Below are 133407 nucleotides of genomic sequence, written 5' to 3' on the forward strand. Positions count from 1 at the left end.
GCTAACGTCCGAACCAAGTTGGATGGACCCGATCGTCCGGTACTTGTCCGACGGGACCAGTCCCAAAGATCCCGCGGAGGCCAAGCGACTCCGATGGTCGGCGTCACAATATGTGATCATGGACGGCCGACTCTACAAGAGGTCGTTCTCCCTCCCTCTGCTCAGGTGTTTGGGACCGACCGACGCCGACTACGCTCTCCGAGAGGTTCATGAAGGAATTTGTGGGAATCACTTGGGGGCAAGTCCTTAGCCTTCAAGGTCTTGCGACAGGGCTACTACTGGCCGACCATGAGAAAGGATGCGGCAGAGTTGGTCCGAAGGTGCGAGCCATGCCAGAAGTATGCCAATATTCAGCGCCAACCGGCCAGCCAAATCGCTCCCATTGTCGCTCCGTGGCCCTTCGCTCAGTGGGGAGTCGATATTCTGGCCCCTTCCCACCGGCGTCGGGCCAAAGGAAGTTCATCGTTGTCGCCATCGACTACTTCACGAAGTGGGTCGAGGCCGAGCCCTTGGCGCAGATCACCGAGCGGAAGATGGAGGACTTCGTCCAAAAGTCCATCATCTTCAGGTTCGGATTGCCGCACACCATCATCACCGACAACGGACGGCAATTCGACAACCAAGACTTCAAGGACTTCTGCGCCAGGTTCCACATCCGTCATCGACTAACTTCAGTCGGGCACCCACAGTCCAATGGCGAGGTCGAGGTGACGAACCGAACCTTGCTCCATGGACTCAAGACCCGACTGAACGAAGCCAAAGGTCTCTGGGTCGACGAGCTGGGCTCCGTCCTATGGGCTTACCGAACGACCCCCCGTGTCCCGACCGGGGAGTCGCCGTTCAGTTTGGCCTACGGGACAGAAGCTATGATCCCGCTCGAGATTGGCCTGCCATCTTCAAGGGTCGAGCAGTACCGCGAGCCGGACAACTCCGAAAGCCGGAGGGCCGACCTAGACCTCCTCCCCGAACTGCGAGATGAGGCTCAAATCCGAATGGCCTCATACCGACAGAGGGTCGCCCGGTACTACAACGCCAAGGTCAGACCAAAGCTCTTTAAACCTGGCGACCTAGTCTTGAGGAAGGCGGAGGTGTCGAAGCCCTTGGACCAAGGGAAGATGGCTCCCAACTGGGAAGGACCCTACAAGGTTGCTGACACCTTCGGGCCGAGAGCCTATCGGCTGGAAACCCTTGAGGGAAAAACCATTCCCCGGACTTGGAACGCCGACAACTTGAAGCTGTATTACCAGTGAATTCTGTAATTCAATCATCGGAATACAAGTTCAGTTTGAAAAATCGGAGTTCTAACTCTTCGACTACTGATCGGCGCTCAGCCCCGACGCATCGACGCGGACCTGGAACCGACGACACATCGGCCCCTTACTCGGACCGATGCATCTACGATGACGGGAGTTTGTACTCCTTCTACGGTCGAATTTTCGGGCAGAATCCATCGGCCGACTGATCGATCGGGCCCCGACCGAAGAAAGGCTAAAAGCCCACGCGGCTGTTGCCGCGACATTCCGACCAGGCTACGGCCGGTCGAGGGATATTCGGCTTACCACCGTCTATCACATGACGCGACCTTAGTCGCACCCACTACTCGCCGACCGACCTGCGGCCGGCTGAACGACACTCGGTTCGCCACCGTCTGTCGAAGGACATGAGAACCCGACGCAAGAGCTTGGGGATCCGACTTACTATCGCTCCCCCGACACTGCGCCGGTCGATGTTCGACTGAACGCATCTACGGAAGTCCGACTACCGAACCTTACCAGGTTCGATCGGATCCCGACTTAACAGATGCGCCCGAATAGCGACTACAATTATTGAAAACCGACCTAAAGTCGGGACACAAGCTACTTCGGAGCTGTGCAAGCCGGTTAAGTCCTACCGACTTACCCGAGTTGGCGACTTCTCTAAGTTGGCGACTAGGGTTCGACATTACAGCGATAAGAAACATTACAAACAAGAAGCAAAAGAGAAGACAATTTCATTCATTGATTAAAAGAAATTACAAAGTCGGGCCGAAGCCGATTACATGTATTTTCAAAAAGAAACAAAAGGAAGACAGTCGGCTGGACCGATCATTCGTCCTGGATAATCTCTTCGACCGACGGAGGATCGGGAAGAATCGGCGTCTCGACCATAAGCGGCGCTGGGTCGGCGGCAGAAGGATGTCCTTCAGTCGGCAAGGGACCTCCGGTCGGCTCCTGCTCCGGAACGGCTTCCTCCGTTGGGATGATGCCTCCCGACAGATGGTCGGCCTCCTCTTCGGTTCCCTCCTCTTCGGCGAGTAGCGGCGCGACTCGGCTGACGTCCACCTCCGGGTACAAGGCATGGACGGCATCCCGACCATCTTCGAACCCGACCCGGTAGGAGGCGAAGCCCGATTCGAGCATCTCCTCCTTGAACCGGTCGGAGGCCCGGAAGTCCTCAACCGCACGATCGGCCGACTCCCTCGCCGACCGTGCCTCGTCCTCAATGTGGGCCAGCTCCTCCTTCGCCAACTCCGCCTCGGCCCTGGCAATTTCGGCGTCGATTTGGGCGATGGACAAGTCCTCTTCGGTTTCCGCGAGCTTCCCCAGGCTGACCCGAAGTTGCTCGCGTTCCCCTTGGAGTTCGGAGGTGGCACTGTCCCGTTCGCGTCGAAGACGACGCACGACCCGACCTTTGTGCTTGGCCTCCTTCTTGGCCGACTTCAGTTCGGCCATAAGCCGGGAGACCTCGTCCGTCAACTTGGCCTCCCGGTCGACCGACTCCTGTAGTTGGTCGACTAGCATCGTTCTTTCGGCCTCGGCCGCCGCCGACCTTTCCTTGAAGGCTGCCCGAACGTCGCCGAACCTTCGGTATCCGGCCTCCAACTCGGACATGGTGAAGATCAGCTGCCGACGGAAAAAAGCTTTGTCAGAATTATGTGGCAAGCAAAAATTTTTAAGGGAAAAGGTGACGCGAAGCTTACCTCCACCATCGACGGGTAGAACCGCGACAGCATCTCGGTCACCTGCCGAGATCGCAACGACTGAACGTCGGTAGGGAGGAGGATCCCCTGGCACAACCTCCTCGCAAGGTTGTGGTCGGCCAAGGCCGATGCACCCTCGGGGTAGTATGCGCTGGGGGGCATTGATCTCTCCTCCTCCGAGGGCTCCATCGGGGCTTTCCCCCGATCAGCTGCCCCGACCGACGGGGCTGGCAGCGATGGGATGCTGGAGTTCGACCCGGCGCCCCCCGTTGCGCCAGCGGACGCCTCCGGACGATGTTCGGCTTCCCGAACGACATCCGGCTCCACCCGCGGCGGCGAAACCGCCGACACTCCTTCGGCCACTTCCTCGGTCGGCCTCTCCTCGACTCGGACGGTCGGAGCCGCGAGGGCTATAATCGGCTCCGACCCCTCGGTCGCCGACGCTTCCACGGTTGGCGGGACTGGGGCTGGTCTCTTGGAAGGGCGCGAAGGGCCTGCCCCCGACGCTGGCCTCTTCCTCGCGGCGGCAAACTGACGAATTTCGGCGTCGGTCGGCCTCATCCTCGGCGGTGTCCCTGCAAAACCGACCAATGTTAAAGGCCGGACCAGAACTACCCTAAAGCCGAACAAAAAGAAAAGCTGAGGAATCGGGCGATACCTATTCGGGGGACCAGACTCAGGCCGGCATCATAGAGAGCTTGCTCGGTAACAAGCTCCCTCTGCTTCGGGACCAACATGTCTTTGAGTCGGTGGAAGTCCTCCCGGTCGTCCACGTCGACCCGACTGTTGTCGTTGGCCTCAGTTCGGGGTACACCCCAGCGAGAAGGAAAGCCCCAAGAGGAGGAAGAGGAAACAAAGAAAAACTGGTTCTTCCATCCATGAATGGACGATGGAAGACCGGTTATGAAGGCAAGACCCTTCCGGGGGTTGAAGAGCCACCACCCTCGGGCCTTAGGGTGGGGTCGGAGCACGAAGAAGGCCCGGAAGAGGGAAACGCGGGGGTTGGTCGGCAAGAGCTGACACAACAGCGCGAAAGAAATGATTAGCCGGACAGAGTTCGGCGCCAGTTGCGCCGGACAGAGTCCGTAGTAATCAAGCAGATTCCGGACGAACTCCGGAATCGGAAGTCGAAGACCCGCACGAAGGTCCTCAACATACAGCCCCAGGTCGCCGGGCGGAGGGTTGTTGACCCGACCGCCGGCCCCTGGAGCATAGAGCCGAAACTGCTCCGGGATGCGATAGTGCTCCCGAAGCTGATCGACGTTCGGCCCCGAAAGCGAGGAGGCCTCATCTTCCGGAGCCGATCGGGTGTCGTCGGTCGGGTTCCCCGACCGAGCTCCCTGAGTCGGTTTCCTGGTCATTGTGCAGGAACCGAAAGAAAGGAAAGGAGGGAAGAAAGCAAGAAGGGGAAGGAGGACCACGAACCCGATGGACCCTCCGGAAGTAGAGAAGAGCTCTGCCCGCGACGACCGAGAAATCGCCCGGACAGAGTTTCCCCAGCAAATGGCAAATGTGGGTCAGGGTCCGGGAGGTCCTATATATATAGGGCCGACCGACGGCCGAGATGCTCCCGCGCCGACCAAGGTCCTCCAGATGCGCGACGCGTGGCGCCCGCCGGTTGGCTAAGGATTCGGCGCGCTTCGCCCCGGGACGCCCGCACCGCCCGCATTAAATGCCGGAGCGGGCGCCGGCCAACCACCTTGACACGCGGCGCGCGGGGGTTGGCTCCGCAGTCGGCCGCCCGCGCCGGTCCGCGTTCCCGATGGGACGCCTCATCCACGATCGGCGCCGAATATCCGATCGACTGACGCCGTATCGTCCGGCACCCGATCTTCTGGCACCGACGTGACGGCTGACAACGACAAGACGTGGCGTCTGACACCTGACGCCGGCGCGACTTCCGGCATCGACTAGACGTTCGGATCACTGGGATTCGTGAGATGTCTGACAACGGATCAGCCGGCGGTACGGTCGGATCTGCACATGCGACAAATCCACTCCCAGTCGTCCGGCCTTGCTACCGAATGAAGGCATCGACCAGCTCTCCACCCGACTTGGGAGTGGAGGGGGGCAACTGTTGGGGGATACCCACCGGCCGACCGACCGGCTATCGGAGGGCCCGACCGTCTGGCGGCCCGACTAACCGACTATCGGAGGGCCCGACCTGGCAGCCCGGCCGACTAACCGACGACCCGACGGACGACTCTGACTGGCCGATCGTAAGTCGGGCGACAGGCCGACGGACGCCATCAGCGGCTAACTGCGGCCATTCCACGGTCCATTCCCGACCGACTAAACCCAGAGGTCCGGTAGCCGACCCACATGAAGCTCGCCGACCGACGGAGGAGTCCGACGCCACTCTGCTGGCCACCGACCCTGGGTCGGCCGACTCCACCAACCGCCGTACGGCCGCCAGACGTTGTCAGCTCTGACACGGACATGCGGCACAGTTACCTAGGGGCATTGTCCCGCCGAGAACCGGGTCAACCCTGGTGATTAGACGGCTACACGGCGACATGACATTTTCACGGCGGCTCTGACAGCCTACAGTGAGTTGACAGTTCCTCACTTGTCCGCGCCATTAATGATGGCGCCATACCGTGCTCCACTATATATACCGGGGAAGGCAACAGTGCAAGCGATCGATCCCCCCGTCTCTCCCACATACGCAGGCTCGCTCCTCTCTCTCCCTCTCTCCCTCTCAGAGCTCTCTGTCTGCATTTCACTGTTGCCCAGTCACCTCTCTGACTTGACCGTCGGAGGGTCCCCGCCGGAGCCGCCTCCGGTCAGTGCGGACTTCCTTTTGCAGGTGCACGCTTCCCGGTGATCGGGCGATGAGGCGATTGGCCGCAACAGCTCGTTTTTTTTTTTTTTTTTTTTCTTTTATTTTAACGCGCGGGGTCGTTGAAACCCTAGAAGGAACGATGGGGATGTTTCATGCCAAATAGCTGGGACGTGGTCGTGGGAATTTCCTGCCGCAGCTGTCCGTTGTACGTACGATTCTATTTCCGCTCCACTACTCAAGAGATGGCCAATCAGGACCCGCGACGTGGAGCATCGAAGCCTTTCTTATATATATATATTAGATAAGATTTTAACGTTTTGGAGGGAGGCGTAAATATTCGGAGGTACCAACCACGACCACCAAAAACAGGAAGTATATATACCATGCGAGGAGTGCCTTCTTTCTGCAAGGTTGGGAGTGTTCGTGCCATTTCTTGAATGGCAATCGCACAAAGCCTGTAAGCAAAGATATGAGCCAATGTAGATCTTTACTGGAGTACTCCAACGTAAGACTGTCATGCATCGCTGAGGTTCCATCTCAGTGTGCTCTACATCTGTTGGTCTAACAGCAAATGTGCTCTACATCAACTCATGTTACGTTGTTCATATACCAAGACATTCCAATGATGCCTAGCCATTACAATTTTCATCTACCACTGCAGTTCCTTACCAAGAGTACATTAAGTCATGTTAATCTCCAAGGAGGAAACTTATTAGCAAAGGCCCATGAGATAACCTGAATTAGCAACAAAGCCGGATCGTAAGGCTCTTGCAAGAAACATCACAGATCATCTAGAGAAAGCAATCACCACTATTCAAGGTTGCTTTTGAGAACAATAACGCGATAGGAATGCCACAGACGCCATCTTCATCCCACCAAACCAAAATTCTCAAAGTATGGATCTCACACACACACACACACACACGAGATCTTAATGTTGTGCAAGTGCTGGAATTGTGGTACTGATAGGATATTGAGGTATACATTCAAGTCGTTAAACCTGGACAAGTACAACTTGTGCTAACAATTGAGATATAAACAGTGGAGGAAAAAGATTCCCTGATGCAAGGCCTAAATGTATGGAAAAAGGATGGTGACGAGTAGCTTTCATAGTAGGTTATGAGTAATTAACCGTCCACAGCTTATAAAAATGAAGTGCGTTTGGTTAAAGACCTGCTCTCTCGTGTGTCATGGGCCGGGCCTCGGGTATGAGTTATATGAGAAATTCTTTGTGCAGCGCGGCGGTGCAGAACCGCATACCCAAAGAATTTCTCAAATTATATTTACCTTATCTTTGGTCCGACTTTAAATCGGGTCTATTTAAATTACTCGTAAGATAAAATTTTTTATGCACCATCCACGGTGCAGAAACTCTGATACGGAGCATCAGTCATCATTTTTTAATATATATTTAATATTTATGATTTTATTTTATTATTTAAAATTTTAAATATTAAAAATATTATTTTTAAAAATTATAATATTTTTTATAAAAATTTTAATATTTTTTTTAAAATTATATTATTTTTTTTATAAAATTATAATATCTTTCATAAAAAATTATAACATTTTTTCATAAAAATTATAATATTTTATAAAAAAATTATAATTTCAATATCGTAATATCAATATATTATAATTTTTTCAAAAAAAATAAATATAATAATTTTTATAAAAAAATATTATATCTTTTATAAAAAATATTATAATTTTTTTTAAAAATATTTTAATTTTTAAAAAAATATTATAAATTTTTTTTAAAAAAATTTTATTTAAAATTTTAAATAATAAAATAAAATTATAAATATTAAATATATATTAAAAAATAATAATTATATGGCCAATGAAGTGATGCGTTTTACGTCAGATTTTCTGCACCGCTCCGCGGTGCACAAAGAATTCTTATGCTCGCAAGTTGCAGCTTTATTTCCCTTGTCCTTACGCCTAATTGTTTCATTTCATTTTTTTTTTATTCCCAGTCGCATTTCTGGATCATTCCGTTCGCATTTCACACCTCGCTTTATCCACGCGCAGATCCCGCCCGGAATTCACCCACCCCACCCTCTCTGTCCTTCCTCGCAAGAAATCTGACGCCCTCTTCGTCTCGCTCCACAACCAAACCCTAATCGCGGATCTCTCTCTCGTTCTCTCTCGCTGAGGAGAAGATGGTGTTCTATATGCTGTACTTTACGGCGGAGCTGGAGAACCTCACCAACCTCCAGCCCCGAGGCGGCTGCGACGATCCCAACTACACGTACTACTTCAAGGTCTTTCTCCATCTATCTCTGGTTTCTCGCAACGATCTTTCGCGTTCTTGGTTGGATTCTAGGTTTAGCTCGGTTCTTTCGAGGTTTCTTGATGGAATTTGATTTCGTCCAGGTGAAATGCGAGAACTGCGGGGAGATCAGTCAGAAGGAGACGTGCGTGACGATGTCCGAATCGGTCCCTCTCCCCAATGGAAGGGGAACTGCCAATCTCGTGCAGAAGGTAGTTCATCTTCTTTTTGAGAAAAGAAGGTAGTTCATCTTCGTTTCTTGATGCCGGATCGTTCTTTGTTTGCCCACTTTTTCTCATTCTTTTGTCTTCCCTTTGTTTTTGTCTCGCTTTTCTTGCTAATTCTTGCTTGATTGTTTTGCTTGCTCTGCTCTTGGGTCGTTCATGTTATAGATTTTCTTTGATCCATAATTTTTTATTCAAGATGAGCCCCTCCATCTATGTTTAGCTTTCTAATTACTGGAGATGATTCTGACATCTGCTGATGAGGTTGTTAATGATATACTAACTAGCCCTTTGTTTGCATTAACTCATTTCCATCTTTATCATTTTGATATCCACCTTGAATTTTATTTCTGCATTAGCTATCTTTTAATTTTTCTGTTGAAAGTGGATTCATTCCTTAGAAATACACTTCATTGATGTCATTCAAGGTCAAAAAATGGTTTTCCTTGTTTTGAGTTTGGGTAAAAGTGTAATGCGGTGGAAGGCTTGCAATCTGGAAGCTAGTAGATAAAGTCCATTAAGGAGCAACTTGCAAAGGATTTTGAACCTGCAATTATGGATTGCCTCGGGATGGTTTCATTAATTTATGTTCTGCATTATATCATTATACCTTTTTTTCTTTGTAGAGTGATGACCTTTCATACGTGATTACTTTTTTAATGGAATTTTTTTCACTTTTCCCTCACATCTTACTTTTAACCTTTTGCTGTTAAGATGTTTTCTGTATAATGCGCTGCCTTACTCTTGCAGTTTGACTCCTTATATTCTTCACCTTTATTAAGACTTTTTTTTTGGTTTTTTGCCTATATCTTCATTTTTCATGTTGTCAAATTGTGTCTCCAAGAAACAAAGGAGGGTAGGAAACAGGGTCACCATTTTGATATTGATAAGATATCAATGAAGAAAGGCAATCTTCATGAAGGCTGAATAAAATCCTTAAAGACATTATAGCAGTAATAAAATATTTTATTTCTTTTGCTAGATGGTAGGAAAATTTACTTGCATCATCTCTTTTTTACACTTCCTATATGTAAGTTTTTGTAATATGTAGATTCATATATTAAATAGGATGAGGTGTTTACTGTGATATAAGGATCTATTTTTCACCACAGTGACAAAATGTAGAGTTTGTAAGATTAATTGCCAAGTTATAGTTAAAAGTGCAGATGAGATAATTGTTACATCCTCCTTACCTTAACTGCAATTAAACATTCTGCTGGAATGCCCAGAGTGAATGCAAGATTTTGGATGGAGCATGATGATTTTATATTCTTCTTAGTGAAGTACCATTTTTCTCCACTTTATCAAATAACACATAATACAGGCTACTCTGCAAATCTCCCTTCTATGCTCTCTTCAATGTAACTAGAAGCTGATTCACCTCCTCATTTTAATCTATGTTTTGTTATGGAAATTTTGTTCCTATATCTTCTCTCCTTTTACACACACACTAACTACCCAAGCAAATCTTCACCTCAGAATTCACTTTGGGACAAATGGAAAATATTTTAGCAATTTAATGACTGATTCACTTCAAGTACCTGAACCTTGTTTCAGAATTTAGCTAGTTTCACTGACCATGAGAGCATTTTGGCACCTTCCATACCATGTTATATTAAAGTTCATCCTAGCACTCTAGTTAACACACCATCAATAAAAATCTCTTCTTGCTGCTATCATGTGGACATGTCCCTACTACGTCTCCAAACCAATACCCTAAACAAAGTCCTCTCCCATATTATTATCAATACTCTGTAGATTGGGCTATATGGTTGATATTTTGAAATTGAATGCAGTGAATAGAAAGATTGGTGACGGTAACTTTAATTAGAATATTTAATTTTTCAGCTACCGTTGTCAGGTATCATGTTTGTGACTTTGTTCACTCTTTCTTGCACATCAGTCATTGCCAGGCACCATCAGAGTGACAAGAAAACTTGCAAGTCATGAATAATGGCATGCTCTTGTGCCATTGCCATAGCTATATTTTCCCCTCACCATCTGAGATGAACCCATCAATAAGAATCTCACAAGTATCCTATCTTTATATTCAGTGTTATTATTATAGATGCGGTTATGATCACTCATTATTATTCAAAACAGAATCGACATATAGATAATTAACTTATCAGATTTATCCGACGACAACCAATATACCAAACTTCAACTTGATGACAGGATTTGCTGTTTCCACATTTCGCTGAAAATCTTTACACTTGAAGGGAATAACAGAATGAGTAGTGTCTAGTTATCTTTTGCTTGACCACCACCAAATAATCTTTTTTGTTTCCCTACAGCTGTTCAAGGATGGAACGAATTGGGCCGTCATGTGACATAATTTGTAATTGTTATTGACAATTTTGTATCTTATGTTAAAAGAAAATGCATTTTGTGTAGAAGCAATAAGGAGTGAATGAAAGAAAAGACTAATGTATGGTCAAACATGATTCTAATTTTTGAAACAATGAGTGGAATATTTGTCGGTACCCTTCCTTGCTAATATTCAACCTTGTAGTTAAATACCTCTGACCCAGTAGGATGTGGCTGTGTTGAGTTGTCATCTGCATTTTCTTGCTGTTTTCTTTGTCATCTAGATGCATTTGATGCATATTGTGAGGACATTTAAAAATGGGAAAATAGTTATTCTTGAACTTATAGCTCACAATTCCTGATAGTAGAGTGCTGCTATGGTGCCACTTGTGGTACCTAAAAAAGCCCAATTATTGATGTAATTTGCAAGGTCCATGAAATACATGGTGAAATTATGGGGCGCAGACTACTATGGTGCCAGTTGTGATACCTAAAAAAGCCCAATTATTGATGTAATTTGCAGGGTCCACACAATACATGGTGGGATTATGGGGGTGAAACACCGATACCAGCATGCCACATGGCAATTGAGTTTTTTCTTTGGTACCAAGGGCAGGCCCCAACCCTTTTCTGATAATAAATAATTTGTTCATATGTATTCTTTATAACTTAAGAAAATGGTAGTGGCTAGTCATATGTAACAATTATGTGCTACATATCTTTGCTTGAAACATAATTTCAAAGCATAAGTATCTCAAAAGGGGCCTTCAAAAGATGTAATTGATGTAGATGTGTTTTATATGTTTTGCTTGTCAAATTTTAGAGCTACTAACATTGCCATATCTGATTTTCTAGTGCAAGCTGTGTGGGAGGGAAGGATCAATTCAGATGATTTCTGGGCATGGTCAACCATTGACTCTTGAACTTAGTCAGCGTGAACTGATCACTGGATTGATGGTTTTTGACTGCAGAGGTTTTGAACCTGTTGGTTTTTCTTTTGGTGATGGATGGAAAGCTGAATCCGTAAGTATCTGCCATTTGTAGCTTTTGCAGCCTCAGTGCATTACTAATTTTGTTATTGCATTTCACTTGTACTTGTGTCATAGCTTGTCAACCTGTATATACCTGTTCAGCACATTCAGTTCCTGCAGAATTATGATAGTGCAACTAAGAATTTGCCTGTGAACTATTCCTAACCGCAACTTATATTTGCAATTCATATAGATGATAGCTGGATGGTGTTCAAGTTGTTGCCTCCTTTTAAACAAATGTTGAAAATTGTGAACTATGTCAAGGATAGAGGTAAGTATTGAAAATTTTATTGGATTGTGCCTTGATGAAGGAGATAAACTGAATGGTGGTGGCTGTGCATGAGTACATGCACGATGGTATGTAAGCAAAAATGTCTCAAAAATTATATATCAGGTGCTGCATTTGCTTCGAAATCTTGCTTTTTGAGAAAGTTTGAATGGTTTTTGGGGCTTTTGGAAGAAATCCATTTTGCTCCCTTAGTGTGGTCGATTAATTTTGCTTAGGCTTGCAAAGAAATTTGATCTGAATGCTAGTGAAGGTCATGATTGGACTGGCATGTTGATGAAATGAAAAATAAGTGGTGCATGTCTAAGAGTTCTCTCATTTTTTGAAGGCCTCTTGTCCTGAATTTATTTTTGGACAAAATGAGCAAGAATAAGAAGTGTTGGGCTGTTGTTAGTGTCTTCATTTCAAGTCCCTGATTGCCATTGTTTAGCAATAGCACTAGCAACCAAGGCAACCAAGGCTGATAGACCATTAATTTAGCATCTGACATTGAGGCATCAAAGGCTATGTAATGAAGCACAGAACATAGATTGATTTTGTAACTTGCATGAGAGATCTTAGTCTTATAATACCTGCTAACGTGCAGGTTGACATCTGTTTTCCTTAGAAGCATATAGAATTTCACCAGTTCTGTGAGCAGTTAAAAGCTAATTATCAAAATTTTTCCAGGAGAGTGTCTTAACATGCGGGAACATCAAGTCCTCTCTAACGGTGGATCTCTTCTCTTGAATTGATAAGAGATGGATTTTTTGACATGCCTCCTTTTAATGTACTGTGCTGGAAGTAAATCAGATTTGTCCCAGTTTCTTGTTCTTCTTCTTTTGTTACTTGCCCATGTTTTCTTCACCAATTTTTCCCTTCCCTTTTTCTTAATTTAGATAACTTGATATGATTAATTACATCTGTCATTTGTCAAATAATTGCAAGGAAAATGGGGTTCTCGATTTTGATTTTGAAGAGTATGTCTGATAGGTTGGGTGCTGGTTGACTGGAGGACATGACATCTTTGTTGCCGGCCTCACCCGTTCATGTCAACATTGATAATGAATTTACAAAATCCTAATGCATGGTTTCCAAGGTATAAGGGGCATCAGAGAGATATCATCAGGTTTAAAAATTAAATAGTAATGTCAGTGGTAGTGAGTGACAGTGGTTTTGCAATAATGAGGGCTTGTTGGTAATGATCCGTTTCTGATCGTACTGTAATTGTCTCTATGTGTGGTGTCCGTATAGAATTTTGGTATATGGAATTTTATTGTTACTATATGAGTAATCGTGCCTCATTAGCTGTAAGACCCTAACTGTTGCTACAGCTCCATAAATTTCATCTGTATGTTAGCTGCTTTGCTTGATAACATGGTGTCGGTAAAATTTATCACTGTTAAGTTTTTCTTTGTGCATTATCTGCAAGTGACAATCTGTTGCTTGATCATGCAATCCCCTATGTTCCATAGAATGGATGAATAATCGAGATGTGCATGACTCAACAGTTTTGTGCAAGTAAAATATGTATAGATGTTAGTTGCTAGTTGCTGTGTCACAAATTCTGAAACTTAGCGTTGAGGTGGCATGATGTTCCCTAGACAAGTGGGACTCCATTCGAAGTGGATCTATCTGGAGGGGAATTTGCAGACTATGATGAGAAGGGAGAATGCCCAGTTGGGGTAACCAATATTCGGGCGCTATTTAGAGTGGTAAGCTTGGCATACTGGATCATGAGTTATGTTTTAGATGCAATTGTACTAGTAATAATTACATTCAAATTAATGCCAATATGGCTGGTTGAATATATCACATTTATTTACAGGTAAAGAAGCAAGAGCGAGGTGGCAAGACGACCTTTGTTTAATAGCAGTACTTTATAAATGGCATGTTACAATATGTGCACCCAAAATTTGTCATGATGCGACGAGACCTGTTACCTTCTACCATGACAGTATAATGCATACTCCCTCATCCTTCAGTTCATATGCTTAGTCTTCGTGAATCTTGTGTTTGCCTAGCCATTTGATGGTTGGATTATATTATGACCCTTTTAACTTGTAAGTTATGGCTTGTGTTATCAAGCAAATGAATGATTTTCTACCAAACCAAAAAAAAGAAAAAAAACAAGTGAATGATTCCCGTATATTTTTGGGATACCGAGCTTGACATGATCGCATGACTTGCAGCAGTGGCACTACTGCTACCAATGATGGTTGAAACTTCGCAGAATGTTGACCGAACCTGGCTCTTTTAGTATCTCTTGGAATTATAGCTTGTTACATTTGTCTGTGTGGTTGCAGCATAGTGTAAAATTCATCATTACGAGCAATACCTGGATTTATGTTATATTTTGATGGATCTATGCTTATAGTGTGTGTGTGTGTTGGTGGTGGGGTGATGGCATGAAAAGAGGGTGAAGGAGATGCTACAGTCTGAGAATGTTTTTTTTTTTTTGGGTGATATGTGGATCAAGGTCTTTATTGTTTTTTGCGCAAGGGTTCCATACAAATCTTGTGGTAGGGGCACGCTGATGGCATGACAAAGGCATAAGAGGAACCTATCATTCTACCAATGAGAAACCTGTTTTGTTTTCTGATATATAGAAGGAATTTGGAGAGAATAAAAATTTGTAGGGCATCTCAGTAATGCATTCAACGGTAAGATGATAGCTTCGCCCCATATATTTTCTCGTGAGCGTTCAGATGCTCCTGTTGGGCTCAGCAGATTGTTAATGGTGTCTGCGTGTCACTTTCGGAACAATTCCATTAATTTCATTCGCCTACTACTAGTAGAAATTGGGACTTTCAAAGCCTTCTCGACTGCTAGCAGAAAAAAAAAAAAAAAACTCTCACATCTGATTCCTAGAAGAGAAAGTTTGAGCGAAGAGAAGCGTTTTTCTGTATTTCTTTTTAGCTTAAAAAGTTCATTGAATAAGAGAGGAAACATAACAGAGGAAAGGAATCTGTGAGCTTGAGTGGTTGTATTATTAGTATTAGGGTCATCATTTTCTTGCTGTGTTGAAAATGTTCTATGAATTACTGGATGAATTTGGATTACATGTGATTCTTTCCAAGTTCAAATTACTCTTAGCAAATTTTATCAAAAAAAAATTACTCTTAGAAAATATTTACAAAGCTATCAAATAAGCAAGTTTGTTCAATAATTTATCCAATGTGAGATTTGTTCACGAGTATTCATGAGTAACTAGCTCGCCGCCTCAAGTGCCTAGAGTACCACATGCTGCTCAGGGGTGGTGTCGGTCCTCTCCAGCTCCTCGACTCCGCTTGGGCAAGGACATGGAAGCAAAGAATGGTGGCAGCAGACCTTCTCTAACAAATAACTTTATTCATATTTTAATTCATAGTTAAATAGGTTGGTTTCTTCATTATTTAACTTGTATTTTGTGGATCTCTCTTTATTCAAGACCAAAGCTTTTAATTCAAATCTTCATCCTTTTGCCATTCGAGACAAAAGCATCTATTCAACACCTTGCCATTCATCTTCATCTATTTGCTCAGGCGGCTCTTCTTTCTTCTATTTTAATTCATAGTTAACCCACTATTTAACTCATATTTAAGAAAATGATTCCTTTGTGTCAAAGATGGAAGCTTTCTTGTTTCTCCATCAGCATAGTTAAATAGATCTTGGAAAAAAAAATAATCTTTTCCTTCCCTCATTTATTAGACACCAAAACAAGTTTTCTCCTAAACAAGACGAAAATTTTTCCTTCCCTCCAAGACAAAACGAGTCTCTGTCTATGGAAGCTTTTCCTTCCATATACTTATGGAGGATGAGAATCCTCAAATAGCTGCCTAGAACTAAAGAACAAAGATTTTCAACTTTATAAAAAAGAAAAAAAGAAATTGATGTGAACCTTTCAATGTGATTTTAAGCTTTTAATTTATCATTGCAAATCTCTCTCTCTCTCTCTCTCTCTCTATCTCTCTGTTTTGCCCCCAAGCCCACCACACCACCCCCACCCCCACAACCATTGTTGCTGTATTGCCGCTCTTACCATCTGCATAGTGTAACATCCCGGCCTAATTAGGCCCAGAATGAAGCCTAAAACCCAAAACCCATACAAAAAAAAAAAAAAAGAAAAAGAAACAGAATCGGAAGAAGACTCCCGATGGGAGTCTTCTTCTCCGATGAATCCCGGATGGAAAGGGAGTCCTAGGACCACCGGAGCCTAGGAACCTCTATAAATAAGCCTCTCCCTCTCTCAAGACCTTCCACCGGTGATCTTTGAGTCCGATTTCTCTCATTTTCTCCGTAGAAGCCGTGGCAACCTCTTCCCATGCTCGTCGGAAAATGAAGCCAACGATGCTGCTGAAGCATGAGGTAAACCCTTCTCCTCCTTCCTCTTTTCCTTCTCCTCCTTTCCACGGTGCTGTGCATCCCCGCCGGCCGTCAGATTTGCCGAAAAATCCACAAAAGATAGATGCCCTGTTTTCTCTGTTTTGAACGAGATCTTTTCCTCTCTTTTCCAGCCACCGGCACCGTCGGTTGCGGCGTCCCATCTCCGAGACCGGACCCTCATCTCTCTATCCCTCTTTCCTGAAAGTCTTGGCCGCCGGTGATCGGCCAATGATCGAAAAATAAAAAGAAAGGGGCGGATCCCCTGTTTTTCAAATTCTTTAAATTTTCTGCCGGCCGAACCTCATCGCCGACCATCCTTGGCTCCACCACCGTCTCCACCTGCTACCGGACATTCGGCCATACTGCCATCCCTCACCGGAGCCAAGCTGGAGCCCCCTCATCCATCCTCTGTTCGGCCCAAGGGAGGTCGTGGGAAGAAGAAGGAAAAAGAAAAAAGAAAAAAAAAAAGAAAAGGAAAAAGAGAAAAAGAAAAAGAAGAAAGAAAAAAAAATAAAGAAAACGAAAAAAAAAAGAGAAAGAGAGAATTTTCTCTCTCTCTTCTCCCTCCTTTCTCTCTCTTTCCTCTCTCCTCTATATTCTCTCTCTACATTTTTCTCTCTAGATTCTCTCTCTATTTTCTCTCTCTAAATTTTTTATCTCTTTTTATGGATTTTATCTCTCTAGGGTCATTCTCTCTCTCTGATTGTTTTATAGATCCTAGGATAAAATTTAAGATGAAAATATGATGACCTAAGACTGCTCCGAAATTCGTGCAGTAGATTGGATCCCGATCCGATCCTTATTCGAAATTGATAACATCAATCATGGTTAATCCATATTGAGTCATCCTGATATGATCTTTGATGATCTCGATCATGATTGCCTCATCTGAAGGATACAAAAATTTTCTCTCTCCACTTTCTCTCTCTAAAATTTTTTCTCTCTTCATGAATTTCTCTCTCTAGAAGTCTTATGGATCAGTGGAGGATCCAGATACTTAGACAAATCCTAATTTTGGTTAATCCTGAGAGAGGTCTTAAATTTGTGTTATTAGGATTGATTATCGGATAATTTTTCCATATATAATTTTTATATTTGATTAGGGTCATGAAGAGATGATTGTCTGCATATGATATCGAGTGAATATTTTGTTAAAGAAATTCATAAATCAAAGAATATTTATTTCTGTGTTTGGATCAGTCATTGGTAAAGATAAGAATCCTTGTACATGATCACTATTGTATATATGCTATTTACTGTTGGTCTTGCATCATTGATTTTGCATCGTCGGATTTGAGATCGATGAATTTACTATACCTGAGATACTGTTATTTAATTTTGAGCATGAGTATGTTATGTCAATATATATGTATCAGAGATTGATGGCATGATTATATGGATATGACATATCTGAATTGATTATAATGCAAGTCGGAATTGATTTGATGAAATCAACACATAATGATTAAATGAAAAGAAAGAGATATATGGTATGGACTAGCCTTGTCATGTGGAACAGCCCGCCAGGAGCTTATGCCTAGGACAGCCCCCACTGGCTTACAAATGGATCAGCCGGCTAGGAGCTCATGCTTGGGACAGCCTGCTAGGAGCTTATGCCTGGGACAGCCTCTCACGAACTTTCGTACGTGGACAGCCGGCCAGGAGCTCATCATGGGACAGTCTTGAAAGGCTTTTTAAGTGGATTCGATCCAGATGATGACTGAGGTATAAACTTAGATAGTCCAGAGTCAGAAAGAAAAGGTTAAAAATCATATGATTATGAAAAGAGAAGTGAAAGATAAGACATGAAATGATTGTTAAACAAAAGTATTTCACCTGTTAATATATGATGATGCATCTATTTTAACAAGACAGTAAATTTATGGATGTTTGCAGTATTCTGAATATTGAATATAAGATTTTATGTTTTATTGCTTATTCTTATTTTCAGATTATATTACTATATCAGTGTGATATGGGAATTCTTACTGAGCTGTAAAGCTCACACCTCTTCATCTTTCTTTTTCTTCTCAGAGTTACAGGATGTTTATGATTGACTATGGCTTGGATTTACGGATGAGCAGAAGGATAAATAGAGTGTCATAGTATCTGATCAGAGAATTGAAGAAATTTAAATTATAATTATGCAAGGTTTTATGAATTATTGTTGAAATAAATTGTTATGGATGTTAAGGTTGTAACAATTTAATTTGGCCTTGCATATTCTTTAGGGCTTGCTCTAAGGAGTGTGCGACTATCACGTATTCGACCCGAGTGTTGGGTTCGGGGCGTGACAGAATAGTATCAGAGCTCAGGTTATGATCATTAAGGATTATAATATAAGTGATTTAAATATTATAGAGTAATAACAGAGCCTAGGTTATGATCATTGGGGATTATGATATAAGTGATTAGGATTTGATAAAATGATATTAGAGCTTAAGTTTAATCACTAGGGATTATGAAGTGATATTAAAACTTTATGCATGATCAATAGGATGTGACAGAGTGATATCAGAGAATATGATAGAACAGTACTAGAGCTCAGGATTAAGGTCACTAGGATTGTCATATAAGTGATATCAAAACTTTGGGATTATAATCATAGAGTATGATTGATAATATCAGAATTTAAGATTATGATCAGTAAAGGTATGATAGAATGATATTAGAGTTTAGGTTATGATCACTAAAAAATATGATTTAAGTGGTATTTGAGTTTAAGATTATAATTATTCAAAATTATAATTTTAATGATATCTGAACTTAGGTTATGATCATGAGGAACATGATAGATATAAAAGAAAAAATTCAATATTTAGATTTTAAATCAATAAATACTAAGATGAAATTTATGCATAAGTGGCATATGATATCTATAATAGAATTGACGAGTTATATCTTGGATTTCAATTAGTAGGATGGTCTGAATATAAGAAGAGTTGACCTTGGAAGGAAGCGGGAGGTATTGATATGTTATGTTGAGTATACTCAATGATTTTAGAATGCTAAACTTATATGGAAGGAAATCATAATAACTTTTCTGATTTTGATGTTAATTATCTGAGCATTACAAATTTTAAATTTATCAGAAGGAAGTTAGGATATGGTCTAAGAAGAAATTACATCATATGAGAGAGAAATATTTTTGAACACTGAACCTATAAGAGGTCATATATGAAACTCAATCTTAGATGAAAAATATACTTGAATTTTATTATGAGAATATGAGATACACATCTTGATGAAATCTTTGGTTACTCAAAATATCATATTCTGAATATGATTCTTCAATCTTTCAAGTTGCATTGAATTTCAATTCAAAAGTTTATTTTTCTAAGTGGATCAAAAGTATTTTGATATTGTTGTTAAATTAAAGAAGAAAATTTATTTTGTCAGAGTATGATATACAGGTTATGATGAAATCTTTAATAATTCGTATTACTATTTTTGGATTAGATTTTTTTTATTTTTTCTTGTGATTGCTGAAGATGGCAAAGTATATTAATTATTCAAGTCAAAGTTTGGATTTTTTTTTTTTAAATTGAACTAAGACATCTTGTTAGTGTTAAATTTTGAATGATTTATACAAGGGACAAGATTTTTGTATGAATTTATTGATTAATATTAAGGATTGTAATGAAGGGAGCTCTATAAGAAATAATCAAATTGATTCTACTTAAGGATGTTGGCTTGAGTTCTTCTAGTTTGTCAAGTTTTATTAATTCTTTTAAAAATAAAGATTGATTTTGAAATTATCCAAATGATTGTAAGGTAAACCTAAGGTTAACTCCAATTAATTCTAGACATGTTGGATTCTTGAAGAGTGATGAAACTTATACAATGATTTCAAACATAGGAAGTGGATCAAGATTTAATTTTTATATGCTATACCCAAAGGTAAGAAAGATAAAGAAACTTAAAATTTTGTCGTAAGTCTTATATGAAATTTGAAGGTTAGATCTATCCTGGATTGATCTAACATACAAGAATATTTTATCTTTGATAGACTTATATAATTTGATAAATTAAGGTCAGAGTGCGCAGCAAAAGCGTGGTGGATTAAATTGATTAGAAATATTAATCTTTTAAATCAAAAGATATTATGATGAAATATATTAGTTGTAAATGAGGAAGGATTTTATTGATAATGAAATGATACTATAAATTTTGATCTAATCTGATCATAGCCGGATAATTTTTGTCAGTAGGTTGCTTCATTGTAGATAATGCCAAGAAATTTTAGATATCTCAAGTTTATTAATAGCTTGATAGTTCTGATATTAGTTCAAACTTAGAATGTCTTGACATAGATCTCATATTTTTTTAAAAATTTAATATTATTATTTGGACTGATATAGAAGATTGAGGTTTTCTTAAGATAAGAGTCTACATATAAAATTTGTTGGAAGGTCAAGAGAAGAAAGAAATCGACGATTGTGAAGAGTGCTCGATGTTTGACCTTTATTTATTTTCTATCAAGGGTAGTTTGAGATAATTAAGAATTTCGAGTGAAATGTATTAGACAAATAATGGTGGTATATTAATACAAGTCCAAAATATTATAGTTTTTCAAAAAGTTGAGAAATCAATAAGAAAAGATGAGTTTGAGATTTCAAATAATTTTTGTTATAACAAAATCATGAGAAATAAATAATATATATGACATTATCGTAAGCTTGAGAATGACATAAAGAATGTATACTTTGAAGTAGGTATTTCGAATGACATAACTTAATTTTGATGATAAATTATTTGAAGGGGGGAGAATGTAACATCCCGGCCCAATTGGGCCCAGAATCAAGCCCAAAACCCAAAACCCATACAAAAAAAAGGAAAAAGAAACAGAACCGGAAGAAGACTCCCGATGGGAGTCTTCTTCTCCGATGAATCTCGGATGGAAAGGGAGTCCTAGGACCACCGGAGCCCTAGGGACCTCTATAAATAAGCCTCTCCCTCTCTCAAGACCCTCCACCAGTGATCTTCGAGTCCGATTCCTCTCCTTTTCTCCGTAGAAGCCGTGACAACCTCTTCCCATGCTTGTCGAAAAATGGAGCCGACGACACTACTGAAGCATGAGGTAAACCCTTCTCCTCCTTCCTCTTTTCCTTCTCCTCCTTTCCACGGTGCTGTGCATCCCCGTCGGCCATCAGATTTGCTGAAAAATCCACAAAAGGTAGATGTCCTGTTTTCTCTGTTTTGAACGAGGTCTTTTCCTCTCTTTTCCGGCCACCGACACCGTCGGTTGCGGCGTCCCATCTCCGAGACCAGACCCTCATCTCTCTATCCCTCTTCCCTGAAAGTCTTGGCCGCCGGTGATCGGCCAATGATCGAAAAATAAAAAAAAAAGGGCGGATCCCTGTTTTTCAAATTCTTTAAATTTTCTACCGACCGAACCTCATCGTCGGCCATCCTTGGCTCCACCACCGTCTCCACCTACTGCGGACATTCGGCCATGCTGCCATCCCTCACCGGAGCCAAGCTGGAGCCCCCTCATCCATCCTCTGTTCGGCCCAAGGGAGGTCGTGGGAAGAAGGAAAAAGAAAAAAGAAAAAAAAAAAGAAAAGGAAAAAGAGAAAAAGAAAAAGAAGAAAGAAAAAAAATAAAAATAAAGGAAATGAAAAAAAAGAGAAAGAGAGAATTTTCTCTCTCTCCTCTCCCTCCTTTCTCTCTCTTTCCTCTCTCCTCTACATTCTCTCTCTACATTTTTCTCTCTAGTTTCTCTCTCTATTTTCTCTCTCTAGACTTTTTATCTCTTTTTATGAATTTTATCTCTCTAGGGTCATTCTCTCTCTGATTGTTTTATAGACCCTAGGATAAAACTTGAGATGAAAATATGATGACCTGAGACTGCTCCAAAATTCGTGCAGTAGATTGGATCTCGATCCGATCCTTATTCGAAATTGATAACATCAATCATGGTTAATCCATATTGAGTCACCCAGATATGATCTTTGATGATCTCGATCATGATTGCCTCATCTGAAGGATACAAAAATTTTCTCTCTCTATTTTTTCTCTCCACTTTCTCTCTCTACTTTCTCTCTCTAAAATTTTTTCTCTCTTCTTGGATTTTCTCTCTCTAGAAGTCTTATGGATCAGTGGAGGATCTAGATATTTAGACAAATCCTAATTTTGGTTAATTCTAAGAGAGGTCTTAAATTTGTGTTATTAGGATTGATTATCGGATAATTTTCTCTATATATGATTTTTATATTTGATTAGGGTCATGAAGAGATGATTGTCTGCATATGATATCGAGTGGAACATTTTGTTAAAGAAATTCATAAATCAAAGAAGAACATTTATTTCTGTGTTTGGATCAGTCATCGATAAAAGTAAGAATCCCTGTACATGATCACTATTGTATATATACTATTTTACTGTTGGTCTTGCATCATTGGTTTTGCATCGTCGGATTTGAGATCGATGAATTTATTATACCTGAGATACTGTTATTTGATTTTGAGCATGAGTATGTTATGTCAATATATATGTATCAGAGATTGATTGCATGATTATATGGATATGACATATCTGAATTGATCATAATGCAAGTCGGAATTGATTTGATGAAATCAACACATAATGATTAAATGAAAAGAAAAAAGATATATGGTATAGACTAGCCTTGTCATGTGAAACAGCCCACCAGGAGCTTATGCCTGAGACATCCCCCACTGGCTTACAGGTGGATCAGCCGGCCAGGAGCTCATGCTTGGGACAGCCTGTCAGGAGCTTATGCCTGGGACAGCCTCTCACGGACTTTCGTATATGGGACAACCGGCCAGGAGCTCATCCTGGGACAGTCTTGAAAGGCTTTTTAAGTAGATTCAATCTGGATGATGACTGAGGTATAAACTTGGATAGTCCAGAGCTAGAAAGAAAAGGTTAAAAATCATATGATTATGAAAAGAGAAGTGAAAGATAAGGTATGAAATAATTGTTAAACAAAAGTATTTCATCTGTTAATATATGATGATGCATCTATTTTAACAAGACAGTAAATTTATGGATGTTTGCAGTATTCTGAATATTGAACATGAGATTTTGTGTTTTATTACTTATTCTTATTTTCAGATTATATTACTATATCAGTGTGATATGAAAATTTTTACTGGACTGTAAAACTCACACCTCTTCATCTTTCTTTTTCTTCTCAGAGTTACAGAATGCTTATGATTGGTTATGGCTTGGATTTGCGGGTGAGCAGAAAGATAAATAGAGTGTCATAGTATCTGATCAGAGAATTGAAAAAATTTAAATTGTAATTATGCAAGATTTTATGAATTATTGTTGAAATAAATTGTTATGGATGTTAAGGTTGTAACGATTTAATTTGGCCTTGCATATTCTTTAGGCTTGCTCTAAGGAGTGTGCGGCCATCACGTATCCGATCCGAATATTGGATTTGAAGCATGACAGATAGCCAGGCCACCATCCCCATAAGCCACCTTATAAATTTTATGGAATCATAGTTTCTTGATTTTATTAAAGGCTTAAAGCGAAGAGAATATTTTTGTAATTTCAAATGATGGGCTATTACCATCCAATGGTCCAGGAGTGAGAGGATCAGTTTGGAATGATTTGGAAGCTTAGAGGACCGTTTGGAACTTTTGAAAATATGGAGGAATGTCTTTTTTTTTTTTTTGGTAAAATAATAATAAAAAAAAATATATAGAGGGATGTCTTTAGAAGAAACCCTAAATAGAGGGGTATTCCTGTGATTACCCTTTACTTGAGCAGGTCGTTTAGATCGCGCGTGCGACAGTGTTTTTATTGACGGTGTGAATTAAGATCTCCCTTTCATAGATCGATAGATCAGAGCCGTCCATCACCGCATCAAGACTATATATATTCCAAGCCCACCTTTCCGGAACCCTATTCCCAACATTCGAAGCCCAGGGTTCCTCGCTCTCTGCAAAGAACTCGATTCCATTCCGCCGCCGCTGCCATGGGTAACCTCCAATCTGTCCTTCTTCGTCGAGGAGATCTCTTCGATCCTTTATCTCTCGATCTCCATATTTTCTGATCTCGGGCATTGGTTGGTTTCAGGTAAGGTTCACGGATCTCTGGCTCGTGCCGGGAAGGTGAGAGGGCAGACGCCCAAGGTCGCGAAGCAAGACAAGAAGAAGAAACCCCGGGGCAGGGCCTACAAGCGCATGCAGTACAACCGCCGTTTCGTCACCGCCGGTATCTTTCTATCCCTCCCCCTCTTCTCTCATCCGCGCGTTTGATTTCCAACTGCTAAGTGATTCGTTGCTTCCGTCTTTTAATTCCTCTTCAGTTGTTGGATTCGGGAGGAAGCGGGGTCCCAACTCATCCGAGAAGTGAAAGATCGAGATCGGTATTTTAGCTGTAGACACTTCTTTAGTTTCTAATTCCAAAAAATTGTAGGGTTTTGTTTCTAGATGATGAATTATATGGCTGGATTCTGTGTTTTGAGAATGATTTATGAGACCATCGAACTGATTGGAGGCTAATGATATGTTATGCCCCTCTTTAGATATGCTTCTGTAGCTATCGTTATTCTCAAAGAAGTCTCCTTTTTTTTATCGTATTTGTTATTTTGTTCTTTTACAATTTGGTTCACTTTTATCTAGCTGCTGCTGTGTAGATGTTATTTGGATATCCTGATTGAATTGCTTATGATGAATAATGTTAGTAGGTCTTAAGCAGCTGTGGATCTGACATTAGCAATGAGTTTTAGTAGATGAAATGGGTTTGGGAGGTCAGTCGTATCTGCCTTGTGGTAATTATGTTTGATCATGGATGTTTCGTGCAAGTCAACATGTCCAATTGGCAATTAGAGTGTGATCCATAATGTCGTGGGGCTTTTTTCACAGAGGAGTTTTAGTTTAGATGGCTTAGGCATGTTGCATCCCTTTCACCATCCTGTCATGTGGTGTTCCAATTTGGAATTATGGCTTCCTTGTGTTATCTTGGATGCAGGTAGTGGTACTGCTATGCATGCATGTACTTTGCAAGGGACTGGTAATTATATGCGTGCAGTCATCTAGTGTGTGTGCCATTTGTTGAGTTCAGGAGTATAAAAGGGTGCTTCATGTGTTCAGCTAATCTTTCTGCTTGTCAAGATGGTTGTAAGAGTTTTCAAGAAGATAGAGAGAAGAGCCGTTCTGCAATCCTTCGTATTCTTGTCCATCCAGCAATGCATCCTAATTTATTGAGCTGTATATTGCTGCTTTGTTTGATTCATCGCTCTCTGACTCTTTCCAAGTAGCTTCTTGCATGTAATTACATCAGCCTTCTGGTTTTAGTCCCCCTTTTGATATTTATGCAAATAAGACTAAGTGATATCTAAGTGCACTGAGGGATGTTTATATTGGTTATAGTGGCTTGCCTTGATCCCGGCCTAGCTGGTAGGTTAGTTTTTAAGGCTTGAGGGAGTTGCTGTGGTTTTGGACTGTACCTTCCTCTATTCCTTTGTGCATCAAATTTGGAATGTGATTCTTCAATGAACCTCCAATTTGAAATGTGATTCATCAATCGACCTAATCTTCTCAATAGGTTTTCAAATATGTATCCAAACTTGAAGGGCATGGCATAGGGCAGCTATGTGAGATATATTGGGAAGTGCAACGTAAAGTTTTGTTTTTGATCTAAGCGTGTTAGGTGGTGCTCTGATGTTGAAAAGGAGTGTTTGTATTTTATGATTGGAACTAGGTGTTAAATCTCTTACTGAGTGTGTTCGCAGCATCAACAAAACTAAAATTTTGGTTTTCCTAGGTCAGAAGAGAACTTGTGGAGATTTTTGCGTATTCTCTTTTGGGGATAAAATCACTTGAGTTTATGGGTTTTAGTGATGGGCGGGGGGGAATTATGGTGGGAACTCACGATATCATATTGTAGGGGTATTCAGGTGGCAATCGGATCGGGTCGGATCATATGCGGGTTGGGTCAGAAAATATCAAATCTGAACCCGACCTATTTATTAAATAGATCAGATTTTCAAATCTAAATCTGATCCATTTAATAAACAGATCATCCGATCTCAACAGTTAAACTGTTTAACCAACCCGACCCAATCCGTTTAACTTGTTTACCGTTAAACCTATTTATTAGATGAACAATCTGTTTAACCGATCCAATCCAACCCATTTAACAGTTAGAACATCAAAGAAGGGAAGAGAAAGAGGAAGCTCAGATTTAGTATTTCATTTATAACTAAATCAAAACAACAACAATCGGCCTTCTGTAGAAGAAGGCCATCCAAGATTATTACTGTTAGAAACCGTTGAATCAGCAAAAAAAGATATTTCAAAATCATCATAGCCTCCCTATACAAATTTTTATACAAATCTTAAAACAAACTTTTGCACATTTTGACATTCAATATAAAAAATAGAAATCAAAACTGAAAAGAATACAAAACATAATACAAAACTAATGGGAGGAAAAAAATAAGAACATATACCTTGGAAGGATTAAGGAAACACGGAAGGAGGAAAAGGAAGAAAAAATCTAAGATTTCGAGCGGCCAACCCTCTCAGTGATAGCTGTTGGAGGAAGAAAAGGCAATGACCATCGAAAGAGGAAAAGAGAGAAAAATCTAGATCTCGAGCGGTCAAGGCATCAAATGGCACAATCGCACAAGCCCCCTCGGTGACAGTCGTTGGGGAAGAAGGCATCGGCCATCGAAAGAAGAAAAGAGAGAAAAACTCTAGATCTCGAGCGGCTAAGGCATCAAGTGGCACAATCGCACAAGCCCTCTAGACGACGGTCGTTGGGGAAGAAGGCACCGCCCACTTAATGAGGAAAAGAGAGAAAAATCCTACATCTCGAGCGGTCAAGGCACCAACTGGCGCAACTGCTCAAGCCCTCTTGGCAACAATCATTGGGGAAGAAGGCACCGGACATTGAAATAGAAAAAGAGAAAATGGTGTAGACGGTAGATCCGTTGAGTGCCGACGGTTGAGAGTTGATGAAGCACCTCCTCTCAAGAGGAAACCAAAGGAGGAAGGAAACCGAGGGAGGGTGGAAGCATCGGAGGAGTAGAAGCATCCGTCGGCGGCCACTGAAGGAGTGGAGCTGTAGATGACCGAAGGAGGAAATCCTGGAGCATCGAGAGTCGAGAACGAGATGGGATGCAAAAATAGAATGAGACTGAAGTGGCGAACAGCGGAACCACCGAATGACCAAACCTGAAAATTGAAACTCGAAACCCTCAAGGCCTAAAACCCCTAAAAGATCCAACTGTCATGGGTTAAATGGGTTATAACTCGACCCAACCTATTTATTAAACGGATTAAACGAGTGAGCTGTCTGAAATCCGATTTGATTATAAAACAAGTTAAATAGGTCAACTCGCTTATGATCCAAATCCGTTTAATGCAAACCCAACCCTATTTAAAGCGGGTCGAATGCGGGTCGGATTGACGGGTCGGGTCGATTTTTACCACCCCTAGGTATTCTAATAGAGTGCTGTAATTTTATGAGGAAAGGGAGCTTGGGTGGGCAAGAGGAGCCTTTTATTTAATGATGGGATGTATCAGTTAAGAAATTTGCATCTGTTCAGAGAAGAATTTTTTTAGATTACTTGTGATGAAACTAGAAGCTCTTGCCACTCAAACACTGTGTCAGTTATGGATGCAAAAATGTGTCATGTCTAGATTTTTTGGGAGTGAAATTTTCAGATTTGGAAGGAGTGAAAAAACAGATGAGGCATCACATATTTGATTTGGGGGTGAAAAGGTCTGATTTGGAAGAAGTGAAAACACATATCATAAAGTATCTCATATTTGACGCTCGAGTAAGCACAGCGTGAGCAGGTCTATAATTGGTTCTGAAAGGTGTTTCTTGATCCATTGGTCTAGGATTCATTCAGCTGTTTGGAAACTCTCTCACCACTCACCATCCCTTGCACCCTCTTTGGGCCGGTCCACAACGATGACAATGCGTGCTCTTGCCACGAGCAGCAACAGAACCCATTATGCAAGCTATGCATAATTACTGGTCCCCGCTAGGATTCGGCGGAACTTTGTTATTCTCGGTCCTTGTATTCAGGCCGCTATTTTTTTTGCGATAATGCTTGCCTGTTGAGTCATGATACCAACCTCTCCTTTCGCTTATGAATTGACCATGCACTTGTCAGCAGAATTGCGATTAGGAGGGACATCTCATGGGGTTAATCTTATTGGTCGATGTGAGTTGATATATATGACTCCCAAATTTTGTTGATTTGCATTTCTTCGCTCCTGGATAGGGAAGGCATTACTAGAAGTTGAAAACAAGGGTTTTTCATGGCATTTGGGTGGAGATTCGGTGTGGGTGCTGCATTTAATGGCATTGTCTTGAGAAGATGTGGTCACATATTGGCTTGTATGGCTGCTTGCTTTTGTTACTTCATCAGTGTCGATGCCTTCTCCAGTCCACATCAGGAAATATGACTGAGAGGAAGAAGGGGATGGATCCCCTAACCCCAGTTAGCCGCAATCTACTGCAAACATCAAGCCATCCGATATCCGAGTTGCTTGAGCACTATATATCAGATGTTCAATTGTTTCCCCTGATCATTCACCATTTACAATGGGAGTGATTCCTTAAAGACTCTAAAACTAAATTAATTCGCTTCCACGCGCCCATGTTTACCGCATTCAGGTCCTGCAAAGAGGAAATAGGAACGTGACTCGGAATCCTTATTTGCTTGGAAGAGCCAAATATCTCCCGTTTTCCAGCCGTCAACGAAAATAAACTGGATTCGGTTGTATAATCATTTCGCTGCCCATTGTGCTAGCAAATAGCGTAGAAATCACTAGAACAGAAGCACATAAAAACCAACCGCATAGCTACCAAATATGACAATTCTACCATCTACCCACCATACCACACAGAAAATAATCTTTCTCATAAGAATAAATGTTTTAGATACACGCACACATTTTTGATACACGCACAAGATAGGGCCAGACAAATGTACGTCATTCATTGGCACTTAAACCTTGACATCTTCAGTAGCAATAATTAGCGAACAAGCTTAAAATACAAGATTAGAATTATGCCAATACAAGAACCGTGATAATGCCGCCGATTATCCACTTGTTCCTGTCCATTCTTTTGGACATGGCTGCTAGGATTTTTCTGCTCTTGCCAATATTATCGTCCACCCCATGTAGCTACAAACAAACCAGATCCATTTCATTAGAACATCAATGTAAGATGACATATGATAACAAAAAAACATTCACATACATGCATGGGCCCACACATGTGAAGAGAACGTGATAATCAATGCAATTCACTTAGCTGTTGATCTGTTTGCCAGACACAAGGGCTGTCAAATGAGCTGTTCATGAACAGCAGCATGTGTTTGGCTCGAAAAATATCATATTTGATTCGAATATTAGCCAAATAAGCCAGAATTTTGAGTTCAAAAAATAAATGAGCAGGCCCTGGCTCCTTGTTTGGCTCTATATGAATAGTTAAATAAATATGTAGAATAAATAAATAATAAATAGTTTAATAGTCAACGATATTTGTTTGAAGACATTGTAGTAATTACATATGAATTTAATGGTTCAAATGGGTATTTACATATTAACATTAGAACCATTAAATTCAAGATCTAATGGCACTAAAGCTTACAGCAATTGGGACCATTCAATGTGAATCAGATCTAATGATGGTTAAGGCAAGGAGAAGTGCCGTATCCTGTATCCCTCATTCTTCTGCTTTCTAGCATGTTCCACAGGTGCCTCATTCTTTTGCTTTCTCGCATGTTCCACTGGTGCCTCCAATACCATCCTCTCTCCCAATCCATCCCCTCCTCCATCTTCTTTCCCTCCTCTCTCCTAATTAGTGCTGGCAAACGAGCAAGCTGCTTACAAGCTAGCTTGATTTGGGCTGGAAATTTGGCTGGAGTTCAGCCTGCTCGATTACGAAACTGGCTGAGCTATTGCTAGACTTAGGTCGCTCCAGTTCAACCTGAATTAACTTGAAATGCTAAAGTATAAATAATATAATAAATATTATTTAATTCTTACTATCTATACGTATAATTATATACATAATTATTTAAAATAATGTAGATTATGTAGAATTAAATATAAATAAAACTGTTACTCTAAACTCCCCTCCTGCTTCTGACCTCCAAGTCCACCTCCATAGAAGAATGAGAGGCCCTTTCCTCCATCGCCAATCATAGCTGTCCAAAATCGGACAGTACAAGATGAAGGATTTTTTTTTTTCTTTTAAAAAATTTACAGACCTACCAAACATCACAAACATGATTCTGATTCAAGAGAAAGGGGTTTGGTGTAACTGTCCCATTTGATAGGCAGCACGCTTGATCATCTCAATCATCTCAATGATAGTGTGTAACGAGGAAAGAAGCCTAAGAAAATAAAAATAGGGAATGCAGCTTAATATACCTTTCTTAAGAGAAATCTTGCATGGCCGCACTAATATCTACACACAATATGGTTGGGTAGAGAATTCCGTGGACAAAATCATATATCCAGGGATGTCTAACAAGCAAAAACCGAAATATATGAGAGATGAGAAAAATTAGGATCACGAGATACCTTTCTCATTTTGCAGAAATTGATTGCAACAAAAGCTTACACGGAACTAGGGGACCAGAATGGTTTGATAAGAACAGCAGTTAAAGATTACTTCTAACCAATCAATTCAAACTATCAGAGCAAGTGTTTCTGGTTGAATTATGCTACAGATTTTTTTTTTCATGTTCAATGATGACGCAAGATATGAATAACATCTATGACTACAAGAATGATAAACAAATACTTAAACTATTACTCTTTGTGCATGTAGGAACCAAAGTACTAAATTTCTAAGTTTATGATTATGTGACTAGCCTATCATAGGTTAGCAATAAGTTGCAGAATTAATCAAGCATACAGAAATTTTAGAAAAATTCTCAAGGGGCTGTTTGATGACAGTTTGACTGAAATGGGTTTATACAAAATCTAAACGAACAATTTCTACAAAAAACATCTGTTTGGTTGCTTTTTGTAAAACCGGTCTTTGTCATATCTGACAGGTCATAAAAACTGAAAATTGAATTCTATGAAAAACAATCTCCCCTGTTTATTGTAAAACCTGTTTTAGCATAACCATGTTTTATGATTATACATTACTTCTAAAAAAAAAAAAATAAAACCCTCATATGCAACCAAACAGCCCCTAAGAGACTTCACTTTCCACTGAACACTTTCCAGAGTAAAAAAAAAATAGTGCAGAAAACTTAGTTTAGTTGTTTGGCTATTTTGGGAATTAAATAACAGTAAAATATTTAATCTAGCTGCTCAACCTTGTCCTTTAGTTCAGAGTAATTATGATTTAATCTTATTCCAGCTGCAATTTCATGAACTTGCCTAGATTTTGTTAGGGCTAATAGGTCAAAAACACCTCTCCATCAGGACATGAGTTCATTATGTTTTTCCTCCCTTCTATCAGTATAACTCACTTTATATTGAATTTGTTTATTTAAACTGCTGCCCAAGCATTATGACAGCTATGCATGATGCTAGGATAATGGAACTTAAGCCTACTTCTCCATCATCATGGCTTCCAAAACATGATCTTTAAGATTCACACCAAATCAAGATTCAGCATATTTATGCCCCGGTCCCCATTCAAACCATCAAGAAGCAACAAACTGAAAAGCATCAGCCAGACTTGACTGATGTCTGCTTTTTTGTTTTTGTAGGTAAACTAGTTCTATCGCATGAACCTAAAGATTTGTACTCAATGAAACATAGGGAACTCAAAAAGGTAATTAACAGAAGCAGACATAATGAATTTTCTTTTTTAATTTAAAAAGTTGCTAATAATATGAAATAGAAGATGAGACACTGAAAAACATACTGTACTATGAGCATGCAAGAGAGACTGGCGTTGTTGATGAAGGTCTTGAAGAATTGAAACGCCAAGCTCTTCTGTCTCCAACATGGTTCTTCTACTCTCCTTGATCCTTTCAGAAGATTGATTCAGTCTCTCTGTTGACATCAACAACCTTCCCCTTTGATCAGCAGACACCTGTACAATCCAATAACTCAGATATACATGCCACATTCCACGAAACATTAAAAACTTCCAAGCACTTGATGCTGTTAACAATTATCTAAAGTATCATTAAGAAATAGAACTTCAAGGTTATTACACCATGACAAATATCATTCCAGAAAATTTGGAATTAAATAAAACCACAAAGTTACTTAACAGGGGAAAAGAAACCTATCAGAGATACTGATACATGAGTGATACAAAGAGTGATAAATATCTCAACAGATATCATGGCATTTGTGCTCTTATTCTATACTAGATTATATGCTACATTGAACTGATAATGGACATAAAAAATCTGTCCATATCCAAATCTACATGTAAAAAGAAATTATCAAAACACATCCAGCCAGAGTTGCTGGACAACAGAGTCCTGGGCAATCTCCTTTTTGATAGTTCAGACATTTCATAAATGAAAAGAGTCGTGATGCAATCCTTTATAGTTTATATTATGACAATCAACTGCATACCTAGTCGTCAAGAACATGGCATAATCTGACAAGAACATGGTTGAATGCAAGACATGAACTTGTGAGATGTTTTCTATACTTTGTGTGTGAAATTTTGACCATCGTATTATCGCACAAAGGACCAAGAAGAGAAAACAGGAACAAAGTAAGCTTTAGAAATGCAAAGTTATGAAAGGAGATTATTGGTAAAGCATTTAAGCAGAGATATTTTTAGTAGAGACTGAAGAAAATGATAGACAATAGATCAAAGAGAAAGAGAGAGAGAGAGGGTTGAATCCATCTTAAAAGAAATCCTTCCTTTCTTTTATAATCAATCATAAACAATGATTTCTGAGCACACATAATAGGCTCTTATAAATTTACATGACTTGTCCTACAAACTTATAAACCAAGTAACTTATCTCCAAAACCTTTCTTAAAATGAAAAATTCAAAATCCCAGATACCCTATCTAGAAACTTTGCTAAAATGGAAAATTTGTAATCCTATAATGCTCTATACAGAAAGACAACCTAAACATGATTTCATGATTCAACCCAACATATACCTAAAGTAGGACTCTTTCACAACAATCCAACTTAAAATAGGACTCTGAAAACCTACTACCTAAATAAAAATTTCTAAAATAAAAAAAAATGATATTTATTTGTCATCGCCAATGTGCCCTAATTCTCATATCCAGATTATATGACACTGAATTTATAATTGACACCAGAAAATCTATCCATATCCTATTCTACACATAAGAAACAATTAACAAATATGTCCAGCCAGAGATGCTTCATAACAAAATCCTAAGCACTCTTTCTATGGTTAAAGACTTCTAGTAAATGGAAAGTACAGTGATATAAGAATCTATGTACTATGACTAGAAACAATGCACCAGCTAATCAGGAACATGGTCTCTAACTCAAGAATCTCTCTCAGAACAGTCTGATTAAGATGAACATGATCGCATGCAAGATATGCACTCATGAGATAAGATTCAGTGTTTTATGTGTGAAAGTTGACTGTCACAATACCGCACTTCATCATATTTTATAGAACTCCTTTAGAGGATACCACCAGGACACACAACTTGAAGGATCTCCTAATCAATAACCACTCATAATGAATTCAATGATGATAAACAATTACTGACTCATCCATGTGCCACACACTAAGAAAAAGCCTTAACCATAATCATGCATATATCCTGTAGAAGACAAATTGGAATCAAGCAAGATTTGCTGCCTAGCAAACAACCAGCTTGATTACCTAATGAACCATGCTTTTATTACAGTCATGGAAGATCATGAGCACATAATGAATAGGATGTAAAGATGGAAACAGTGGTGAGTGGTGTAACTTTTGGTAGTGAGAGTTGTGAGCGCATTGCCACAAAAGAAATGCTGTAAGAAATATGACAAAAAAAAAAATCAAGAAGTTGATAAGCAGTGCCTTTTGGGCACATAGTGGATATAGTTCAGTTAACACCAAAACATGGCATTACTAGGTTCAGTCAAAAGATTAATAACCATGTAGGGCATATAATGAATATGATGTAAAGATGGAATAGATGTGAGTGGTCTAGCCATTGGTTGCGAGAATTGTGTGTGCATAGCCCCAAAAGAGATGCTGTAAGTAATATGACAACAAATCAAGAACTTGAAAAGCGGTGAATTTTGCGCTTGTACCAGATATAGTTCAGTTATCACCAAAACATGACACTACTAGGTTCAATATTATTGTATGAACATGGAAATGAAATATCAGCACTTCAGAGAAAATGGTCCATGACCAGGGGGGCCAAAAAAAATATATGAAGATAATAAAAGAAAGTGATAAAAAAACTAACTCAAATTTTATACATGCATCTAAAATAGCATTTCTTTTTTTTTTTTCCTCTTAAAATTTAAGAAACATGGAGTTACACAATAAGTTGTCTTGTGCAATATATGGTTGCCCTATTCCCCCATTATTGTTGAATCATGACATGGAGGTATCATGTTTGTCTATGGGATACAGAAATATGAAAGAATGCTTAAGGGCAATAAATTAATATATGATGAGTGAAGATCAGACCCAGAAAAGACCATCATGATACCAGACATATCCAAGAACTAAGATTACATTGTTCTCAAGCTCAAATTAAAAAGTAAATAAATAAATAAATAAAATCAATGTGGAATGGCACTTCAAATTAATCGCAGCATACCGCTAGTGTATCTGCCATCCCAGACTCCAACAGCTCCTCTCTTGCCGCTTGATTAGGATTAGAAGTTGAAATCCTCTTAAGCTCACTCTTCAAGTTATTCAGATCCGATTTGTACTCCCTCAACTTTGCGAGCAATCCAGCCTTCACGCTCGGCTGCAAACTTCTTGCCTCCAGATCCATCTTCCTAATCTGTAAAGATTCATTCTAAACTTGTAAGACCAACAGTGTCTATTATGTATAATCCAGAATAGAAAAGCCGAATCAAGCAGAGACATTACCAAAGCTTCCGCGTCATCTATTCCAGATTTAATCTCGGAAACCTTCTGCTTCTTTTGCTCTGCAAAAGCGATCATCATTCAATCAAATCATCGTTCAATCGAATCTAGACGGCGACACAGGCGATGACGTCTTTACCTCCATCAAGAACAGCAGCCGATGAGCACTTCCGGGAGAGAGATGCCGAGATCTCACAGTACTGGCGCTCGTAGCCTTCAAACACCTCGCTCATCGTGACTCCTTCCGATTATTCCCGAAATCCGGAAGAAATAAGCAATCCTGCTACGAAGGGGATAAGAAGGAAATAAGCGATAGATCATATCCAACGAAGTCTTGCATCAAAATCCTAAGCGTATCGTCGAAGACCAAATCAGGCACATCAAAAACCAATTCAAAGAAAGAAATCAAAGACGAAAACCGATCAGAATCCAGGAACTTAAAACCCTAACCCTAAATTTTCACCCTGCAAGAAGGAAACGAGAATCTAACAGCGATTATCCCTGATCCTAGGATTAACCGTGGAGGAAAACGAGAGACGCGAGAGAAAGGAACGGGAAGGCATTAGAGGAGGAATCCTGGTCTCTTACGATTATACAAGCACGGCCGGCCGGCGAGATGGACGCGTGTTGGCAGGGAGAAAAGACTCCTTCTAGAGAGGAAGGGAAAGAGAGGAGAAGGTGCGAGCGAGATTAAGGACTCCTCGCCAAACCAACCGACGAGGTGGTGCCGCTTACCATGCGTCCATGCCTGCCCGGACCCGTCATCGTTTCGTTTGGACTAGTTTTCACCCAGTTTCGCACCCTCGGGCGAATCGTGCCCCAGCAGGTGGGTCCCACAAATTGGACGATTCCCTGAATGTCACTCTCCAAGCGGCGGGTCACGCAGACGAAATATTCTTGCGTGCAATCCGAATAACGCCCATGTACGCATGCGAGTTGTCTGCCAGTAGCCATGCGGGAGCCAGGCGCAGCGCTCCATAGACATGTGACCTTATGTTTAAACACAATTATTAAAGTTCTAAATATATTTCTTAAATTTTTGAGAAAAAAAAAATATAATTTTTTTTTCTTTTCTTTTCCGGAAACGCCTGAGAAGTTGTTGCATTTGGTTGATGATAAGGTGAATCTTCCCAAAAGCTAGATGATGGTACCGGAGGAAAGGAACTTAATAACTTGAGTTCCAATTAGATCTAATCCCATTCAATCTACCTAGAGAATTCATAGACATGTGCTTATTATAATGTGAAGAGATCATGGCCATCCATTTATCTCATTTCAAATGATGAGCGTTTCTTTGAGGATGTTGAAGGAATGCTTGATGAAGCATTAAGTTCTGCAATAATGGTTTAGCCAAATAACAATATCCCATCTAGCAATGATAGATGTATAAATCTATACAATGACTTCAAAGTTTTTTTTTTTTTTTTTTTGCAGACCAAAATGTTCTTCCATGGGAGCCTAGCATAAATTTAATTTGGTCATAAGAGTTAAAATCAAAGGAGTTTTTGCCATAAATCTTGCCAAATCTCAAACCTCTAATGAACATGTTTTTATTGCATAATTACCAAACACCTAAAAGCATGATGGTCTCGAAGCTTCGTTCAACTTGCGTGCTAAGCAAAATCTTGTATTCAGCAATTTACTGATCAAAATGCACGTTAAAATTGTATCTAGCAAAACATTCGTATACCCATCTGCAGCAAGAATTGCACCCTTGCGCATGCAACTCTCGTACGGATTGTTGGTTTTGCAAGTGCATTTCTCCCAAAATTTAATTAGTCGTTTACTAATATGCAACCAAAAATATGTGTGATTGGACGTGTCCCTTTCTCAGTCAGATCGAGACCGTCAATCTCATTAAGCGCAAGGTGGGACAAAACTTGCTGATTAGTCTGTTCATGCCAGCCGCGAATACGCCGAAGAATGAACGTCAAAGCATCGATCTGGACGAAGCACGTGCTCCTTCATCAATCTGTACCGTCCAATAATAAACAGAGGGCAGAGGACCTAATACCTAACCGTGGGGTCGCAGCCAACCGTAGTTAGGTTACTCCGGTGGAGACGGCCATAGAGAGAGAGAAAACAAAACGCAAAAATATTATAAGAGGCAAAATAAAAATAAAAATAAAAAAGAAAGACAATAACGCCGTTATGGGACCTCGCGAAACCTCGAAAGTCGAAACGGTTAACGCCGCTCGCTAAGCGCGGCGGGTGGAGCTAAACGGGGCAGCATAACGGGGAGATCCTCACCGTAATAATCTTGTCCGTTGATCACTTGATCAGGGGACGGGAACGTTTCGAAGAGCGATGGAGATGACCAGGTTTCAGTGAACGGAACGGAAGAAGGGAGCCCAGAACGGGAGAGGAGAGGCCAGAGAGGGCGTATAAAAAGCCTTTGTGGAAGGGTGAGAAGAGAGCATTTCGTCCGATCAAAGCTCTCAGTTTTCCTCGCTCTCCTCTCTCTCTCTCTTCCTCCTTTTGTTGGAGAAAAGAAGACAATTTGAATAGAAAAAAAAACAGAAATTTCCGGCACTAAGGCCCAAGTGCTTCTTGTTCAAAAATCAGAGATTTCTGTTCGAATTTTTTTTCTGTTTCTTTTGTTGGTTTACGAGATTTCTACTGCTAATTCTTCCGAGCATTAGGATTAATCGAAGGAGCGGCGAATAATTTGAGCTCCAAAGGTTTGCATTCTGCTACTGCCCTGGATTTCCGTGGATTTGTTGGATGATTTTTTTCTCATTTGTGGTTTGTCCTTGTTCCAGTTTCGAAGAGAACAATTGGAGATTTGAGAATCTAATCTTTATCCAGGAGTAAACAAGAGCTATAAAAATCCCTGCCTGAAAACGAAGGCTTCTTTCGTCTTGTTGAAGGTATTCTTTAATGATCTAATAATTCAAGCTTCTTCTATTTCTCTGGTCACTAGAGATTCTGGCCAATTATTCCCCTGTTCTTATGATTCAATTGACAAAAATGATTCAATTTCTTGATCTTTTGGACAGATGTGTTTTCTCTTAAGAATCGATCGGGATTCCTCTGAGTTCAACTACATTTGAACACGAGCTCCGTCGATCTCTGCGTTACTTCTCTCAAGTTATGAAATAAAGTTCTGAACAGAGAAACTTTGAAGAATTATTCAAAGGTTCGTGCTTTGATAAATCTCTGTTTCTTCCAACCCCAACAAGCGTCCCCTCTCCGGCGTTTATCCTTAGCAAGAACTATATAAGACCTTTCTTTTGTTCTCTCTTTCCTCACCATTTTTTTTTCCTTCAGAAGAGAAGATCGGGACGAGCTCCAATCGCAACAACCATTTCAGAATCTTAGGTAATTCGAAGAAACTTTACATGTTCATCCATTTCGAGATCATCACCTTCCGATCTCTCTGTTCTTATTGTTGCTAATCTATTTCCTTCTATTCGTTTCCGAAGCCAAGGAATTCATCATTGGTTCAAAGGCCGTTCAATAAATTCTACAAAGCTTCAGAACTACGACCAAATAGCTAGCCAAGGTGATAACTTTTTTCCCTGGAATATCTAATTCATCTGTCAGAAATCTTCCCCGGCTCCTGATACTTTTTTTTTTCCGTTAGATTTCCCAGTTCAAATGTCCTTTCTGGTCTCCTTCAATGAAAGCTCCTAACTGTTTCCTTTTTCTTCTCGGTTGATTGATGATGCATTACATCAAATCTGTTACCAAAGGACCTAAAGTTTATTGATGGTACCCTACGATCTGTTCTCTGATCCCATTAATTTCTCTCTTCATCTAACAATCTCGCAATTAATGAAATTTCCTCTTCTTCCCATCTACCTATGAATACATAAATTTGAAGAGATGCTCTATTTCGTTAACAAAAGGAAAAAATAACATATTTTTTCCCATCATTCTATCCATTCCGATCAAATTACTATCCAGTAGTTCATCTTCATCTTCTTCCCTCTCTTTCACGCCGTCTCTATTATGGCCGCATCAGCATTCCTTCTGTCCATCGGTATTATTGATAATTAACCGTGGTTTAAGTGAATAACCAACAATGACTAACCGCGATTATGTGCTCTTGTCACGTGTCAGGCTTTGGGTTTGAAGGAGACATAGATGGAAAGGGAGGCGAGAAATCCCTATTACACCCGTGGCTCAGGAGGAGGAGTTCATAATACGGGCAATGGGTCGCCGGCTTTGGTCGAGCCGGACTTGCTGCTCCACTGGGGGAACCGGAAGCGGCTGAGGTGCGTCAAGGTCCAGCGGAAGGAGGACGCGACCACCACCACCGCTACGGTTCGTGTCGACCGCCGGGTCGTCCGCGTCGATAAGGACTCTGGCTTGGCTTCTCTGCCCAGCGGCGCCACCCCGACCCGTCATCGCATCCTCAGGTACCACCCCTCTCCTCTCTCTGTGTCTCCAGCATTTTTTTTTTTTTTTTTTTAAGGGAGGGCGTAATTACCACGGGAAGAGAGGCCTGTTTTCTTATCCGGTGTCTACTTGTGTTAGTTTCCTTCGCGTTTCTGGCTGGCTTGGTGGGCACGGCATGCCGTGATCACGTGCTTATGTCAGGGCACGTGAGGTGTGTATGGTGCCTTGTGTCCCTTACTGCAGGCACAGCTTACTGGCTACCACCCTGCAACGTTTAATAGACTCTTTTGTCCCCTTTCGCCAATCCCTTTTCTTCCCTAACGATACGTTGCCCGGATCAGCGATGAGATCCGATCACATCATCCTTATTGGCCTCAATACAGCTTGGCTCGACTTCCTTCTCATATATCACGAATCTGAAAGTCCAGCCGTTTGCGGGTTGTGAGGACTGAGTAGCGGGACGCGTCAAATTTCGGAGGCAGCATCATCTTGCTTTGCAACCCAAATCCGTTTTGACCAAATTCGTATCGTCGCATGAAAGAGGTTGAACTCCGCGTGGGTGAGGCGAGACACAGCACACTTTGGTATTGGATAAACTTCTCGATTCACGACGCAGCGCCACGTATCCCCACCTAACCTCAGACCACTTGCATGGGATATCATGTGCGGGGTCCTACACCTTCCGCACCGAGCCCTGATCCCCATCCGTGATAAGATTGGATCGATCATTTTGGTCCATCCATCCCAGTGGTCGGTAGCACAATCAATTACCTGACCCGTCTGCTTTCGAAAGGCTGGACGTTCTTTGTTTCAGGTTGTAAGGGAACCGACTTCTATGCTAGGCCCACCTTCCACGAGCACTTCTACACACCGTCTATTATTAAAGACTTCCATTGGATGGCCAGGATTAGATCTGAGATAGGTACATGACTGTCGAGTGTCCTGCAGGAGTGACCCACTTACAAACGTCCAACGGTAAAAGACCTGGCGGCGTTTGTTTGATCCGTCCCCCTTGGAAATGAATAATTTAAAGCACTCCGCATTTTGTCATTTACATTTTGGCACGCAGAGATGAGAGATCAAACGCCAAGATTAGTAAGCGGTTGCAAAAAGGCAACTATTTACAACCTGCTTCCATGTCTGAAGCAGCGCCAGGGGTCCGCACTCATGAACAGCAGATCTCCGTAACGGATTTCGTTGGCCCACGATTTAACTCCGATACAATTAATGGGGACACAACTCAACCGTCTGCGATGTCAAATCGTCCATGGAATGCATTGAACCTCCGACCAAGTGGAGTGATTTATTTAACACGGTCCATCAACTTTTCGATCAGACGGCCCAGAGCGAAATCAATCCAGACGCTTTAAATTGTCCGTAACCCCACCCCTTTTGTTTTTCTTTTTTGGGTGAGGTTAACCTTATTTTTTCACCGCTACACTAATCTCTCACGGGTAAATCATATGACACTGGGGACCATCATGGAAGCCCCTCAATCCCCTCCGACTCCGAGGCGAACGAGACAGCAAACTAGGTACACGAGTATATGCCTGTAATCCCCAACTGAATTCACTGAATTAAATTATCCAGTAAATTCTTCAGTCCTTGAAGTTAAGATTGTCTCTCCCCTACTTTCCTCTTTCTCTATTCCAGTCGAATGTATTATAACTCGTTTTTATATATTCCTCGATTTGATTTGAAATCATTTCAGGAATTCGGAGGCTGCGACGGCGGAGATGAGAGGGCGGCAGCAGAGCAACGGTGGGCTCCGGGGGGTGGCGTCGCCGGAGCGGGCCGTGAAGGCCGCGAACGGCGGCGCATCGGCGTCGTCGGAGGAGAAGAGGAATGGGGGAGCGGGCTCGTCGTCGGGGAGCGAGGGCACGGTGTGGCCCAAGTTCGCGATCGCGCTGACCAACAAAGAGAAGGAGGAGGACTTCCTGGTCTTCAAGGGATCCAAGCTTCCCCAGAGGCCTAAGAAGAGGGCCAAGCTTATCCAAAAGACCATTAACGTAAGCTGGGCCCCTCTTCTTCCTCACTCCTTTTTTTCCTCTTAAATTTTTTTTTCCTAATATTTTATTTAGTATCATTACATAGGGATAAATATTCAGAGAGGGGACACATTTTTATTAGATATAGGAATCTTTAGGCACTTATTAACGAGGGGCGAAAAGCTGGCGGTTTGGTGCGGATGATTCGACAGTTTCTAAAGGACGGGGAAAGTGGGGGGCGGTTTTGGTTGCTGGAATTCGTCAACGCTTAGTTCCAGAGATTACAGATGGGGCCCACTTGGACCCACTCAGTTTCACGGTTTTCTTTCCTTTGGTTGGTTCCGTCTATCTGTGGTCTCTGTAGATTGGCTGGGCCAAAAAGTTGGTGGCTCGTAGATGCGTGGAGCTGTAATTTTGGTCCTCATTTCTTTTGGTTTCATGTCACTGTTGTCTGAGAAATTATTGGATGCACCAGGTCCTAGTAGACCACGCAAATCTTAGAGCATTTGCACGGTGGATGACGGGCAATCGGGAATTGGTGAAATGCAAGGGGTAATGTGGCGTGTTATGCCAGCAAGTAATAATTGGAGCGGTTGGAGGCTGGAAGTTGGCATCTTCTTTTCCTTCGCTGTAAGAAATGCCCCTGAGCTGGGTTTAAATTACAAAAGCGCCCTTCTGCTAACGGTAATAGCGTCAAAACTGAGGACTCTGGCCCTCTGGTCGATAGTCCAGACTTGTAAATCTACCTCAAGGTAGCGCTGATTTAACTATAATGCTCGAGCTCCACAGGAGACGATCGCACCTTAGAAAAAAGGCTATGGAATTACTTGAGTGGTCGGCATGGGTTTATATGCTTCTCTTCTATTTGTTGGTTATATTTTCAGGTTAGAGATTTTTTTTTTTTTTTTGATATCCCTGAGGAGGCATACAAGATTTGGCTGGTGGAAAGATCTTGGATGGAATTGATGGAGCTGCATGGGAGTGCAGAAAAAGATCATATATAGCTGTGGAATAGTGGGAATTCTATGTTCATATGGTGACTATAAATTCAATTCTTGCCCATTGGTCATTCATATAGTTAGTAAACTAGATGACAGCAGTTAAGGGCAGAGGTGGTGAGTACTTCTGACTCTTCTGATATAGTAAGAACTAAGACATATGTAGTGTGAAATGACATGTTACTTTTTGAGACTCAGATTAAAGAGGGTGTTTTGATCTTTCTGTTTTTGTTAGCAAGCTTTATTTGTTTTTCCTCATATCCATTGATCCACTGGTTCATTATTTCTATTTTGTTGCTTTGATCTCAAACTGCATCTTAGTGATTCATTTGCATGGTATGAAAACATCAGAATTATTAGATTACAACAGTTCTCAGTTGCATTGGCTCACCAAAACTAATTGAATCCACTGTTGATGCATCTAAGCAAGCCAAGCGAAATCCTTTATATGTAATCATGATACACTGCATACTTTTAGCTTACATTGCATCCTCCAATTTGCGAATTTTGTATGTAGCTTGATTGATAGCTTTTTTCTATGTACATCGTGGATATCAATGCAAGACTCCATGCAAGGAACTATTAGTGAGGGGCTGAGGGCACTCTGGCAAGAATAACAAATCTAGGTTGCATGATCATGATATCTTATCTATTATATATTTTGTTGATTCAGTGGCATTAATATAATTTGAACTTTCAAACATAATCAAAAGAAAGAACCTAGTTGAACATTCTACAGTACTTTTGTTATTTCTCAGATATGCCTTGCAATTTTATTCCTTAAGCTATCAATAACTTAACACTATTGTATGTACATTACAAGTTTCCTTGTCAGAAGTAGTTGAATTCAACATAGCAATTTCCTAATAGAACCCAAATTTTAATTACCTACACTATTACTTGTATAAGGATCCGTGTAGGTGTGTATTTAGTTGCACATCGATTATTCACTGGGAAGATGTTGAGTACTTATACAGGACTAAGGAACCAAATAATACATTCTAGTTAGTTTTTTTAGTGAGGTTCTAAATTGTTACATACGGTATTAGACTGGATCCGGTCCATAACTTATGTAGACTAGGGGATACTATAGCACGGGTTCAATGGGAATGTTCACAGGCTGATCGTGATGTTTATGAATGGATGTATGAATTTCATGAATTTGGATCCTTAGCCTGACGAGAGTGCCACGGCTTAAATGGAAAGAGTATGTAAGAATCTGTATGGGCATGTATTTAGTCTTGCATCAGTTATTTGCTAGAAATATCTTAGATATTTATATAGGATCAAGGAACCCAAATAATACTTTCGGGTTAGTCTTTTTGGGTAAGGTCCTGTTTTGTTACAAGCAACTATAAAATAAATATTAATGCTTCATTTTATCTTAATGATCCTATAATTGACATTGGATTTGTGATGCAAGATCATTTTGAACATCCTCATTTAGTGGCAACCAAAGCAATAAGGTCTCTGGATGCCTGGCCATTTAAGGGGTCAAAATTCTATTTCTGAAGAAATGCTTTGCAATTGGAAGTGAGCAGACATGGCAAAAGTGGATGGTGCTGCCAATACATGACATGTTAGTTTGGCCCAGTGCCTGGCACAATTGTGTGCTTCAAGCATTGGCACAACACAGCATTGCAAGTACCTTGCTAAAGCTAGTGTAGCATGCCACTGGCAAACATCATTTAAACCTTTAGATGATGGATGGCTTGAGGTGGGCAATGATAATGAGGAAATGGTCCTTGGTTAACACTATTGGCCAATGAAATGGCATGCAATCCTAGAGGAGATAGCAGCTGTTGGAAGCCAGATTCTAGATATGAACATAGCCATGTTCTATAGGAGAAATACTATGTTGCTACTTGGGAGTGACCTATCTGAGCATGCAAGCTATGTGATAAGAATGGATATGAAAACTTGAAGTTGCTAGTGAAACACATCCAAGCTTTTCTGCAAGAGGTTGCTTGTTAAATCATGGCTCAATTGCAAACCCTCCACCCACATCATCCCACCAAAAAATTGGAAAAAGTAAAAAGAAGACAAGCAATTAGATGAAAGTGATTGTTACTATGTGACAAGAATGTGCAAGATTCACCTACAAGATAGTGGCAGATTCACCTACAACATAGTGGGCCCAATCCCAGTCGTTGATGTATTCGTAGCATCATCTTATGATAGTTATTTGGTCCCCGAAGAGTAGCACCACTTGATTCCTAGCAAGAGTGGTATTTCTATGAGCCTAGGTAGCCACGAACAAATGGTATGCCAACTGGAGGATTTCAATATTTTATATCTTAGTGCTATTCAATAGCTTCATAAACTTGAGTATTTTCCAGACTCGGAGTGTCATTTGATGTCACCTTTCCATGTTGTGTAGATCAGAACCTAATTATTATATATTGAATGAGAAATTTCTTGTAGAAGTTTTAGAATTTTAATGATGCAAATTTTGTGATATTTTGCAAGCAGCTGAAATTGCTCTTAGGCCTTTCTAAAATCCAAAAAGGAACTTATTTGCTTTTGTGGATGGAACAAAGGATGCAGTGTGTTAAAGGTTTGGTATGGCGTGGTTGTTAATGGTGTTTTAATAGGACTATTTATGTAATAGCATTTCTTTTCCTATAAAAGGAATCATCCCTTTTTCCAAGAAAATTTGACCTCCGCTAATTTGGTTGTTGAAGAACCTTTTGACTTGTATATTGTTTAAATGGAATTGACCATGGATTCAAAATGTTTTGTTTTTTCAATATTGAATCCAGTTTATCTCCTCATGCTCAATTTGGAAAGTAGTTGTTTAATCAAATGAGATCCAGAAGAAGCTCTTGCTGTGCTGGTCACCATGGGCCATCATGAAGGGAAGCCTTACTCTGATACCAAATAATGCTACTAGCATGATAAGCTTGAAAGGTAAGAATAAATTCCATTTTAAACTACCAACATAGTGCAATAATATTGCAATAGGAATTTGACGAGTCAATCCACCTGCACCTGTTGCTTTTATAGCTACATTGGACCCAAATGCTAGAGCCGAGCTAAGTGGAGTATGCTTGAAAGATTAAATATATCTTCTATTATTTTTCCTGATGTAGCTAGGCCATCCTAGATGAACCAAAGACCACAACGTTCGAGTAAAACATTGCACCTATGATTCAACCTATTGGGAGAGAATCAATTGATAACTCTATCCAAGGGTTGTCAATAGTTATCAAATTCGTTCCCATCTAATGGAACACTTGGATCAAACGACAAAGATATTGTTGAGAAGAAATGGCTTTTTCTAGATGAAATGAAATATTTGATTCATGTAACAGAAGAAAGATATCCTAACAATGATTTTCCTACCTTTAGAGGGAAAGGAAAAGTCCTTCCCCTTTTAGAAGGTTGCGGGCGAGGAGGGATTTGAATCACCAATATTGTGTTTTCAATCACATGCTCTAATTCTCTGAGCTACAAGCGCCACCCTAAGGTACCCAACAATGAATCTTTTCACTCTATTAGTAAAAGACCAATTCAATCACATTTTCATGTTTTAATTGAACACTTCTCATTTATGATCTATGGAGAAGATTATTCTTTTCACCAAACATATATAGATCATGTGGAAGCAAACATGAGAAATGGATTTGGATACGCATCCAAGTGTTGGACTCAACAAGAGGGATAAAAGGAGGTATGGGGATACATAGAGAAGTAATTTGTTGAAGTCTTCCAATATGGATATATCTCATCCCGACTTTCCAATTAGCTCTAGGATTTTACAAAAAAATGATGCTTTGTAATTTCTTGATCAATTTTTAAAAAGGGAAAAAAAAATCACTTTAGCATTATTATAGTGCATCGGTCATTATCAGAGTCCAACTCCCTGCAAATATTTAAAAGCTATCATACAAAATGAGGTATCCAAGTATCTGACACATATCCAATCCGCATATGTATAGATTGGAATAATCGGATGCAAGAGTGCAAGCAACATATTTTATAATATGTTATGCTTAGATTTATTAAGAATTAAGAAAATAGAAATTTTCTTTGAGTGGGAATCCAAGTTGCTTGACCAGATATGTATTTGGTATAGATTGGAATAGCTAGACGCAAGTATCTAGGTGACGTATTGTCTAATAAGTTACCCTCAGAATTACATGAGAAGGAAGAAATTAGAAATATACTTTAAGTGAAAATCCAAGTTGGTCTTTACAAAACGTATCTTTCTACGTATATGTTGTATAAAGTTGAAGGCTTAAAAAAGACTCAATAGTTGGTTCAACATCGATGCAATTTCTAGGACATTTATGGTAACTTATTATGATCATGTCCATTGAACTCTGACAAGCAAGGTTTGCTGTCTTCCCATCTCAGTACAGATCTCGTACCGATACCATCTTATTATAGTATTGGTATGTGCAGCACATGGGCGGATTAGGCATACTGTGTGTCAGTACACCCCTTGTATCACGTACCGGTTTGGTACATATGCTCGGTATACATTGGTATTGATTGGTACGGCAATCTTGCTGACAAATAATGACTTTATTTATTTCTAACGTGCCGATTGATTTTGTTCATGGATACTCATACTGATGCTCCTATAGAAATGAAGGGGCACAACATGCGCTAACTAAAATTAAAGAAAAATGAAATAGAAAATAAAATTATTAAGAGAGAAGAGCAAGATACAGATCCCTTAAGGAACTCTTCTACGATGCTCCTTTTAATTTTACCTGCTTATGTACATGATTTTGATTTTCATGTATTATGTGTGGCTCACCTGATTTGTAGAACTTGCGGAACCTTAAGGAACTCTTCTACGATGCTCCTTTTAATTTTACCTGCTTATGTACATGATTTTGATTTTCATGTATTATGTGTGGCTCACCTGCTTTGTAGAACTTGTGGAACCTTAAGGAACTCTTCTACGATGCTCCTTTTAATTTTACCTGACTATGTACATGATTTTGATTTTCATGTATTATGTGTGGCTCACCTGATTTGTAGAACTTGCAGAACCATCTGTTTTTTATCCATGTTGCATTAATCATCTATGTCATTTCAACCATCTGTTTTTTATCCATGTTGTATTAAATCATCTATGTCATTTCCTTGAAGCACTTCTTCTTATGTCCCAAGAAAATAATAAAACTTAAGTGACCTCTTTGGTCTTGAATAAGTGAAATATCAATAACCAAATAGTCAATGGGACTTTTGCCTGGATGAATTCCTTATCAAAATATTTGTCCTAGGGTGCCACCTCTCTTTAGACTTCCTATGTGCTAGCGATAATCATAATTTCTTCTTTATGCATTCTGCAAGATTGTTTCTCCTATACTTCAGAAAAATCCAATATATTTTATATGGCTTTTTCTTTTAAGCAGTGTGAGTGCTTGTCTCATTAAGAAATGCGGGGGGGAACACCTTTGTTCGCTGTAAATTTTGCATTCCAAAGATCTTTTTTGGTGCATATAACTTGTCCCTTTATAGATTAATCACTCAGAAAAATCCTTTGCAAATCAAGACCTCTCTTATATTAAAAATTCCATAAAAAAACCCAAGTTAACTTCTCATCAATTGTAATGGATTCTTTATCATGTTTTGCCCCCTCGTTTCTCCCCTTAGTCCTTTGGAGCTTCTAGATAGTGAGCCACTTGTGTTTCTTTATATTGTTGTCATGGAATTTGTGCTTCTTGCCACCATAATTGCTGGAATTAAGATGGTTGATTTTATCTTGAATCTGAAGGTGACAGCGAGTAGTATAGTTCACTTGTTAGAAGTTCCAAGGACCGAGTGAGAGGAGAAATGAAGGAAAAAGGGGAGAGAGAGAGAGAGAGAGAGAGAAATATTCATATGATTAATGGAAAGCTAATGTGGGATCCCATTAGGGAAGTTTTGGGATATAAGAGATCTTAATCTGTAAATATGTAAAGTGTGCAAGTGTAACTTGCAAAAAGCCAAGTATTATAGCTAACAACTCAGTACCTGGTTGGAACTGTAGGGGATTTCATGTTTAAGATCTGTTTTGTAGTTTCTTTAGATTGTGCTTGTTGTGACTGTAGTTGTGATGTGTGACAAGAAGGCGTGTGAATGTTCGTATGGAAAAAATACCTGGAAATGCAAAGGGTTTGCTTTCTGTTATTTTAGGGACTCTGCTTCCAATGTTCATGTGGCCTCCTTTCATCTGACTGATATTGTAGCTGGGGAACTCGGATTATCTGCGCTTCATCGTAGATTGTATCATTGAATGACTATTAAGGTTCTACTAAGTCAACATCAACTCCTTGCAATCTACAAATAGTAGGTTTGGTGGCTTCTGCTAGGGTCTCGTACTTTCTCATATATTCTTGCACATCCAATTTTGTAATGATATTATTTAAGAGTCAGAATGTATTAATCTTTCCCCTTCATTTATGCTTAACAGCTGGTGAGCCCGGGTTCATGGCTGTGCGATCTGACTCTAGAACGGTACGAAGTCCGAGAGAAGAAGGTCTCGAAAAAGGTCAGTGACTTCAATTCTGATAAAATCATGAGTTGCAAAATTAGGAGTTCTGACAGAAAAGAAGAGGCCTTGGGTGATGAATAGCCGAAAGATACGCTTGTCAGTATCCTTATTTTTGTTTCATTTTGTTTTGCAGAGACCAAGAGGTTTAAAGGCAATGGGGAGCATGGACAGTGACTCAGATTAGTAGACAATAAAGGAGTGAAAGAATATGAAAGAATAAGCCAGGGATCGAGACCATATTTGAAGATAGTCATACTTGGTTGTTTCAAAACGTAAAGCATCTCATATTGCATTTTAACCGGCAGAGAAAGGTGGACTGGTGGTTGCTTGGTAGATGTTCGAGAGTTCAAGGGATGTAAACTTTATGCGAAGAGAGATTCCTGTAACATTCTCATGCAGAACACTACCAGATGCTTGATAGATTTCAAGTCCGTTTTTCTCTCTCTATTAAATTCTCCTGCGCTGTCGCTGTTTTCGTTTGAATGAGGCGTACTATGTAACTATGGGATGTCGGGTTCTCTGGATCTGGATTGCTTCTCAACATTGCCGTGTCTTATTGGTTGACCAGAGTATGGAAATATACTATAATGCTGTAGTACGGTGAAATCTTTCCACGCCTTTTCTTGATTTGTGAAGCTCCCAAGTCTACCAAAGTGATGCTCGAATGTGCGATGAAAAGGGGATTTTTTTTTTTTTTTTTTTTTGATGAGAAAAGGCAATATTTTTTAATCCCCTTTTTCTTTGAGTTAGAAAGTATCTCCTGGGCCGGGAGCTGTGAGGCTTTTTTTTTAATCCGATGGCCACGCCGGCCGCACCCTGTAGAAACAAAAGATAACATAAAAAACAAAAAGGTGACTTCCTGAATCATTGCCCACTACCAGCCCTAAACAAGAAGATGCCCATTGTATCTTTCGCAAGAAAGAATGGTTGTTCTTCTTTCATGAATAATTTATTCGTGCAATGCGTAATTTGATATATATATATATATATATATTAGAAATAGATATTATACTTTGAAAATTATGTAAAATGTAATTTGACAGCCACATTGTGAAAAAAAATTAATTATTTTTTCATGCAAAAGATATAATTGATATCTGTAGATAAAATTGTATCCTTCATGTAAAATAAGGATTCACCTTCCGAATCTACCATAGAATCATACAATATCATTTTAAAGTCTGTACAGATAGATAAATGAAGTATTTCGATTGCTTCGAAAGCTGTATAAGGAAATCCAACTAATCGATATGGTGGGAAAGGTTACTCATTCTTTCACACAAAAGACACGATCCAAACATTTTTTTGACGAGCCGTCAAAAAAGAGAGTAATTGGTGAGGCCAGACGTGCAACATGCTGGTACACGTCGTGATGTTGGTGACGATCTACTCACTTCTTAGAAGGCGTCACGAACTGGAGATATGGAATAATTTCAGCTCGTTTACAAAAATCTCTGCATGCCCAGTTCTTCCAGTGGGTCGGTACATCTGGTCCCCCGCTATATCGAACGTCTAGTCAATGTCTTAACAATGATTTCGATTAGAAATGCTGTTAGACGTTATTGGTTTGTGTATAAATGGAAGGTCTCACACCTGAAAGGTTTTGAAAAACTTACTATTTATACTGTTGCAATATGAACTCCTCAAACATGCGCTATAAGCGTTCACTTTGAACCTGCAAAACTCCACATTTAATCTGAAGGAAGATTTCTTGAACAGACTTATGGGGCATTTATCTCTTCCTTTTTCTTTGTCAAATCTACTTCATAAATGGTTGCGTCATAGCTAGCCATCGAATGCTGAAAAGAAATCACACGCAACACATGTGCGGAATAGTCAGAAAGATGTACCAAATTCTAGTCAGCAGGGACCACGGGTCATGTTCGGAGATGCTCAAAAGATTTGAAGGGTGACCGGTTCCATGATGGTACACCTGGGACGGCCCGGTTGAAGTCACGTGCTAGGCAAATCAAACGCCTTTATCATACCCCAGTTGGACCACTTGGACGACTCGCATGCAAAATTAAACTCCAACTTCTGGCTTACATGCGAGTGATACTTACCAAAAATTAACCTCCTCAACCTTTTTTTTTTTTTTTTTTGCCTTTTAAGTCAATATCGCTCTTTGGCGACTTTAGGATGCACAATTGGAGAGAGAGCCCTGTCCTAGTATTTCTGTGCCCCACAACTTTGACGAACGAATACAAATAGCAAAATATCTGACCAATTAACTATAAGATGACAATCAGATCAGATCGATTCGGATATGGATTGGATCAAAATATTTTAAATATGAAACCGACTATTTATTAAATAAATCAAAATTTGAAATATAAACTTTTATATTTAATAAATAGGTAACTCGATTACATTTATTTAACTTGTTTAATAAATAGATAACTTTTTTATGTATTAACCTATTTAATAAATATGTAGTCTGCTTATCTGATCCAATCTGATTATTAAACGGATTAAACAAATCAAGAGAATGGAATCTAAACCCAACCTGATCATTAAATAATTTGTATAAGTCGACTTGTTTATGATTCGAAATTATTTAGTGCAAACCTATATTGGCTTATGATGAGCCAGATATAAAATTAAAGGTAGGTTCACATTGTGTTAATCTTAGTTAGCTAATACAGAACAAATGAGTCAAGCTACTTGAGCTTCACTCAATTAAGCTATTATTGAACTTGAATAGTAAGATACTTAGTTGAATACTCGTAAGCCTATTCAAATATATATATATATATATATATTAATAATATTATTTTTATTTATATATACGATCTCGAGTCGTGCTTCAAGTCCAAATATTTTGGATCGAATCAAATTTGAGTATCTAGCTATTTCAGTTTACTCAATTCAATTGCACCCCTGTTAGTTAGGCATTTACTATGCATAAGGCCTAATACAAGAGTATCAACGTAAAATTTGAAAGGAGTATTTTTTTTTTTTTTTTTGGTATGAAAATTTGAAACTTGGAGGGAGTCTTCGATGCCTACTTCAGCACCCATTCCGGAACCTATTCGAACTTCGAGGAGGTAGGCAAAGCTCGTAGAATCTAGTGCATCTAAATAAAATATGGAAGATGTCTTCTTCACGCACTCAAATTAACCACCACAACCACCTCGTTGTTTACTGCCATGAGATGGGAATTATATGAGTCTCCGTGCCCCCCACTGCCCCTAAGAGGGTACATCTCTGGGGGCTGTAGTTTTTTTTTATTTTATTTTGGTAATAAACAGAGCCGAACTATGTTAAAAAGGAGAAGACTGTTAAGTAACAATATATACAACTCCCGATTTGAGAAGAAACCAAAAGAAGCACATACAGAATTTACAAAGAAAGATAAAAATAACAAACACTATTACAAGAGCATAAGGAAAAGGAACAAAAGAGAGGATGTACAGTGCCAAAAATCCAGAGCTCAAAGCATGTTGTCCTTAGCTGAACATATAATGAAACCGTACAACACATTGAATCTATAGGAAACACAAGATGGCCAACAATGCAAATGGTTGTATTAACCCAGGTAACTGAAGCAGCAGGCCCTGTAAGCATAAAAAGTTGATCCTCCAGAGAACCCAGTGTAGGAGAAAATTGAGTGGAATATAATACGTGATCAACACAGTAAAGTTTCGCAAAATTAGACAAATTTGTCCGGATAAAGAACCAACATTGTTGAGATAGAAAGCTTTCCCGGTGATGCGTCCACGAACAAATGCAAAAGACAGTAGCAAGCAACCGTAATTCAAACCCAGAAGTCATGCTTGAATGGTAGCCGAGACGAGGAAGCAGTTGGGTGTGACCAAAAACGGAGCACCGCCATACAGTGAAAAGGACGAAAAATACTCACCGTAGACCAAAGAATACTACAATATGATTAGTACGAATGCATATTTGGAGGAAGAATTCCGGAGCAGCATCCAGTATTGAGGGCGCTGTAGTTGATGTGTTGCGGATTTGATGTGCTGTGGATCGCTCTCCCGTGACTCCGGTTCCTTTTTCTGGTACGAATCACTGGTCACCGCTCTGGATCGTCCATCAACGGCTGCTGGGCCTGGGTCCGATGTTCCAATCTGGCGTCCTATTTCTTTTAAGAGCTGTTCGATTGCGCCCACTTCTCCAATCAAACCATGTCTCGTTTGACGTTTTCAAGCGAGCATTTATGTCTTCTTTGTTGGTGCACTGCAAGTCTGCAACCATTTTAGGTTGCTGATTTGGACCATTTCCTTCTGTCTAGCTGTGCACATTATTCTTTCCTATTGGAAAAGTCCAATCATTAGAAGGGCTGCCATGTGACCCAGATGTCGTGTCTCAGTCTTGTGTGCCGCTCTTTTATCCCAAGCAGCAACCTGATTTTTTTATTCTTATGCTTTAGTTTGTCCATTGCATGTTTCCTTTTTTTAATTATTATCAAATGTCTTCTGCTCCGTATGAATAAAATTTGCTAATGAATGAACAGCTTCCACAGCTTAATTATCATGGGAAATGAGATTTTGACGCCTAATTAATAGTGTTTAATTAAAAGCAAAAGGGCATTGTCCTAGATAGGAATCTCCTGATTTTCCAAGATTGACAATGAAATTTGTTTGTACTTCCATATCGATCAAAAGTTTATTGTTTGCTCTTCACCAGAAGAGGGATGTTTTTTTTTTTTTCTTCTTCTTCTTTTTACCGTTATACCAGCGCAAAGCTTTTAAATGATGGGTTGTTGTAGTTTGGACTTCAAGGGAGTAGTAATTATAGAAAAGTAATTCATGTAAAAATTTGGATACAAATCTCCAAATCATTCACAAGAAAAATAACCAGGGCCTCCTTGGATTATAAATTTCTTTTGCATTTCATGCTGGAGTAGATGTGTTTTACAAGACGACTCTAGTTAGCTTGAGAAACATGTGAATTGTAAAATTTTGGATTCATGCAAAGATTAATTTTTTTGGATATCAAATTTTTCATACTTAAAAGAAAGTCTTACATTTATCAGTAAAAAATAAGTTGAAAGTTTTTGCCTACAGATGCGCATTTGGATGGATGACTATTTAATTTGTATTCTAAACTTTATTACATAATAATTATGAGTGCCGATAATTTAACTTCAAAATTACTTATTTATTCCATATCTATCTCTAGCTAATTTTATGTTTTCATCTTTATGCTGTTTTTGTTTTATTTATGAATTTTAAATTCTATGCTCCCAAGTCTATATTACATAGACGCATCCACTGGTGTATTCAAAGCCGCAAAGAAAAGTAATATTGGACAATATTCAAAGAATGACAAAAAAAGGAACCTTTGAAAACTATAGATATGGGCTCCCCTTACAGAAACAGAAAACCTGTTTAAATGAAGCTTGAAATTTCTTTGTATCCATCTAGACATTTTGTTTATATCAAGATATCCAAAATATATTTTAAAAAAAATTGCTACATGATGGTCATATACTATTAGTACACACCTTTTGTTTTTTGGGTAGAGATAGTGTGCACCTCTTTTATTTAATATTTATTATGCATGATAGTTGGCAGCATTATATGTGGAGAGATTAGTTTTACTTAAATTTTTTCTATACACTAATCATTCTCCTTCAACTGAGAAATATATCCTAAGCACTTTGCATATAATGACACTTCTTCCCTAAGATATTAAAAAATCCCTAAGTGACATATAATTTTAGTTGTGAGCCAAATATTTTTATCAATATTATCACACAAACAAATTATTTGATGATTATCTAAATTAGACTAAAATTTGAATTTTTTGTGAAATATTTTTTGCTTATCCAAAAAAATATTCATTGATCTCTAACCCTTGATGCCATCGTCGTGTGTTGTTGTTGAAGTCGTTATTTTATTAAAAGATCCCAAAGTGACATATAATTTTAGCTGTGAGCCAAATATTTTTATCAATCATTATTATGCTTTGGTGATTATCTAAATTTCACCAAAATTAGAATTTCTCCTAGAATATTTATTGCTTATCCGAAAAAATATTCGTTGATCTCTAACCCCTGATGTCATCATCACGTGTTGTTGTTGAAGTCGTTATTTTATGTTGTCATTATCCTCTTTAATTATTTTTTTATTGGATACCGTGTTGTCCTTGTCCTCCTAATGCATATTTTGCACGTGCATAATATAGCGGGCATCTATTATTTCTCCAACCCCGCTTGGCTGTCGCACAACAGCACAAGTACAGGCCCACCATTTAATTTGTACCTAAGGAAACACCCACCTTTTAACACATTCCCTCTTAATACTTTTCCAGCCGTTGGATGGCACATCTCCCTCCTCACAGAAATCCCCAAACGTATTCCACGGTGCATAATTGCCGATTCCAATGATATGAAAACAAATGGTTTCCCTGGTCCCCTTTGGCCCAAGCATACAACCGCGCCAGGTGGCCTAATGACCGAATGAAAAGTTATGCGGCCCCAAGTGGCTTACCAAACCATTACCAATCCAATCTCGCGCTCGGCATGGAGCCAGATATATATATATGGCTCCGGCCACCTTGTCACCGGGGTAGACGCCTTTGGTACGTCCAGCCATGTGATAATATTTAGCTAATTTGTAGGAAAAAAATAGACAAAAAGCCAGCTTGGTACCTAAAAAGGGCAAAAAAAAAGGTTCAAGGAAAAAAAGGTTCCAAAACCATGCCTCATGTTACAATAAGTGCTTTGCAGTTGAAATTATTACACACAAAGTATAGCACTGGCCCAACGAAATGGGTCTGTACCTTCTCATTCCTGTTTGGTCAAGGGCGGGTTTTTTTTCATTGTTGGGCCCCATAAAATTACTCTTCAACGATGTGGACCCCACAGTTTTCAGTGGAGGACAGTTATAAATATTTGTAGAGTTGGTGGTTGCTATGGCAAACTACTCCCCGGCCGCCGGCCTCGAAGGACCACGGAATAAACTCCCGATCGCACCCAATTCCAAACCCTACGCACCCCCCACCCTCTGCCTTTTTATTCTCCAAAACCTTCATAAAATCCCCACCTTCTTCCCTCTTCTCCTCTCAATTTCTTCTTCTTCCCCTCTTCAGAGGGCATCGACTCTTCCAAGAGAGGAAAGCGTCGGAGGAGAGGATGGCTTCCTCCAAATGGGTCGCTTTGGTTCACTTTGTTTCTCTACTGAGCTCGGTGCTCACTTGTTCTTCCTCTCCCGATCCCGCTGGATTCCTCCAGAGGGCCAAGGAATCGGAGTTCTTGGACTGGATGGTGGGCATCAGGAGGAGGATCCACGAGAATCCGGAGCTTGGGTATGAGGAATTCAAGACCAGCGAGCTCATCAGGAGGGAGCTCGAAGCGATGGGCATCGCTTATAAGTATCCGATCGCCGTCACGGGTGTTGTGGGATTTGTCGGCACTGGGAATGCTCCATTTGTTGCGTTGAGGGCCGACATGGATGCGCTCCCGATGCAGGTTACGCCCTTTTAAGCTTTAAAGATTGTATTTTTGATGGTGTTTTGGCTTTTGGCGAGGAATTAATTGGGTATGGAGTGGATTTTATGTAGAAAAAAATTGTTTGAATGGGGGATTTTTGAACTTAGTATGTTTTAATGATAGACGATGACACAAAGGAAGGGGAAAAAAGACAGAAAACAATCCTTTCATCCTGCTGTTTTGATTCTGCAACATCGTCGCCTCTAATAAAAAGGGTTATTTTAAGGTTTGAATATTTAACCTTTGATGGATGTTGAAGTTTATTGGATCGAGTCTAGATTTTGTTATCTTCAATCCCCTCCCAAACTCCACCTCTCTCTCTTTTCCGGAATTGGAACGGTCACCTTTGTGATTTACTATTGAAAGAGAAAAATAGAAATATCTGGTAAAGCGAAAGACAAAAAAAAAAAAAAAATGGAGAAAAGACTCTTTTCGACAGAGAGAACTGGAATCTGGTCACCTTAAATAAGACATAAGGGCTGATTTGCTCTTTGGATTGGAAACTATACGACATGTTTTGATTTTTTTTTTTTTTTGCCACTTTGCTATGATTACATTTGCCAAGTTTCACTAGGCACCTTCTGTTCCTTAATTTTTCCCTCTACGCTGAGTCAAATAAGTTTATTTTTGCTTGAAATTTATTAAATCATGCATTCTTTTCAAAAATTTCAATGATTGGCAATGTTTGTGCTGAATTCCAATTCCAGGAGAACGTGGAATGGGAGCACAAAAGTAAAGTCCCTGGGAAAATGCATGCGTGTGGCCATGATGCCCATGTTGCGATGCTGCTAGGTGCTGCTAAGATCCTCCAAGAGCATCGTGATGAGTTGCAGGTTTGACATTCATCATTTCTTTCTGATCTTCTGAAATATTGTGCTCGTTGATGTCATCTTCGATATATTAAGTTTAGATTGATCTAAGATAAGGTAAACTAATGCTCTATTGTATTTAAATAAATGACAGGTTTGTCACGTTTTAATGATATGACCTGCCCACTTGCGTGGTTATCAATAATTTATGGAAAAGATCCTTTTTCATCTAGCATTAAGATTGCTCCATTTTGAGATAAGAATAAATCTCTAACTTCCCCAAATCAATCCATTTATTCACGAAGAAGTCTGTCACCTATATATGTTATGAAAAGGCATGCCCTGAGGATATCTCAGGATTACGGATCAAAAAGATGCTCTTTCCTGACCCTGCGCTCTCTTACCGGTTGATCCTGTCAGATGCCACAGAAACTTCCTAAACATATCTTATTTGCTTAAGCAACTCATTAGATCTGATCCTCAAGTCCTGTGTTCTTTTTTGTAAAGGTAGATAATTTTAATAATTGACATTTGCATCCTAGAATGTTAACATCAGGTATGCTTGACAGCCTGGGATCTTTGGTTATAACTGAGGGTAAGCTTCTTTTATGCCTGCTTTACCTAGTATAGTACTAAATATTTCATCTTAGGAGGAGTATTGGCATTATTTGTAAGAGTGTGGACACAATGCTAAAAAATAGTCATAACCTCATGCTTAGTCTTATGTTGGAGCTTTTTCCAGACTAAGATGAACCTTTGAACAACACCATCTTGATGAGAAAAGGCTAGGTTGTGGGGGCGGTTGTATTAATCTGTTGAGACCAATTTTTTGAAATGCAAGTTTTTGGGATTTCCATGACAATATATATTGTTACTGACTTCTATCATTTAGAAGTTAGATTTCAGATCATTGATAGTTAGAAAAGAATATAGCCCCTATCACTAGTCAATCAGCATTATGAAAGAAGTGGTGTATAAAAATTAATTTGTTAAGTTTATATTCATATCTTGATTTTATGCAATTTTCCCCTAGTGGATATGCTGTAAAAGGGTCTCATGCATTAACAAACCAATTGGTCTATGTGTTGAATTCATCATACCTCATGAACAGCTACAGTTAGCTTTATAATGGATAATCCATGGTTAAGGTCTGAAAATCTCTGATAGGGCTCATAAAAGATATATCTGTGGTCCTGTGGATTTAGTGATGTATACTTCCGTTGAAGTGGCTGCATTTGAAATCATCAAGGATCATGTGCAATCTATGCTAGATTTCCTTTATATGAGAATCCACAGTTTTTGGTTCTGTGTGTGGGCGCGCGTGCATGCTCGAGCTCTACGTTTGTTTCCTTTGTCAAGTTTTAACTGCAAAACTATGGAAAATGCAACTCTTTGTTGTTCACTATGGAGGCAATATCTGTGCTCTGTACACTGCATATAAAGTGTTCCATGATATGAGTGGCACTTATTATCAGAAAAAGAACAGATCACTCACAAATCACAATCAATCTCTGAAGTTAATAACTAGTATCAAGCTCACTCTTCTACGATGATCGGCAAGGATAAATGCTGGAATGATAACAGTAATTCAGTAGAATTTATGGAAGGAAAAAGAACTCTTGCATCAAATAATTGCTACATTGCCTTATGCTTCATTTATCCCTTTGTGTGTTGTTTGGGCATGTGCTCATCATGCACAATGTGTTAAATTGCTACTACATTTTTTTACCTTACAAAAGCATCCGCACAATTTGCATTGAATTAAAGATGCATATAAATGAACAACCATGTTAAATTATATTGAGCTATATTTTTGTGTAGTTTTGTAAAATCCATGGTCTAAATCAGTTTTTTCTTTTTTTTTTGGTTCTTAATTTAAAGGCGATGTTTGCTTGGTTGGTGATGTGGATGCAGTCTTAGTAAGACCACGTACTTTTTGTTATTAAGGCATATGTTTAAACTCACTAAATACATCTGTTAATTTCATGTTTCTCCTTTCTCTGAGGAAAGCTGCATTAGTCAGTGTTTTTTTTCTGTGAATCCTTTCCTGTTCCCTTCTAATATTCTATATTTATCTGCTGCTGCAGTTAAGTGAGACTCTTTTCTTCATATGATGTTGCCATCATCGTTTGGTCTTTGTGGATCACCCTGCTTTATGAGTCCTTTGCATTGCTGGTGAATTATCAGTCTTTTTATGCCTTTAGAACAGTTTTGTATAGATAAAAAGCTCCTTTATTTTGTGCAATCCGGGAAGCATTCCTTGATTTGGCAAAGTGTTTGCCAATTAAGCGCACGAAAATTCATCTCCACTATTGGGGTATCTTGATGTCTGCGTTTGTTGAGCCCCTTTACTTTCTGTTGTGATGAACCTGCTGCAGTTATTTTGCAATATTGTTTTAATTTTTTTTATTGTTTGTTCTTTGTGCTTATGCCACAAAATTAGTGTTTTCAGGTTCTGGAGTGACTGTATGATCAAGAATCCAATTTCTCCTTCAATTGTGATTAAAAAAAAGTTCTTTTTGTGGAAAAACCTCACGTTCATACTATAAACTGCTCATGATAATTGTTTTTTGCAATAGGGAACGGTTGTCCTCCTTTTTCAACCAGCTGAGGAAGGAGGTGGTGGGGCACAAAAAATGATAGAAGCTGGAGCTGTGGAGAATGTTGATGCTATTTTTGGGTTTCATATAGCATCTGATTTACCTGTTGGTGTGGTGGCATCCAGGCCTGGGCCAATTATGGCAGGGAGTGGGTTCTTTGAGGCTGTAATTAGTGGAAAAGGAGGTCATGCTGCCATTCCTCAGCACACGATAGATCCAATTTTAGCTGCATCGAATGTGATTGTAAGCTTGCAGCATCTTGTTTCACGTGAAGCTGATCCCTTGGATTCACAGGTATCTAATTTCTATATTTTGACTCTTTGCTTGGAAATCCTTCAGAAGTGCATCTATTTGTTGGGAGCTTCCTCATTGTTTTATATTTTCTCATTTAATTGAAATTTGCATGCCTATTTCATTCCCAGGTGCAATCTTTTACATCTCAGTTTACATTATCTTGAGTTAAAAGTTCCTTACATTACTGTTCCTCTGATTCCTCTGACAACTGTGTAAGTATTGGTTTCATGTAAGCTTTTCATTACAGGTGGTAACAGTGGCAAAATTTCAAGGAGGTGGTGCATTTAATGTCATTCCAGATTCCGTTACAATTGGGGGCACATTCCGTGCCTTTTCCAAAGAAAGCTTTTCTCAACTGAAGCAACGAATTGAGGAGGTATGAGATTCTAGGAACTTCTTCCAAGGATAACTCTAGAAACATCACAGTTTCGACCAAGCTTTTATTGGTAGATGCTGGAGTCAATTTTGCCTCATATCCATAAACACCATAATCATCTGGCTGAAGGAGCATTACTCATTTGGTCAACTAAAGCTAAGCTACTAAAGTGTTTTAGAGAACCATGACATTGATGGGTCAGGTCCAGTAGGGATCTCAATAAGCTGCACTTAATCTTTCTAACAACCGAATTAGACCCGATCTAGAACCTGCAATGCCTGCAAGGAAGTTTGGACCGAGGTTATTCCTTGGAGATTCTCTCCATGACCATCACTTTACGAGATTGTGCATCACTGTTTTAATGATGGAGGTTGTATCAAGGGTCCAAACTGCCTGTTCTGACCTCTGATTTTTGTATTTTCCTATATAACCTGAATATTGCAAAATCATGCACTTAAACCATTCTGACCAGATGCAAGCTAAAATTGTATCTGCTTCTCAGCTAATTATTGCAAAACGATCATGGATTTGAATTATTAGATTGAATTGACATTTTAGGAGGTTCTAAACATTTTGTTTACGAACTCTTCTAGTGAGTCCTAACTGGTTCTGGAGAGACAGGTAAACTGTTGAAAACCTCTTATCATCGCATATACCGGGCATTACTCATCACTTTTTTTTTTTTTTGTTGTGGTAAAATCAGATCTTTATTGTATTATCCTTAAAATAAATACAGCCATGAGAATCAGTGTGTAAAATGTTATCCTTGGGATACTTATTGCTGCTGGTGGGAGCAAAACCTTTGTTACTACAGTTCTAATGGCAGAAACTTAGAACTCATCATATAACTTTAATGGACCCCTACAAGCTACCTGTAATCCAGCCTCACCCACTTGCGATGCATCTGGTGTACAAAGGAGAGTTGGAAATGGAATTGATGCATCTCCATGTGTTTACCTTCTTCCATACAGAAGTTGCCCAAATCTGACTCTTTCGGTTTTGGTGACAATAGGTAATTGTTGCACAAGCATCTGTGCAGAGGTGCAGTGCTACTGTGGACTTTATTGCCAAAGAACGTCCCTTCTTCCCTGTGACAGTTAACAGCAACAATCTTCATGGATACTTCCACAAGGTTGCAGAGCAAATGGTTGGGTCCAACAATGTCAGAGATAGGCAGCCAGTGATGGGAGCTGAGGACTTTGCATTTTTTACTGAAGTTGTCCCTATGGCATACTACTACTTTGTAGGGATGAATGATGCTTCGAATGGACCACAGCATCCTCCACACTCTCCATACTTTACTGTTAACGAGGAGGCACTTCCATATGGTGCAGCCCTTCATGCATCTCTTGCTGCACGGTACCTTTTTGAGAACCATGCCCCTTCTCCTTCTAAGGCCAATACGCATGATGAACTCTAGACATTCTTTTTCCATTCCTGGTGTCTTAAGTTGCAGAAGAATTGGATGGTTTTGTGCAGGTGGATTGTGTTGTTAGTTTAACACCAGGAGCACTTTATAACTGTATATTGAGATGATGTCAGTATTTATAACAGGCTGTGATTTGTCTTGCTCAACTGCTGCTGAATTTTCCATGCTTTTATGTGTGGTTTATCTTGAATTCATAATAGATGTAAACAACTTCACCTTAAAGCAGGATTTCCATCTCTTAGGAGGTATGCTGTTGTAGCTCGTAGTTGGTTTTGGAAGTATGGCTCTGTAATCAATTGCCCATCAGGTGAAACTGGATAGACTGCTACTGTTTTCTTGGATTCAATTTGGAAATTTGTTTTGAGAGTAGTCAGAAAGGTGGTTGAGAATGGAGGAGCCCGTCATTCATTTTGTAAAGCTTTAAGTTCATTCTACTCATCTACTGTGCTGCAATTGATAGCTGGTATCAACCGGTGTCTTGCCTTCGCCCAGGTCTTGGCTTAAAGATGGTCGCTGGCTCTGAACTCAATATTGGCTCAAGATACATGTTCTCTTTTTGGAAAAAGCTAGAGCAGTAGAGCTCTTGTTTCTATGGGAACAAATTAACTTCCCTTGAGGCTATAGCAGTCCAGTTAAATGGGAACAAGAGCATCTTAATTCTTTGCCTGTGTCTCTGAACGTGTGTTTGTAAGTGTACATTAGTAGCTTGAGCCCTTTCCATTGCGATGTTTTTTACATTCCCGCTGCATGAATGCTAATATTTCTCAAACAGTAAGATGAGCAATGGCAGATGCCAGTGTGTGGCATCTTTCAGTGCAATTCCATGAAATTGTGCAGCCAACTGAACTGCGATTTATGCTTCAAATAAAACATTTTACCAGTTCCCTATAAGGTTGTTTGCTGAGCCAACCTAGTTTTTATGATTTTTGTGGTTGTGAGAACCTTTGGTTGCTAAGCAGATGGGTGTTATGCTGGGGCAAGCCTTGATTTAGGGCTGCATTATCAATTGGTTTTTTCTGAGAATGCAAATCCTAGTGACAGGCCATTGAGTCCCAGCCAACTTTTTTATTTATATAGATAGGTTTTAGCATGTATGATTGTTTTATTTCTATGTTTATTAGCCTTTTGTAGCTTCTTTTTTATAATTAGAAACAAAAGGTATGTAGAACCATGTCCCGAATGACTTTGTTAAGCTATTCTTGACTTCTGTATGGATCAAGTCATTTTATTTCTCGCATTGCAGGCTATAGTATTATATTTCTTATGAGTTAAGTATATTCAACTTCAAATCAATTAACCTGCTAAATTTGTCAGAAGAAATGAATTTAGTAGAACTTGATAGTTGGAGTGACTTTTTTTTTTTTTTAAAAAGGAGTCTTGTCTTGTTTTTGTGAAAAATAAGAGCCTGACCTTCTAGAGAGCAGTAATTGCTAAGCGCTCAATTTTTCTGTGCGCGGACAACGTTTCAACTTGGAAATTTTGGCAGTAGTTGTTTAGTCACAACCGCTCATAGACCACCTCCTCTTAAAACGTAGCCACTAATAGAATTCTCTTCACCTAGTCCTGTTCAATAGCCAACTTCCTTGGTCTTCAGCTGCCCAGGTTGGCTCGTTCCTCGGTCTTTAACCGGTTGATGACTCCTTGATGGCTTCCAGCGAATAGTTCCTTCACTTGAAAGTAAGGTTTTGATGAGGAATCTCCAACAAATTCATTATTGAGCCATAACAATTATGATTTATGTCAAAGATAATTTTAAATATTAAAATAACCATTGAAATAACGGTTATTGTGATGCTGTTATAACAGAAAAACAACAGCGATATCTTTATCTTCATTTTTGTTGGATAAATAATATTATTTTTGACCATTTGTGAAGGAAATTTTGAGGTAATTTTTTTTAAAAATAATTTATTTAAAAAGAGGTACAAGCGAAATAAACGAAAAATAACAAAAAATAATCACCATTATATATATATATATATATTTTTTTTAAATTGGAAGTGAAAGAAAGAACTATAGCGATTGTGTTGCTAAAAGGATGGTATGCAAAAGTGACGGAATAGGCTCAGATTCAGAGATGAGAATATCCCACTGAATTCCTTGAGTCGCAGTACAAGTGGCTGCCGCATTTGTACTCTTGATGGATATACGAAGGATGAAAAAATGCGCAGCGATGACTTCCAGTATGCAGTATCCGATAGGAGAGGATTATCTACGATAGAAGAAGAAAATAATTTCTTTACCAAAAAAAAAAAGGAAATAATTTTAAAATATATGAGATAACAATAAATAAAACGTCCTCTAACCAAACCTATCGTTATACTTATTTTCTTCATCAAGATAGAAACTAGCCGTTATTACGGCTATAATACCGCTGCGTAAAAATCGAGCTTTTCATCCAAACAGGTCTATTATAGCTTGCAATTCGCCTTCGATAGACCTGCGGTCTTGTCGGCTGGTAGCTTATTTTTCCAGCAGTACGAAAGGCAGTAGTCAGCAATCGGACAGCAGAGCTAGGGGAGGGGAACAATGTGGTCCAAGTCTTTGGTCGTGTCTTCAAAAGCCATTCAATTGTCAGGGTACAAAATTTCCAAAAGACTCGCAGTTAAAGCTATTCAATTGTCCTTGAAAGAAGGAAAGGCAAGGAGACTTCCGAAGCATCAGCATGTCTCCCGTGATCGAAGGAGGTAAATGGATGCTAACTATATTGAGATTCCTTCGGTTCTTAACTGTTACGGTTTGAGATCAGGTGTTTGTGATAGGATGTGCATGGTATGGAGGTTCGTGAAGCCATTTTGAATGGGCTCGGGTCCAGCAAAATTGAATTACTTTGTGCTCAAGGCGGAGCAAGAATTCTGATGATCCATCCTTTAGGACTTGATAATTACTAAAATAAAATTGGATACACCAGACTAAGAAACTTGCGTTTGGAAAGAATGCTGGAAACTAGAACCATTCCATTTTGAATTAACGAATTAACTGCAATTTATAGAGTTGGAGACCGGACCTGTTTTTATGTTGGATTTTCTTTTCCCCCCTAGATTAGCCCCTAAAGTCTTTCATATTTGAATATTAATTCCTGCTTTTTCATATTTGTATTTAAATCCCTAAAATACTGTAACTTATAGCTTATAAGTCCCGCAAATTAACCTGATAACTTACAGCTTATAAGTCCCTAAAATACTATTCTTATTTTGGTGGAAGGTTGGTTGGACGGGTCTCTCTTGCAGCAATGTTCTCAATCATAGGCATATTCTAATTAACCCCTAATCCAATTTCGGCAAAGAGACGATAGAAACTGTGCAACATGTTCTCCTTCGGCAACAACTACTGGATGGTTGGTTAAGCAGTGAAGTTAGCAGTCCTAACCAAAACCAAAGAATTACCTTCATCTCCTTCATTGGTTATTCTAGAAATCAGCGGATATCTGAGGGTGACATTATTTCACCAAGACAAGTTATCCAAGAAGCTGAGCTATTCTAGAAATCAGAGAATATCTCAGGGTAACATTATTTCACCAAGACAAGTTATCCAAGTAGCTGAGTTATTCTAGAAATCAGAGATTACCGCAACATCAGACCTAACCCAACAACCTTGGGAAACCTGGAGAGACCACCACCACGATCAGTTTACTGGTTGCCACACTTTCCTCTTTTCTTGCTCTCCCCCACCCCGGGGAGCGGTTCCGTAAAGGATGCCATCATGGAGAGGCAGGGTACGTTGTTTGGAACCATCAAGCCCGGGTCCGAGCTTAGGTTCAAGTTGTGCATAGGAAGGAACATTTCTTGTGCTGGGATCTAAAAAGATTATGCTTGAAGGGGACTTTTCTAGAGTTATTACTTGGATTTGAAGAAGGCCAAAGATGCAAAGGGACAACCACCCTCGGCTTCTAGATAGTTGGAAAATTAAGTCACATCTTGAGTTCTGCCAAGCAACCTACGATTTTAGGGAATACAAACAAGCAGCAAAGTGGCTTACAACAACTTTATGTTGCTGATCATACAAACAACACTATGCTCTTGGACAGATGTTTCTCAACTTACTGGTTCCATTTCCTCTAACCTCCAGGCTCCAATGGAAACTAATTAGGGTGGTCATCCTGGTACAAGGTAAACCCTTAAATGAATCTCCTTGCAACAAAACCGCTTGCAGGTTAATGAGGACAGATAAACTAAGCCAGACAGCGACTAATACACCCTAAGGAATTGAGGAAAGGGAATATTGAACTAATTAGGGGGGAGAAACCAGGCCAAGAGACCGAAAGACTAACCCTCGAGAGATGTTTAAATCTTCATTTCACCTTAACCATAACTCGGAATATGGACCGTAGAGAGCGAAAAAGAATAACTATAAAATTGACACTAAAATAAACTTTAATTAGCACTAATTTTATACGCGGTGGTTCTCCATCAAACGAATAACGTTATTCAATAATTTAGTAATTTATAGTTAACCAGACATGCCAACAAGATTAATAAAGTTAATGATTGAGTCCCCCAATAATTTAGAATTCACCGAAGCAACCGTGGTCGCCATCCAGACGCTTCCACCTTCCACCACCGCCGTAGAACCCGGTCAAAACAGTCCACGGGAACCACGCCCATACCATCATGCCGACCATCACAAGTAACAATTTAATTACGAAATTGCCACCGAGCGGCACAACCCTCGATCTCGCTCGTCCGATCACCATCGGACGCCATTTGTTAGTTGGATCCCTCAGACCAACAACTAGGAAAGAACCGTCCGATCAAAACGCCGGATGTTTCGATGTGCATTTTTTGGGATCAGATTAAATTTTCTTGCAATAAGATCAGAAGAAAATCCCGAAATCCACCAAAAAAATTCATACAGAGAAGAGTAACGATAAAACTAATAAAACAGATCAAACCAAGAGTAATATATCAGTATATATAAAGTCTCATACAGATCAGATCTATAGATCAAATCATCAAACCGAAAAACCCTAACACCAATCGAGATCTAGTATCCATAGAGGAGCCAAAGATGCCGTCCATAGAGATAGGATCCAAAACAATGCTATAAGAAAGAATCTACTAACAAAACACATGTCCATATAGTATGTAGGCAGGCCTAGATACACGCATCAGACGCCGTCGGACCCGAAACAGGAAGGACGAGATCTGATAGCGAAGCCGTCGGAGCGTTCAGTGGCGGAGGGACCCGATCAGGAGTGCCACGAAGAAGCAAAGAAGGGTGGCGGCGAGGGGGGTGGAGAGGGCCCCAGCGCCGGAGGTGGGACTCGGGGCCGGGGCTTCGGCCGCGGTGGCTCCGCCAGCGAAAGCGATCACGGCGAGGACAGCCGCGAAGAGGACGGAGAGAACCTTGGAATACATAGCTGCCATTCTCTCTGTCTTCAAGGGTTTCGGATCGCCGTAACGGAAGAGAGGGATGAGGGTTAGAGTTCTGACTTCTGAGGGGAGAGGAAAGGGGGTTTGTGGGGGATCTAAAGATAGGAGCTGGGAATATAAAGAATTCCGGGAGCTTTGCCCGAAGCCGTCAGCCTGGCAATTCCCTCTATGTGACAGCTGGCCTCGTGTGGGTCCCACATAACTACAAATGTTAATATTTTATTGGGCGGAGATCTTTCTATAATGGGAGTCCGAGTACAATCAAAGTCCACCGGATGAACGGCTAGGATCTCTGGTGCCAGGAAGATAACTCGATTTAAAACCATCTAGTGAAGATGTGGATTTAATTCAATGTGGAGGGCTCTAAATTATTGCATAGACTCCGTTGATAAGAAGTTGATTTGGTAGCTTTTCTGACAGAGTGGCCGTCCAGGGTGTCATCACTTGCGTCAAAATTGCATCATGGAATATGGAGGGCTGAATTTTCTAAAAAAAAATATAGGACTGAAAATAAAATAGATAGAGATCAGGTATGAGCACATTTATATTTAAATTATATATTTTCAATCCATACGGATATTGGATGGATGTAAAAATTAGTACCTATATTTTTTTGAAACTAATACAAGTATGCTTATCTATTTATTCTAATTGGAATTTGTACAAATCAATATATCAATATTTTTTAATCTAAATGTGATATAAATCATCTATTATTCCAATATAAATTACATTTTGAATGAAATTAATAATAAAAACTAATACAAATATAATATAAAATAATAAAAAATTTACTATGTAGAATAGTGCCATATATGATAAATGCATAACTAAATAGATATTGGAAAATGTGTCCTAAAGTCAATCATCTAGGTTGTAGATAATTGTACTTCATACATGTATATGAATTATAAAATGATAAATGTTATATGGCAAGATTTATTATAAGAAATACATCTTCCTAAATAGAACTCATATGTTATAATAAAGTCCTTAGAACTACTTTCAAAACGATAAAAGAGGATTTATCGTGTGGTTCTTAAATCCTACTCGCGACCAAATGATACAATTGTTACAAAGACGATAATTGTATCAAGTGTAGGTCATTGTGTGCCATATTAGTTGATCGTCTTCTTAATCAAAGTATGTAGTGACACGGATATGGCATATGGATTATTTGTAAGAGTATATTTCACTGAGCATGACCACTTCTGGAGCACTCTACTGTCAAGGATTGCTCTGATGGGATATAGGTATATGTGTTCCTCTGACCTGAGGCTGTCTCGGTGACTTGCAAGCAACTCATTGTGCTTTGGTGCCGGACTATCCGAATTTCTAATTCGGTGATGGAAAGTTTTTGGGTACAATCAAGTATTTGTAAAGTCTGAGTGCGAGTCAAGATGGGATTGACCGTTCCAAGTAAAATTGGAGATGATGCATCATTGTATTTCAATTTAGCAAAACTTTAGCTAAAGTAGTCCTAGTGATGAGTCACAGAATTTTTGAAGTTGAGATACAATGTGGACTATTCATCTTGGGTTGATAGTTTAATCCAAAGTCATCCTTGAGCATCGAGTATCAAAGAGATGAATTATACGTTAACTATATCCACATGGGTTCTAGAGTGTTACTGGACATACATTCGGCCTATCAGGATATCGGGAACCATTGCTAGATAGTAACATCGATTAGTACAAGAATTATTTTTGTGCTACCGACTTAAGTTCGAATCTCTGAGGTCACACACATAGAAGTACTATCTGATCAAATGGCTAATCAATGATTATGAATCGTTGAAGAATTTAATTATCAATGTGATTGTTGATTAATTCTTTATAAAGGTTGTAATAAATTATTTACTAATAATTGATAAATTAGAGGAATAATTAATTAACAATATGATTGTTAATTGGCTCAATTTGATTGAGCAATGGGGATTGGATCAAATCTAATTGAATTGGATTCAGTTAGGTTTGCTTTGGATTGATTGGATACAGCCCTATTGAATGACAAGACTTGTTCTAATTGATCTCAGGGATGCAAATCAAATTATGAGTTGAATGAGATTCAATTTAGTTTTATATATATTTTGATTGATCAAATCTTATTAGATAATAGACTTGATTGGATCAAGCTCTATTATCAAATGCTTCCCTAATATCCATTAAGATGAGAAGAATCAATCTCTGGATCAATGAGATTTTAATCTAACTAATTCTCTAATTGGATTGGGATCTAATTGGTTTCATAATTGGGCTAGGACCTAATTAGTTAGTTTGTTATAACTAATTCCTAAATTAATTAAGATTGGATCCAAGAATTAGTTAGAGTTTGACCCAGATTCATAAGCTCTATTTGGAATAGGACTAAACTAACTAAACCCCATTTATTTAAGTGATCCTCTATGCCTCCACTCTCTTTCAATGTGAGAATTCACACCCCACATATGGTACCACGTCCCCCCCTCTTTCGTGAGAAAAAGTGGGTGTCCCCCCATCTTTTTGTCGCCAAAAAGAAAGGAGGGGCGTCCAAGAGTTGGACGCCCTATATCCTATGCATCTAGGCTTCCTTCTCAATCCCTTTTGAAGAGATTTTGTGAGACTTTTGCTACTGATTCTTAAGCGTCAAAGAGAGGCTTTTTTGCTGATTTTACAACAAAAAATTAGAGAAGAAAAGTTTTTCCCAACGAGAGAAAGAGAAGGAAGAAGAAGGATTTTCTTTCTTGTGCGTAGCCTTGGAGAAGGAGTTCTTCTTATAGATTTTTTTTCTATTTTTCTCTAAGATTAAAATCAGATTGGATCTGATTTTTAACATAAAAATTTAGAGAAGAAATATCAGAAAAATCAGGTTGGGTGTTTGGGGTTTTCTAAAGTTCTAGATCAAGGAGAAAAAGGGAGAAGAAGAGAGAAGAATGGTTCTTCTCTTGGATCTCTCTTTTGGATTCTTCTAGAGTTTAAGATTTTATGTGATTTTCAGCATGACAATTCAGATTAGATCTGATTTTTATCATGAAAAATCAGAGAAGAAAAGTTCTTCTTAAAGGTGTAAAAAGAAGAGAGAAAGGTTCTCTCTTGTGCGTGGGAGAATTGAGAAGAAAAGAGTTCTTCTCTTGATCTCTATTGTAGAGATCTGTTGCGTGGATCCAGAAAAAAAAGAGAGGATCTTCTTGTTCTTCATCTTCTTCATATTCCTCTTAGATCAACCAAAGCATGGTGTCTTCGCAAGCTAACACTCCCGAAGAGATCGATCAGCACATGGGCTTCACGTGGATATCTGTAGTGATCGGACACGTATGCAGCTGTTGAGCATCATGAAGAATCAACTACCACGAATTTCAGATGCAGTGATCTGCTACCTATGCTTAGGTATGGAGTTTTGAAACTAATTCATATTTAGATATGATCTAAATATAATTTAAATATGATGTAATTACATATAGATATGATCTATACTAGCTGAATTTTAGATTTCAGATTTACATATATATATATATATTAGTTCATGTTATGGTTCCTGTATGGTAGTTTTAGATTTAATCTATGCATGCATTATAGATTAAATTGTTTAATTTATGTATGTTCCGCTGTCAAATTTTAAAAAATACATACACAAAACCATCGTACTTCTCTTTAATAGTAGCCTGAGGAATAGATAATTTACTTGCGTGGAGATAAACTCAACCAAGAATTTTGATCGCTAGTTTGACTGAATTTATTAAAAAAAATTAAAATTATTTAAATATATAAAGTATGAAAATATTAATAATTTCTTGTACTATTTTCAAAAAAATTATAAAAATGATCATGTCAGAATTTTGAAATGCATAGAAGTTATCGATATTTTAATTATTTTAAATAATAAACTTTTGAAAATTTCATAACAAATAAAAAGAAGTAGATTTATTAAAATATAAAATATCAGAATATATATCAACTTAGGCTACTTAATAATGTGAATAAAGTTTTTAGATAAGTATAATAAACTATTACACTATTGACTAAGTTCTATCTTAGTTGTTGAGTACTACTTATCCTAGTAAATTCAATTAAAAAAAAATCGTAAGTAGCTCCTTGGTACACTTTTAGTTGATGTTTGCATAATGGGCTGCATGAGCTTGGTTTTTGAATGCCAGCTTCATTGTACACCATATATGTAACTGAAAATAATACATTCTCTGGAGTGTATGATTTTTTTATTATACTTTGTTTATGTGGACAACATGAGAAATGATTGCATCAATGGTCTTCACTCCCTTGCATGCAATACACAAAATGCCATATTCGAATATATATCTCTTGATGGAAATCTTTTATTTTATTGCAAGTTCATTTATTTTATTTTGTCATTTGAAATGAATATATACATATGGCTAAAACATATCCTACATGATTTCTCTTTTTCCCGTTCAATTTTCTAACGGAGGCGTAAAAATTGGGAAGGTGAAGAGGGATAACGTTGCCGGTAGGCTATCTCTTTCAAATATAACTCCGCTTTTCTACTTCTTACTTTTGTGGTTTGGACATTGGATGGGACCATCTTTCTTTCTTCCAATAACATGCTATCTTTAAATTCTGTGAGAACGAGAAGGCTCCAACCTCGTATGGAATCCGGCAGGAAAGGAAACAAAATGGAGTAGAGGGCTAAGAAATTGATTCCAAAGCACTCACCAAACACCTTTTGATTTCAAATAAAGAAGCCCGGGGAGCAAGAGGGCCACACACCACACATGGTTTCCACTCTCTCTCTCTGTCTCTCTCTCACACACACACACAAATGGTGCTGATGACATCCATCTGCTTGAAACTTTTGTCCTTCATTTAGTGTGCCTTTATTATTTAAGTTAATATATGTTGCCAGTCCTGTCTGAAATGCAAGAAAGTAACAAAGCATTAGGTAGGCATGTACTTGGTGTGATGGGTGGTGGGAACTCACTTGACGGTTTCCTTCCAAAAAAAAAAAAAACTCACTAGATGGTTCTCATTGATAGTTGTTGATGATAGTTGTTGATGCGTTGACGGGAAAGATGATCGAGGGAGCCTAAAGTTTGAATTGGGATACAGCGGAGAGGTAACTTAATTCATGTAATCATATTAATATTTTTTATAAAAAAATAAAATTTTTTATAATATTTAAAAAATATGTACGATACTGTATTTGAGACGGTCATCAAAAAAGAGACGATTATGTAATATTTATCTAAATTATTTAAATATCTCTGAGATTTATCTATTTCTTTTTTTTTTAGTATTTTAACACGCACGCGTAAACGTGTGGTTACTCATTTTTTTATGGATATCTTCAAAATATGTACAGCATCGTGCGGTACTTTTTGAATACCGCAGAGGATCCATTCTCCTTTATAAATACTTTATACTGTCTGATTGCTTATGATGAAAACTACGTAGGTAGTTACGTTGCATTTACTCGCTTTATCAGGTCTAATGGTATTTGAATAGTAAAGTGGAAAGCATATAACTTTGTTAAATAGCAACGGCCTTAAGATATTATGATTATAATACAAGATAATTTATTCACCTTGTTTATTATGAAGCAGAAAGCAAGACCTAATTTTTGCCAACAAAAAGAAAAAACAAGACCTGGTTTTTCTTTGGCTACAAGCTAGGCGAACCTAATTTTGAATACGTGGTTTGCCTCCTATCCAACCTCATATATGATCTTGTTATGGTAGCAAACCAAGGGCTCCTAGCGTGATGCCGCAACAAACTCACCATAAAAGAGTAAACAAGTGGATTGGATGAACTTATCTGTCCTCGATATAAGTGCAAGAGATTAGATTTGGTGTAGCTCGAAGCAGTTCATCCTGGCGACTGCAGCTCGAAGGCAATTAATGCTCATTAAGATCATAGCCACGATCTCGATGGTGGTTATGCCATCTCAATCATAATTGTGCGTTTACAACAGTTTTAACCGCAGGTGTAATGTGGGAGGCCGTTATTGTACAATTATTGTATGATGAGAATTGTTGTTGTACAGTTAATTCTTACCATGTCTATTTTGGTAACGGACACTGACCTTCTTTTTTAAATAGCGGGAATTACTGGAGGATCCTTAGGTAAGTTATCTTTACGACTCCATTTGTTTTCTAAAAATATCTCTTTTCCGCTCTTTCACTTGAATTTGATGGACTTGGACATCGGATGGTTATCCACTGAAAAATCTCCAACAATTAGGCTTCAATTTTCGATCAATTTTGCATCTTAGGAGTTTAGACGACCACACCAGCAAACAACCTTGTTCTTCTATAACTCTTTGTTCCATCTTGATAATGACCGTCCTCTTCAACACTTCGTACTCCTAACAACCTTAGCCAACCTCGGATTTCAGTGGCAACGGATGTGTTGCCTCTTGACCAAGGATCTCTTAGAGTTATGTTGTTATAGGTGACATGTTTAGATGATCAAGATGGGTATAGGAACAGGAAGCTATGATTCATAGATAACAAAATGATGATTCTATGTTGATCACACATAATGTATGTGGATTTCATATGTATAAGACACAAGTCAATGCCATGTATTTTATTTAAAAAAAAAGGGCATATGATAAAGAGTCCAAAAACCAGTATATTCCCTCATAGGATTTTGTTATTTAGCTTAGATTCCATCCAGATATGTCATCAAACTTATCGCTGCATGTTACTTATTAGGTGTTGGCAGCTTGGCAAGATTTGAAAAATGGCAATAAGATAAATAGTTAATAAAGCCACTATAATGGCAGCAGGCAACTACCATTATATATGACAGCTGTTATATATGAACTAAGAAGACGACTATCATAGCCGGAACATGTAGTAGTCAATACGATAATTATTTTAAAGACAATCTTTCATACTTTCCATTTAGAGACTTTCTTGGTCATTCCTGTGGGTTGGACTCCGGCGAGGCCCTTGCGGTCCAGAATCTGCCACGCTGCTAGGCCTAGACTTAGAAGCAACGCCCCAAGTCCTCACCGGCATGGGGACTTTTGTGCGCCAAGACTTGTAGCTTTCTTTTGTCGAGAAGAGACGCGGTCCCCGTCCAAATTAATTGTTCGACTGGAATTCCAAGTGTGCTCGGTTTGTCCATTCTCGCACGGTTCGAAGGGCTCATATGGTGGGACTCGATCAACTTTAGAGAAGACCCGCTCGGTCTCCTAAAAAGAAGACTGGATGGAACTTTACGACCCCAGTACTCAGTCGCCTCCATTTACCACGACTGGTAACCCATCGTCAACGACGAAAAATATAGGAGGCAAAGTAATTAAGATGTTTCCTTGAAAGTCTTTTTATGTGCGAATTTGGCAGGATTAAAAAGGAGCTAAACAAGCGCAAAGTTAGGTCTAGATAAGACTCAGCTCATTTGGTGCGTGGGTCAAGTATATTTAAGTAATAATATCGTGAATCTTTATGGAATTTCATATATACAATTTAGGTTAATAATTTTGAATTATATTTTAATTCTATAGCTGAAATATATCACATTGTACGTATTTTATAATAATAATAAAATAACAATAATAATAATTAAAATATATATAATATATTTATTTTATTTGTATTTATATTTCGAGTTAAACAGGCTAAATTCTGTTTTTAACTCCGCTGGTTTGCTAACCAACCGAGTCGTACTTGAGATAAATTTTCAGTCGAAACTTAGGTTGTCCCCCAAATAGTTAGTTTATTGATACTTTTATTGGCCATAGAAGTTAATTATGAGTAAATTTAAATCCAATGTCGATTTAGGTCTTATTTCTAGGGGTGCTGCTGCGTGCACGAAATTTTACTGTGGAAAAGAAGCTCCGGCATTGACCGGTCAGAGGCAATGATATCCCTACCCCAAACGCGAAGGTAACGTCTGAAATGCAGGTCACTATCATGATTACCTATCTAAATGGGTGACCTCTTTCCACATTTAGCTTTAATTGTGCCCAAATCATCGATCACCACATGGATTGTTCATGAAGCTCACCGATGAGAATATCTTTTAAGCACTGAACTAATTGAACCAACTGATCATCCATTGCAGTCAATTACACATTACACATCGAGAAGTTGGGATCTATGAGCACAACTGATTAAAATTGATCCACCAGGGATCTCATGCATCTCAAGGCCATATGTGTGTGGTTGATGCTGCATCAAACAATCAAATGGTCCAACCCTTTGTGCACTCTCCCGCCACACTACAACAAAAGCAATTTCCAACAAATAGTTTGTAACAGTTAATCAAAAAAAAAAAACAAATAGTTTGTAAGCATGGGATCTGGTGAACCAGTTCCAGGCCAGAAGGCGGCACGCATGACTGCAAAAAGATATTTGTTTCAGACTGCCATCCAAGACAAGGGAACAGAAACCGAACCAATACTTTTTTTCAAGCTGACATCAAAGACTTAAAGGGGGTTTATCAGGGAAAAAAAAGAAAACAAAAACGAAAGGCAAAGAAAGATCGAACCAGTGCCAAAGCAATCATGTACACAGCCGTACACGTTTTAAATATATATGCATAAACGAAGGACAAATCATTAAATCGACCATAAAATTGAATCAAGAGGATCGATGCAAAATGACCGAGAGGGCGATCCTCAATTTTTCCTTTCAAATTTCTACGCTACAATAATGACAAGATAGAAGCTGAGCTAATTGTCCAGGCTTGCAAATATACGGGGAGCTATTAAACACAAATGACTTGTACGCGGGGAACTATAAACGCGCATATACCTAACGCGCATATACCTTGACTTCAAACGCAAAAAAAGGCATGACTTCGCCCCGCTAGATCAAGGTGCTTTAGTTTGGAAAATAGGAACAAACAATTAAGCAATTAATGAACAGGAAAATCACAGCCATCGTACTGTAAGAAAGATGAAACTTACTTTCACGAATTATAAGTTTTCTAAGGCACACCAAAATCATAGACCCATTGCGGTGTATCAACACACATAATATTTCGATTTCCCAGTGATAAACCAAAATCAATCAATCATTCTTTGACCACAACCATTAAGTTTTCATATGAGACTCACCATTCAACAAACAATCCAATGCTAATACGGCATGAAAACAGTTGGCTTAACGAAAAAATAATAGTTAAAAGAACAACGATTTTGGTCGTCCAAAAGCTAATCATATGACAACAACCCGATCAAATTAGAACTCCGCAACCGCCTCAAAGCTATTTGGCCCCAAATGGAATAAGTATCCAAACGTAAAATTAAACATCCCATAGCAAAAGTGCTGCATAAAGCGCACCAGATCATTCACCACAAGAATCAAATCCAGCAAGAATCAGAGCAAAATTTCAAAAATAACACCAATCTATATCGATTAATGCAGTAAAAGTAACATATCTATAAACTGTCGCATAGACCCACTCCCACACATGTATTGATCTTTATTACCCAATGGAAACCCTAACGTCCAGATCTAACCCTGTAGAGGCACAAAAGGCATCTACAGACCCGAACCAACAATGATGTTAAAAACAAAAAAAAAAAACCAAACTCTACAAAGAACCACATATACGAGGTACTAGACCTTGAAGAACACCATCGATCGATCATGAGCGCAAAGATCTACGAATCTACCTCAGCACCCGCAGATCCCTCAATGGCGGAGAGATACAACGAGAAGCGCGATGGAGGAGGCGAGGACGGCGACGGCGAAAGGAGGAGTCAACGCGCCGGCGGTGGAGGCGGGAGCCGGGGTGGGAGGGTCGGCCCCGGCGGCTCCGCCGGCGAGGAAGAACACGGCGGCCACAGCCATGAAGAAGGCAACGAGAATGCTGGATCGGATGACCTCCATTGCCTCCCGATCGAGAGATCTCTATATCAAGTGATAGGGTTTTGCACAGAAGAAGAGGGGAAAGCGGACACAGAAGAGAAGGCAAGCAGGTGGGACGGCGATGCGTGGTTGCCGGGGAGAGGAGGTATTTATAGCGGTTGGGGAGCCGGGCAGCGGTGGGAGAGGGCAGCTATTTCACGTCTCGATCCTTTGTTTCCTAAAATGCCCTCCGGCTTCCGAAGAAAGAAGAAGATTCCGATAAAAGACCCCCTTTATTTCGAGCAATTCTCATCCGCCATCCGCGACCAGCGCGTAGGCTGTGGAGAGAGGGATAGATTCGGGTAAGAAACAAAGAACGTGGGGTATGTTTAGCATTGGAGCAGTTTAATGCCGGTATCGACGGAGTCCTCCGGATTCCCTAATTGGGACAAGGTTTTCGTCTCAGCCGAGACGGGGGGCGCAGATTTCGGGATATATTGTATCTGAAAAAAAATTTTGCCAAAAAAACGCATTGGTATCGGCCCGTACTATCCTCGTTACTCTATAATAACAAATCATGTGTATCCACCAATACTACTTATTTATTTTTTAAAAACAAAATTAGTGTCTAAATACAGTTTCTTGTTCTTTGATTTGTTATATTTGGGCAGGATTTTGATATCTCATTTTAAGACATGAGGCTGCGTTCTTGAAAAATCTCAGCCTTTTCATTTATTGCCAAGATAAATTAAGATATCAAATTATAAAAATAAAATATTGAAACCTTATGAGATTTCAACAATTTAATAGTCTTAGATTGATTGCATAATAACATATTTACTTATATTTTGGCACAAAAGATGCTAAGCTTTATATGATGTTAATGTGGCAAATTTTTGCTTAGCCAAAACCTTCTAATATATTGTACCAGACCTTGCAAGACAAAATTTAATTATCTCGTTTTATGATTTTCTTTTGCACATGCAGCCTTGCCCATCTTTTAAAACCAAAGTTTGCATAAATCCAAACTTTGGATGACTATAATTCTCAAAAATGATTGATTAACAATAGCTAATTGCTTAGCTTTGGGTAATCGCTAATTACATAATAGCTGTTGAGGCTCAGCTTGGTAATTCATTATTTAGCCAAATAACATACTGCACCTATTCTTGCAAGCGACACTTAACTTTCTTATGTCAAGTGACAAGAGAGATTCCTCATATTATTCAAAAGGTGCCACCTAGCATTGCCCTTGTTCAGTTCATTGTGAAGTAGATTAATAAAAAAGTGGATGTCAGGACAAGTTATACATCATGACAAACAACAATTAAAAAAAAAAAAAAAAAACCAAAACATGGCAATATTACTTATTATGTTGGTATTTCTTCACATATATATATAGATTTATCTTTTAACTAATATGACATTTAAAATTTAAATTTTAGTTTAACCAATGAGAAGTATAAATGTTAAATAACAATTCTGATTAATTTCTAAGCCTAAAATGACAGGTATATGCCTTACATAATATCCATTATCTAGTAGAAAGCCTTGAAATAATTAAAATGGCCGTCATAACATCATTGAAGTTGATTTTAAATCTTGGTTTGAGGCGATGAGGGCTGGAATAAATTGGGTGAAGAGTTTCGGTTGGGCTGTCCATCCGAGTCTTATCTGTACTAACTGCTGCGGAGGCCCCATCGTACCTCCCGCCGTGTCACGTCTTACAAGGTTTGGAAATCTCGCCAGCTAGGAAACGTAGAGCTTCGGTTTGATTTGAATAAGCAATGCAATAGAAAACAAGGCTGTAGGCCAATATATGGCAGCTTCCTTCTTTCTTTAAGAGGGAGAAGGTTGGAAAATTTGATGTCTTGTGGAATGATTACAGATGCAAACGGTCTTGTAAACATCTTAATATTTTCTGAGCAATCTTGCATATCGATATCAGACTTCAATAAAGAATATGGATTGATAACTAAGTTAGGAGGGTAATATGCTGAGCCAAGGAAGTGAGGACAAGGGTTGGTGACATGTGGATTACTGGTACTGTTGGTGAAATTATTTATGATGAACAGATGCCTCAGGAAGAGAGTGGACCTTAACGAGCTAGGCTAGGTGGAGATATTGATAGCCTTCCAATACTCCGGACAAGGTCGAGCACAATGTCTTGGGGGTTGGCTGTTGGAAATGGAAAACAATGGAAGCCACGTGGTATTATTTTCCATTCCATTAACCATTTTTGATGGTTCTAAGCGGGTAAAAAAAAAAAAAACTCCTTGCTTCCTCAAAAAAGTAGTAGATCCTAAGATAATGACAAAAGCATATGGAAGATAAGAGCGGTAGGAGCATTAATTAATTATTATATAAGATTTTTGTGAGAATTCATATGGACAAATATTTAGTCCTACATCGATTATTCATTAGGAAGATCATTTGTACTTACAGAACGATAAGGAATCTAAATAATATCTTTCGATTAATTTTTTTAGATGAGATTCTTAGTTGTTATAAATGGTATCAAAGTCGATTCAGTCAATAATCTATGTGAACCGGAGGATACTACAGCACAAATTCATTAGGGCTGACCACACATCGATTATAGTATTTATAAATAGATTCCTGGATTTAGATGCTTAGCTTAGCGAGGACGTCAGAACTTAAGTGGGAGAAGTATAAGAGGACCCATATGGACGTGCATTTAATCCCAATTTGATTACTTACTAGAAAGATATGAAGTACTTATACAAGATCAAAATATCTAAATAATATTTTAAATTAAGTTGCTTAAATATTTAAGGTGTATATATATATATTCTTCAGTAATACGAAAGTAGATGAATAATTCTAAAACAACATCCTTGGCACTTATTTAAGATGGTGTTTGAGGGAGCAAACACTTTGGACTGATAATATTTATTTTTCAAGATTTTTTTCATATTTATTAAAATTATAAGAATATTGTTCGTTCTAGAATCTCGAATATCACAACTGCCAAATATTACATGCAGAATCTTGTCATATCAGTCATTATACAATTTTGAATATTACAGCTGCTACATATTGCATACAATATATCAGTCTTTATTAAGCTCTAAAGATCATGGGATCCAATTGTCATATTCACATTTAGTATAGGTACCAAATTATGGGATATAGCTATTATATTATCCTATATCATGTTTCTACTTTCTCATAATCATGGGATTTTATTTGCTGGTATCTTTCTCATAGTCATGAGCTTTTATTGTTGCATTCTACTATATCTAATTCCTAAAGTCAAGAGACTCAACTTTTATATAAAGCACATTGGTACCATGAATAGAACAAGTAATTCAAATCTCATTTTCAATGCAAGTTTTTCATTTAGCATTGATTAATGTGCCATTTGTGTTAGGAGCTTGTTGGTTATTTAAATAAGAGTTTAGCTTAAATTAGGGTACATGATTGGCATGAATTTAATTGACTTAGCTTCTCTATTTCAAGCATACATGGATTATATTTAGACATTCCTTAATTCATGCCCCTTTATTTCCTCATAATTACTGTACAATCTCAAGGACCTATATATATATATATATATATATATCCTTTTGATGTATATTCAATATACATGAGAAAATTTAAAAAGCAAAAAATATAGTCTCCACTTACAACTTATAAGACCCATTTTTTATAAGAAAAAAATCATGTCGTGAGCAAGCCTCATAATCCACAAAGAGGAAAATCACTAAAACAAGCATAGACAAAGGACCCAACAACTTCCAAATCTGAAAACAAGAACACTAGAAGTTTGAAATGTTCGAGAAGAATTAAAGGTCGTGGAAATTGGGAGTCTTGTCCACACCAATAATTCCAGACAAGAAGTCCAATGGAAGGTGCACAGGGTTGTCAAACCTAACATATTTACATAAGAATTACTTGAAATCAAGAACAACATTACTTGCGGCTAAAGCGCTCTCATGTAGTCTGGTCATACGCAATACTGGTAGCTTTCAGTCACCATGAAACAACGCTTTTCTTTTTCTTGAAGAAACCCTTACGGATCCATACATCGAGAGAAATCATTGCGCGAATATCTTTATACTCCCTTCCAAGTCTTTCAGATTGCAACTTCGAATTCCTATTAAAATCAATTCTATCCTATTCAGAAGCTCTTATTTGTAATCCCACTTCCGAGTTCCAGATAAAGGAGCCTAACTATCCTTTCGGCATCTTTAGGCATTGAGTATAAAACCAGAAGCATAAGTTCTGCTGAACTGTCTTGATCCTATGGTCCTATCATTGCTTCCTAGAAAATTATGTACCCACATTTATTAGAAAGCAAAGTCTCAACTCTCTCTCTCTCTCTCTCCCTCCGTCCAGGTACATAACATGTGGCCACCGACCAATTGGAGGGAATATGTATATCTCTCAAAAGACCAGCTAGCTGTATATTTGGTTTTGGGTACCGTCGGAATAGGCACTATTGCGGTAGATCCTCGTCACTTAACTGATTAATACTTTTTCTCATCTTCTAACTAATTAAATATATTATAATTATTTTTTTTCATCTCTACCCCAATCGAGTTGCTATGATTTATCTTAATCAGCATTCAATCGATTAAGATCGACCAAGGGTGACATATCTGATCAAATCGGTGTTTAACCAACTTGATTCGACGTGCAATCTACAATTTATTGGTGATATTCAGTGTATAGCTGACTACTTCTTCGATGTCATACTGACTATCTGAATCGACGATGATTATTCGATATGGACATTAACTACACATGAACATGTAGCATAATTATTACCCATGAGCGGCCCATTACTCGGCCTTAATAGCAGTTAATGAAGTAACCATCCATTAAATGCCATAACTCCCACGTCTCGAACATTCAAAGATGAGAGTTATACAGTAACGGCATCACCTACCCTATAAATATCAGTAAACAATGAAAGACCCGATAAGTTTTCTTAAGATAAACTTTCGCTCTCGATTTTGGTTCTCTAGCTGCTCTCTTTCTCCGATTAACTTAAGCATCGGAGGGTTCTCCATCGGATAACTTCCGGCAAATAGACTTCTTTTGCAGGTTTCCTACCGTTCATCGTTTAAGTATAACAGTTTGGCTCCCAACCGACTATCTCATCGAAGACAGGCTGCAATAGCAACCATAAACAATCTCATGGTCAATATTTCGAAAATGCTGGATCTCAAATTAAACTACTTTGTGATACATGAGTTGATTTCAGCCAACAACTAAAATGGTATAGGATTCATTCGATTCACGAAAAGAACTTTTTCCAAGAAGTTATTTTCTAAAAAAATATTTTCTACGAATAGGATTTTGATATGTTTGATTGGTCATAGAAAAGTGACTTAAAAGAGCCTTATATTTAGTTGAGTATCTATTTTCCTCGAAACATTGCATAGAATACCTATTATATTCTTAAAAGATATAAAATCATATATTTTTCTCCTAAACTTCATATAAATAATAATATTATATATATTAATATATTATACTATAACATTAGATCATAATTATTTATTATATTAATATAATATTAATATATATTATATTATGTTAATATAATATTAATATTTTAATATAATAAATATATTAATATCTTAATAAATATAATATTATATTAATATAAATATTAATATATTAATATAAAGAATTTTTTACAGTGCGCTTTTATATTATATTATTATGAAGGATATTTAAGATATTTTACATTATCATTTTTATATATTTTATTATTTTTTAAAAAATATATTTTTTTTCTTTTTCTGTTCGTGCCTTCTCCGCGCTTGTTGCACCCCCTTCACCGGTGCCACTCGTGATTCCTCCGTCCTCTTCCCCCCTCCCCATGCTACCACACCCCCCCAGGTGGCCCGTAGCTTCTTCACACCACCACCCCACTCTTGGCCCGCGGCTTCTCCGTGCCGTCGCCCTCCCCCCCTCCGCGTAGCCCGTGGCTTCTCCATGCCCCTCCGACGCCCATGGCTTCTTCGTGCCACTGCCCCCATCCTCTTACCCCCATGGTCGGCAACTTCTCCATGCTCCCCACCCCACGGGACCCGTGACTGCTCTACACTCTATTTCTCCGGCCCCTGCAACCCCCAACCCCCTTTCGCAGCACCGGTGACTGCTCTGCGCTCCCCACGACAATCCACGGCTTCTCCGCACCCCCACCCCTCGACGGCCCACAGCTGCTACGTGATACCAGGCCTGCCCCCCCAACCCCCACGATGCCACCGCCACCCTCCACCCCCAGAGCCTGCTGCTCCCCTGTGCTTCCTCACCTCAACAGCTCGAGGACACCAGAGCCCTCCCCCTCCAGTGGCCCACAAAGATTTTTTTTTTAAATAATTATAATATAAAATAATCTTAATTTTAAAAATATTTACCACATTAGTCATGCACATAGACACTCCACTTAGCTGAAATTCGAATGGTCTATATTTAGTCTGACGGTCAGAAATAGATAAAAAATAAAAGGACTAAAATATCTTTTTGTGCATCATAGCAAAATCCAAATATAAATACTATATTAATATTAATAAAAATATTATATTAATATAAATATTAAAATATAATAAATAATATAATATTATATTATCACTATTTAGTATTTTATCATAATCATCCATGATATTTTGCAACATCTTAACTATAGATTTTAAAAGAGTATTTTGAGTAAGAAAAAACATCACAACTTCTCATCCCATGAGAAGTGTCAAAATCCATCTCCTTCATGGATTTTTACTTTTCATGGGAAGAGATTTTTTTATTCTCTCTTTTTAAAACTCCAACCAAACAAGAGGCTCTTTCTCTACTTCTCAAGAATTGCCTCTTCCTCCATCTACTCTCGTGAACCAAATGAGTCCATATTGGAACTAGGTTCCAAAAGGTGTGAGTATGAATATAAAATAAAATGCAGATTAAATGCTTCATAACATAGACGTAGAGGTTGTATGCAGATTAAATCAAAAATTTATTATTCCGAATCTGATCTATTTATTAAATAGATCAAAACTTCATATATGATCATACATGTCAAAACTTTCTACATTTATTTGACATGTAGGGTTTGCTCGTCTAGATTTTAACCTTCTTCTTTTCAAAATTTTTGGACTTAAAAACTCAGATTTAATCCCTTTTGCTAAATGATTGTTTATTTCAAAAATGAAAATTTCTTCACAAGAGAGAAAGATTTCAGTTCAATATTGGATTCCTAGTCCTGATTTCAAAGAATATCTAAAATCATGAAATATCATTAAATGCATATGTTGAATCCGGCCCATCTGGCCCCCCCTGACAAATTGTGTTTGTATCAAGTTCCATTGCCGAGCAAAAAAGATGACCATGTAGAGGGTAGCAAATTAGGCACCAAAAATTTCCGGAATGAATATCATTGGCAGGGCAGGAAAAAGCCACAAATAGCGCAACAGAACCAGCAAAAACGCAAGCCACCAACCATGCCATTTAGATGCATCTGTATAATTGGAAGGCTACAAACCAGATTTTAGGAGCATATTGTTCTTGTATCTTGCTCGCTATAGCTCAACTGTAGAATTTTCAATTAAAGATTATCTTTAATAATCTTTAATTATACAAGCCCACCAATGGTATATCAATCATTTAGAAATGGCCATTTCAAGTATTAGCATAATTTTAGGATCACATAACAATTTGTATCAGCTGATAATATTTTTTTCTTATTATAAGTATGATTCTATATTAATCCATATTATTTTTTTTTGTTAGCATGATTTTGTTAGAATGATTTTAGGGATCATTAACAATTTGTATGTCCATAATATTTTTCTTTATTATTACAATCCTTAAATAAAGTCTATGTACTGATATATATATATATATATATATAAGATGCACTAAATATAATAAAATAAAATTATATATGTATTTTTTTTTCCTCCTCCTGTAAATATTTTAACATCATGAATTGAGCGCATGGATGTATGGAGATTTCTCCAGCTTTTCAGGTAACTCTATTTAACAGCCAGGCAGCTTTAACGGATGTCGAGGTCCCAAGCATATTTACATAAGCACATCTCTTTCATGGTTCCTTCAAGCAGTGAAGCTCCTATGGATGGAACTCCAAGAGTTGGAGGGAACCCTGACTTGAGCTTAAGCAGACACCTCAGCCATCTTCTCCTTCTTGATGCCTGCGAGTTTGCAAAACAGGATCGAATGTGCTACGTGCCATATTGGTCTAGAGTTCCACTCTGTATTTCAAAAGTTCGTATATGATTCAACAATATAATTTGTAAGACTGCACTACAACAGAATAAGATATTAGTGATAAAAATTTTCGTCGCTACGAAAAATTTATTGCTAATAATAAATTTTCGTCACTAATAGTCATTAATGATGAAATTATCATCATAAATATTTCATCGCAAATAATAATAGCATTGATAATTTTTAACAATAAAAAAATTTCATCATTAATAATCGATATTACCAATAAAAAATTTTCATCATTAAAAAATTATTTTTTCGAAAACTATTTACGAAGAAAAATTTTAGTTATAAATATTTATGAAAATTAAATTTAACCAAATATTTATAAAAAAATTTAAAAATTTTATGAAAATTAAATTTAAAAAAGTATTAGCAACGTAAATTTTTCGTAGTAAATATCATAATTTTTAACATAAATTTTCATCACTAATAAATTATTAATTATTTATGATAAAAATATTTTCATCGTTATTAATTTAATTAAAATTTTTTATAAAAATTAAATTTAAAAAATATTAGCGACGTAAATTTTTCTTTGTAAATAAGATACTTTCTGACATAAATTTTCATCGCTAATAATTATTTACGGTAAAAATATTATCATCGCCATTAATTTAATTAAAATTTTTTATGAAAATTAAATTTAAAAAATATTAGTGACGTACATTTTACGTCGCAAATATAGCAATTTTCGATGTAAATTTTTATCGATAATAAATTTTTAATTATTTACGATAAAAATTTTTTCATCGCTATAATTTAATATAAAATTTTAATATTTTTAAATTTATTAAAAAATTTAGTTATGATCAATTTTTCATCGCTAATATGTTTTTTGGTGATCAATATTTCGTCAAAAATAATTCCATCGCTAATAATTTACACATATTTTTTTTAAAAAAATAATTTATAAATATATATATTTAATTTATATTTATAATATTTTTTATAAATTAAAAATAAAAAATAAAAATAAAAAATTTACATAATAAACTTATAAATAAATTTCATCATTTTATTATATTAAATTAAAATTATAAGAGGTCTAAAGTAAAAATAAAAAGGTACATAAATAGGTCGTCAAATGTCAGCATCTGCAGAACGAATGCGCTCGAATAAGCTCGAACCGGTCTACTGCTGCCTCATCAGCTACATCATCTGCTCCATCTGCACTATTCGTTCCATCATCTAAATTTGAAGCCGCTGGTATTCATCGATGCATGCAGTCAACTCATCAGCTCGCTGCTCAGTCTGTCTCTGCACCTCCGCCAGTCAAGCATCATAGGTAGCAAAATGTCAGTCCTGAACGAGCGTGAGGATGAGGGAGCAGTGATCCCATGCCCTAGACCCCTAACATAATAGGTCTCGTACCAGGCATCTGATCACAGATCGCATCATTTATGGGTGCGATCGAGCCCTCAGGGATAGGCTGGGATCTGATGTCTATCATACGGTCCTAAAAATTAAAGTTATAGTTATTTTAATTTCGTACTGAAAATCAAACTGTGAATAAAAAAAATGATTGAAAAAACTTACAAAAAGCTCCAGGCTCCCCGTCGTCCACTTTTCTGACCGTCGCTGGTGGATCCGCTGGTAGATATCGATCCTACCAGGAAGCTCATCACTCTTTGCATCTCTCTGTAATTTGAGAATAATTAATTAAAAAATTTTTAAATAGTTAAAGAGTTAAAATATAGTAATTAAAAATTACTTACCATCTACTCCATGTGACGAGTGAACGACCTCGAACCCCTATAATACGATACAGTCTGTCTTATCCGATTCGCGACGTTCTGAACACATCTTCTCTGTACAATTTACAGTCAAATTAGTAGGTAACAAACTGAATTTAAGAATAAATGATTCAATCATTAAACTCTAAAAAAAAGAAGTTTGGATGTGTAACTTGATATGCTGGATCCCCGTAATATCGACATATGAGACCCCAATCATCCATAGTTATACTGTCATAAGATCGCTGCCGCACTGCCTTCACCCCATGATCCTGCATCACATGGTACCAATGCTGATGGATGCGGTGGCAGTACTCCTTGAAACGCAAAGATAAATGAGCATCCACAGCTCGCTGCATGCGATCCTCCTTAAAATCAATAATATCAAATACACACTGTCAATAACAAATATTAGAAGAATACCATACTAATTAAATATTTATAATATAATTTATTTTATCTGTAATTGGGTGTAAAAAATTTCTCTCTGAGCCGGTATAACGTGATGCCAATCAAAAAATATCATGGGGGCATAGCTGCGGCATATGATACCCTGCTCGATCTGCCATGGCTTGCACCATCCCCTAATGGGTCTGGTGTAGTCGGATGGTATCTCATTATGGAGATGCTGTCCCGGATGCTCGCATCTCCAACACTCTAGAGCGAGGTTCTTCGATGGACCTCGCATTTGCCTCACTAATGGTGGAGACTGGTCTGAAACAATAATAAATAAATCATTAGTATGATAGCTATCCAAATAAAAAAATTAAATTTTATTATATAAAAAATATAATAATACCACTCGGATCCACCTCACTCAGACCCACCTCACTCGAACCCGTCAGTGCAGGACCCTCTGGCGACAGAGTTGGTGCGACAGTGGAAATCAATGAAGGCACCTCAGCCTTCGAGGTAGATTGCGAACGCAAACGTTGTCGTCTGTCTCCTGGTGCCATACCTATAATTTTTGATATATAAATAAATATAATATTAAATAATAATAATAATAAATAAATTACATTCTAATGAATAGAATTATATCGCATACCATTAAAAATTTATACAATAAATATAAAATAAATTATAAGTAGTTGAGCATGCAAAATAATATTAATGCAAAATAATAACACGAAACCGAATTCTGAGGGTCCGATGGTTATTTATTTATTTTTTAAATATTTTTTATCTAAAAATAATAAATAAACTTTTATTTTTTAAAATATTTTTTGTCTAAAAATATTTTTTTCTAAATATTTTTTCTCCTAAACGAGCTCCGGACTCGGCCGCCCACGACCCCCGCTCCCACGGCACCAGTGCCGTCACCCAACCTACGCCATCCGGACTCAACCCCCGTGACCCCCGCTCCCACGGTGCCACCGCCGTCATCCACCCCTCGGACCCATCCCCCACGGTGCCACCATCCTCTCTAACCCTCTGCAACTCGAATCCCAACTCGATTCCTGATCAGATCTCGATCTGGATCCCAATCCGAATCGAGATCTCGATCCGAATCCCGACTTCGATCCAATTCAGATCGTAATCTAATTTTATTTTTATTAATTAAATAATAAAATATTTGATTAATATTTTATTTTTTTATTTTTTTATTATTTTTTTCCCTCGTTTCTCTCATCCCTTCCTCCCAGCCGTCACCCACCCCTCTCTGACCGACCCCCTCACCGCTGTCACCCACCCCTCCCGGACCGACCCCCTCCCCGATCGACCCCCTCCATCGGCCGACTCTCTCCCTGGTCTCGTGGCACCGCCGGCCACCCACGACCCCCTCCCCACCCCCGTGTTGCCCCCGACCGCCCTTCGCCCCCATCTCCACCCCCGTGTCGCCCCCGACTGACCCCCTCCACCAGTAAACCCCCTCCCCGACCCCGTGGCACCGCCGGCCCCCTCCTCAACCTCACGTCACCCCCGGCCGCCCCCCGACCCCATTCCCGCCCCCATGTCGCCCCCGGCCGTCCACCCCCACCCAGAAACCCTTTCCACCGGCCGACCCCCTCCTCACCCCCGTGTCGCCCCTGGCCAACCCCCGACCCCATCCCCACCCGCGTGTCACCCCGGTTGCCCACCCCCACACTGCAACCCCCTCCATCGGCCGACCCCCTTTCCTGCCCCGTGACACCGCCGACCACCCACGGCCCCCCCCCTCGATGCAACCCCCTCTGTCCCCCGATGGCCCGATCAACCCAAAAAAAAAAAGGGTTGGAAGAACCCTTACCTTCGGTGGACGGCAACGATGGTGCGGCAACAGTGCAGACGGCGGTGGCGACGGTGGAGACGGGCTCGCCAGTGGCAAAAGGGGAGAAGAGCTTGGAGAGGGAGAGGGAGAGGGAGAGGGGAGAGGGGAAAGGGGAGAGCCTAGGGAGAAAGGAGAGGGGAGGAGAGGGGAGAGGGGGTAAGAAAATGGGTTTCAGGTGAAAGGATGTCAAGTTGACGTGCATTGAATGTAGAACTATTAACGATAAAAATTATTATCATTAATACAATTATTAGCATAAAAAATTATTTTCATCATAAAAAATTTCTGCCAAAAAAATTTTTCTACTAAAAATTTTTTTCTAAAAAAATTTCATCCAAAAAAAAATTATTGGTGATGGAAAAAAAATTTCATCAGTAATAACATTATTAACAATAAAAATTTAATTTCTATTGCTAATAATTATCACCAAAATTTTTTTTTTCTCTAACTATTTTTCTTTCAAAAAAATTAAAAAATTATTTTTAAAATAGTTTTCCAACAAAAATTCTTTTCATCGCTAATAATTTTTTTTTTCAATTAACAAATTTTTTGTTCATAAAAATTGATAAAAATAATATTTTTAAAACATGATTGTCGATGAAAAATAAATTTGTCATAAATATATTTTCATAAAAAATTTTATAAAAAAATTTAAAGACTATTTATGATGAAAATTAATTTTACGCTACTAATAATTAAATATCTTTCAAATAATAATTTTATAAAAAATTAATTTTAGATTTTTTTCATCAAAAAAATTTTCCATCCAAAACATTTAACAAAAAAATGACATTAAAAAAAATTCATGGTGAAAAATAAAATAAAATTTTTTAATCTAAAAATTTTTTGATTTAAAAAGTTTTTCAAAATAATTTCATCAAAAAAATTAATTTTTTATTAATCAACAAAAATTTATATAAATAGTTAATTAACGATTTTTTCTCCAAAAAAAGCTTTTTCCTCCAAAAAAAATTACGTACATAAAAAATATAATTACGATAAAAAGTTCAATTTATGTTGCTCATAATTATTATAAAAATAGCTCTTCGACTTCCGTAATGGAATGGACACTATGGGAGATCGATAACTTTGAGGTCTTTGATCTCTAAGGAGCTCGTCTTCTTCTTAGAGTCTTTGTTCCAAAAGTCAGAGTCCTCGTTCCAGAAGCTCGTATATTGCATACATGTAAGGAATGAGATTGAAAAATTCATCAGAAATTGTGTGAGCATCAAAGATCTAGCAATTAATTAAAATCGAGACAGACCTGCGGGTAGTGCAAGTTGTGTTATAAAGCATAAGCTCATTTTTATGCTTTGCATTGCTAGGAAGATGAGCACTCGTATTATTTATCTTTTTATGATTAGAACTCTTATAGAGATACATTTGAGCATCGATCGATGCAAAAAGCATGATACCTTTCGAGATCGTGAAAGCCATGCTAGAATGTACTGCTTAACTATATGATTTTTGCATGAAAAAAGGCTCCTTTCATACAGCTTAAGACAGACACTCCATCAGAAAGATTCATTGATATCATTAGTAACAGTGACAGTGATGAACAAATAAATTTTACGCATAAATAAACGTATAGTTCATTTCATTCAAAAGGATCTATTCATTCTAATATTGAATATCACCTACTTTCATATAATTTTTTCATACAAAAAATTCGATCTGAATTATAACTCACATTTGTTTCATTATCATGTAGAAGGACAAAAGATGTATACAGCTGCTACAAAAAATAGATAGAGTTGCCTTATACAAAATCAAAAATTTAAATTTTTTAATTTTTTTTAAGATTCTATTTTTTTACATATTGACGATGAAAATATTTTTATCATAAATAAATATATTTATAATAAAAATTTTTATCATAAATAATAAGCAACTTTTGATTTTTATAAAGTACTGATTTTTTTAATTATTTATAATAAAAATAATTTTATCGTTAATAATCTAGTATTTATAACAAAAATTTTTTCATTATAAAAAGATATTATTTATGATAAAAATTTTCATCATAAATAATGATCAACTTTTAATTTTTTTAAATTTTTTGATTTTTTTAACTATTGACGATGAAAATATTTTTTGATAATAATCTCATATTTATGATAAAAAAAAATTTTATCATAAAAAGAGCTTATTTATGATGAAAAATTTTTATCATAAATAATGATCAATTTTTAATTTTTTTAACTATTGACGACAAAAATATTTTCATCGATAATAATCTTGTATTTATGATAAAAAAAATTTTCATTATAAAAAGAGCTTATTTACGATGAAAAATTTTCATCGTAAATAATAATCAACTTTTAATTTTTTTAATTTTTAATTTTTTTAACTATTGGCGATGAAAATATTTTCGTCAGTAATAATCTCATATTTATGATGAAAATTTTTTTTCATCGTAAAAAGAGCTTATTTATGACAAAAAATTTTCGTCACAAATAATGATCAATTTTTGATTTTTTTTTAATTTTTAATTTTTTTAACTATTGGTGACGAAATTATTTTCGTCAGAAATAATCTCATATTTATGATAAAAATTTATTTTTCATTATAAAAATAGCTTATTTATGATGAAATATTTTTATCACAAATAATAATCAAGTTTTATTTTTTTTTTAATTTTTTATTTTTTTAACTATTGATGATGAAAATATTTTCATCGAGAATAATCTCGTATTTACAATGAAAATTGAGTTTTCATCGTAAAAAGTGATTATTTACGATGAAAATTTTCATCACAAATAATGATTAACTTTTGATTTTTTTTTTAATTTTTGATTTTTTAACTATTGATGATGAAAATATTTTAGTCAGGAATAATCTCATATTTATGATGAAATTTTTTTTTAATGTAAAAAAAATTTATTTAGGACAAAAAATTTTTGTCACAAATAATTAGCAATTTTTGATTTTTTTAATTTTTAATTATTTTTTAACTATTTGCGATGAAAGTATTTTCATTGTAAATAATTTTATTTATGATAAAAATTTATTTTTATCGTAATTACTCAATTATTTACGATGCAATGATTTCATCACAAATAATCTGTAATTTTTAAATTTTTTTATTTTTTTCAAATATTAGCGATGAAAATATTTTCATTGGGAATAAATTTATTACTGATGAAAATATAATTTGTATCATAAATACTTAAATTATTTACAATGAAAATATTTTCATCGTAAATATTTAAAAATTTAAAATTAAAATAAATGATGAATTATTTACGATGAAAATTTTCGTCGCAAATAATTAGCATTTACGACAGAATTTTTTTTCCGTCGCTAATATGTAATTATTCGCAATGAAAAATTATTTTCATCGTAAATATTTTATCATTTGCGATAAATTTTTTTCTTCATAAATATTTGCGTTTGTAGTGCTAGTTATATCCTCTAATATGAAGTATGAGTGAAGCCATAAATCTAGCTCTTGGGTTTCTTTGTTGTGTTTGGGAAAGAATAACGCTTAAGTCCTTGGTATTCTTTGTTTGAGTTTACTCAGATTTGTATCATCCTGGCAACTATGATAAGACTAAGACTATAAGCATGCCTGTGTATTCCTATTTTTCAGAGGTGAAAGGGGAGGGAGGGAGGAAGGAGGGGGGGTGGTGGGGTTGTGTGGGGTGGGGGGGAGGGAGAGAGAGATGTCAAGGACTATGTACACAAGTTCTTCAACCAACACAGCTGGTTTCCCTTCTCAGAGTCAAGGAAGATGAATGAGCAGTCATGGTCATTGGTCTTATGCAGAATATTTGCATGTAGGCATTACTTAAGCTTATTAGGAGCTTGTGTTTATAGTTGCATCACAACTAGGTTCGACCTTTGTAATATTACATGTGGTTGGATAGGGCTGGTTGGACCTGTGCACCGATGTTTGTTCATCTAAGCATTTGTGTTATTTTGCACCATTGATTGGATGCCATATGCGTGATCTAATGTTTACAAGTGGATATCTGAACCATGGTTTCATCAGTTACTTTTTTCAAAGCTTCCAGAATATGGCATTGAAAAGCGATTAAAATTTATATTTGAGCACAAAGGAGCTTCTACTTCTCATGTCGAGTAACATCACAACAATCTAAAATATATCCATCATATGCTGAATCTTCATATTTATACAGTAGGATCTGTAGCCTGCCTTTGATCATTTTGTCCATTGCATTTCTTGAAATGAAATTTTTATGTAAACTTGCGATCATATAGAAACTTAAGAGTGCACGTTTGCTTATGAAAGTGCAAAATTTTGTAATCTTATTGCTGGTTAGCTACCATAACCATGGAAAGACCTCTCTCTGTTAGCATTGCAGTTTCTTTTTCGCTATGATGTACCAAGATGCTCATTTATTTCCACAAAGTGCACCTTCTTACATCCCTTGTTTTGGTTCATTGTTCTCAGGGTACAAAAAAATTGATTCACTTTCACATGATTATAATAAGCATTTTGTACCACTAGCGTGCGATATCAGCAAGGTTTTTGGTCCTCTGACACATGGAGGTGTCTCCATCCATCCACACCTACAAAGAAGGCAACCAACCTGCAGCTGGAATGCTGGTTTTTTTTCTAGACTCTGGAACTAAATTCCCTAGCAAAATTCTCTAAACTGAGACTAGTGAATGGGAGGAGATGCTACTTCAGGAGGATCTTTTGATATGCTAGCATCACCTTATTCGACTAAAGATAAAAGAAAGATGCCAATTGCTTTTTTTGTTCTAACCGGAAGTGGAGAATTCTTCATTATTCTACTTATGTCATCGGTCTGTATACCACAAGATAACAAGTAAATTGATGCTTCGAATAATGCGGAAGATTGATACTTGAAGCTGTAAAGGTGTCTTAATATTTTCTGATTTGAAAGGAGGAGAATCCTGCTTGATAGATGAACACATCAATTTGCAATTCCCCACTTCTGAAAGTGCACATACTAGTGCAGCACTTGCATTGGTTAATCTCTAATATCATACTTTTTGTACAATATGCATAAAAAGACTACTCTAGATCGACCAACCTTCGAATCAAGTCTTGGACCTTGGGTTAAGAGGATGACGGTGGTTAAGCCGAACCTAGTTCATATGTGAGCTTTTTTAATTCTGTGGCAAGCTTTCTCCAGTCTGATCCACTGTTGAGCTGGGTATTGTACATGGAAAGCTCTCATTAAATGCTTTTGCCTTTGAAAAGCAGAAGGCATATATGAGATGCTGTCAGCAGAACAAAGTGTTGGATCGCTTCACCTTTTCAAGCTCCACGTTTAGTTATATATCTGAGTGCCGAGTTGTTCTCCAGTCTACGTCCATTTATCTCCATCTCCATTTCCTGTCGGTAGAGCTTGCTGGTTTGGTGCTTTCTCTCTCTAGTCCACCATGGTTAGTAAAGGATCCTGTATTGATGTTTTGTAATTAGACGAGTTGTTGTGATCCATGATGCTAGTTGTAACCATGAATGAAAATAATCTTCATAATACACCAGGGTTTGGATTGCATCTTTCATGCGAAAGAATGATTGATCTTCTTTCATGATATCTACCATTGGATTGCACCCTGCCCAGATCTCCAAACACTCCGAGCTCCTTCATTCATCTGCCTGCACAGGCTCCAAGCCATCATTGCACAATCCAATGGTGGATTCATGCAAGGAATAAATCCTTCTCTGGTGCGAAAGATACAACCCCGATCCAGCACAGCAAACCTGTTATTAAATATTGGACAAATTGTCTAAATATTGAATTTTGGGCTATGTTGTTCTGACATCTTTGCTGACAAATTTAATTTTTCTAGCTTATCTTTAACACTGTTTGTCATTTGGTTCTGGTTCTCTGAAGTGCCCATCCAAACATGCAAAGTTTTCGTTGGAGTTTAGAGGGCTAATTTTACTTGTAGAAGTTTTTAGTAAATCTATTAGTAAGTCTCCACCTTGGTGAGTTGGCGACTAAATCGAAACATTTATTTCTCAAGATTCTTGGCAACCAAATTTCTAAGAGATAATATGTCTGGTCTATGTCTGAAAAGCATTCTCAGAAGAAGCTTGTTGGCTCGAGCAAGACAGTAAAAGTAGGCCCATGGGGAGGCCATGGTGGGAATCCCTGGGATGATGGCAGCTATAATGGAGTTCGAGAGATAACTCTGGTGTATGATCGCTGCATCGACTCAATTCGCGTCTTGTATGACAAGAATGGGAAGCCTGTTTTGGCAGAAAAGCATGGAGGAAATGGGGGCAACCTCACCGTGCAGGTATGCCTCCCTGTCAATTATATCTTCTATAATATAAGCTAACATTGGAAGAACTAATTTCTTATGCCATAATTATCGAAGTCATGTCATGCAGTTAAATTACAGGATTAAAACGAAAGATCCACTTTAATTTTGTATTTGAAAATTCATGTGTCCAATGCTTCTTGTCTCTGTATTCCTAGTACCTTACTACTAGATATTAGCATGACAAATGATGTGATCTAAGCCAGTTGAATTTTTAACCATATGGTAAAATATGTGGGGTATGGTCAAAGGCCTGGTTCTCTTACGGTATGCTCTTTTGGGATATCAGTTGGATCCATCATAGTTGCGAAATGGTCACATGGTATGCTAATGTTTTATTGTTTCACATTTATTGTTATGTAAAACTATGCAATCTAGAAGGATTATGTTTTCATTTTCTATGCTTCAAATTTACATTGTTGGTGGAACATCGCAGGTCAAACTACACTACCCAGAAGAGTTCCTGACATGTGTAAGTGGGCACTATTCCCCTGTGGTACATGGGGGTTCACCCGTGATTCGATCGCTTACCTTCAAGAGCAATCAGAGGGCCTTCGGGCCTTTTGGAGTTGAAGAGGGGACACCATTCACATTCCCTATGGATGGAGGGATGATTGTTGGCTTTAGTGGAAGGGGCGGTTGGTACCTTGATGCTATTGGCTTGTGTCTGTCACCTATCCGGACTGCTGGCCTCTATGATACCGTGCAGCAGAAGCTCCAAAAGTTTGGGAATTTGGCTACCAAGAGATTGGGAAATCGATACGGCGAGCATGGCTCTCGTGCCAATGCTAGGACCCAAAAGGCTTATGCTTAGGCTCTCCAATGTTTATTGGATACAGTGTGGGTATTTGGTTATGTGAGGTTTTGCCAGTGAACGTAAGATGCCAACATGATTGTACTCAGTATGCTAGAATTTCCTATCCATTCGATGAGGCTGTGTCTTTATGTCTACTCTGACATCCTTTGCGTCCATGGCCTTCTCAGCAAGCTTCCTCTCTTCTGTGGCTTCTAGGAGTCATCTACTTTCACCCACAAGGCACATGAAATATCTCACTTAAAGAGGATATGTGATCATAATTTTTATATATAATTTGACATCCTCAATAAAGCCCATCAACTCCCTAGGTGAGCCTTACAACATGTCACGTAAATGAGCTTGAATGTGGACCGGGCTGCGAATGGTCTGTAATGTTCAATTTAAATCAATATGACATGGAGCTCATGAAATTTTACGTTGTTCTGCGCACATTCATGCAACAGAATTAGCTTGCTTATCACTCCTCCACAATGTTTCCCATTTCTATAGTAACAACCACTTTGGCATGCAGCCAATTTAAATATTTGAAAGCCTGTCACGTTTTTGTTCGTCCTGGCTTTTCAAACATCAAACCTGCACCTTAAGCAAAGTTATCAAAATAACAGGTACGCACCATGCTCATTCTCAGAACCCATTGTCAAGCTTATGTAGAGACGAAGAACATAAAATTACTCTAGAAGCAAATAATGACCTAGTTATTATGATTTGGTGCCAGATATTAAGGCCCGAACCCTGAGGAAATATAAAAATAGCACTTTCGGGTGTGAGAAACAGACGAAAAGAACAACTCTTCATTTATGACGAAGAATATCTAAATGAGCTTTGCCGGAATGGATGAACTGAATTAGGCTTCTGAAGTATGCAAATTGGTCATCATGGATGAGAACCATGTTCCACATTAACTCATAAACAGCCACACTGTAATGCAGAGAGGTAATAGCTGCTATCTGGAACTATAAAATGGCATCCGGAAACCAAGTTTCAGGAAAACCAAATGCAGGAAGAGGACTGGCTAAGAAGTGGATGCATGTCTCTCTCTTTCCTGCGTGGTTTCTTACTCCTTTTTCATTTTTCTCCTTTTTACAATAGCAAATTCTTGTATACAGAAGGAATTTGCTGGAAGACTACCTAAAAACGGATACATGTAAATCATAAGGCCTTATAGTTATACATGTAGCTGCGCAACTTTCTAATATCTTCCACTGACTCCATCAGCAGATGGTCTACATAGAGGCAGATCCCAGCACCACTGCAACGAACCAGGCATACTTGTCAAAAAAAAAATTACATAAAGAAACCAAAATCTAAAATGGTGCCTTGAAAATAGCTCTCCACATATCATAATCCCATATGAGCAATCATAAATTCTCTGAATGCCAACCATTCCATCACAGCTCATCGCTTTCATATTCTCTAAGTTTGAATTGGAACTTGATAAAAAGCAAAAATTCATACATAGTTCATACCTTAAAGGGCCAAAAGGAAGCCAAATTATATCCCACCGGAATTTTGGTAACCTGCAAGAGGAAAATAATAAAAGGAAAGCAAATTTAGAATGATAAACAGGACTATTAAACAATCGCCCAGGCTATAGATAAATATAACAATATATCTTTAATACAGTGAAGAATTTAACTTAACACAAGTAATTATTCCGTTCGAAATAACAAATCAACTGAAAGTGGTCAAGTGCCAAGTGAATGGCTTATTAGAAGGAAAAAAGAGTGAAACACAATAAAGAAGAACAAAGCCAGAGTAACAAAGGACAGGACAAAGCTGTGTCAGCAAAGCAATTTATAATTTATTAAATGGAGAGAGAGCAAATGGTAATAGAATGTCATTATTCTCTTATTGTTGGATTCAATATTTCTTTAAGTTTACGAGAAAGCCCTTCTTTTATTCAAAACAAACGGGTAGCAAAATAAATTTTGATTTAGAGAATGCCCAACTTCCAATTTGCAAAGAATTTCATGCATCAAGGTGAGCAATAAAGAAATATGATCATTACCTCCACATGTAATACAGCCAAAAGATGGCCAGGAATGAGCCAGTATAGCATGAATACCACATCCACTGTTTATATGAGCTTGAACTACGGAGTAGCCCCTTGACTGTAAAAAAACAAGCTAGCACAGCAACCCAGTCTGTAAAATAGGCAGGGGAATATATCAGCTAAAAGACAGGTGAGATACACTGAAATACTTTTATAATATGCTAAATGACTGGCTTAGATTTTAAGTACCAATTAGAAACACAAATCATGTGATACTTTGCAAAAGCTGAAGAGAGATAAAACCAATGTAATTAGATAAACATAAATTTGGAAAACCATATGTACATATTTAAGTACATTTAGTCCATTTGCATAGTTGTGCTCGTAAGAATAAAAAAAACTATATATGACACATTGTGACAACATTTTTGTCTAACAATCTATAGAATTTACTGGTGCAGCAACCCAATCTATGGGATCAAGGTTGCAGATATCCTGCTAGTAACTCCTGTCACTCAAAGTTGAGTTACAGGATCTTCCAACATCATGGTTTTCTGTAGCAATGTCCTCCGATAAAGTCATGACTCCAATTTCTTTACTTCACAGGATCCTTGTTGTTTTCTGCAATGTGTTCAACGTGTTGCGTGTTTCACCTCTACAAACAGCATGCTTAGCCATCTCATACAAGCATATTGCAACACTCTGCATTGACCAAAGACTTGGAACAATGTGTGATTACTCTTTTCCAACCCAGATATTTCATATTATATCAGAAAATGGATCATTTCCATACTGTATTATTGCACCTTCAAATGTGATACAGCAATTTAAATGGAGTGTGAGATTGTAAATACTGGATACTGCCATTTACAGTACTGCAGAGGACCATGGTGTACTCATTTAATGAAAATATATGCACAACCCATCCCCAAGTTTGGCCTTGTTAATAATAACATACCAGAAATCTTTTGTCATGAAAGGAGCAAGCAAGAGCCAGCAAAGAACTCTGGTTATTTATAACAGCAAAAAGGGAGACCAATGCATCAGGCTCCCGTCATTGCAAGGTTTGAGGAAGGTCACAATGGAGCAACTTTACCATTGCACCAAGAATCACTCTCTTAAAAATGATAAAATTGGCATCACCCAATCTCGAACCAGAGACCTTTAGTGTGTTAGACTGACATGATAACCAACTACACCACGACACCAACTGGCTATTTAGAATGGAAAACAAATTTGAATATCATTAATATCAACAAAAAGATGTCAAGAATAAAACTGGGCTATGAGGAGGTGGATGTGATACAGGAACCAGTTACACTGGAGAGACATGCAATCTGCAAAAGGAGTGGTAATTATATGATACGATTATAACTGAGTAAAAAGGATGGAAGTTGTAGAGTAAATACCTAGCAGTAAAATATTCGTGTAATCTTATAAGGTTGTAGCAGAAACTTTTATTTATTTAAAAAAATGAACTGAACATTCTTAATAAACTGACCAACCATTATAAAATGACAAGACTGATAGGAAGCATTCACAAAGAGTAAAACACAAACAGCTACAAACCTGCAAATATGACCATCCATGTGGGCATCTCATCCATGAAGTAAGCATGATAGCGCTGCTCATAAGTAAAAATAAAATGTCAAACACGCAAGCGGAACAATGACATGCAACAATGATCCAGTAAATGGTGTCCATAGCTACAAAAGATAAATGTGATTGTAAGTCATACTAACATTGTTGCAAAATGTAAACCTTGTCAGATACGTCACCAGTAATTCTTCACATCAAAGACCCATGACACCATTAACAGGTATGCAAAGGAAGTAGAAGTACAATTGACATTAGTTAAAATGTGGAATTAAATTAAAAAAAATGAACGACTATAGAGATCCATCAGAAATGGAGAGGTGTTGTTCAAGAGAATGGTAGCCATATGCAAAAAGGCCCTACAAAGTTGTATAAAGTTCTGGAAAGAGGACTATGGTGGCTTAAGACATGAAGTAAAGAAAATCAGATCAGTTAGCTTAGCAAGCAACCATATTGGCTTTGTTTCAAAATTTTAATAGCATTTTCATGCATACCAACAGGATAGTAATAATAACAAGCTAAATAAGGATAAGATAGATTTTTCCATGCATTATGATCTTGGTATACATAAAGCATTACAGCTAATAGGACAAAGCTCAAGATTGCATGACCTGTATAAATATTTCTATAACAGGAACTAAATCTGCCATCTTCTTGACCTTGAAACACATTCCCATCCACCAGCACATGTATTAATTATCTTATCTTCTGGTAATGAATCCATGAGTAAAATAATACATATGAAAATGGAATGTTTTCATGAAGACAAGAAGATGGTAAGCTGTGTACTGCAAAGAATTGTGGCACAAGCCATCTGGACCTGAGCTTTATCCATCTTTTTTCTTTTAAATTACAAATTTCACATCAGTCCAAATGGTTCTACTCAGCAAAGCTGCAGCATCAAAATCAAAACCTTTCAGACAGCTCAATAATAATCAATGTCCAGTTGCTAGCCATTGCCAATTCAATAATAATTCCTAATAAAACTCTGAAATATAGGAAAGCTAGAGGCCAGGGCTACAGAGGTGTTGATAGACCAAACTAGAGGAAAATCTCATCCATTGACATTTATAAATGATTGCCAGTATTGGGTTAGCAAAGATTTCTGAAATTCTCAGAAATAACCTCCTTTTAGCAAGACGAATCAAAAAGATTTCTCCTCATCTATATGTTATGGGTGGCACTTAAGCCATCAATTCACTGAACTTTGGAGTTTTTCAACCTTCTGTTTTAAACTTTAAGCCACTGCTATTCGCTCCTTCATCCTCAAGTGTTATGAGTCCTCCAAAGCATTGGGGGGCATAGACATGACCTCTAGCTTGATTTAAGTTGGATGTCTTCCTTTATCTTTCTCTGAAACAAATTTCATAACTCAAGAAACTTCAAGGCCTCTGATCCTTTGCTTCACAGAATCACCCTAAGGGTTTATTTATTTTTATGGCTCGTGGTATCTGCATCCCTAAATCGAGCAGAATAGAGGAAAAGGATTCATGTAACCAACCACAACTAGTTTGGGATTAAGGCTTTGTAGAGGCCTACAATCTTATGAATAGTGGCATTCATGGGTCCTTTATAAATAGCTTGCCCTCTCGGCCCATCTACGTCCAGAGTCCAGATTCAAATTTCTCAGACCAATCTATACTTTCAAAAGTCAGCTTACGAGATCAAACTATAGTTTCCACCAATCCGGAGAGCAAATCAGGTCCGAAAAATAATCAGTTTCCACATCGATGGTTGAAGTTGGAAATCATATTGCTCAGTGTTCTTCGAGCTCCAACATAACCTCTGACATGAACCTGAATATGTCGGCCTCTATCTCGATCCTAGATCATACACAATGTGTAGTTCCAAACAAAAAACTTGGTCTAAACAACAAATATTACTTGGAAAAGGATCAAAAGATCATGGCGGGAGTAAGAATGTTTTTTTACCAGTTCCCAGGGAAACCAAGCTTGGTGGAAGAGGGAATAGATCAAAAACGCAGCATAGCCAACAAGAAAACCGGCAAAAATGCGCTGCAAGAAACAAGAATGGAAGAAATTATCAGTTCCAAGTAAGACAATCCGGAAAAGAGACAATAGGAGAAGTTACCCTACCCTCCAAATAAGACTCTGCTGAACGTGCTTCCTCTCAAAAGAGTGGACCATCTCCTCTTGTTCTGAAGAAGAACCCCAGAAAACAAACATTTATACCAAGTCTTGGACAGATAAAGGAAGAGAGGAGAGGAATTCAGACGAAGAAGAGCTAAGAAATCACAAGTACGGAAAGAAGAAGCCGCGGGGAGGGAGAAGGGGAGAGGCGGAATAAAGGAAGGAAGAGAGACCTTGGGTGTCGATGGGCTGGAAATCATCACGGGTGGGGAGGGAGAATCGGTCATCTCCGTCACCGTCCTCTTCTCTTCCTCCGCCTTGGCGGCGACGCATCCACCATTTTCTGCTCCGCATCCTGGATCGTTCCCCCCGAGCGAAGTCCGCCGCGCCCTCGACTGGCCTGGAGGGGACGCCGAAAGTCGGCAAGAGAGGAGAAGAGGGCAATGCTGCAAGCACAGGAACTTCGCACGGGCCGTCCCTGAGCCCAACCCAAGAGCAATCCGTGAGCCGCACCACTGAATGTACAACGTCATAAATGTTAACCGTTTCACAGCTAAAAGAAAAACCCCAAAAAAAAGGGGGGGCAAAAGCCATATGAACTTGAGCGAATTCGGCTTTGTAGCACTTCTGGAACGGGTGTAAGTGTAACTAGGTATGAAAAAGGAGCATCTGAGCCAATCTAATTTTGATCAAAGAGCTGAAACTTTTTGTTTCGATTCATTATCGTCTCAAGGTTCAATACTTTGCAGACTCGTTAACATCCAATCGATGAAATAGGGTGGCTCAGTTCGTCCTCATCTACATACTTTTTGGACCCACACTCCTGATTTTCTTCAAAGCCCCATACAAGACCAAGCGATTATTGGAGGCCTTGAGCAAACCAAGGTTGTTTTTCGAGTCCAGAGCCAATATATCGCTTATGATTCTTCCTCTATATTCATCAAAACGGTCATACCAACCAAAGAATTTGCTAGTGGGACAATTGGATCGCCAAAAGTCGGGTTTTATATCCAATTACATGAAATAATTTGACCTATGGGTGGTATTATTATTATAAAAATCGTAATACAAAGAAACTACCACCGCAAGACAGGTCACAAGTGCCTATATCTTATTTAGTTGGAATCCTTTTCTTTGTTCTAGAATTTCCTTCCTCCAGATCCCAAAAATTAATGACCAATTCAATCATATTTTCCATGGCCATCATAGAAATACATGATTTTAAGATTCCCTCTGAAATAGCTCTAATTTATTAGACGTGACATGGACATTCATCACACATATATGGTTTCCTATCCAGCAAGTGCAACCCATCGCAATCCATGATAGCTAATAAAAGAGTACCACTATGACAACAGTTTTCCTTTTTAATTTCAAAATTACAATATGAAAATCAAGAAAAAAACCTGATTGCTAAACCTTTTGAAAAAACAGTTATTAGAAATGACTCACATTTTTTTTTTTTTTGATAAAAAAGAAATGGATTTACATAACCCTTACAGCCACCACCCACCCCGACCACTATTACTTCTACAGCCATCACCGGCGGTCGCCACCTTCACAATTTATAGAATTTATATTTTTATTTTATTGCTTATATTTTTAATTTTTAAAAAATTAGTAAAAGTTATAATTTTCATATTTTAAAAACAAGAAATGCATTTTCCCAGAAATACATTTAGTTTACGCTAAACTTTCACAATACAACTACCCCGGACACTCCGACTTGATCACGATTACCGTCAGCTATTCTCATGCAAACGCACCTTAGATCTAATTCTGACAAGTATATCAAAGATATCAAAATAATTTAAGTCCACAAATTATAGAAAACACACATAAAACCAAAATTAAAAAAATATTTTCTTTCTTTATATTTCTTGTAAATTCCAGAAAAACAAAAAAAGAGAGATCTCATCAGCTGGAGCTCCAACCAAGGAAAATGTCCTCAACTTACCCCAACATTCACCAATCAAGGCCAAGATTTCATCAAGACATGCAATCTACATTAATGCTTTTAATTCTGAAAAAAAAAAAAACAATGTCCGAGCGCCTCAACTGAAAAATTCCAGTTGTCTCTCTGTTTGAAAACGCTGATCATCAGTTAAATAAGATTGACCATGAAACTACTCTTTGATGGGTGTGATCCACCTTTATGAAAAAATTTAGGCAGATTCTCGTATCTCACCCTCTTCAAACAGGTCATCATAAGCAACTGGCACTCTTAGCCTATCCAGCACTGATTTGCGGTCCATCTTGGTATCAGATGATTCACGTTGTTGATTAATATCTGCCATTTGCTCAGAACCGTCCATTTCTTCTGCTACCTCGACAGGTGCATTTGTACTCTGAGAAGTAGCTATTTCACCCTTGCCTGTTACTTGTGGAGCTTTTGCATGCCTAAATTGCCTCTGCAAGAAAGTATGACAATAGCTCTAGCTATGAGCACAACTTAAAATGCAGACCGATCTTAAATCAAGTTGGCCAAAATAACTGGAAGATTATTTCATATAACAACAAAAACATTAAGCACCAAGTATATATAATGTGCAGATTATATACAAAATGATGGCAAAATGTACTGATAATATACAGTTTAACCATGCAAATATAAATATATAATCTGTGCGGTATGGTATAAATCCATTAGTATACACAAGAATCTCAACAAGACTGTACATACCATAGTTCAGGAAACAGTGATAAGTCCAGATTATGAAAATGAAGAGTTGGTGATGGGTTGGCTGTAAATGGTCAAGACACAAGGTAGTCATAAAAATGCATAATCAGGAAATGTTACTCGGTCGAAATACACTAAAGAACTTACCATTGAGCAAACACACCCAATTTACTGCACATTATTTGAATACTTTCTAAGTTTTGTTTATGATGAAAAAGGTCATAAAATAAAAAAAAGGTGCACAATCTGTAAGTGAGGATGGGTTTATGACTTTGCCTTCCATTCCTGACAAGCTACATCCTCATAAATGAATCACTTTTAAATCCTCAAAAAACCAGAATTTGCTTCAGTGATTACCTTTCAAGGCAAATCAATGGTCATTTGGCTGCAGCAACAGCCCTTTTCAATGCAGGATCATTGCCATCTCAATTCCTATCACTCTTAACATTATAAGCTCAACCCTTCAGCTTCATCATGCATCCTGACAAACATCTACCTTTGTGATGCTCGTTATGCTCACATACCTTGCCCATTGTGTGACCATTAATTCATGGATTCTTGGCCTTATCACTTGTCAAACTGGCACGTAGGACCTCACAGAATTTTACCAAGTTAAAAGCACATTTAAACTATATACAGTACCATGATCATTGATAACGCAAAAATATATCAATGAACCCACATGTGCAACACGTTTAAGATAACCAAAAAGAAAAAAAAAATCCATCCAGAGTACCCCGAGTACTTGACTGTCAGATGCAGACCCATTCTTTTAATTATTTTTAGTACATTCTGTCCAGAAGAACAGCTTAGATTGCTTGGTTTCGTTGTTGCACCACATTTGTCATGTTTACCATCTCAAGCTTTTCCTTGATTCTAGTATCATTACGATTATCATGTACCAGACACCACAATGCCAACTGTAAATCAGTACATGGTTTATATTGTATCAAATAACTAAAGACCAACACTCTGTGTAGGACAACTGCATATGGAACTTAATAATATGACTACTTCTCATACTAGTTTTCAATCTAGAAGAATGTGTTCACCACCAATATATGCAACAAAATCCTCCAACATTTACCACCGCTCCTCTGCAACTCTCTCTCTCATTTCCTTCACCTCTCTGTCATCCACAAGGGCGAGATGAAAAATGTGGCTGCCATGAGTTGTGGATGTCTGATGGTGCTTGTGCACTCTATGTATGTATACACAAAGTGGAGAAGAGGCAGAGAAACTTAGGTCAACTTTTTTCTTTTAATCTCCTCCCACTCACCCTCAGATGTTTTTATCACAAGGCAGGTTATAACTACCGACCGCATAACTCACAATAAAGCATGGTCCAGGGATAGGACTTTTTATTTTAAAGCCTTTATATGCCAGAAATTTTCCTAGAATCAAGTCCTTTGAAAAATTAAGACATGGGTTTATGTCATAACCAAGTCAAACCTTGCCCCTAAAATGGGACTTTACAATAAAATGTGGTCAAATCTATACCAAGTGCCTGCCCAAACACCTTGTTGGAATAAAGACTTGTTGGTAATTACTACCTAAACTTGTGAAAGAGTTTTCTCAAGAAAAATTCGTTCAATAAATAGATTGAAAAACTTCATAATTTGACCAAATCATAATAGTAGGTATTGTTTGGAGCCTTGTCATTAAAGTTGCACTACAACTTACATTGCATTGCAACCTAAGTTGCAATAGTTGACTTACAAGAAAACTCACTTCTTATATTTGGAGAAGAGTTTGGAGAAAGAGAGGCTTCTCTAAGAGAGATTCCGTTGGACAGACCAAGTAAGAGCACTCAATGTATATAAAGATAAGGATGTTCTAGATGAAGAGGTCGGCATCAAAGCTGCTGTTGGCAAGGACCTGGGCACCCATAGGAGGCGACCATAGGCCTTGCATAGGTGGCAAGGCCTGTGACGGCATCAAGAGCTGTGGCAAAGAAGGGCTGAAAGCATGGTGGAAGATGATAGGAGAAGGGAAGGAGGAGATGGTGGAGGAGAAGAGAATTTTTTTAATTAAGATAACTACTTGAGCTACTACGCCTAGTCTAATGGCCACTTTGACCTCAAGTCGACCTATTGCAAGATAGCTCTAAGTTGCAGCTCAGTGAGAAACTTGACTTACCATGCAATTTGAGTTCAGGTTCTCAAAAATGCAGGCTTGCCCATACTTGCAACTTGAGTGGCATGCCGCTCCACTTACAAGACTCCAAACAGCCTCTTATAGAATTTTAAATATAACAAGAATAAATTTAAAAAAAAAAGAAATTAAACATGCTGCTGCCCTATGCTCTTAGGTGATACCATTGTTTCAATACTTCATGAAAAAACCAAAAACATTCAATCAGTTCAAACAGGCAAAGACAAATAGTACATACACCAAATTAATCAACCTGAACATAGATGCAACCAAATAAATGCGAGCCTACACATCCATCAATTCATACCTCAAATGCCTTCCCCTTTGCCATGATTTCTTTGTACACATTTGGCTCACGTGTTTTCAGAATATTCCATAAAATTCCACCACCTGTGCGGAAGCGCCTTCCATCAACGGTCTTCCGCCCTCCACAGCTCTGAATGGCTTCAACCTGCATTTAGAGACTTAGAACTTCACAACAATGTTGTCAAAAAAACAGTAACTGCTGAAAAGTTATTCTATGCCGCATTAATCAATCTTAATCCTCTAATATCCATCAAAAGAACTACGTGGCATGACAATAAGGCCAAGGATCATTTATGTTCTCAATAATTTCGGTGATAACATCCAAACAACCAATGCCATCAGCACACAGTTTCACCATATTACTGAGTTACTGATGCTTGTACATTATTCTGGTGTCCACCACCTATAGCAGTATACTTAGAGCCAGTTCTTTAGCTTTTGCCCTCCAACATTAGCAATTATAATGTTCAAAAAAACCATAAGGTGGAATAAGCAAAGACTAGAAACACCTCCAAGCATGAGATTTTTTACTTGCCAATACATCTAAAGTCTCAACCATTCTCTTAATCAAGGACAACCACTCAAATGCTTCCACAAGAATGCAATGATAAAAGTAAATAAGAAGTAGCTGTTATCTGTTAATGAATTCATAGATACTTAAAATATCATGTCATTTAACACAACAAATTGAATTAAACAACATAGTGTTGCATCGACATGATAGAAGTAAACAATCATGTAAATATGCATTGCAGATGCCAAGATATTTGATCCTCATCAAAAAGATTTCAGATCAACTTTCAGTTCAACCTGTGTCCCTTATCTCTTCCTTTCATCATCTACTTTCTATCCATTGAAGGTTGTCTTAACATATTTAAACGCTGATCCTCAGCTTTCACAGGACAGCAGACACTAGAGCAAAATAAATTATCAACGGTACTTTCATACCATGTTAGACATCTTCTGATCATTGCATCTGTTGCACATATCTGCTGAAAGGGGCGAGTAGGTCAGTCAAATTTCGATTTCTTTTTCATCTAAACATTTTCTTCTCCATGGATTATATAGAAAAACCAACATCAAAGATATGATCATGTATAAGTAATTGAACAAATCAACCCCTATCAATGACTTTGTGAAACTTCAAGGCATCACTTCTTTCACTAGATTTGATCATCCACTAATACCTCCTCACTCAATCTAAGCAAAAGATGATGTAAAAAATCTTTTGTCGCATGAATTTCTCTATCTCGATTTAAAGCAACAAACCACAGATATCATGTCAACTTTGTTCAAGATAAATGTTTGAGATAATAAAGCAAATTAGATGAGATGACTCATGATATAGCAAAGTAGCACCATTTCTACAAACAATGAGATTTATAAGCCATGTACAGCAAGCTAAAGCAAGTAATACCCCTCTGCTTAGTGCAACACTGAGAAACAAATGCATGCAAAAATATAAAATTGAAGAGTTAAATGACACACTGCAAAATGGTTAACACTGAAAGCAGCAAAATAAGAAGAAAGAAAAATACTGTGAATACTGATTTGATTGAACAGGTACGTAGATTATAAACTGAAAGGGGATTACGATATAAAATTTTATGACAAGAGTTTCCTGTTATGAGGCTGAAGGCATGCCTTTGCATTTAATACTCAACCCTTTTTCCATTTTTGTAGAGCAAAAGGGGAGGGAGGGGTGATCCCAGATCCACTCTTCCTTAAGTAAATACAATCCATCACATCAGCATTACTATGAGCTACCTAAGAAGGCTCCATGTGGTAAACAAATTTGTAGAATTCGACAAAACTTTTAAACAAGCTGGAGGGTCATTACATCAAAGCATCGGCGAAGACATCCAACATATCTTCTTAAGCAAAAGCTAGATATGTTGAACTTTTCATATTTGGCTTGGGGATACACAATTGCTTAAAAAACTTGATAAGTGACTATGCATCACCCTTCCCTGATATCACAGCCCCATCATGGATTCAAGCCTCACCAAACACCTGCTGGCACAGCCAAGTGATGACAAGAATAACATCTACTTGGGAAAACCTCATCAGCTCAAGTAATGTAATGAGACAGAGTAACTAGAGGCAGTATTGACAAGAAGACTAGTGAAATGCTTGATAAGATAGAAGCAAAAATGACTTAAGACAAGTTAAATTTTGGGACTCTTGGACATGACTAATGAGCATACAAATATATGCGAATTTCAAATTAGAAATTAAAAAAATACATACATAAACTATCAGAGTATTACAGACAGAACCAGTGATGAATCACTCTTAAACCAACCTATATGTTGGGGGCTTTCTCGTTTAACTTTTCTACCAGCAAGTGTAACATATTTTTTTCCTTGACATATAACAGGAAATTTCTCGGTAATCACGTGCTTTGCTTTGCCATAATCTTCAACAGCGATAAAAGCATATAAGAAGGTCAATGTCATGCATCAAATTACCAAGATTAATATAATGAACACTCTAAAATATACCAATATGCCCTCAACATGGGAAATAAAACGGCCTCCAAGATCACAGAGAACTCATCTCTGGAGACTAGAAACCATCATGTACTTTATGGACATCTTAATCTCAAACCAAGGCCTCATTTCAAGGGGACTTTTGCAAATTCACATTCATTGGAATTAAAATTTGCGAATGATGACATCGATCAACAACAACTATTCATCAGACTGTAAATTTTCTTTTGTTTCATAAGTATTAAATACATATAGCTGCACAAAGAGGGATCAGAAAGGGAAGAAGGTGAATATGGCAGTTGGCGCATTAGAACACCAATAAAGTATTAGCTAATAAGTGGGTAGAACAGATAAAGAAAAGCCATTTTTCAGCAAACCTAAATGTAGATGGACAACAGCATAGAATGTATGATCAAAAGAACGCTAAGATAGGAGCATGGAGGACCTTGCAAAAGCCAGAACACCAAAGTCACATAATCCAATGCCAACTCGAATCAGCAACACTACTCCAACTTCATTTATCTGGCAAAGAACATGACTTGACAAGTTGATCGCCATCTTATTTATCCATGCCAACTCGAATCAGCAACACTACTCCAACTTCATTTATTAGGCAAAGAACATGACTAGACAAGTTGATCGCCATCTTATTTATCCATGTCGACGGTGGAAGTCTTTTACCAATAAACAGTAAAAATTGATTTGACATCACATTAACTTTTGTAAAATTTTTAGTTTTTATAACCATATTACCAGAAATTATGATGAGGAACAAGAGTTCTTTCCTAAAATCAATAAAGAAGCCGATGCAATGAATGATGAGAATATATACCTCTTTCACAAGATCGCTGATAGCCAAAACACCGAGACAACCTATAGCATTCCAAACCAAGTATGACTTCTTCTCTTTCAAGCGCCTGCATGTGTCTATAACAAACCTGCAGAATATTGGAATCATAAAAATATGAATGGCTTCTAATGGGAATGACAAGAAGAAGAGAATTATATACCTCTCTTGTAACTTGGACACAAGAACAATTTAAAAAAGACAACCTAAACTTTGGATGCTCTTACCAGGATCTCAGCAACCAACTAAGAAAGATTAAGAAAGAACAGACTCTCAACTTATGAAAAACAGAAAGAATATAAGCAAAGAAATGCAGGTTTAGAAAACAGAATCTAAACTTGTGAAAAGTATGTAACGTGAAAGAACATGGCAATGAAACAAAGCTTCTTCCCGGTCTTCTTTCAATTTTTTTTGAAAAAAAAAAAAAAAAACACACACACACACACACACACACACTATTGTTGTGCAGCAATAATGAGGGACCGGTAGTCACAAAAGCCATCTTTTAGGAACGTAAGGAAGTAGATGACATATCATTTTCTTCTTTTGATACAATGGGATATCGATTTCTTGGAACATAAACCAAACCTTCATCTACTTATCATCTTCTCGTCTTATTCCTCAGAGAGAAGTGCACTCGTTATGGACTAACTTGAGAAAGCAATCGAAGAAAACCTAGGGTTTCTTTTAAAAAACGAATATAATTCAGTTACGGAACACACAACTCCAAATTTGATCGCAGAGCAGCCATGGAGCTGATTGGAAACTTACCTATTGATATCCGTGATAGTGGAAGCGGCGCCGCCCTTCTTCTTCCTTCGGTTCTTCTTCTTGTTCGCCCTCCGCCTCTGGTTCCTGGCGCGAGAACCTCCCCCGCCCGCCTGATCACCGCCCCCGTCGAAGCCGCCGACCGAGGGGGGGCCGTGCCCTGCCAGCCGTCCGCCGTCGGCGACTAGGGTTTCGGCATCGAGCATCTCCACATCTTCTTGGAGACCGTCGGCGCCTAGGGTTTCCTCGTCGGCCTCAAACTCCGACTCTTCGTATATGGCTTCTAAAATGCTCTCCTTCCCCTCCATGGACTCAAGCAAACTACAGGGGAGGGCTTGCTCCGATGACCTATTTATAGACCGAAGGGTAGGGTGGCGAATGGGATCGAGAGCCGGGAATCGATATGGGAAACGGGAAAACGGTTCTAGACCAGAGGGTTCAGATTTAGCTAGGTGACATTTTTTTTTTTTTTTAATGGCTATTAAGCAGCTCCCTAATACATGTACCAACCTGAGTCCACCTATTTTGAATGATAAAACAGTGGTGAGTGAAGTGTGATGTTTGACATATTTTGAGCAAAGGTTAATTTGGAATGACACCAGTGATTTAGTTTGCATCATCTCATGATGTAGATTGTAGATTGGCTCTATGACCTCCCATGAATTAGCCTTGGGGCAATATTTAGATGATTGCCCTTGATGCGAGCTAAACCATTTCCTAGATCAATTAGTTGATTTTGGGCCACCAAAAGGCCATAAGACTACAAGAGGAATTCTTTATACATTATAGATGGTGTAAAAAATCTAATGTAGAGCACACCGTCTTATCTCATTGGTCCACATAGTCATCACTTTTCAATATATATTTAACTAGTTTAGAACCTCATGCGATGCATGGGATTTCAAAGTCAACTTCTTTTCATTGATCGAAGTTAGCACTTCATCAACTGAATCTATCGCATATATTATCAAATATTGCAACAATATCAACCTTCCTTAATGAATAACACTTGCACTACAATAATATAAACCTCAATTGGATCAATCATATATATTATCAAATATTTGCACTACAATATGAACCGCGAGTTTGAAATTAGTACAGTATTATTATCAAACTTCAATCAAAATTCTCAATAAATAAGTTTAAATACACTGATAAAGCAAAAGCATGAAAAAAAGCAAGGAAAAAAAGACAAGGAAAAATAATAAAGAATGAAAGAGGGGAAGAAAGAATACGCAACAAAAGACTCCCCATCTCATGTACCCAGATTTCTTTTAATAGGATCTGTGCTTTGTGAACATTGACGATCCCAATTTTATAAAATCACTTTATAAATTTATTATTTCTTATTTTTTTAATTATTTTTAAATCTTTTCATCTCTTCTTCTTTTTCAATTCTCTCCTCGCATACCCGCTCATTTAGTTAAAAAACAAAAAACAAAAAAATCCACTCATAGGCGGAGTGGGGTCCGACCCGCTCTCTCCAAACCAAGTCGCGCAATCAGCTCACTCGTGGCTCCCTCCAACTTTTTTCAAAGCCCTCATCTCCCCGTACTCCCTCGCCCTCCCACACATCCCCTCCGCCTCCTCCCCTTTCCCCATTCTCCTCCCCGTCGCTGCCCCCATCTCTGTCGCCCCCACCATCCAGTTCTCCTTCGCCGCTGTGCCCCGCCATTGGCACCGACCACGTGGCGCCTTCACCTCCAGATAGAACTGCTTCGTCGTTGAGGATCTCATCATCAGCGGTGCCTCCATCCTCGAGACCGCCGCCCCGCTCCACCCAAAAGTCCATAAGGCTACAAGAGGAATTCTTTGTGCATCATAAATGGTGTAAAAAATCCAATGTAGAGCACACATCTTATCTCATTGGTCCACATAGCTATCGCTTTTCAACATATATTTAATATCTGCAATTTTATTTTTTTATTTAAAATTTTAGATGACAAAAATATTTCTGTTCTTTGAAAAAAATTATGACATCTTATGTTCATATTATAATATCCTACGTGCAGAAAATCATAAGATGCAGCATGTAATAATATGCCACAGGATGTCATAATTTTTTTCAAAGAGAAAAGATATTTTTGTTAATCAAAATTTTAAATAAAAAAATAAAACTGTAAATATTAAATATGTATTAAAAAATGATGACTACGTGGACCAATCGGATAAGACAATGCTCTTCATATCAGATTTTCTACGTCACCCACAATGCACAAAGAATTTTTTAAGGCCACAAAGGCCAAAGGCTTGGTGGGCTTAGTGCAAGTTTAGAAGCCGAGCATCCCAGGGTTTATGATGCCAAGATATCATTCTCTCTCTCTTTCTCTCTCTCTCTCTCTAAATTTTAAAAGTGAACCTGCCTTTAGATCAGTCTCAGACTCTCAAATCCACGATAAATGGATGAGATCTGGATCAGACAAATGGATCGATTTTAAATTGAGAACTTTTGAACTCAACTCAACACGGTTTGATACAATCAATTGCTATCTTTGCTCACCTTATCCGTAAATTCCTCCAATCCATAATCCATTTAATTTTGTAAGCTTATAATCCCATCTCGTCTGTAAAAGGTCAGCAAGCATCACCCAACACAGAAATGGAACAAGTTTTGTGGTAGCATGAGCTGAAGACTCAACACGCTTATGTTCCACCCAATTTACCACCGCAAAATGACTTAGCTGCCAGCTTTTGCAAGTGTAAAATGGGGACTGCATTGTGGACTGTTGTGACAGATATTTCTTTTGATTTTTTATATTTTTTATTTTCTAATTTCCATGGATGTACTTACACTAGCATGATGTAATAAATTCGAATTTACCAAAAAAAAAAAAAAACGAGCAGATGGTAAACACAAATTGGATGGCAAAAGCAGAGAAATTTCTCCCATATGATTTCATTTGTAAGCATTAACTATGTAATCTGCTGCCATTACTAGATTTCCAATTATTGATCCCAACCTTGATTTGTTAATATTTACTACTAACTTATGTGCACACATAAAATTCTCTCTATTGCGTGGCACGAGAGGATTAGTACAACTCCATAAATTAATTCCATATATAGCAGCATAGTTGAATGTAGACCTCATGCCAAGCCAAATTTAGCAAGTCCATAAGTGTCACCCCAAAGCAATTTCTTTTTCCTTTTCTTTCCATGGGTAGGAATCTTTCTACCAAATATCCTTGAAATTTCCCAGCAAAAAAAAAAAAAAACACTTTATATTTGCCTTCAATCTAAGCATTAATATATTTAACACAGGAAATTTTATGATCACGAGCAAATTGTTGTGCTAAAATGGAAAGTTTCAACTCTAGAATTCAACCAAATCAGCTGCCTGAGAGACACAGTGCAAACAAGTGATCACAACCACCTTGACCCATCTGCATAATTCATGGCACCACTTTGATTGAGATTTAGGTGGTCCAATTTTTAGCAAACTCTTTCAGAAAAAAAAAAAAAACAAAAACAAAAACAAAAACAAAAAAACAAAAAAGAAGGCAACCTCTTACAAGAAGACTGAAGTTTCCTTGGAGGTCTGATATAATACATAAAATATCACTTTACACCAAGAACCAATTTGAAAAGGCAAAAGCTGATCTAAAGGAAAGAACATTAGCAACATCCTTCAACATTCTACTCCAAATAAGACAATACAGATCGACTGCGGTGAGAAATAACCTCATGGAGCTGATTGGTTTGTTAGTCATCTCTTGCAGCAACACAAGAGTTAGCATGCATACTGGCGAGGCAAAGGATCTTTTCTTTCTTTCTTTCTTTTTCCGATCAAGGATCTTTTCTTAAAAACAATATATTTTTCATTTCTAGTCTAGATTTAATAGCAAGTATCATATGAATTAAATTTGGTAATACATCTGATCCACACAGATCTCGATCCGATCTGGCCCTAATGGGTCAAGATAGTCAATGTATTGACCGGATTTTGACCCGACTCGAATCGAATCCGATAAATTTATATCTCAGATCGGATTGGGTTCAGATAGTTGCCGTCCCGTCCCATTATCCAATCTGAATCTGATCCGATCTTATATATATATTATTCAAATATTGGCTGATTGTATGAAATGTGGGTCTTATAGTCTTTAAGCTTGATTAAGACTTCAAAAACTGGAGAATAGTAGTGTGTTATTATTCAATACTTCTATTTTTATTTAGAAAATTTTATTTAGATAGGGATGGGTATCCGATCAGATAACCAGATATCCAATCGGATAAGATATGAGTAAAGAAAATGTTAACTCGTCGAATCGCAAATCGGATTCGGATCAAAATATTGGGATATTAGGTCAGATTCAGGTCTACCCAAACTCACACCTAATCCAACCCATTGCCAAGCTTAATATGAATGTATGGCATTGCCTGCAAGGATGACGTTACATCTGAAGGGAAGCATGGTGGAGCTCGTGCATGTATTTTTTAAAATTTACAGTGGAACATATATAGATTAAATAATTTAATCTACAATGCATACATAGATCAAATCTAAAATCACCATATATGATCTATGATATGAACTAATATACATGTATCCAAAACTAAAATCTAAAATTCAGAAAGTATAGATCATATCTAATTTATATTTAGATCACATCTAAATATTAATTGAGATCAAAACCTTATACCTGAGCACAGGTAGTAGATCATCGCATTCAAAATCTGTGATACTTGATTCTTCATGATGCTTGGCAGCCGCACACGCGTCCGGCCTCTACGGATATCCACACGAAGTTCTTGTGCTGATCGATCTCTTCAAGAGTGCTAGCTCGCAAGGACACCATACTTTGACTGATCTAAGAGGAATTACAAAGAAGATGAAGAATAAGGAGACCCTTTCTTTTTTTTTTTCTGGATCCACGTATTAGATTTCTACAATAGAGATCAAAAGAAGAACCCTTTCTTCTCAAGTTTTTCACGCACAAGAGAAAATCTTTCTCTCTTCTTTTCACATCTTTGAGAAGAACTTTTCTTCTCTGATTTTTCATGATGAAAATTAGATCTAATCTGATTTCTCATGATGAAAATCATATGAAATCCTGAGCCCTAGAAGAATCCAAAAGAGAGATCCAAGAGAAGAATCGTTCTTCTATCTTCTTCTCTCTTTTTCTCCTCGATATAGAACTCTAGGAAGCCCCAAACATCCAACCAGATTTTTCTGCTATTTGTCCTCTAAATTTTCATGTTTAAAATCAGATCCAAACTGATTTTCATCTTAGAAAAAAATAGAAAAAAAATCTAAAAGAAGAACTCCTTCTTCTTCAAGGCTGCGCACAAGAAAGAAGACCTTTCTTCTTCCTTCTCTTTCTCTCGATGGGAAAAACTTTTCTTCTCCAATTTTTTGCCGTAAAATCAGTAGAGGAGCCTCTCTTTGATGTCTAAAAACCAGCAAGCAAAGCCTCACAAAATCATATCAAGATGGGGAGGAGAAGAAGGGTTGGCGTCATGTGGAATTGGGGTGTCCAAGAGTTGATTTTTTGGCAACAAGAAAAGAGGGAGAGCCGCCTTATTTTTTCATGCACGAAAGAAAGGGGCGTGGCATCTTATGATGGCGTGGGTTTTTTCACATTAAAAGGTGAGGAGGCCTATAGATATTTAAGCACATGGGGTGTTTCAAGTTGGTTAAGTCTTATTCTAAATAGGATTCAAGATCTTGTTCCAACTTTAACTAACCTTTAAATCCCATCCTAACCAATTTAGGAATTAGTTATAACAAACTAATTAATTAGATCCTAACCCAATTATGAAACCAATTAGGCCCCAATCCAATTGAAAATTAGTTAGATTAAAACCCCATTGATCTAGGGATAGAATCTTAACGGATATCAAGGAAGCTATTTGATAATAGGACTTGATCCAATCAAACCTATTATCCAATAGGATTAGATCCAATCTAAGCCTATATAAAACTAATTGAATCATATTCAATTTAGAATTTAATTTGCTTCTCTGAGATCAATTAGAACAAGTTCTGTTATCAAATTGAGATGCATCCCATCAATCCAAAGTCAATCTAATTGAATCCAATTCAATTAGATCTAATATAATCTCCATTGCTCAATCAAATTGAGCATTAACAATCATATTGTTAATTAATTATTCTTCTAATTTATCAATCATTAATAAATAATTTATTGTAATATTTGCATAGGATTAATCATCAATCAAATTAATAATTAAACCTTTCAACGATTCATAATCTTCGATCAGTCATTTCTTCAGACAGGTACTTCTATATGTATGGCTCCATAGGTTCAAACCTAAGCCGATAGTATAAGAACAATTTTTTTACTAATCGATGTAACCATCTAGCAATGAGATCCGACGTCCGGATAGGTCGAATATATGCCCAGCAATACTCATGAACCCATGTGGATATAGTTACCGTATAATTCATCCCTTTAACATTTGATGCTCAAAGACGACTAAGGGTTAAACTGTCAATCTAGGAAGAGTGGGCCATATTGTGTTTCAATTTTAAAAATCCTGTGACTCCTCGCTATGATTACTTTGGTCAATATTTTACCGAATTGAAATACAGTGATGTATCATCTCTAATTTTACTTAGAACGGTCAATCACATCTTGACTCATACTCAGACTTCACAAAGACTTGACTGTACCCAAAAATCTTTCATCATCGAATTAAAAATTTGGATAGTCCGGCATTAAAGCACAGTGAACTGCTTGCAAGTCACCAAGACAGTCTCAGATCAGAGAGACACATATACCCATATCCCATCAGAGCAATCTTTGACAGCAGAGTGCTTCGAAAATAGTCATGCTCAGTGAAATATACTCCTACAAATCATCCATATGTCATACTCATATCACCACATGCTTTGATTAAGAGGACAACTAACCAATATGGCATACAACGACCTACACTCGATACAATTATCGTCTTTGTAACAATTATATCATTTGATCGCGAAGAGGATTTAAGAACTACACGATAAATCCTTCTTTATCATTTTGGAAGTAGCTCTAAGGACTTCATCATAATATATGAGTTCTATTTTGAAAGATATATTTTTTATGATAAATCTGTCAAATAATATTTATTATTTTATAATTTATATATTTTTATAGAATATAATTATTTATAATTTAAATGATTGATTTTAAGATATATTTTTCAATAGCATCAATATCAAAAATTTTATTAGATTATAATTTTTTTCGTTGAAATCTAGTTATTTCACGGATACTAACATTCAATTAATATCAAACCGATTAGACCTGACATCAAAACCGTTAGCAATTATTGACTCGAGTTTTTAAGTGTGTTGGTGTTGCTCCGGACGTAGGTGGACTCTTAAGCTTCTGCTAGTACCCATGCAGAAGAAAGAACCTGTGAGGCCCGGCCCAAGCAACGAATCCAAACCCAAAAAAAAAAAAAATGAATGATGAAGACTCCCGCAGGGAGTCTTCTTCTCCCGACCGGCTCCTAATCGAAGTCGGAAACCTCATCGGAGAGGAGTCAAACTCCTCTCCTTTGGTTCTATTTAAAGGGGAGACCCTTCTCCCTTCTTCCTACCAAAGAATCCCGGGGCAAAACGGCGGCAATCGCCGAAAATTTCTTCACGGAGACCCGTCGCTGTGCCGTCCATTTTTTCGCCGGAAAAGCTTCGCCGGCGACGGAGGTAAGCCTCCTCCTCTTCCTCTCTTCTCCCCCTTCCTTCCCGTGTCGATGTGCACGCTCGCCAGCGACCGAAGTCACCGAATTTTATTGCGGAAGAATCTTCTTTTTTGCCATTTTTCCGTCGTCGGTGGTCACCGTCGACCACCGGTTTGGCCTCCTCTTGCCGCGGATCGTCTCTCCTCTTGCCGACGGCCGCCCCACGCCGGCTGTGCCGTCGGCCGGCCACCCAACGAGGGGACCTCACGGTCCCCTGTTTCAGCCCAAAACAAGCCCATGGGAGAAGAAGGAAAGAAGAAGAAGAAGAAGGAAAAGAAAAAGAAAAAGAAAAGAAGAAGGAAAAGAAAAGAAAAAGAAAAAAAAAAAGAAGGAAAAGAAAAAGAAAAGAAAAAAAAAAGGGAAAAAGAAGAAGAAAAATAATATAATAATAATAATATAATAATAATAATAAATAAGATTTTCTCTCCTCTCTCTTCCGTGAAGGAAAAAAAAAGAGAAAGAAAGAAAAGAAGAAAGAAAAAAATAAAATAAATTAATTTATAAATAATAAAATATGAGAAAGAGAGTTTCTCTCTCTTCCCTCTCTTTTCAGCCTGAACTAGTATTTTCTCTCTCTAAAATTGGACTTTCTCTCTCTACTTTCTCTCTCTAGAATCCTCTCTCTAGATTATTTCTCTCTCCTAAGATTTTTAAAATTTTGAGAAGAATGATGATGAATTTAAATGATCCTCGTGATGGATTTTTGATCCGTGATCGTCGGACGGTACACCGACATCCATTTTGATCAGATCAGATATTTTTAGATTTTATTTCTCATGATCTTATTGAATTATCCACATCATAATTTTAGCATGATTTGATCTGATCGATCAGAATTTGTTGAATCATATTGTCTGAAGAATTCAAGATGAGTTTTCTCTCTTTAGAATTTTCTCTCTCTAAAATATTCTCTCTCTTGATTGATTCTCTCTCTAAAAAAAAAGGCTAGTGAATGAAGAAATTTTTTTTAATAAGTCTGATCTGATTCTAATGAAGAACCCTGATCCATGATTGTCTGACAGCGTACTGACACCCACCTTGATCAGACCATGAATCTTTAGATTTGATCATTCATTGATTCCGATCTAGTCATGACTTGATTTGATCATGTTGATTTCACCACTCGAGATATTGGACCAATCGTAATGTTGGATTGTGTCACCTGATCAATTCGAATTGTACCTCATAAATTCTCTCTCCTCTGATTTTCTCTCTCCACTTGATTTTATGAAATCGATGAAGAAACCTCGGTCCTATCACTTCGAATCCGATTTGATCTGACAGTCAAACTTTGGATCATTTAGGTCCTAATTAGATTTTGATTAGATAAAATTAGATGATCGGACCCAATCTAAACCGTTGAAATATGGTATTCGTATTCTTTCTAATTATTGAAATTGATTCTGTATAGGATTGTGGATGTTTGATCATGGGATATCGCGATATGATCTACGAACAGAATTTTTGAAAGAAAATTTATAGAATTATGTGGATTTATTGGAATACATTTGAGGTAAGTAATGTTTTACTTTTTCTAGATTTATCGACAAATTATAATGTATTCTTCTAACATGATTTGTGAAACGATGCATGAATTGGATGAATGGTATTTTGTTATGAAAATATCTTATTTGAAATGTTATGATGAAGCATGATTGAATATATTGATTTCATGATGCATTGATTGATTTCGATACTACATGATTATATGTTTTATTATCGAAATTAGAATATGAAACATGATTTATGAAGAATTATGATATAAGAAACAATAAGAATTGACAACCTGACTATGTAAAGGACCCTGCCAATGGGGGCATATACGTTGGCAATTGATTGTTCTGAGGGTTTATGTCGCCAGCGAGACCAGCGACATATCGCCAGAGAGACCAGCGACAAATCGCCAGCGAGACCAGCGGTTCCAAAGGACATGGCTGCCAGATGATTCGCAGCCTACCGCAAGCAGATACGCGGTATTATGACCCTGCCACAGGAAAAATGTGGTCATAGCTCATGGTTGACGAAAAAAATTGAAGAACAAAAGAAATTGAAATTTGGAAAGAAACTTGAATTTTTGAAAAAGAAATAAATTTGGCATGAATTATATTGCATAATTGAAATTGACTTCGAATTTATGAACTCTATATGCTTATTTTCTATAAATAATTATTTACTTATATACCTGATGAAATCTGTTGAGAAGTGATCATTGCTTACTGGGCTGTCTAGCTCATTACCTTTTATTTTACTGTTTTTACAGATGTTGAAGAATTAAGATGATACAAGATATAAATGGAAGAGTGATCAGAAGCAGAATCTTCATACTTTTATTTTAGGTTGAAAGGCTTATTGAATTTGATGCAAAGCCTTTGAATCGTTGTTGAATTTATTGAGATATTAAAGAAAAAGTTTAGGTCGTTATATTTTAGATTTAAATTGTTGACTAATTATTCCGCTGTTGTTTTAGGATAGTATGATAAGATGCCTTGCATACTTATGGGAAGAGTTTTCTATGAGTATGCGGCGGTTGCCATGACCCTCGATTCAAAATCTCGGATCGGGACGTGGCAGAACCATTTCACAAATACTAACATTCAATTAATACCAAACCGATTAGACCTGACACCAAAACCGTTAGCAATTATTGACTCGAGTTTGTAAGTGTGTTGGTGTTGCTCCAGACGTAGGTGGACTCTTAAGCTTCTGCTAGTACCCATGCAGAAGAAAGAACCATTAAAACAAGTGGATATATCAACCATGAAAGCAAAGTATGTGATTAAAAGTGAGCATACATAACGAGTCTGTATGTTTGCATGCAACGTTAGAAAAAATATAATGACCTGTTAATAATCTTTAGTGCTGTGCACAAGATAAGGGAGACAAAATTAAAATACTCAGTTCTGCAGTGAAATGCACATAATAAAATCTAAAAATATAATTTTAGATATATCAAATTCCAAAGCCGAAAAGATAAATATTTTGATGAACTGCTTCATCTAATGCCATCATTTTAATAATGGCAGCAAGACTAACATTTTGCTGCAAATGACCTTTCTTATGAAAAATTATTCCCTACACTTGTGCACCACGTGCTATAAGGCTTGTGCACGTTGCTTTCGCAGGCTCTATTCATCAAGCACACATCTTGATGCATCATGTGGTAGTGATTGGTGGCGTATATAGCCATGTCGTGCATAGCAAAGAGAATAATTTCTCCTTTAATACACTTCAGCAAACTAAATGCATTGTACTAGTGACTAATATTTATGCTGCCTCCCCCACGCTGGTAAAAGTTCAACTCATGAGAAGAGTTTGCCTTAATATTTACTTTGAACATGCCCCAGCATATCTCACCCTTTGATGCTTTATAGTTGAACCTTTTGCTTTTATCGAGGTAACATTCTGTTCCTACAAATCCCATTTAGGATTTATTCTTTTATGGGTAAAATATTTGTCAAAAAATCTATATCTTTTTAGATAAATATTTTTAAACAATATTTGGATAGAAAAATAATTTATTCATATTATTTTACGCATAAAAAAGTGGCTTCCAAATTTGTTACCCATGTTCTTTGTATTACTACCTCTTTAGATAAGTTGCTAAAATTTATCCATACTTTTCATAATATCCTTTATGCTTCTTAGATTTGGAAAAAATGAACAGCTGACTTATTGAGCTTTAAATGATGAAAATAATGAAAATAAAAATCGGATATTTGAGGAATAAAATTAAATATCTACTTTACTGGATGATGAAAAAATGATTTAGCCATCTCTTATAGGTGGCTAAGATTTTTTTTTTTCATTTCATGAATAAATGCTATCTATGGAATATAACTTATCCATCTTAAAAAATGTAAGAACATAAATAAATTGGTCAATGAGAAAATTAATCAATTTTCTCAGGATATTTATCCAAAGAAGAACGAGCCCTTAAGTTAAAGAACAAAGAACATCTCTCATGTCAAATCAGCATGTTTTATAATTTTAAGCCTCAAAAAGATTGTGATTATCATGTTTCCCCTTCGTAGATTTTCTCCATCCATGCTTTCCATGCAGAACTTGGTGGTCCAACTTTGCATATTCAAAATTCCATCAAAAAGTTTCTTATTTCTCACATTAAATGCATAGATAGACAACCATTGAGTTGTGGATGTCTAATGGTATCATGGAACCTTGTTGAGTTTTGCCATGCTGCTGTCTTGGGTTCGGGTTGTATTTTTCACCTGAAAGAATGATTGATCTTCTTTCACAAGGTCCACTATTGGATCATTCTCGGGATAATTCTTAAAGTATTTCAAGCTTCTTCATTTATTCATCTGTATGGATCTTGAGGTGATTATTGTACGATCAAGTGATGGATTTGTATGAAGAGAGGACCAGGAATCCTTGGATCTTGGTTACAACCCCCCTCATGTTGTCTTGGTAATGCTCCAAACCGTGATTGCATAGAAATCCATAGCTCATTGTATGGATGGTAATTTTGGCTTATGACAAGGGCCACAGGACTTTGGTGGTATCGTGTTCCAACATTCAACTCCAAAATGTAAATATGCTAGATGCTAAAACTATGGTGTAATGAGCCGGCGATATCTACCACAAATGGAAAGGATTATCCTAAATAATCGAAGAAATGCATCCAGATGAGATGGTGCAAGAAAATTGAGCTGTTTAGTCACATGCTATATGACATGCAGCAAGACTTGCTTGTAATCAGATGGATTGGGTACAACTTTACAGAATTGTCGCTACCACGTCCCTTTTCCACTGTAAATGCAACAAGACGTACTTGTGATCGCAACTTCTTGTGCGCTTTTTTTCCTGTTTCAGTTTCTAATCGGGACAGCAATCTGCACCGTGTACTGCTGGTTTTCTTTCACGATCAGGAGAGGAAGTCGAGAATGAAGCCTGGCAGCAATCCTTTCAATGGAGCATGTTCTCCTTCTAATCAAATTTGCCATCTCTCATTTTGTGCCCACGGTTGTTCCCTCTTACTTTTCTGTTCTGTTTAGTTATGTACATGAAATGAGTCAGTAGGTCACTGGCATCTGACCACTCGTTTAAAGGAGCCTGCATGGTTGAAAGCAAATCGTACAAGAAATGGACTACAGGCACGGGACATGTATTCTAAGCAACTGCTAAGGAGTATCTCCAACTTCCAGGTGAAGAGAAACTGAAGAAAGGAAAACAGACTGGGAAACTTTCATGTTGATTCATCTGATCGATGAGCTCTATCTCGCTTCACTTCGGTGTTAATGTCCAAACATTGCAACTTTGTGATTGTCCAGGTGCAACAGCATAGAGCTTTGGAAGTCATAAATTAAGTGGGGTTAATGGAGTTTATTTTCCTTGTAACGTTTTCTAGTGGAGGGATCCCAGTCTTTTGTGTTCTTTTGTGATATCATCAGAAATTTTTGTTACACTAGGTTAAGGCACTTTGTAGCATGAAACTTTGAGCGAAGATTCTTTGCGATACTCACGATGCGCTATATGGTACAGTACATCATACGTATTATTCATCGTATGATGGATGGCTGCATACGATCTTGCACGATATACATCACATGGCTTACATTGACACATGGCTGTCCACTGCATGATGAATGATGTGTACGATGCACCGCATCATATAGTATATCACAGGAGATCCGTGCTCTAAAATTTTTAGTGGAACTAGGTCCGCCGCTCAGCCAACGGACCAGTCCAATGACATAAACTCACCTGCATTGCTTCCTTTTCCTTTCTCGTTTGTCCATCTGGTTCATGGTTGGATTAGTTGATTGCTAAGCTGTTGGATCTCATCCAACCAATAATTTCTCTTTAATCGTAAAGCAGTTCTAACTTTCAAACTGACACTAGAGCCCCACCCACAAAAGAGAGAGGGGAAAAAAAAAGAAAGAAAGGAAAATGCGGAATCATCTAATAATAAATCGTAGCAGCTCAACCCTGTGCGAGAGTGACAACTCCACATCACAGCTAAGGCCATGACATGTAACGTTATTCATTCCAACAAATAACCTCAATAATATGAAAAAAATAGCAAAAAATATTATATGAGAAAATCAAATTGTTAAGATTTGACGTCTTGAGATTCGGTCCATATTGAACTCACAGCGAGGTCCGCAACGAAAAATGAAATCCAACGAGATCAAAATCACCTCAAACGGAGCTCGGATGGAGGAGATACGCGCATTTTAAGTCATTACGAAATTTGAAGTGGCGGAGGACCGCCGACGGAGTGGCGACGGTGCAGCCGCGTGCGGCGGGGCGAGGCAGCGCGTGGACTGGGCACGTGTAAGGCGCAGCCCAACGGGCAGGCCCAGGCGCATGGGGCATGCGGGCCGACCCAGACCCACGCACACACGCGCGACGAGCTCAGCAGTCCGATTCTCCGATCCACGATGGATCTGGTGGTCCACAGTTGGACGCGTGGACTGCGTGGACTGTCCACGACACTATTTCATGGATGGTCCAAGCCCGTTTCTCATGGTCTATGGCACTATTTCGTAGACCGATCGTGATCGGACAGCTCTAGGAGGCTTGCGGTGTTGATCCGACAGTCCGTGAGCTTATTTGGGCTTGATTAGAACTCCTAAACCTAATCTAATTGATGTTTAAGCCCTTTAAAAGGGCTTGATGCTCAACAGAAAAGGGGTAGAGTGGCTTGTAGTCTCACGGCGTGGTTTTTCTAGCGATGCGGCACTGATCTGAGAAGAGCGCAGGAAACTGAGAGCTCACGAAGAGAGAGAGACCCGTGACGCTGAGAGAGAAGGAGCAGGAGGCTCTTGGATAGTGTACAGCGATCGCTTCAGGGGTTCAGAGGATCTTTCTAAAGAGAGAATTTTTGTAAGGGGGAACTTCCTGTGAGAAAAAAATTAAGTGTACGAAGATTAAGGGTGAGATTTCCTCTTGTAATATTTTTTTTCTCATAGTGAAGTTTGCATGCCCTGTGGAGACGAGTCCTTTTTTGACTGATCCACATATTTTGATTGTTTTCTGTTTTATTTCTTCTTTCTTTCTGCTCCATCGCGCAGTACTGAAAAGGTCTTGAGATATGGTGTCCTGACCAAACATCCATCCAACAAGTGGTATCAGAGCAAGGCAGTACAAGGATGCAGATTGCAGCGGTAGTGAGCAAGACTGAAGATGGAGAAGACATGATCAATCAAGATAGAAATCAATAAGTTTGATGAAAAGAGCAATTTCTCCTTATGATAGACAAGGGTGAAGGACGTGCTCATTCAGCAAGAGTTGATCGATGCTCTCTTGTGCGAGGAGAAGCCGATCACCATGGAGGTGCAGGATTAGAGACGGCTACAGATACAGGCAGTAAGTACCATCCACATGTACTTAGCGGATGAGGTGGTGATCCATGTGCTTAACAAGACTTCTCCGACGGTGCTGTAGTAGAAAGCTCGAGGAGTTATACATGGCGAAGTCTCTCACCAATACTCTTTTCCTTTGGAGGCAGTTTTACCAGCTGCGGATGACTGAGGGACGGAGCGTGTAAGAGCATCTAAGTCACTTTCAAAAGATCCTCACCGACCTCTTCAGCATTGGTGAGAATGTTGAGGAGAAGACCAGGGCACTGATTTTGTTGGCGTCGCTTTCCCCTTCATATGAATCGTTGGTGACTGCTCTTCTAGTGGAGAAGAGCACCATTAAGATAGACGAGGTCACCGCGGCAATACTCCAGAATGAAATTCTCAGAAGGGAGAACCCGGCTTCGAGCTCAAGTGGCGGTAGCTCAGCCTTGGTGACTTCTGGAGGAGCAGAAGGCAGTAGACGGAGCGACAGGAGATCACGACGAGGACGGTCCAAGTCCAGGAGAGACTTGAGCAAAACCAAGTGTTAATGGTGTGAAGAGTTGGGGTATCTAGCTAAAGATTACTCTCAACTCAAAAATTGAACGATGGTTGTTGTGGCGACGATCAGTAGTGATTCAGAGGGAGATATTCTGGAGATATCTGACGAGGTATCTACTTCTTCTCAACAGTGGATTTTAGATTCTACATGCACCCATCATGTATGTTGTAGAGAGGAGCATATTAACTTCATGGAGAATAGTGAGGGTACTGTTTATCTGTCAGATAGATCATGCTGTGTGATCAGAGGCATCGGGACGGTCAGCTGGAGAACACATGATGATGCAGTGAGAAGATTGGGAGAGGTCCAATACATACCTGATTTCAGATGGAATCTTATTTCACTTAGCAGACTGGATTCGAGAGGCTACAAAACGGTAGCTGGTGGAGAAATCCTGAAGGTGCTATGCGGTGATAGGATTGCTCTAGAGGAGAAAAAGGGAAGGAGAAGATATTATTACCTGATAGGAAGCCCAGTACGATGTGGAGCTTAAGGAGCCAGATGGAGCCCAAAGCAAAGTAGAGCTCCAGGTGGAGGTGGATCGGGCATGAGATAAGAGACTCGGAAGGATGAGAGACGACGTCGCAAGGTGAGAATCTTATTGCCGCTGGATGATGTTCCGAGCAGATCTCAGGTCACGAGGAGCACAATATACGATGAAGATGTGATCGAACGATCTAGCTTGACTCTCATATTTGCTCATACATGATCAGTAGGCGATTGTCCTAGGGCATGGGGCGAGGAGATCTTGAAGCTCTGGGAGTCAGGAGGAGGCCGAATATTGAATCGAGATGGAGATTGTTAGGATTTGACGTCTTGAGATTCGATCCAAATTAAGCCTACAACAAGGTCTGCGATGAAAAATAAAATCCAACGAGATCAAGATCACCTCAAACGGAGCTCGGACGGAGGAGATACGCACGTTTAAAATCGGCACGAAACCCGAGGTGGCGAAGGACCGTCGACGGCTGGCGGAGCGATAGTGGTGCGGCCGCGTGCGGTGGGTCGCGGCCCAGCGTGCGGCAGCACGCGGGCTGGGCGCAGTCCAACAGGTGGGCCCGGCCCAGGCCCGAGCACGTGGGCCGGCATAGGCCCATGTGCACGTGCACAGCGGGCTCAGCAGCCTGATTCTCCGATCCACGGTGGATCGGGTGGTCTACGGTCGGATGCATGGACTGCGTGGATATTTTTCACGCATTTTGCATGATTCATGATACTATTTTGTAGATCGATCATGATCGAACGGCTCTGAAAGGCTTACGGTGTTGATCTGACAGTCCGTGAGCTTATTTGGGCTAATTAATATTTAAGTCCTTTAAAACGGCCTGATGCTCACAGAAGAGGGGTGGAGTGGCCTGTGGTCTCGCGGTGTGGTTTTTCCAGTGGTGTGGCGCTGATTTGAGAAGAGCGCAGGAAATCGAGAGCTCACGAAAAGAGAAAGACCCATAACATTAAGAGAGAAGAAGTAGAAAGACTTCTAGATAGTGGACAGCGGTCGCTTCAGGGGTTCAGGAGATCTTCTTAGAAAGAGAGCTTGTGCGAGGAAGAACTTCCTGTGAGGGAGAAATTAGATATACGAGGGTTGAGGGTAAGATCTTCTCTTGTTATATTTTTTTCTCATAGTGAAATACCTCGTGGAGACGAGTCCTTTTTTAATTGATCCATGTATTTTGATTTTTTTTTTTTTCTTCCTATTGCACCGTGCAGTACCAAAAATATTTTAAAAGATAGTATCCCGATCAGATATCCACCCAACACGAATATATACTGAATTTGCATTAAGCATCCATACATGCATGAAATTCTAAACCGAAAGAAGCAAACGAGGACGAAAGAGAACATAAACATCTATGAACAATAGTAAACCTTGAAGTTAGAGTTATTAATCCATCTTAATTTCTATTGCCGCACTCCATGCACAAGATTCCAACCCGGCCAAAACGTGTTCATTCGCCATCATTAGCCAATGGATTCGAATGCTCTCCAAGCATCCAAAAAAAACAACTTTCCGTCAAGTGTTCGATCGAAAACAGTTTTTTTTCCCCCCCTCAATTATGTAGAATGAAAAAACGAATCATCTCTTTTCACCTGCCTTCATCGATCTCCACTCGATCCTCCTCCTCCTCCTCTCCGAGAATCGGATCTCGAGTCGGACCTCTCACGTGAGCTTCCAAATTTGCTGCTTAGTTGGCGGGCGTAGGCGACGACGGCCTTGGCCCAGCGCTTGATCTCGTTCTTGAGCTTCTCCGGGTCCAGCTCCTTGAGCGGGCCCGGCTCTATCTTGATCTCGAGCCCCGAGAAGCACCGGTCGAAGCGGGCCCGCTTCGATCGCGAGTCGCTGCCCCCGACGACGGCCTCCTCCGGCGGCCGAGCCAGAGCCTTCCCTCTCGATTCCGACATGAGTATTTTCTATGTGACACAGGCGGCTGGCGAATTTATAATGGTAGCCTGGGGTTTTAGTAGGAATTGGCTCCAGGTTTCAGTAGGACTTTTATTTTGGATTGCTGGTTGGGGCTCGCTAGGTTTGAAGTTTGGGTCAACGGGGGTGCTCCGCACGCATGGATTAGCGCGCTGCTTCTTGGAACTCGGAGACTGCAGCTTCCAAGTCATTAGTCTTCGAGCAGCGTTGATTTGGTCCGCGAGGGAATATTGGCAGATGCACACCCTTCTGGTAGCTTCGATTTTGATTATTCTCCGTTTGGTAAAAAATTATTCTTCGAATCCGTGTTCCGCGATGAAACCTCATCAAAGTCTCAGAACATGAAATTCAAGGAAATTAATTTATTAATTTTATCCACATAAATATTTTTTGCCTTTTTAATCATTTTAATTTTTATTTTCTAACTTTCTGAATTCCATTTTTTTTAAAAGGATAGAATTAAAAATTGAAAGCATCCAAATGTGGTGTAATTTTTTCTATTGATTGAACAAGTCACCAAGTTATTATCCGATGATCACATCGGATTCAAAAGTCTGCAGGCTTAAAAGTTTTTCACTAGTTTTTTCAATATTATTTATGGATTAAAATTATTTAACTATCAAAAATATTCACATCTACCAACTTATTAATACAAAGGAATATAAATGCCCTTTAGGAATAGGATGACTCATTCATTATCTGCTAACGTATTACATAATAAAAAAAATCAGGCGGTTGAAGGTGGTGTTGTCTTTCTTCTTACTGTCTTCCTTTTTTTTTTCTTTTCACTAGTTCTTACCGTGTTTAACTCAATGCCGGCGGCTTGAAGCCATTTGGTTATGATATCACTGCTGATATGCCAAAACAAAAATGTTAGCCAAAAATATACCAAAACAAGCAGTAAGAAAAGAATGGATTAGGTCCTAATCATAGGGCTTAAGTTTATTCAGTACATGAAGCTTGTTGATCAGTTAATGATCTTGTCACGCCTCCAATCCGAGATTGTGAATCGAGGATCATGGTAACCGCCGCATACTCATAGAAAATTCTTCCCATAAACATTCAAGGCAAGCTATCTTAAAACAACAGCGAAATAATTAGTCAATAATTTAAATCTAAAACATAACGATCTAAATTTGTTTTTTAATATCTCAATAAATTCAACAATGATTCATAGGCCTTACATCAAATTCAATAAGACTTTCAACCTAAAATAAAAGTATGGAGATTCTGCTTCTGATCACTCTTCCATTCATATCTTGTATCATCTTAATTCCTCAATATCTGTAAAAACAGTAAAATAGGAGGTAATGAGCTAGATAGCCCAGTAAGCAATGATCACTTTCAACAAATTTCATCAGGTATTTAAGTAAATAATTATTTATAGAAAATAAGCATATCGAGTTCATCAATTTGAAATCAATTTCGATTATGCAATACAGTTCATGCCAAATTTATTTTTTTTCAAAATTTGAGTTTCTTTTAAGATTTCAATTTCTTTCATTCTTAAATTCTTTTCGTCAACCATGAGCTATGACCATATTTTTTCTGTGGCAAGATCATAACACCGCGTATCTTCTTGCGGTGAGCTGCGAATTATCTGGCAGCAAAGTCCTTCGGAACCGCTGGTCTCTCTGGCGGTTTGTCGCTGATCTCTCTGGTGACATGTCGCTGACGATATAAACCCTCAGGATAAATCAATTGCTAACATATATGCCCTCATTGGCGGGGTCCTTTACATAGTCAGGTTGTCAATTTATATTATTCTTATATCAAAATTTTTCATAAATCATGTTTCATATTCTAATTTCAATAAGAAAATATATAATCATGTAGTATCGAAATCAATCAATATAATGCATCATGAAATCAATATGTTCAATCATGCTTCATCATAACATTTCAAATAAGATATTTTCATAACAAAATATCATTTCATCCAATTCATGCATTGTTTCTCAAATCATGTCAGAAAAATATATTATAATTTACTGATAAATCTAGAAAAAATAAAATATTACTTACCTCGAACGTATTCCAATAAATCCACATAATTCTATAAATTTTCTTTCAAAATTCTTCAGTTCATAAACCATATCACAATATCCGATTATCAGGTATCAATGATACCTATACGAGATCAAATTCAATAATCAGAAAGAATACGGATATCATATTTCAATGGTTTAGATTGGATCCGATCATCTAATTTTATCTAATCAAAATTTAATTAGGACATAAACGATTCAAAGTTTGACTATCGGATTAAATCGGATTCGAAGTGATAGGATCGAGATTTCTTCATTGATTTCATAAAAATCAAGTGGAGAGAAAAAATCAGAGGAGAGAGAATTAATGAGGTACAATTCGAATTGATCAGGTGACACAATCCAACATTACGATTGGTCTAATATCTCGATTGGTGAAATCAACATGATCAAATCAAGTCATGGCTAGATCGGGATCATGGATGATCAAATCTAAGGATTCATGGTCTGATCAAGGTGAGTGCCAACACACTGCCCAACAATCATGGATCAAGATTCTTCATCAGATCAAAAATATTAAAAGAAATTCTTCATTGATAAATCGATCGAAAGAGAAATGACTTTAGAGAGAGAAAATTCATCTTGGACTCCTCAGATGATATGATTCAACAAATTCGATCGATCAGATCAAATCATGCTAAGATTATCATGTGGATAATTCAATAAAATCATAAAAAATAAAATCTTAAAAAAATATCTAATCTGATCAAAGTGGGTGTCAGTGTACCGTCTGACGATCGCAGATCAAAAATCCATCATTAGGATCATTTAAATTCATCATTATTTTTCTCAAAATTTTAAAAAATTTTAGGAGAGAGAAATAACTTAGAGAGAGAAAATCCAATTTTAGAGAGAGAAAATACTAGTTCAGATTGAAGGGAGAGAGGGAAGAGAGAGAAAGTCTCTTTCTCATATTTTATTATTTATATCATTATTTATTTATTTATTTATTTATTTATTTATTTATTTCTTATTTTTTTTCTTCTTCTTTTTTTTTTCTTCACAACAGAGAGCGGAGAGAGAGTCCTATTATTTTATATATTTTTTTTATTTTCTATTTTTCTACTTCTCTTTTTTTCTTCTTCTTTTTTTTTCTTTTTCTTTTCCTTCTTCTTTTTCTTCTTTTTCTTTTTCTTCCTTCTTCCTTTTCTTTTCTTCTTCCCAGACTTCCTTTGGCCCGAAACAGGGGACCTTACAATCCCCTGTTGGTTGGCCGACCGACGGTGCAGCCGGCATGGGGACGGCCATCGACAGGAGGGCAGCGACAGTGTGGCCCGAAGGAACCAAACCGATGGTCGGCGGCAACCACCGACGCTCGAAAACCAAGAAAAATAAGGACGGAACAGTCCAAAACAGGGAATGACCTTTTTCAAAAGAAATCCGACGATTGTCGGTCGAAAATTGGGATTCAAAGTCTGAGGAAGATGACCGGAGGTGCAGCACATGGCGACGAGATCATAGATCTCCGATTCGATGATCAACGACGATGGACGATGCCGGAATCAATCAAAGACACGGAGGGAAAACCGGGCACTTGAGATTCGATTTTTTTTTTCTTTCCAAAATCGACAAATAAACCACTAAAATCCATCTTAATAATCACAAGAACTTGATGAAGGACTTCCTCAAGGGATTTTTTACCTGATTCCGATGATGCTCCGCCCAAAATTCTTCGAACATGGTGATGACCATCCGAAACAAGAGAGATGAATAGAGGGAGGAAGACGGCGAGAGAGGAAGGAGCTCGGCTTCTTCTTGACGGTGGAAGTTCATGAAAGGGAGGGAATGAGGATCTCCTCTTATAGAGGAGCTCAAGAGTTTGATTCAAGCTCCCCTTCATCGGAAAAGAGGACTCCGGTCGGGAGTCTTCTTCTTTTTTTTTTTACTTTTTATTTTTTATTTTTGTTGTTTGGGCTGGGGTTTGTTACATGGGCCGGGCCATCACAGACCTAGAACGTGCCGGGAAAATAATTTAAATCTCTTTGCAGCGATGCAAAATTTGAGGATT

General features: G+C 38.3%; 8 protein-coding genes across 19 annotated transcripts; 5 read left to right on the forward strand and 3 right to left on the reverse strand.

Annotated features, from left to right (window-relative positions):
• The first annotated feature begins 7698 nt into the window (after window positions 1–7698).
• LOC105047637 (uncharacterized) lies at window positions 7699–13998 on the forward strand. Of its 2 annotated transcripts, none has more exons than XM_029265301.2 (5): window positions 7699–8011; window positions 8124–8231; window positions 11409–11576; window positions 11778–11855; window positions 13454–13564. In XM_029265301.2, exons 1-4 carry the CDS (start codon window positions 7910–7912, stop codon window positions 11826–11828), a joined length of 429 nt encoding a protein of 142 aa, XP_029121134.1. In that variant the 5' UTR covers window positions 7699–7909; the 3' UTR covers window positions 11829–11855; window positions 13454–13564. The 2 variants fall into 2 exon arrangements, with proteins under 2 accessions (XP_029121134.1, XP_010924959.1); XM_010926657.4 differs by lacking the exon at window positions 11778–11855 and adding an exon at window positions 13678–13998 and having other exon boundaries at window positions 7707–8011.
• A 10018-nt stretch (window positions 13999–24016) lies between these two features.
• Window positions 24017–24774, forward strand: LOC109505973 (small ribosomal subunit protein eS30z/eS30y/eS30x). The gene is made up of 3 exons (XM_019851159.3): window positions 24017–24172; window positions 24270–24407; window positions 24502–24774. Exons 1-3 carry the CDS (start codon window positions 24169–24171, stop codon window positions 24546–24548), a joined length of 189 nt encoding a protein of 62 aa, XP_019706718.1. The 5' UTR covers window positions 24017–24168; the 3' UTR covers window positions 24549–24774.
• A 4272-nt stretch (window positions 24775–29046) lies between these two features.
• On the reverse strand, window positions 29047–35943 carry LOC105047636 (vesicle transport v-SNARE 13). Of its 9 annotated transcripts, XR_012141976.1 has the most exons (7): window positions 35788–35942; window positions 35339–35479; window positions 35203–35261; window positions 34925–35113; window positions 32061–32231; window positions 30602–30697; window positions 29047–29347 (listed from the first exon to the last, which is right to left on the reverse strand). XR_012141976.1 is itself a non-coding variant. In XM_010926647.3 (6 exons), the coding sequence occupies exons 2-6, from the start codon at window positions 35430–35432 to the stop codon at window positions 29228–29230; spliced, it is 633 nt and encodes a 210-aa protein (XP_010924949.2). In that variant the 5' UTR covers window positions 35433–35479; window positions 35788–35942; the 3' UTR covers window positions 29047–29227. The 9 variants fall into 9 exon arrangements, 8 of the variants coding, with proteins under 8 accessions (XP_010924949.2, XP_010924950.2, XP_010924948.2 ...); XM_010926647.3 differs by lacking the exon at window positions 30602–30697; XM_010926648.4 differs by lacking the exon at window positions 30602–30697 and having other exon boundaries at window positions 35339–35482.
• A 1660-nt stretch (window positions 35944–37603) lies between these two features.
• Window positions 37604–49628, forward strand: LOC105047634 (uncharacterized). Of its 2 annotated transcripts, XM_073258908.1 has the most exons (9): window positions 37604–37880; window positions 37962–38069; window positions 38199–38338; window positions 38470–38520; window positions 38625–38704; window positions 39265–39563; window positions 41255–41552; window positions 48942–49019; window positions 49156–49628. In XM_073258908.1, the coding sequence occupies exons 6-9, from the start codon at window positions 39289–39291 to the stop codon at window positions 49204–49206; spliced, it is 702 nt and encodes a 233-aa protein (XP_073115009.1). In that variant the 5' UTR covers window positions 37604–37880; window positions 37962–38069; window positions 38199–38338; window positions 38470–38520; window positions 38625–38704; window positions 39265–39288; the 3' UTR covers window positions 49207–49628. The 2 variants fall into 2 exon arrangements, with proteins under 2 accessions (XP_073115009.1, XP_073115010.1); XM_073258909.1 differs by lacking the exon at window positions 38625–38704.
• Window positions 49629–55908: 6280 nt separating this feature from the next.
• Window positions 55909–62129, forward strand: LOC105047633 (IAA-amino acid hydrolase ILR1-like 1). Its single transcript, XM_010926645.4, has 5 exons — window positions 55909–56454; window positions 57183–57308; window positions 59864–60178; window positions 60426–60554; window positions 61567–62129. Exons 1-5 carry the CDS (start codon window positions 56119–56121, stop codon window positions 61972–61974), a joined length of 1314 nt encoding a protein of 437 aa, XP_010924947.1. The 5' UTR covers window positions 55909–56118; the 3' UTR covers window positions 61975–62129.
• Window positions 62130–94563: 32434 nt separating this feature from the next.
• On the forward strand, window positions 94564–96576 carry LOC105047632 (jacalin-related lectin 19). 2 transcript variants are annotated; one of them, XM_010926644.4, is made up of 3 exons: window positions 94564–94737; window positions 95389–95601; window positions 96062–96576. In XM_010926644.4, exons 1-3 carry the CDS (start codon window positions 94735–94737, stop codon window positions 96437–96439), a joined length of 594 nt encoding a protein of 197 aa, XP_010924946.1. In that variant the 5' UTR covers window positions 94564–94734; the 3' UTR covers window positions 96440–96576. The 2 variants fall into 2 exon arrangements, with proteins under 2 accessions (XP_010924946.1, XP_010924945.1); XM_010926643.3 differs by having other exon boundaries at window positions 94572–94737; window positions 95380–95601.
• Window positions 96577–97263: 687 nt separating this feature from the next.
• On the reverse strand, window positions 97264–102730 carry LOC105047631 (uncharacterized). The gene is made up of 7 exons (XM_010926642.2): window positions 102355–102730; window positions 102128–102189; window positions 101963–102046; window positions 100005–100059; window positions 98451–98586; window positions 97909–97959; window positions 97264–97691 (listed from the first exon to the last, which is right to left on the reverse strand). Exons 1-7 carry the CDS (start codon window positions 102713–102715, stop codon window positions 97592–97594), a joined length of 849 nt encoding a protein of 282 aa, XP_010924944.2. The 5' UTR covers window positions 102716–102730; the 3' UTR covers window positions 97264–97591.
• A 1241-nt stretch (window positions 102731–103971) lies between these two features.
• LOC105047630 (uncharacterized) lies at window positions 103972–111702 on the reverse strand. Its single transcript, XM_010926641.4, has 4 exons — window positions 111372–111702; window positions 110586–110691; window positions 107263–107406; window positions 103972–104532 (listed from the first exon to the last, which is right to left on the reverse strand). The coding sequence occupies exons 1-4, from the start codon at window positions 111674–111676 to the stop codon at window positions 104287–104289; spliced, it is 801 nt and encodes a 266-aa protein (XP_010924943.1). The 5' UTR covers window positions 111677–111702; the 3' UTR covers window positions 103972–104286.
• Window positions 111703–133407: the final 21705 nt, after the last annotated feature.

The sequence above is a fragment of the Elaeis guineensis genome, chromosome 6 (genome assembly GCF_000442705.2).
Source record: "Elaeis guineensis isolate ETL-2024a chromosome 6, EG11, whole genome shotgun sequence".
Taxonomy (NCBI): Eukaryota; Viridiplantae; Streptophyta; class Magnoliopsida; order Arecales; family Arecaceae; genus Elaeis; species Elaeis guineensis.

Bases quoted from the DNA above. Each gene is read 5' to 3' on its own strand.
- LOC105047630 (XM_010926641.4), bottom strand. From the start codon at position 111,676: ATGGAGGGGAAGGAGAGCATTTTAGAAGCCATATACGAAGAGTCGGAG. The intron at 107,407-110,585 runs GTATATATTCTC...CTCTAAATGCAG, and splicing joins TCAGCGATCTTGTGAAAGAG to GTTGAAGCCATTCAGAGCTG. The intron at 104,533-107,262 runs GTATGAATTGAT...ACTTTCTTGCAG, and splicing joins CAAAGGGGAAGGCATTTGAG to AGGCAATTTAGGCATGCAAA.
- LOC105047633 (XM_010926645.4), top strand. From the start codon at position 56,119: ATGGCTTCCTCCAAATGGGTCGCTTTGGTTCACTTTGTTTCTCTACTG. The intron at 56,455-57,182 runs GTTACGCCCTTT...TTCCAATTCCAG, and splicing joins TGGATGCGCTCCCGATGCAG to GAGAACGTGGAATGGGAGCA. The intron at 57,309-59,863 runs GTTTGACATTCA...TTTTTGCAATAG, and splicing joins AGCATCGTGATGAGTTGCAG to GGAACGGTTGTCCTCCTTTT.
- LOC105047637 (XM_010926657.4), top strand. From the start codon at position 7,910: ATGGTGTTCTATATGCTGTACTTTACGGCGGAGCTGGAGAACCTCACC. The intron at 11,577-13,453 runs GTAAGTATCTGC...GATGTTCCCTAG, and splicing joins ATGGATGGAAAGCTGAATCC to ACAAGTGGGACTCCATTCGA. The intron at 13,565-13,677 runs GTAAGCTTGGCA...ATTTATTTACAG, and splicing joins TTCGGGCGCTATTTAGAGTG to GTAAAGAAGCAAGAGCGAGG.
- LOC105047632 (XM_010926643.3), top strand. The intron at 95,602-96,061 runs GTATGCCTCCCT...GGAACATCGCAG, and splicing joins GGGGCAACCTCACCGTGCAG to GTCAAACTACACTACCCAGA.
- LOC109505973 (XM_019851159.3), top strand. The intron at 24,408-24,501 runs GTATCTTTCTAT...ATTCCTCTTCAG, and splicing joins CCGCCGTTTCGTCACCGCCG to TTGTTGGATTCGGGAGGAAG.
- LOC105047634 (XM_073258908.1), top strand. From the start codon at position 39,289: ATGGAAAGGGAGGCGAGAAATCCCTATTACACCCGTGGCTCAGGAGGA. The intron at 41,553-48,941 runs GTAAGCTGGGCC...TATGCTTAACAG, and splicing joins TTATCCAAAAGACCATTAAC to CTGGTGAGCCCGGGTTCATG. The intron at 49,020-49,155 runs GTCAGTGACTTC...TTTGTTTTGCAG, and splicing joins AGAAGAAGGTCTCGAAAAAG to AGACCAAGAGGTTTAAAGGC.
- LOC105047631 (XM_010926642.2), bottom strand. From the start codon at position 102,715: ATGGCTTTTGCCCCCCCTTTTTTTTGGGGTTTTTCTTTTAGCTGTGAA. The intron at 102,047-102,127 runs GTAGGGTAACTT...TGTTTCTTGCAG, and splicing joins AGCAGAGTCTTATTTGGAGG to CGCATTTTTGCCGGTTTTCT. The intron at 98,587-100,004 runs GTTTGTAGCTGT...CCTATTTTACAG, and splicing joins ATGGATGGTCATATTTGCAG to ACTGGGTTGCTGTGCTAGCT.
- LOC105047636 (XM_010926647.3), bottom strand. From the start codon at position 35,432: ATGAGCGAGGTGTTTGAAGGCTACGAGCGCCAGTACTGTGAGATCTCG. The intron at 35,114-35,202 runs GTAATGTCTCTG...GAATCTTTACAG, and splicing joins TAGATGACGCGGAAGCTTTG to ATTAGGAAGATGGATCTGGA. The intron at 32,232-34,924 runs GTATGCTGCGAT...TGGATTGTACAG, and splicing joins GGATGGCAGATACACTAGCG to GTGTCTGCTGATCAAAGGGG.